Raw genomic sequence first — 144,179 nt, forward strand, 5'->3', positions numbered from 1 at the left:
TGGATCATTTACAGGATGCTTCCAGTTTGTTTTCGCTACCCGCATAGTTCTTGGGATGGCAAAGTTGGCCTGACAGCTCCCAACTTTGGTGCAGATTAAAATGCCTCAACAAATAGTCGTCGGAATGCTTTGAAGATTGGTACAGACATTAACGATTGCCACAGACCCCTGACCTTTTGTGTAGCGCTAAGAGCAGGTTGACATTTTTGTTTTTTGGTGACACATCTCAGTAGCATTAGGATGGATTCCCATTAAATTGGGTGCAAATGTCCACAGTGGCCCGAGGACAAATAAGATTTTGGTGAACCACAAACTTTTCCTTTAGCACCAGGTCAAAATGTTCACTCCTCCAGTCAAACAGCATTTCACAAAATGTAAATGAATTTGAGCAACATTATCAACAACATTCATCCTTTCCTAAATTATACACCCCAATCATTCATGTTAGCTCCATCAATCAGGTCAAATTTAGTCCAATACCTTTTTTAATGACTTAATACAGTCTGTAAATAAAGCGAAGCCTCAGCTGCGGCATTAATTAGCTAACATAAGAATGCTAACATGCAAATGTTACACATGCTAACATTAGCATGTTAGACGAAGGATCTGCTTCAAAATATAACACTTAAATATTGAAGTACAAAACTATTATACTAAAGGATTTAATCTGAATTGTTGACTGAATTTGTGATGCCGTGGATCTAAAATGTTCACATAGATATGTGATTTTTTTTTTAAAGGCAAAACCACCTTAAAGTCGAGGTGAAATGAAAAAAGTCATTTTAATCCTTTTGGATCACATCCCCGGTAATATTGTGCATCTATTTGACAATATAGGCCAAAAAACCCCCAGAAAATCCATTTCTTTGTATTCTTATATCAAAATCTGATCATTTTTTCTTCCGGTAAAACTAAATATCACGCATGCTTACGTAAGTTAGCACCAAACATTTTCAATCGATCAATCTGCAACATTTAGCCGCAGAGCACCAAGAACGCTCGGTCAGTTAGCTAGCTACTGCGCTGTGGAGAACTTCTGTCTACGCCCACTTCTCAGCGATCAAATCAAATCCCTCTAATGATATGTCCCGCCTTCACGTCCTGTTTCACTCGGAAATACGTCACGATACGGAAGCTAGATGCTCTCGAAATGCCGTTTCCGCTCGACTTTAAGCGGCCCAATTTTTTTTTCACATTTGAGCACATTTTGGATGTTTCTTTACAGCGTTTCTGTTGATATTTCATAATGCAAATAAAAGTAGGGTTATAACACGACTACTGAGGCAGTCTTTGTTCTCTTTACAGACATTGTGTCCCAGCTCTGCTCTGATTTAATCAGTCTGAGAATAGATTGACTCTCAATCATGCAGATTACAACCAGTGTTTTTGTCTCCATGTTGCCTGTTCCGCTGTCTCTGTTTGATGATAACATTTCTCGGTTAAATGAAATTCGCTCGGAGGCATCACTAAAGTGTGCTGTGTGTCTGTTTTTTCTTTGAGCTCCTTACATCCATCAAGCGTATTAAATTACGCTCTGTTTACCGAGGAGCGGCGTCATTCCTTGTTCATCTTACAGCCTGAGATTATGGCTGCTAAACATCAAATGACATCTTTGTTTAGGGCAAGGATGGAGACAAGAGCACGTCATGTTTTGGAAAATTCCTTTAATGATAATGAGGTTTAAAATAAGATTAATACACCAGCAAGGAAACATGAAATTTGAGAGATGTGTAATGCTCGGATGGCCAGCCCTAATCACATTAGAGAACTAACATTTTGAACTACAGCCGCTCTTTAATCTCAAAGTCTATTAGAGCGGAAAAGCCTGTTATTAATAATACCCCAATATGACACTCCCTGAGTTGTAACACTATCTCATTCTCCCTCCACTATCTGATTCGTATGTAAGTAGGTCAGCAGTGCCGGGGCCTGGCTATGAATGGGCTCTGTTAGCCGCAGATCCACTGGCTCAAAGCAATTACACATTAGCACGGGGCTCCGTCCCAATTTCTCCCTTTTAACGTGTGCCGTTTGACCCTCCAGCGCTTCCCCCAAACGACACCGACCACACAGTTACAGCACTTTCGAACACTTCATAATTAGACTTTCGTGTACTGTATTAAAAAAAATGTGAATATAAAATACATATAATTCTAACTTAAGAAGCAATCATAGAAGGGAGGAAGCAAGACAAGTTGTAGAATAAACAACACATAACAGCAGCTGGGAACAGTTTACTGCCATAAAAATGACAACCAGAAAGACATTTACAGCATATTTGGTGTCCTCATGTTCTGAAATGGCCGGGAGTAATCCCAGACAGTGACAAATCAATAAATCTATGGCAGCCATATTCCAAACAACAAAATGTACCCTACTTTTCCAGTTCGACTCCTCAACTTCTGCTTCAGTTTATCCGAACGCCCTTGTCATATTCCTCCTTCATTATTTCTTTTAAAAAGTCAGAATCCTCGGGAAAGTTTACTGCTGACTGCAGAGAAAGTACGTGCTTAAAATCTCTTAATTTGTTGCTCTGTCTGCACTTTCTTATAGTTAGTCTCTCATACTTGAAGTAAGTCTTCACAAAGCTGAGAACCATCACAGCCACCTTACTTAAAGCCTACAGGTGGTGTGATACTCTACAGCACGATGCATTTCTTCATTAAGTCAGAGAATTTGACATTTGCTTATATAGTATTTCAATTTTATGAATCTTTAGAGTTGTACTTCACTTATTTTGAAAGCCAAATATAGTCATTTTACCTTACACACATTTATCTAAAAGCTATAGATATAAACACGTCACAAATGAACAAATAACATAAAAAAAAGTAATAATCATACAATAAATAGTTGAAGATTTCACGAGTAATTCCTGACCTTTTTGGCTCTTAGGGAACCTTGTGATGTAGCTAGGGTTAGACAACAGCTAGTGTTAGCATTCAACGCATTTCTAGCTTAATTTCTCATGGATAGCCCCACATGAAATTAAAGTGAAGGTGTCATTCCTAGCTAACGGTAATGTTAGCTAGCTAATGTTAAGTAGGAAATGGTAACATTACCACGGAAATGTGAGCCAGGAAATGGTAACATTACAGTCAGCTAGCTAATGTTAATGTTAGCTAACGGTAATGTTAGCTAGCTAATGGTAATGTAAACTAGGAAATGGCAACATTACCACGGCAATGTGAGCTAGGAAATGGTAATATTACAGTCAACTAGCTAACGATAATGTCTGCTAACGGTAATGTTAGCTAGCTAATGGTAATGGAAACTAGGAAATGTTAACATTACCACAGCAATGTGAGCTAGGAAATGGTGACATTACAGTTAGCTAGGTAGCGATAATGTTAGCTAGCTAACGGTATTCTTAGCAAGGAAATGCTGGAGTATTAATGCTAGCTGTTGTGGCCACAGTACCAAATATGTTGTTTTACCTTGAAATATGGCCCATTGACCTTTAACTATCCCTTCTTTTTTCAGTTGTTTCCTATGTTTGTGCGATTTGCAAACATAGTCCACGGAAGTACAAGTATATCAAAGCATTTGAGCTTCCCACCGTTAGCATGACATCAGAGGAAAGTGACAACAATGTCAGTATTGTGAATGCTGCACTGCCATGTTTTTACAGTTGCCCAGAACAAACAAACCAAACACTGGCCAGATTTCTGACCAACGTACAATCTCCTACATGGTTGGAAGGGGTGGGTGATGGATGGGAGCAGTTATCAGTTAGTTCTAATGTTGAATCTCACTGCTGAATACCACTTAATCCTACACACTTGTCCTTTAATGAACTGAGTGTGAAATTATTAAAAAAGCAAAGATTAATGTAAATATCACTTATCTTTAGAGCAAGCACTTTTACCTTAGGTAACATTTCACTGTGAATACTTACAGATTAGGATCTTGAATAAGGAACTTTTAACACAGAATTCTTACACCCTACTTTTGCTCCATTTACAAAACAGAAGGATCTAAGTACTTCTCAGTTAAACCTCGAGCTGTTCCCACCCAGCAGCTCCGTCTTACCTCGGTGTTTGGTGATACATTTGCTCCACTCTAAATTTCCCGGAGTGCTGCTTTGCTACGAGCACATTTACATGTCCCTCAGTGGCCTCCTCGCACATCTTAAACCTGGCACCACATCCAGAAGCTGCTGCTCTTAAATGTTTCACAAGCTTATGACACTTGGGTGCTGTTGTAGTCTTTTGACATATCACCTGTTGCTATAATTGGTTGGAGCTAAATCCCTGCCTGTTTTTTTCCCCGTTACCTCAACCCACTTTGTTGCCCCACTTATCACCCCTGCATTGGAAGTAGTTCTGCGCTTAGATGAGGAAATCTGCTTCGGTTTCTGCTTCTCTAATCCAGGATGCTGCCTCAGTAGAATCCCCGCACTCTGATCTGATCGTCCTAAATCCATCCTGTAAACACTGCATTAAATATTGATCATGGTATCACGCACAAGAACTTTATTTTTTGTGTTTTTGTTTTGCTGCGTTAGGCTTACTATGCACTGTGCAAGGTTTCCTGCTAATGAGATACTTGAAGGGCTACCAGTCTTCTTCTGCAGCATCAGTTGGATCAAAGCTTCCAGATTATTGAAATGAGTGGTACAAGAGAGGGTTAAAATACTTAAAGAATATCTGAGGAGACTTTAATTAGAAACACACACACACACTGTGGAGGAGTTATCGTAGATATAATACATATATTTTCTGGCTTATCACGGCAGAAAAAATGTGATAGAAGTACATACATTAGCTGTCAGCCAGATAGATTGTTCAAGCAGTCTTTGTTGGAGGCATCAGCGGGGAACAATCGGTGATAGATTGCACGTCCAATCACGAGATGTAGAACAACTTCTTTCTTGTGGAGAAGCTGTGGAGCAACAATTCTCTGACAATATTAAAAAAGACAATGTGGTGCAATAAATTGAAGCCGTGGCTGTAAACAGACATCCAATCACTCATTAAATAGTTTATCTCTAATCTTGAACACACATTCTCACACACAAAAAGCCCAGAGAGTGGAGTCAGCTCATATGTAGTGTAAAGTAGCATGTGGTAAACCATTAACCTTTTGACTTTCGTTTTCCTGTGTGCATGTAAAGAGGGCGTCTCTTACACTTACACTATGGTGTCATTTAACATTTATTTTTTTATTTTAAATAATACAATAAATATACTACAAATGAACATTGGCTTTGGTAGAGTTACAAGTTCATCATTTCTCTCTCCACTTCACAAATCGCGGACATTTAAAAAAGTGACGTATCCTGATGAAGGAGAAGGAGAAGAAGAAGCGTGGATGTGGAGATCATGCCACTCTACAAGTTAATCATAACAAGAGAAAAAACTTTACAATTTCATGCATACAGATAGGTTTTAATGCTTCAAAAGACATACAAGAGTGGATGGCCACAGTAAACTTGAATTTATTGACATAAAAACCAATATAACTTCTATCCTCTTATCCTTACACAGGTTTGACAAGACTGTGAAAACAAACAAAACAGACAGACAAATTGAAATCTACAAAATAAAAATAAAAAATAAAAAAAACAATGGCAGCATGTCTGCTGGTTCTGGAAATTTACAAAAATTTGTCCTTTTTATTGAGAGAGTTAAATTTGGGTGTACTGCATCACAATGAAAAATAAAGCCAAAGATCTACAAGCATATTGAGTTATCTTAACAGAAACGGTTCAAGTCACATATTGAAGATAAAAAAAAAAAAAAAAAATGTAAATAAAACCAACCTATGCATGAAGAGCTGTAAAAATTCTGTGGTAGATACTAGTGGTCATAAGCATAGAGAGTGCATAGTTTGAACAAAGAGCATAATTACAATAAGGGCAAAAAATAGTAGACCAACAAGCTACGTTTGATGCTGCGTGAGCTAACTCTGTCGTCTGGCTAATTTAGCGACCGGCTTCTACTGCGGTTAAATCAAGAAAATACTTTTCAAGTTGTTTCCCGTACAGAACTAATGATTTCAAGCCACCGTGGCCCATAAAGCTACAAATATAAAAACCTTTGGTGGAAGGGTTTAGGGGTTTCAAACTTTGGACCACATCCCTTCGGCCCAACCACAACATGTCCGCCTCTCAAATCCGTCAGTTGGACGCGGCACAGGTGATCCAACGGCATGAGCCACGATGCAGCACCTTAGCGCAATGATATGCAAAGCCAACGTCTTATTTTCCTCTCGTAATTCCAATATTTGGTACAAGTTTCTTATCTGCGCGGTCCGCTGAAGCAGGAGATAACAAACGCCGCCATGCTGCACTGATCTGTGAGTGGATATGTGGAGAAATGGCATGCAAACACCACCGCTGAGCATTAAAAAAACAACAACAACAAAATGGATGCAGCAAGGATCCACCTGCGTCCACACGTGGTGGTTTAAGAGAGTCAAAGGGTGGGGGGGTGGGGGGCGGCTGGTGATGGAATATTATCACCAGGGATTTCCTTTCATTCAAACAACAACAACTAGAAAAATACATAGCACCACAGAAGAGAGAAAATAGCACCTAGGTTTTTTGATTTCGTTGTGTTTGTCATTAAAAAAGTGACATCATCTCCCATCGCATAGTCAGATAGATGAATATTAGAGGAAATAATAACAGAAGCTATTTAAGTTAATGATATCGCCACCAAGGTAGGTGATCTGCTCAGAGGGCACAAAAGGTGGAGGAATGTATTCTTTTTTTTTTTATGCAAATCAAACTGTCACATAATATCACAGAGCTTGTTTCCGTCTTTTATTTCCATTCTGTTCTTAAATTACAACAAGGTGTGCTCCACAACTGCAACAGGACAGGACTTCCCAATTATCTGTTTTTCTAATTTACAAGTCGAATTTCCTCACTTTCCATTCCAATGGGTTTTTTTTTTTAGATGTTATCCCCGTTTCTGTCGTCTCCTACCTCACAATTTATAAAGTCACATGCATGTTTTGAAGCCAGGAAAAAAAGCAATAAAACATTACCAGGAAAAATATACAGAATGTACTTACAAACATAAAAATTATTTATATATATTTATATATATAAGATCCATTCCAAGAGAATGGGGAGGACAATTATGCACAAACAAAGCTCCCGTAGTGAATGAGCAAACAAAATGAGAAAAAAAAAAAGTGGAAGAAGCCGAGGAGATGAGGGAAAACATGAAGTAAAGAGCCAAATCTGATGGAGTCCGTGGCTAATGCTGCGGCCGTCTGGCGCAGCTCTCAGGGTCGCCTTCGATGTTTGGGGTCAAAAAGAGACTTTTAATCAAGTGTGATGACGCGGGGGCGGGGGCTACGTTTCTGAGCGTGCGTTTGTAAGAGGCAGGATCTGACATCCAGTTTCAAAACTTGCATGTGATGGAGAAGGCACACTGAGGTTTCAAGGTTATTTTTCCTCTATTCCTATAGAATTTCTCTGTATTCTCAACTTGATTTCATTTTACTCATACTTGTTGCTTTATGGAAAAAAAAGTTACTTTTTTACAAATGTCCTATTCTTTTTCAATTGTTTTTATTTTCTGAGAAAACAAAATATATGCTTTTAATTTTTTCTCCATTTGCTCAGGAAACAGTCTTAGCCGATGAAACAGACAGGGCCCACTTCGAATCCAAACTTCTGCGTGGAGCCGCCAAAGTCGTTGAACATGAGGTCCACAAATGGCACCTGTTCCACCTTTGGTGTGTTGATCTCAAGTACTGTCTTTTCATAGCCCTTTTTCAACTGTCAAAAGAGAGAAGACACAGCGGGAGTGAGAGTCAGTGTGAAATATTCCTCTGAAATAAAGACATCACACATTTTTTCAGGGCTTTTATCGACTGAGCCACTTCAAAGACAAGAGGGGCTTAATATTCTGAGAGAGTTCATTTTCGGAACCCCGCCACCCGCCTACACAAACATCCCTTTGACTTACCGCACAGCCATCGACCAGGGTGCGGATGTAGGGGTTGTTATCATAAGACATCTCCTCGTCGTTGGAGCCCAGGAAGCGGATGGCCTTGTCGTAGTTGTCCTGCTCCTGGTCGTGCCAGGCCACCGACTGGTAGCAGTTGTATGTCATGTTCTGTCTGGCGGCCGCGCTCAGCAACCGCAAGAAGGTCATCTGGACCACGCCGATGGGGTTGCCCTCTGCGTCCACGTAGGAGAGCTGCAGGGAAGATGGAGTTTGAGCATCAAAAAGGAAACACAGGGAGAAGGGACCAGTGTGTACAGAGAGGAAGAGTGTCCACAAGATCCTAAACACATTTACTGAACATAGTGTAATCTGAACACAGTGCAGCCTTTCAGTCTCTTGGGGGCCTTTTTGATTTAATTTATGACTTGTAATTTGTTTTACTGCTGTGTTTGGATGCCTGGGATGTGTTTCTTATTGACAACTGAGTTAGAATAAGGAGATGTCATCCAAGGACACAGAGTTAATAAACTACCATGCTCTGTGGGAGCACAGACAATACCAACAGGACTTTATTCCCCAGTTTTAATATAATACAGGGCAGCATACTGACCTCATCATTTAAAGGGGAGGCTGGTGATGTCATCTTTTCTTACTGCCAACAAATCCCACTTAAAGACCAAAACTAAGAGTTTGTCTTACTTACCTTCCCTTTTTGTAGCCCATCACCCTTATTTAAAGTGATAATCTCAAAGATTTCCATTTAAATAAATGTCTGTTAAGTCACTATGAGGTAACATAATGATGATTGAGCCTATGGCCCACTGAGGAAAGCCTCTGCATTTGCAGTATTACAGACTGGGTGTCTGTGGCGACTTTTGCGGTAAAAATCACAAGCGGCGCCCAGTTAGTGACACGTTTTCCATCAGCCAGCAGTGGTTGGTCTGCCAGAGAGGGTAGGCGGAGCTAAGCGGCTGCTTTTCCGGTCTCTGCAAGTGACTGGAAAAGCTAACTAACAAAGAAAACATCGATGACTACAGATACAACTTCAAAAATAAGTGAAAATCCAAAGAAAAAGAAACAAACTCGACGCTCAGATGAAGCAAACAGTCTAAAAAGGAAAGCGACCGTCAGCGAGGAAAATCAAGAGTTACAACCGGAGCCAACCGTGGACGTCACACATGCAGCACTGTCTGGATATCTGGGAAGTGTGCTCCCGCAGTTACCGTTTATCGCCATAGGTGCCGCCAAAGAGAACCAAACTGAGATCTTCGAGATTACCACTTTAAAGACCAAAACTAACATATTGTGAGTTTGTCTTACTTACCTGCCTCTAAGCTCATCCCCCTTATTTAAGACATTAATCATTAAAAATAGGTCACAAATATATGTTTGTATAATTTTCTAAAAAACAAGTTTTTAGAAAACGTTACTCAAACAGGAGGAATGCATGCATGGATTTGGGACTATTTTCCCCTGCGGATTAATATACTCCTGTTACCTACTTAATACTTACAACAGGACGCTGTATGTAGGAGTGCATCCCACGTGCAGACAATGTTCATACAATACGCTGTGGCTGGTTTGGGTCTTTTCATGGGGATTTGTTGACAGTAAAAACACAGAAGGTCCCCATTTCTTAAAAACTGGCTCAGCTGATTATAACACTCAGACGAGTATTTCTAGGTCTCATGCCTGGAAGCTGTACTTATGTGCAAGCCTTAATGTGGAAAAATCTGCCTTCAAAGTACAAAAATAAGCATAACTAAACACCTCATTTAAATCTTGATTATGTAATTATGTAAAATGCATATCCAATATTAGAAATTATGGCAAGTACATGAAAATGTAATTATCCTAATAGGAAATGTGTTGCAGTAATGATATGTTAATTGGCTGGTAATTAACCTATAATTAACTTAGAATTTTTTGAGCTTTTTGAGCTCATCTAACAGAAAACCGAGATATATCCCATTAGGCTGATCGTATCGCCTTGTAATCCTGCCTGATAACACGGCATGTTTGGAACCGGTCCGATTAATGTGTCCGTAAGTGACTGATCTGCATACCAACCATCAGGAATCCATTAGATCCACATGGTTCGCTTCGTCTTTCAGACAAACAGGACTTACTGAGAGGAGAGCGCATGCAGCATCCATGCAGCAAGAGACTGGATGTGTTCTTCCTCGACTTGCTCTTGCGTAAAAGCGACTGTTCACGCACGCATACACACATGCAAATACAAACCCAAAGTACTGACACTCAAATTTGACATCGGCAATCTTTTTATGCAACAATTTAGAGCATATGATCGGTTTAACTCGCCTTTTAATCACCTAATTAAGACTTTCTGCAGTATGTCAAAGAGTGTCAGCGCCGTGGCTCTAAATATTCTGATGTTTTCATGAGTGTCGGGGTAGCGTCATGCTTGTTTCTTTTACCCCACCACCACTCTTCACCCCACTTTTTCTTCCTCGGCGTGTGGATCCAGCCCGACATCGCCGGAGACACATTACCTCTTCATCATCACAGCCGCAAGTCAACAGTGACTGAGTACCCAGAAGCCCCTGGGTGGTGACTGAGTGCCTGACCTGTTCTGACTCAGAGCAGCCCTGCTGGATCTAAGTAGTGTTTTAAGGGAGAAGCTGGGAATGTGAGTGCGGCTGAATGGCTGCAGAGAGAGGGAATGACATTTATTTTCCCCCCATTGTGAGGGAAGGACGACCTGCTGAGGCGGCTTAAAAAATCTAATGTGTGAGGCAGAGATGTGTTAAGTGATGCATTCACTCTCAGGTGTTTTTAAATCAACTATGTATTCTCATGCTGCTGCTTCCTGAGTCGTTGGAGTGTCGAGGCACACAGTCACTCTAAGGAGATGCTCTCTTAATGTAGCAGAGGAGTGGGTGTACAGTCAAGGATTTAAACAATGAAACTGCTGTGCGTCGTTTTCTATTTGTTAAACTCCATTATGTGCAGAATCTATTGTTTCAGTGCCGGAAAATCTTGTCTGTACGGTCCACAAACCTCTCCTCCATTGACTTATAAGAGCATTACCTACTTTGTTGCTGGACCTAAGGTGAGCGCAGCTCGTGCTGATTCATGCACCACAACCAGCAAGCAAGGTGCCAATGCATATACAAACTTTGTAGAGCAGAACCAGAACCATGCAGAGCCTGAAAGCACGCAGAGTCCAGGCCTCAGCTTGGACTCTGGTACCGCAGGCAGGGCCACTTACCATGGAACCTCTCTTGTAGTGACTATACCATGTGCCTGGCGAGTCTTTGGGCCATTTTGCCATTTTGCTCTGTAAAATATAAGAGGCATTCAGGGAAGGGAAAAGGACTTGGGAAAAGTCGGGCTTACCAGTTTACCACGTTTGAATTCACTGAACCAGGAGCCGGGATTCTCCTTAACCCAGGATGTGAGCCTAGCCTGAGGGCATGGATTGACAGAGAGGTAGAGGAGGAGAAAACAGCAGCATTAAAGAAACAGATCTAACAGACACACATCCCCTCTCCCCTCTTTCTCCTGCTGTTCTTCCTCTTGAGGCATCTTCCAGACCTGAAACAGCGCTCGATGAGATCAACCAGACCAACTGGTCCGGGGCAGAAAATTTTCGCGAGCCATTATGCCATTTTTGTACAGTACAAACTGTAGCTGGCAGCTAATTGCTGCTGAAAAATTCATGAGTACACAGTGATTAATTAAGAAATGATCGCCTGTGAGGAGCTCTTATTCGGCGGCGTCTATCCCTGCTGTTCGGTGTTGGTGCTGCGCAGCCATGGTGCACTGACTTTGTTATGCCATTAAAAGCTGTGAATTGGCCAACAGGGCACAGCTGTAATGGTCTCAGCTATGACAATGATGAATTTCGCCATAATTAGATAGCGGTGTTTGATATGGAACTGTCATCAATAGCGTAATGCGCTAATGAATGATGGGCCGGAGATCACTTATCGCTGGGAGATGGCATACATTAGACTCACGCTGCCTTGAAGGTGACCCTCCATTGTTTGAGTGAAGGAGAGGAGGAAATCCTTGCTATAACTTTTCCTCGGTAGCATGTCAGGTTATGTGATTCTGTGCAATACGTGGAATGTATAAACTACGTCCTCTTATGCCAATCGACAGGCACGTGGGAGTGTTTGCGGTCTCAATGCAAAGACTGACAGCACTGGATCTTATTTTAACCCCCTGACACAAACGAGAGCGGCCCATCACCAACACGCTATAAAAAGTCTGCTTCATTATTCCGAGCTTAAGCAAACTCCAGCTCCTCTGAGGCCTGGTGAGTGGGATCATTAAAATGGCTGTAGCGCTGTGCTATTACACAACCCCCGGCTTGTCATAGAAAGTGTTCCCAATGTTTCACCACTCTGCTAGCTCTGCTCGCCTCTACACACTCGACATAATGAAGCAAAAAAAATCTTCTCTGTGTGCCTGTCACCTGTCAAAGGCTTTACAGGTGATGAAGTCCTTAATGGCCTTGCATCTAAAAATGGTGCTGAAACAATATGGATGAGTTAGAGACATTGCGTGCGTTCATCTCCCTGCAGATACCAGCTGTCACAACTTAACTGAAATTTAGCGTGTTAATGAGGACGCACACGCTCACACAAACTTTTTTTAATATCTTTGTGGGAAGTTTGGGTGTAAATGATGACACTAAAATTGATCATTTAGGGGATATTTTCTGACACGCACACAATCATACAAAGTTGTATTTTTGTTTTAAGTGATTTTTAATGACACACACACTCTGGTTTTTATGCTTAGTGGGGTCACACGCACAAAACGAGTATTTTAATCCTTGTGGGGTCACACACTCGCACACAAAATGTCATGTCTATCTTTGTGGGGTCACAGACTCAAGACTCACAAACTGGACTTTACATCTTTCTAGAGATTTTTGGACACTTACAGTCACACATACACTGTTTTTTAATTTTTGAGGGGATTTTTAATTACACACACAGACTGTTTTTTCTACTTAGTGGGGTCACACCCAAAAAACAAGTATATTTACCCTTGCGGGGTCACACACACACAACACACAAAATGGATATTATGTCTTTGAAGCGATTTTAACTGAAACACACAGACTTGTTTTTCTGACTTTGTGGGGCCACACACAAACTGTCACGTCTATCTTTGCGGGGTCACATACACAAAGTGGACTTTACATCTTTCTAGAGATTTTTTGACTGACACAGTCACACAAACAGTTTTTATATTTTTGAGGGGATTTTTTAATGACACACACAGACTGGTTTTTAAACTTAGTGGGGTCACCTGCACAAAAACAAGAATTTTTATCCTTGCGGGGTCACACACTCATACGCAAAAACTAGGCTTTTTATCTTTGTGGGGATTTTTGCTGGCGCGCGCGCACACACACACACACACACACACACACACACACACACACTAACTGTGCTATAAATCTTTGTGGAATGAAGGAGGCCCCGTCAAGTCGCCTCCCACGTCTTTTTGGTGGAAACACACCAGGTAATCTCATGGAGGCTAATTATATCCACGCATATGTAGGTACAATAGAGCAAATTTTGCAGCTAGTGCTGTCTCTAGATGTTCGGGTTATTTATATACCATTCACAGCAGCAAGTCCCAGACGAGAAGAAGAAAAGACAATAACTCTTATCTGAAATATTCAGCTTACAATACTGTCAATCAAATCCCAAACTGCAGGCTGAAAATACATCCTCTCTCTTTTTCACACCACATCGTCTTGCTAGCTCTAATCCCGACTTTTCTGTATCTACTGTATCCTCAACCTCACTGTCCATATTGTGTGTTAGGCGGTCAGGCTTACCCCTTCAGACTTCTTATCTGGGTAGATGCAGCTCTCTCCGCCCGCTGTGAAGTTGCAGTAAACCTTGAAGGAGTCCCGAGAGCAGCCCTGGTTCGGATCAATCCAGTATTCACCTGGAGAACACGGAGAGCGGGAGAAAACATAGAACGAGAGGGCAATTATAGAGTATATATAAATCCTATACTGTACTCCTTCAGGTCAAGTCTGACATGTACTATAGAGCCTGTGCTGAAAATATGTTTATATGCCTACATCATATTCTGAAATGTTGAACCGGAAAAAAAAGTCATCATTTTTTCTAAAGGCAAACATTTCATATATTTTGAAACACAATAAAAAAATAATCTTACTGTTGGTGTTTTGTAATTAAAGAAATATAACCAGATTCTTTAATCAACATCCATCTTGTATCCTGCTGTTTGATTACATGCTGGAATTATGTGCATTAAGTAGTCCATGTGCCAAGTGGCATGATCCATTCTGGAGCTTCAATTATTGATTAGTTTTATTATTGATAAATTTGATGATTATTTTCTTAGTTAAAACCGTAAAATTTGGTGTATAAGACGCACTTTTAATACTTTTTTTTCATCTAAAAAGTGGGCTACGTCCTGTATACCGGTGCGACTAATATACCAGTCTAAAATGCAGAGAGAGGTATGCTTTTGTGTTACGGTATTTTACCCAGATGATGGCGCTATCCTGTTGTTCAGTGGTGATATCACACCTACGTTTCCGGGTCCAAGCCGCTACAAAGTCTCCTATTTACAATACGCCGCAGTTCTGTTTTCTACGCTGTTTTAAGCGAGGAAAACTAACTTATTGCTGCTAACTCTTCGTCACGGACATGCACCGTCATGATCGCCATTGCAGCCGCAGCCCTCACAACAATCAAAATTAAGTTACCGTAGGCTGCCAGCTACAGCCAGCTACAGCTAGCTACAGCACCGGTAGCTAGCAGGATTGCAAACTCGACATGGCAACAACAGAGCGGGCTGTAATTTGTGTGTGTTTTCAATAAAAATAAATTGAATTAGTGTTGACGTAACTTTTTTAAAATTAATTAATAGCTGTAGAAAACTTTTTCCCTCTGGGATAACCCCCCAAAAACAGACTGCTGGTGGTATAATTTTGTGGATAAAAGCCAGAAAACAACATGTAGAGCCCAAAAGGATATCATCAGATTACTTGTTTTGTCCTACCAACACATCAAATTTTATGATATTACATTTTTCAAAAGAAAGCAGTTAATTCTCACAAATAACACACTGGGAATGGGGATAGTTTGGTTTCTTTTTCTTTAAAAGGATGATTTTTATAGAGTCTAAATTGGGCAAGAGCCCATTAAAAACATAAATATACTGCCCAGTAGCTTTTTTAAACCAGTGTGATACCAACCATCAGGGAATTCAGGGTGGCAGAGCTGCAGGTCCTTGCAGGTACGAGCGGGGTTGCTCTGTGTGCCCAGAGGATGCTTCATCTGCTCGATCTCCAACTTCAGGGAGTTCAGCGAGCCAAAGATCTCCTCCATTCCGTCGTCGTAGTCCTTGTAGTTGGCGTCCACGGCGGCGTCGTCCATCATCTGGCTGGCGTCGATGTTCCTACGATTTCTGCCTTTCATGGAAGCCTGGATGGGGAGTGGGTGGATCACATCGCCGGGTGGGCCCTGTTGTGGAGACATGGAAGATGTGGCAGTCAGAGATGAGGGTCGGGTTGGTGTAAATTAAGAAGATAATTACTCATGCTAAGGATGCGTTAGAAGTATAATTCAAAAGTCTGCCGCGTTGACTTACAGGAGGTCCAGGAGGTCCAGTTGTTCCAGTCTCTCCCTTTGGTCCAGTTTGACCCTGAGCAAGACAAATTAAAACGTTAAATTTTCTTGAACAACAAATTATTTTATGTCTTAAAAAAATACTTGTTTAGGTTTCTAACTGAGAGTGTAGCTCAGCAAACCACTTACCGATGACCCTTTAGCTCCTTTGGGACCAGGAGGACCCTGAAGACACAAAGATGAACATGTAATCAATACAGGCTCAGACATTACACACTATCAGTAACAACACATATTGATCGACGCAGTCTTACAGGTAATCCAGGGGGACCGAGAGGACCGAGTGGACCTGTAGGACCAGCAATACCCTGAAGAGGAAAAAAAGGAGTTTAAATTTATAACTGTTAGCAGCCTTGTTTGTTTCTGTTGCTACAGCATCGACTAAAACTACATTCTGGCTGAGCTAAATCTGAAAAAACGATAACTTCTAGTAGGAGGATCATTGGCAGATATAGCTCTGCTCTCCCACGACACTAGCAGTCTGTCTTTGGCGTACAGAATCTAAAAACTCCACTGTGCCAGCACGTGTAGGCACCAGCCCTTCACGACGCCTTTCATGTAGTTTAGTGTCCTTACATTGTCTCCTTTGGAACCGGCTGATCCTGGAGGACCAGGAAGACCTCTGTCACCCTTTTCTCCCTGTTCACCTGGGGGTCCGATGAGACCGATAAGACCTGGATGGCCCTGAGGGTGGAGAACAACACGCGCACATTATCAATACAGCAGTCAATAATACACCATTACAAACATTAGCCGTATGAAATGTGCGTCTGGCACACCCTCTAATGATTAGCGTAATGATTCAATGGCTGGAGGCAAACAACTGATCTAATCAATCCGTCGGTAAATAGGTCCATTAGTCTTATGACGCTCTGCACAAAAGCCTTCATTTGAGTAGCTGCTGGAGTAGCTCACCTTCTCTCCTTTGATACCAGAGTCTCCTTTCAAACCGGGTAAACCAGGAGGACCCTGTGAGAAGGATTGAATGAGGGTTCAAATCGGTTGCACAAATTCTGTGAAAGAGCTCAACACAAAGGGCGGTTTCACTCACCATGGGTCCGGGAGGTCCGTCTGGGCCTGGCAGACCAGGTACACCTTGCTCTCCCTGCGTAGAAACACCAAGTACACGGTTATTTTTAACCTGGGCTCATGAGAAAACTCAAGAGAATACTGAAGTTTATTTTAAAGTATTTATTTACACCTGCTCTCCTTATACTGTTTAAACCCCTGGTTCTCAACTGGTGGGTCGGGACCCAAAAGTGGGCCGCCGAGCTGTTTTCAGTGGGTCGTGGATGTGTGTTTAAAAAAAAAGAAAATTGTGGCAAAAAGTCTTTGCTGAGCTTTTATTTTGAAGGACATGGGTGTAGTTTATACACACTCCATGAATCCACTGATTGGGCAATCTCTATTTACAGATTCGACATAGAAATGTAGAACCTGTGGATTTCCAGGACGCAAATGTTTTGATTTCCGTTTGTAGAACGCTTCTTAGGCAGATGCAGGAAAAACAGTCCGTGTGGAGAGCAGAAGCATCCCCATCAGCGTCCCATTAGCTTCTTATTAATCTCTATGAACAGACATCTGCATGCTAACAGCTAACAATCTGCTCTAGATCTAAAAGTCAACTTGAGATGAATTCCCTTAACGCTGTGTCAGGAAAGCCGTTTAGCGTTCAGATTTCCCAACTTCCTCGAATGCATCAGAAATGATCGATCCGACCTCTGCATTTTAAAATTAGTTTTCATCTCCTCTTTACGACAAACCTGACAAAGCTTCATTTTGACTTTTGACTAATCTTCATCATGATGTTGAAATTTCAGCAAAGGTGAGACCCGTTAATTAAAGTCAATCACAAGAAAAACTGGTTCTTTTTCTGCAGTGCAGCACGCAGAAGTCGTTTCCCATTTACCCCAGTGTGTCCACCAGTGCTCCCAGAAGCTAAATCGTCATCAGACTATAGCCGATGGGATCTGAGACTGCTGATTGGGTAATCCAAGCTGAAGTTGTTTCTGTTGAATAAATTAGATAAAAAAGATTCTTTTTTTTTGGCTTTTTTTAAGCCTTTATTTTAGATAGAGGACAGTGGAAAGTGACGGAAATGGGGGGGAAGAGAGAGTGGGGATGACACGCGGCAACGGTCGCTGGTTTAACCGTTGAGCTAAAACGGCGCCTACTGTTGTGTTTTGTGATGTTGACAAACTGTGATGTTTTGTTCCGTCTCAGGTCCAAACTGCAGCATTTGTCATTAAATAAGTGGTAAAAAAATGTCAGACACTTGTGGTGGTGATTTGTCATTAAGGAGGCGGTGGTGGGTCCTGAGGCGAGACCAGCTGAGAACCACTGTTTTAAACAGACTCCAGATTATAATACCACTGGGATAAATTGCTCTAAAGGGAAGAAACACTCTACTCACAACTGGGCCAGGGATACCCCTGAGACCTTCAGAACCGGGCTTGCCAGGTGATCCTTGAGGTCCAACAGGACCCGTCTTTCCTTGGGGACCTTCCAGGCCGGACTCTCCCTTTCACACAGAAACAGGAAACACACAAACCCAGTGACTTCTTGCTCATTTGTTGCGTGTGTGACTTGCTTGTATTTGGCGGAGGTGCTACCTTGGCTCCCTTCTCTCCTTGTCTTCCCTCAGGTCCTGCTACTCCAGGGGGGCCCTGCGTGAACGAACGCGATGACAGAGATTCATATTGTGGAATACAAAGAGAGAGTGTTTAACGTTTCGCTACGACAAGAACCCGACTTACCCGCTTTCCTGGTGGTCCGGAGGGACCAGACTCTCCTGTGGGTCCGGGGGAACCCTGATTTGAAAAATCAAACAGCTCGTTTTGTGATTTTTAAAGGAAATTTTCATGAAAGAACTTCTTTTAAAAAACGACAGGTTTGTGATCATATATACATATATATAAGTTAACAGTTGGTATGCAGCACTCACAGCTTGACCAGCCTCTCCATCATCTCCCTTGTCACCAGCGGGACCGTCTAACCCCTGCATGAGAATTGAACAGAACCTCAGACATGAGCGCAAAACAAACAATTCATCCACAGCTCATCTGAAGACTTAAGCTCTACGTACAGCTGGACCGGGCTCTCCAGGGGGACCAGGGTCACCGGGGAAACCACTCGGGCCCTGAAAATCAAAGAAGGTTCGTTACATCGGCGTTTTTCTTTTAGGGTTTTAATTTGAACGTTTTGAAGCTCGAAGGTGAAACAAAAACTTACAGGGCTTCCTTTGGGACCATCATCTCCAGCGGGTCCTTTAGGGCCGGGAGGTCCGGCTGCACCAGCTGGGCCGGACTCTCCCTTTTCTCCTCGCTCTCCTCTTGGACCCTGGAATAAAACAAAGTTTGTTAGTTCTAATCACAGGCTGTATAAAACGATGGACGGCGTGACAGCTCCCTAAAAGTGAAGCCAAACCCTCTCTATCGCCCCCTGCTGACAGGCTGCAGTATAGCTCATAAAGCCCGCCTCCTCCATGTTAACAGATGGGACATGATGGTTTCTGTCATAGTTAGTTCTTATCATGCTGATTTATGTCCAAGTGTTCATTTTTCTGACAAGTTTATTTTCAATTAGTTATTTGATGCTGTAAAAAGGATGATTGACAGCTCTGTTGACAAATCCGGCTCCTGCAGCCGATCTGTTCCGGATTAGCAGATTAGAGGAGGAACGGTGAGAGGAGACGTAACTAAAACAATCACTACAGTCATTGAAGTTTACATACCTGTGAACTTTAACCTCAGACCAACATTAGGAAGCTGTCCTGATGTTAAACACAGCAGCGTGCGGGATCCTTGCTGTTTTTTCGGTAAGTTAAGTGTGTGTTTTGGTTAGCGGAAGTGGCTATGGCAGCCGATCTCTATTGACGTCACCATCACAAGATGGCGGCGCCTATCACAGGGGCTGTTTTGGAATCACTTTCGTACAATGGGAGCAGATGGAGACGCGTCGTCCATCTTTATACAGTCATTGGTTCTAATCCAGAGATACTTGACTTGAGTCTGCTTATTGTACGGTTCGGTCATCTGATTTGTAGCCTAACTATTGACCAACAGTGATTCACCTTCTTTCTTTTTCTTCTTTGTTGGTTAATATTTACGTAGAAATAAAGAAATCAGAACACTCACTGGTGGGCCAAGTTCTCCCTGAAGTCCGGGCTCTCCTGTTTCTCCAGCGTCTCCCTGAGAAGAGAGAGAGAGGGGTGAGATGGGGAGAAACACATGTGTTAACAGAAAGCTGATTTGTTGATCCAACATGCTACTAAAAATCTCATCAGTTACAGCAGCCCTCACTGTCCCGGTGCCCTTGTGGAAAACATTGCGATAGAAAGAGATGACACGAGGGATTTCAATCCATCAAGTTGGGACAGATTGTGAGGCCGGAGCGCGGGGAGGGCGCTGACCTCACCGTTCTCCCTGGACCCTGCACATATATCTTGTCCTCTCCCCTCATACCTTATTGGATAGTTGCTCCCGTCGACTCACCTATACACCGGGCGCCATCGTTATTCACTGTCACATAAGCGGCGCCTCCCTGCTGGGGTTTGCTGCAGATGCTGTCTGTATCATCGGTTTCAGGGGGAAAATATTCGCCTGTGTCATGTTTTTGAGACAGGAAGCCGATCGATAGCGGAGCTCTGCAGAGCCAGTGACGAGCTGTGCGCTGATGTGCTATGATAAGCATATCCAGATTTCCTCCAGCATGAACAAAAAGCTCTGTGTTGTAAGCTGGTACTCTAAATTAGTGACTGGCTGGCTTCCAAACTTTCTGTTGTTGCCGTCGAGAAATCCACTCTAAGCAGTTGGTACGCCTGTTTAAAAGCATGACGGATCCCCTTGTATTAGCGGAGTAACTCCTCCGCTCTTTACGCAATGTTGCATCCGAGGAAAGCGTGCACGGGCCTACGACAACCTGCTCATGTTCCCCCACAGGGGCTGCTGGGAACAGGAAACTGAGAGCATGAAAGACAGCTGCTCGTCACAGATATACGAGGGGTGTGTTTACAGAAAAAGAAGCCCGAGCTCGGTCGCTTGCCAGCTCCTCGGGCTGACTTATAAAACGCCAGATCAGCTAAAGAGCTTATTAGGGCCAAAAGAGCACTATGTTTGTTTGCACGGAGGAAGGACAAGCTATCCTAAGGGAGATTATAAAGGAGCAAAAGGTGATTCTATTGACTGAACCAGATGCAACAAATCACACTATCAGTGCGAGCAGAAGGTTTGCAGCACTGCAGTCGATCTGCTGCGAACGCTGCCAAAGCAAAGCCCTTCATAATGAAACAGCAGCAACAAATAAAAACAGGAGCTGATTTTAATAATGCATTTATCTCAGAATCGCAAGAACAGTGCCTTTGAGTATTTATTTACAACCTCTCCAACCAGCAACAGAACTGTCGGCGATGGCAGGCTGTCCATTAGATCTGCCGTGCATCTGTCACTTTGCAGCACACAAAAAAATGATCCAGTTCCACTCTAAAGGGTCTCGCACAGCACAAACAGGCATGGGAAATATTAACAGCTGCAAATGTCTTGTAAAGACGCATCATTCACCTTCTTTACCACGGGGCAATCAAACAAACTGCAAGCGCACTGAATCTGTCAACGGGATAAAAAGCGAATCACACCTGTCTTATAGAGACACTTCAGTGGAAAAATGTGCAATCAATCGGGTGCAGAAGTAGTCTGAGATACAACACGAAGCCCCCTCAGGGACATTTGTTGGGTTTTCTTCCTCTCTGGAAAAACTGCAAAGTCTTTACTTTAAAACTTCACATCTACAAACGCTTTGTGCTCAGGTTTTTGGTTTTGTTTTGTTTGGAAGATGGTGAAAAAGAGGCTGCAGCACAATGAATAAACTATCAATGAGTGCATGTGAGCAGGTGAAGCACGTTTCCATAGTTGCCAATGACAACAGCTCCTCCTGTCCACTTTAGAATCATTATACATTCATCTGTTCTGGTTGAAATACTTTTTCAGAGACAATTCAAATTAAATCACATTTTTCATGTGTATATGTACAGTATTTTTAGCTGACCACCGGGGTCAGCCCTACACATGGGTGGCTGAGTGACTGACTGAGTGAGTGACGGTACTTTCAGAGCCGTAGAGAGAGATAGAGTTGACCTCCACATATTGCATATTAGACCTCCACTGACGCGACTCTCTGTCTATACGGCTCTGGATACTTTGTTCAGGGAGTAGGCGGGGCTGCTCGTCCGCTGTCCTCACCTACTTCCACAGTGCGCACACGTTGTCATCGGCCTCATGAGGAGAGTCCTTGTAACACGTTGGCCACAAAAGCGCACATTGACCTGATGCGGTCAGCCACATACAAGGTTTTGACCTAGTCTTTTTTTAGTGCAAGCGTGTAGTACGGAGGTTTTTGACCACATGGACCAGACAGTAGCTATAATATCTCTGACGGACTGGTAGATGAGGGGGTGGGGCCTAATGGCTATCTACTAATGCATGTGCATCCCCAGTGGCCATGAAACCGTATTTAAAGTAGCTGTTGTCATATTCTTTTCTTCTCTGTGTCTCCACTTTCCTATCCAGTAGATAGACAGTAGGAGACCCCCCCCAACCCCCCCCCGGATTTTGATTGGGTTTTTTTCACGGACCAGTGCTAAACAACCCAGAAGTGGTCCGCGGCCCAGTGGTTGGGAACCCTTGTTGTAGTACAATAACCTCCTGAGACCCAGACAAATTACAGTTTGAGAATTTCAGTGATTTTAAAATAAATTAAATCTTTGGAAGGAAAAAAACATGTGCTGCTGCAACATCAGCACTATCTATAACAATCATAGATTATTATACATGAAGTTAACATTACACAGTATAGCAGTTCAAATACAGCATTCGCATATGTATTTGATCTTTTCTAGTTGAAATACTTTTTCAGAGACAATTAAAATTCATGTGTAATTATTTCTTTTCCAAGTGTGTGCTCTCGGTGCACGCTTCAAGTTCATTAATATGTATTAATTTCTCACTGCCTGCCTAATTCTGTGTTTACTAAAGTGCTTGTGCTCGGTTTCCACTAGTGTATTGGAAGCCTGGTGGCACCCCGGGCCAAAGTTTATTACTTTAAAACCATTTACCGTTATTTACAACAACATAACTGAAAGCAGTTTATGTGTCTTTGGAGGTTTCTGTGCTTACACGTACACCGACTAAAGAAGTGGCAGGTGCAATTAATAATGTGGTGCAATTTTCCTGCCAAAAGAAAAGCCATGAAAACAGCATTTTGCTGCCTGAACTGCTTAAAGCTCCTGTGAGGAATTTTGGGTTCGTGTTGATTTTGGCGCCCCCTGTGGACAAAGCCGTACCTCTTATCTCTTTGCTGATTTTGTCCTGCTTTCTTTAACAGTCATAGTCATTTCAGGCATTAAAAATAACTATAAAGAAATAATCAATCTTGTCGCTGATGGTCTGGTTTGCTTTTGTAGGTCTTATAGAGACATCAGAATTAATGCTTCATAACCGGCGCTTTAACCACAACCTCAGCTGAGACCTCCACCTCACTGCAGGCAAGTTCATCTTAAGCGTAAGTGTAAAAAAGATCAAAGCAGAAAGTTTTACCTTTTCTCCAACAGAACCAGGGTTTCCAATACCACCAGGAGGACCCTGAGGGCCGTCGGCTCCTGGGGGTCCTGAGGGGCCTCTGGGACCAGGGGGACCGGGTGGACCCTACAGAAGAAAGCATCCTTAGCAAAGACGGGTCTCCAGCTTGCTTGTAACATAAAGTAGCTGTTGAATAAAAGCCTCTTACCATCTGACCAACGTCTCCAGTTTCACCTTTCTCACCAGGAGGACCAGGCAGACCCTGAGGAGTGAGCAGAGTCATGTTCAGTGTCTTAATGATATCACTTCATCACAGTTAGTCACACTTCATCACTCCTGCCCGCACCTGCAGCCCGACTGGGCCAGGAGGTCCGGGGAATCCTCGCGATCCTTCGTCTCCCTTCTGACCGAACAGACCCTGCTGACCTCTGGGACCGGGCTCGCCATCTGCACCCTGAAGAGGTCACAGTCAGAGGATGCACATGTGAGCGGTGCTGTTGGGTTTCACAGGTATAACAGAGGAGGCTGCGAATGATCTGATCAACGCATGAAGTAGAGACTTACAGCTGGACCGGGTGCGCCGACGGGTCCTTGAGGGCCGGTGGGACCAGGTGGACCCTGTTGAGGAGAAGGAGACGGTCTTATCCTTCACTTGTAAAACCATTAGAACCCATGAAGTCTCTTATATTTCAATGCTAAGGCTGTAAGTAAACAACAACTTACATGCTCTCCTTTGTCGCCCTTGCTTCCCTTCTGGCCTGGTTCTCCGAGCTCGCCCTGTTAAACAGGTAATAATGAAGAGATGAAGACAGAGACAAAAATACAACACAAGGTAAAATGTGGCAAACAATAATGTTAGTTTAATTTAGCAGACGCTTTTGTCCAAAGCGACGTACATCTGAGAGTTAATACACGAGCAACGATCGAGACAGGAGGGAACGAAGTCAGTAAGAGCCAACAAACAGCTTCAAGTGCGATCGGACACTGGTGCCAACAGGAAGTGTAGAGGCCGTTTATTTTCTTTTATCTTTTTTAACAAGATCAGTATAGTCATCATCATCATCATAAAAGTCCTAGTCAGCATCCTCGATGTCCTCATCATCAGTAGCATCAATATCATTAAGGTCAGAGGTGTTCATAAAGAGCTGGGTCTGTAGCTTCTTCTTAAAGGTGAAAGGGACTCTGCGGACCGACTGGAGTTTGGTAGCTCGTTCCACCACCGGGGGATGACTGATGTTACGTACGTATACGTTCATATTATACTGCACAACACCATATTACATCTGATATTCTGTCTTTGCTACTTTATTAGACATTATTACATTATTATTATGTATTATTATTGATACCACATTCTGTGTATTATATTATACTACACTCTATTATATTATACGATAATACTTTATAATTGAAATTTTACGTTTACATTACATTTTTACTGTTGACTTAATATTCCGCATTATAAACATGTGCATACTGTAATATAACAGACTGCCACTTTTACATTGCACCTTATATTGTACTATATGTTCCTCATATTATACTGTATGTATCTCATACTGCTAAATGCTGCTGCTATTGACCATACATGTCACTTTATCCCACCACTCACCTTATATTGTCACTTTTGTATATCAGCTGTATATACCTCTTATTTTATTGTATTTATGTTATCTATTCTTATTTCTATTTGTATTCACCTTCTTCTGAATTATCTTATGTTAATTATTAGTAAAACACTCCCAAGAACAGAAGCTAACCAGCACCAGAAAAATCTACATGCAACTCATCCCACCTTTTGAAAAGGCTTTTAATAGAGATCAGACTTGGATTTTTTATTTTTTTTTTAAGATATTTTTTGGGGCTTTTATGCCAAGAGACAGGGGCAAAGGGTCGAACCTGGTGCTGCCGCATAGAGGACTGTAGCCTCCTTACATGGGACGCACGATTTAACCGCTGAGCTACAAAAGCGCCCCTGACTGGGTATTTCAAATTACATTTCTCCTCCTCTGAAATATGGTGATGAATATAATTCACATCTACAAGGGGGGTCTTATCGTGATGAGTCATTAGCGCTACTAGCCGCCAAAACATACCAGATAATAAGTCCCCGTCTCGGCCTGTTTGCACCGGCGTTCCCACAGTGAGGAACCTTACACCTTTATTTCAAAGCTTCCACATGCTGTGGGTGTTTGGAGAAATAATGTTAATAACTGCAAAAAGCCAAAGGCATTCACTGTTTGGTTGGAGTCAGACAATGCTCTTTTGTGAGGCGGTATTAGTCTCCAAAATAAAAGCCTGCGGATGTTCGCTCCCCGTGGACCGGACTCATAATGAGAAAGCGTCTGAATGTGTGTAAACATTAGCTTGTGAGATCCTTTCTGCATCTACATGGCAAATACCCTCTGTATCCTCTGCGTCCGCCTGCACCGCGGGGACCATCATAAGGCCCGTTAAGAACTGAGGCATTCATCAAAGGAGGAGCGATTATCCTCCGACTATCTCCGTATCTCTGATCTCCCTGCAAATATTTTCAGAGCGCATGAGGGTCACTTTCACACATTCTGTCACTGCCACATCAATTCCTCCTCCTTCCCCACCAATCTGTTTGTAAGCAAGAGTACAAAGCCGAAACAAGGCAGGTTCACCTTTTAAAGATCTGTTGATCGATGCAAACTCTGTCGGACAAATTCCCCTCGGAGCGTTTAAGGTCACACGGAGACCAGAGGATGTTTGGCTCAGATCTCTCCTGTTAAGTTTAGTGTCTTTGTAAAGCGGGTGAGTGTGCATGAGCTGTGTGTTAGAGCGTAGGGGGGGCGATATGGACAAAATCCTATATCACAATAACAACATGGTAAAGCCTATTTTTGGATAATCCTGTGTGAATTAAATACTTGACAAACAAAAGAGTATTTTTAGTGCAAACTTCAATATGAACATGTAATGTATTGATCTCTGACAGCAATATTAACATTGATTTTTCAAAGTAAAAGCCTGATCTTGCTTTCTGACTCCCCCTCCTTTGTTCACAAGGCTTTTATTTTGAAGTGTTTCCGGGGCAGCTGTTCCCGTAGGTTTGTTTTTTTTACTTTATCATTTACATTTCTAGGAAGTTGTTTGGTAGATAAGGTCACTCACAAAACTCTTTATTGCAGTTCCTGCTTAGTTGTCTTTGAAATGAAACGTAGTCCTAAGTCTCACGTAGGCCTGAACCTACATTATGTTAGTAAAACATTAATTAATAAGAGATTACAGACGTAACTCGGGCGCTCTCTCTCTCTCTCTCCGTCTCAACTCATATTCTTACTTTTGCTGTGTGTTAATTAAAGTCCCGTTTCTAATGTTAATTAGATCGTTTTCTTATAAGACCAAACCCCGAAACCTTTAGGACCCAAAACTACCTCTGGAACAGCCAGGTAAAGTGAGGAGTGATGAATGTATACTTTTTATTTACGTGAATAAATTATTATTTACAGTTCAGCAGACGCCTCTTCATTCTTTCCTGTTTATAATAAATAAATGACTTTTATAAAGCGGACATGGCGGATGGCCTTTATTAAGGTAAAACTCGTGTAGTAAGACAGAGCTGGCAGGATCAGCCCAGCTGAGTCTGCAGCAGACTCGCAGTCAACGTGCACCCAGCCGTCACAGGGCTCCGTAAAAGGGAGGTGGTGCCTTACATGTTGTGTTGTGTGTCTGATGCGTGTTCTCGGCGGCTCGCATTCGTCTCGTCAATGTCCGACAAAGTCTGTTATCCTAACTCTTAACTCCAAGATGAAACTTACAGGAGACTTCACGCCTGATTGTAACTTCAAACAGATTTTTTTTAATTTCTTTGTGATCACGAAGGAACACTTGTAGCTCTTTGTGCTGCTGGCAAGGCTACAACAGTGACTAGACTTCCTGCAGATTTTCAAAAGACGTCTACCTGACTGTTGACGCATTCTCAAATTGACCATCATAACGTAATACTGGAAAATAAGAACAACTAAATAGTGCTAAAATATACTGACATTTAGACTCAATCATGTCCAACAGCAAACATACTCAGATGGCAGTCAGTGCTCTGATGTCAGTGTTGGATCTTGCACAGATGCCCAATTGAGCTTACAGGGCAGTTAGCTTCCACGTGCGTACACACTTTTTTTTACAGCATTTAACCCACATTATCAATAGACTCGGGTAACTTCATTCTTTGTAGCCCCGTGGGGCAAACGTTACCAAGCGCTCCGCACGTGAGGCTTGTTTCAAAAGAAGCCTGTTTAGCTTGCTAACAGTTAGCGCTGAGACGGCTGGCGGTCACGGAGCTCGCGACGCGTCCTGCAAAGACACGCCCACCCGGGTGAAACAGCGTGTTTTTAGGGAATCCCCCAGCCGTCACGATCAACAGCAGGTTTTGCGACATCACGACAGAGACGAACATTTTCATTTTGTTTAGATAATCGCCATATTAACCCTATTAGAGCGCGTGTGTTATGCAGAGTGCTCAAAGCTTCGATGCAGCCTCTCTCTCTTTACTTGAGCAAGAAAACATGACTCACCTTGTCTCCATCCTCTCCAGGTGGTCCAGGAGGTCCTCCGGGTCCTGGCAGACCCACAGGTCCCTGAATGCCGTCTCTTCCTGCAGGGCCTTGAGGTCCTTTCTCTCCCTGAAATACATCCATTACACAACAAGCACGGGTGTCAGCCACGCTTCATCTGTTTCTATTCCACTCATCACTTTTCAGTGCGGCGGTCTTACCGGGCCGCCTTTCTCTCCGGCAGGGCCTGGGGGTCCCTGAGGGCCGGGGCGACCGGGGAGGCCTGTCGGTCCGGCGGGGCCAGAAGGACCGCGCTCACCAGGAGAGCCCTGCAGCAGCACGCAGTCATGTTAGCAATCACACATCAAGGTTTTAACACTGAAATAAAGTCACTATATTAAGCACACAACAAACAGAGCTCTGTTATATAAGTAGCAAGCTGTGCATATCATTATATTATGTAACAGCTATAAACAACTGAGGGTGGGAACTTTACTATGGAGACAATTCCCACAGATGGAGACAGAAGAGAGCAGAGTGACAAACTGAGGATGCGGATGCTGTAAATTGTACTCACAGCGGGGCCAGGTGGGCCGTGCGGACCCTCATTCCCTTTCAGGCCGTGAGCCCCCTGCAGAACAGGATAAAAAAGAAGGCGTCAGAAAACAAACACATCAGCTGGAGGAGCACACTTCCTGCCTCACGCCGGACTCCCCATCTTCAAACAGGCCCAGCGTGAGGTGGAAAACCTATAGTTCTCAAAGTGGAGGCTGAGAGCAGATGAGGAGAGCGGTTATTTACAAAGACGGCTGCGAACACACTTTACATAAAAACAAAAAAAAAGAGCAGGTGTATCGCCTCATTTCTGCATCCAAGAGCGAAACAAAAAGCTGTTTTATTCTCATTTCTAACAAGTTAGAAAATAATGTGTGTTGCGTAACAGTCGGGACACGACTTTATCAAGTTAGAATAAAAAATGAGAAATTAAAAAAATAAAGCGCCAGGAGCAAACTGTTCCCGTTCTGAAGCCCACTCAGGGATCTGATATCATGTCTGATTCTTCAAGTTCGCCACAGTCGATTTATTAGCCCAGAATTATTATGTAATAAGCAAGCTGTGAGAGATATTGAGTTTGTGTGATGCTATTGTGCCGAGCAGAAGGCGATACTCACCACAGGGCCGGGCAGGCCTCTCTCTCCGGGGAAACCTCTCGGCCCGGGAGGACCGTCTTTACCTGCTGGGCCTGAGGGACCGGGGTCGCCCTGTTGTTGAGAGCACAAGGCAATGAATACTGTGAAGCAGTGGTAAAGTAAATTACTCTCATGAGTGGAGTTTAAAGCAAACATTTCATAAGAATTTGGTTTAAATAACACATAAAGTGTTAATTAAATCGGAGGCCGTATACGGGGCTATAGTCCCAGGTTCAACTCCCACCCTCAGCCCTTTGCTGCGAGTCATCCCCACTCTCTTCCCCTGTTTCCAACACTATCCACTGTCCTCTCAATAAAGCTGTGACTGTGACTGTGAGCGCCGTCCTTTTGTAATTAGTTTGTTAAAAAATGTGTCCGGTCTGAATCAAACAACCAATCAGGGCGAGCGTTCCACGTAACTAGCCCCTCCGTACAAACTAGCATCATCTGGCTTCTACGTGACTCGTGTCGGCAGCGTGCGCGCAGAGGTCGTGTCGGTCAGTAGCTACGGCAACTTGCGGTAAATTTCCTGCACCTCCTTTGCCGACAACGACATCTACTGCTGAAGAAGAGGAAGGAAACAGCTACAGAGAGAGCCCTGAAGAAAAAGAGGGATCAGACGAGTGGGAGTGTAAGAGGTCGCCCTGTTCCTTCTTGACGGTAGCTCTGACGCTAAGAGCTAACAGTAGCACTAAGCTACAACAACTGTGGACCAGCTTTTTACCTCGTTATCATTTACCTCGAGGTAAAAGGCTGGGCCACTATTTAGTATGTTAAAAAATGTGTCCAGTCTGAATCAAACGACAAATCAGGGCGAGCTTTCCACGTAACTAGCCTCTCCGTACAAACTAGCATCATCTGGCTTCTACATGACTTGTGTCGGCAGCGTGCGCGCAGAGGTCGTGTCGGTCAGTAGCTACGGCAACTTGCGGTAAATTTCCTGACAACGACATCTAGAAGAGATGAAGAAAAGAGGAAGGAGAAGAAGAGGAAGGAAGCAGCTACAGAGAGAGCCCTGAAGAAAAAGAGGGATCAGACGCGTGGGAGTGTAAGAGGTCGCCCTGTTCCTTCTTGACGGTAGCTCTTACGCTAACAGCTAACGGTAGCACTAAGCTACAACACCTGTGGACCAGCTTTTTACCTCGATATCAGGTAAAAAGCTGGTCCACACCGAGAATCAGAACTATAATGATAACTTTAATCGTATTTTGAACATTTTGACAGCATTAAAGTGTGATTTTTTGGAATAAACAGCATCTCTCCTCTCTCTCTCTCTCTTTGCCTCGGTGCTGCAGAGAGACGTGCAACGGCTGCGCGGCACACACCAGTTGCAGAATGTGTGTGCGTGTCTGGTGGAGCGGAGTGACACAGAGAGGAGGATGTTCATGTTCCTTACTGCCACTTTAATCATCCTGTTAGCATGGGGTGGGGGTAAATCAGTGTTATTACAGGTTATTATCATATTAAAAGGTGGCTTAAAAAGATCAAATATGAAACAGAGCTGCAGTGTTCACCTTAGCTCCTTCTTTCCCTGCAGCTCCAGGTAGACCCTGTTCACCAGGTGGGCCCGGGGGTCCAGGGTGGCCTCGATCTCCCATTGGTCCAGTCTCACCTGTCGGTCCCTACAAATGGTGAAAAGAAAGCAGAGTTACTACAGCATCAATCCAAGCGGCGGAGGAGGTGTGAAGAAGAAGAAACTACATTCAAAGGAACACTGCGAGCGGAATCAGCAGTTTGATACAAAGAAGATGTTACAATCTCTTCTTCGAGTGCAAAAAAAAAAAACCACGGCGCCGAGAAGCGGAGCATTTGCTGCGTGGGAGGTTTACTAGTCATTAAGGCCACATGCAGCTCTGTTATCATCAATGCTCTCAGCTGGCATTAGCGCGGCGGCTGGGAGGGAAAGTCTGTTAAACGGTTATGCATAATGGATGAAGAGCCCGTTGCTAATATGAAAGAGGATAAACAACACTTCAGTCACGGCTCGTGATGAAGGTACGCGGACAAATCAATTTTTCGCTTGGGAGGACAAAATGATGAGAGTGCTCTTAATGATCGCCGGTCACAACGATCGGCAGGTTTCTGTTATCCTCTCCAACGCAGGGTTCAAATTTAAAAACCTTTAAAAAGTCTCCATCGAATCAACCATCTCTGATAATAACATGCAAGTCTGCAAATGTGACTCACCTGAGGTCCGACGACGCCTGGAGGCCCAGGTGGTCCAGTCTTGCCTTGGAATCCCTGCGAACCACAGAAGGAAGAACACGGCTGTCATACACCTGACTCTGCGGGAAAAAGATGAAGAGCGGATGTAACTTGTTTACTCACAGTCTCTCCTCTCTGTCCAGGATGTCCAGGCAGTCCGTCTTTTCCTGCGGGTCCCTGAGAAATACATGAATGTGAGTGCACAGATTTGTAAAAGAAAAAGGTGATGGTGTTAGACATGAAGTCGTGCGTGGTGTAGGAGGTAGGACTTACAGGAGGGCCCTTTGGTCCGGGGAAACCTGTTGGTCCCTGAGGCCCTGGCAGACCCTGAAACAAACAAATAGTTCCTGGTCAATAAGCTGTAATGCTGTCAGCGAATAATCTAAAGTGGAATATTTATTTGTTAAAAAAAACGGATAGTCGATTCTTAAAGGAGCAATTCACCCCTGGAAAAAGCTGGTGTTGTCTGTAATCGATAGAAGCAATAATATTTGAAATTGGCGCCAGAGCCAGCTTGTGGTTTCGCGCATTCTACATTCCTACAACACCCAGAGTGCATTGCGCCCCTCCCTCTGAAAGGAACGGCCCAGCGAGACACGCTGGAGTGAAATACTACCGTTTTCGCTGCAGGTGACGTCTCAGAGCGGCTCAGAATCTGAAATGATCGTCTGAAAAATCTTCAGTCTACATTTCAAACCTGACGATTTTGAACGAGACATGACATCGGAGGCGGGCGTCCTACATTGAGGAAGTGTAGTTTAGCGAGCTCCCTGGTTTTACGTGGTCTGGCGGAGGTTTTCCAGGGCCCATTGGAGAAGCGGGTAGCGTCCTCCAAAGGCACAGAGAGACGTTTTTTCCTACCTTAATGGCGTTAGCTACCCATAACAGCATGATAGGACTGAGGTTGAAAATCGGGGAACTGGCCCTTTAACATTACTATTCAATGTGAAAAAGCTGTCGTATGTCCTCGCGCGCACTCTCTTGGCTGCGGAGCATCTTTGAATGCATCACAACCTCTCTTTATATGTTAATAAGTAACTTTAATGTCGCGGAAACGAGCTGATACAACAATCATGTGGCGTGCGGTAATGATGGCGGAGAATTCAAATCCCAGCCTGGACGGTAAGAGTGAGACTCTCACCCCCAGCGTAACAGACAGGTGGAGGTATTTAAAAGACATGTTTATGTTTCAATAAATATACCTGTCACAGCACAGCTCGCCCGGAGCGCTGAATGTCCGTCCTACTGTAACACTTTGTTTCTTTTTGTGTAGGAAGCCTGTGTTGATCTTTTAAAAGGCGTGTTTAGGTTTAAATAAATGTCTCTTGTCATATTTGTTCGCTCTCTTGTGGCCATATTGCGCAAAATTAGATATTTGAATTGTTCTAACATATGTGTTTTTTAGAAGGAATAATTGAACGTCATTTTGGCCAATTTTGACGGCTCTAATAAGCTGTTATTCAAAACAAAACAAGATGAGATAATAAAATGACGCTTGAAGACGGTGTGATAATACGTACCCTCTCGCCGGGAGGTCCAGGTGGGCCGTCATTTCCTGAGTTACCCTGCAAGACAAACACGAGGGTAAAAGTGAAGCTTGTGCCACAACATGTGCAAGAACGTGTTGTCTTATGGAGCGTATTTCTCGCACCTTTGGTCCAGCTTTCCCTGTTGGTCCTCTCGGTCCTCTCTCTCCACGAGGGCCCTACATTCAAAGACAAACAGATTACAATCCTAGAAAGATGAAGCGTCTGTGACCTAAATTATGATCAGTCGATTTTGCGAGAGTTCCCCCCCCTCCGCTCCCCGAGCACACTCAGGTTCATCCTCCATTTCCACTCGTGTGCCAAGCCGGCCATCTGCACGTTAGCACGAGTCTGCTGAGTAAGACTTACTGTTGGTCCTCTCTGTCCGCGTGGGCCAGGCTTTCCTGCTGTTCCCTGTGGACACGACGAACACACACAATGATCAAAGGAGTGGCATCATTAAGAGGCTGCATCCTCCACGAGAAGGACTCTAATGCCAGCAGACAGTAACATTAGCAAACACATTTCAACTGAGTTGGGCCGTTTAGGAGCCGAGAGATGATCTTTCATCATTAATTAGTTATTGCTTGTTTTGGAATAAGCATCAATATTTATCATCACTCATTACCGCGTCAGAATGAGACATTTTAATAAACACTAATGGACAATAAAATGATTTTAAAGCAATATTACAACTACAGTGGCTGCATACAACTTTAATGAGAAACACAATTATATCTTTTGTTAGGCTGTTAAGTTCCAAACAATCGCAGTGAAGCTACGTTAATGGCACCGCCCTCCCGTTCTGTCGGGGAGCCTGCTCTCATAAACTTCATGAATGTTTTGTGAAGATGAAAAGCTTTATTCGGCCTGCTCCACTCGTGGCGAAAAACCATTACTCTCGCAGGCAACCTAATGGCCCATTCCTTAAACAAAGAAAATGAAACATCGCTGCAGCAGCACAAAGTGATAAACAACGCTTTGGGTCTCAAAATGAGTTGTGTAAGTAGTTACAGAGAAGAAATGCAATCGTCTTTCCGTCCTTGGTAAGAAGCTTTTGTTTTTAGAGCCATGCAACTTCCGCCAGGTTGATGAATGCGCAGCGAGGACAGGAGCCCATCTCCAGCGCTGTGCCGCTATTGATCCAACTCTTGTTGGAGCGAGAAGAATAACAAGAAGTCTATCTGACATACCCGAGTTCCTTTCTCTCCGTTGGCGCCGGGGAAACCTTGGAAACCCTGAGATCCCTGTGTGCGGCAAAGAAAGCAATTAATCATCGGAGGCACAAAGCTTTAATATTATATCCCTTGTTTATTCCCTGAGATACCACCTAGCATATTAAATGCAACAGGGGAATTAAGTGCACCGTAAATAAAAGGCAGTGTTTTATTGTTGTTGTGTCAGGAGCTGAAGGCTGACACCAAACTGCATATTCAAATCCCCGGCTCTTTGATCAGGGAGCTTCAAGCATGTCCAGTTGTCAGACTGCGGCTTTGCTCTGAGAGGCTAAAGGGTGAGCCACCAATAAATAGTTCAGAGAGTCAACCTTCACATGCAGATGTATGAATTTTTCATTCCCTTTCATTTACACACAGAAATATGCATGAGTGTAGCGACACTTTGGCCAAACATGCTGCTTCCCTTATCAAGGACTCTTTGCTGAACTCAAACTAACAGCAATACATGCGAGCAATTACCTTTGGTCCTTGTCTTCCTGGGTATCCGGGCAATCCGGGAACTCCAAGTTTACCCTGTAAGTGAATAAGATTTGAGTTAACATTCATTTAAAAGGCTGTGGGATGCGAGGGATTCAGTATTTCACTTCCATGAAGGTAAGGTCAAAAAATTGTCATAACAACATCAAAGGGACAAAGATGGCTGTGTCCTAATCCAGGGGCTGCGTCTTTAGGGACGTATTTGAAGGCCGAAGGCGTGTTGAGGTGCTGAAGGCTCCTTCAGACGCAGCCGACAAGTGCGTCCTCCTTTTCCCGGGCCACGAAGGATCCATCGTGTGCATCCTTCGTGGCTCAACGTATATATCCCAAGATTCATTGCGCGCCAATTCAAGCAAGATGGCGGACTCTTAAGCAGCCCAGGAATACACTTTTAAATGTAAAAGTTTTTGGTTTCAATTCTAGCTAGTGATGTGAATGTTTAAAAACGAACAGGGCTGTGAAACAAATTACCTTTAAAATAATAGGTTAAGTTACTTGACGTTAGTTATGCTAGCTAGCTAACCCGCTAGCTACCTGTTACAAGGCGACAGGAACGGCGTTTGGCGACGCAAGGAAATCCTCCTTGTGTTATAAAGGCTGCAGCCCTTGAATTGAGACACTGAATTTAGTTTCTAGTACGGGACAAGTGCTGGATCCTTCAACTCCCATAATGCAACAGGATAAATCTTTCAAACTATGCTCACTCAAGAGCCTTCACACTGCCGGTAGTAGCGAACTGTCCCTTTAAGGCGTATTTTGCTTCATATCCTGCATTATGTAAAACGATACTGCACGATGCTTGTGATGCATAAATTACGCATTAGAGAAACTCATTATTTATGGGACATTGCACTGTAAATATCTAGTATTTTTATGAGTAATCAAATTTGCAAAGTTGATAAAATGATGATCAGAACACGCCTCACATGTTGCTACATGTGTACAGCTGTAAACACACCGATTAGTTTTCTTACTCAGGTTGTAAAACACGAGCACGCAGCAGCAGAACACAGCAGCGTTTATTAGAGCCAGCTCCATGTCTGAAAGTTGTAATGTTGGCTGCTACGCCGGCTTTAATTAAATATGAAAATGACTCAGCTGTTGCCTCATGTGTGATCCAGATACAGAGCAGCGTCCACATCTATAATGCAGTGTTAGCGCAATAATGCTAATAAATGTATAATTCATATTCAGAACTAGCACTATAAGGAGAAGGCTTAAAGGATACTATACACATACACCGTGTTACTGTGGAACTTTTATCTCCAACTTTGGATAACGACAAATCAAAGTCTCAAGGATGCTCAATATCTGTTCAAGCCAGTTTCAAAGCCTTTGGTGAAACACCACAGCGAGGCTGCATCCACGAGAAAAGAATGAAGTTATTTTGGCCCATAAAAAGGCTGAAGTGTTGTTAACAGCTTACCCAGTGTTCAATCTAACAATAGAGAATAAAGACCTGAATCCATTTAATGCTCCCTGCTGGTTCAAGGGCAGCAGCAATGAAAAATCGGTTGCCGCGCAGAAGAAAACGATCAGAAAAAACGTTTTCCTTATTAGGCCATGCTGGGCGATTATTCTCAATCAAACATGACTGATGATACAAAATAACAAGCTGTTATTTTATTCAGTTGAATCAGTCAGTGACACATTTTGGGCAGAGGACTTTAAAGTAGTAGTTAAATGACAAAATCATCTTACCTTCTCACCACTTGGGCCAAGAGGACCAGCATCTCCTGGGAGACCTGAGCGACCCTTTGGCCCCTCGGGACCGTCTTCTCCTCTGGGTCCAGCTGATCCAAGCTCTCCCTGGAAAGCACATATAGCATATTTAACATATTACACCAGATCAGCATCAGCTTTAAAGAGGGGGTATTATTATTGTTTCACATTTTAAGACATATATATATTGTTACAATGTTGGATGTCCAGACTAAACGTGGGTGAAGTTTCAAATCTGTAGGTAAAAGTATGTTGGAGTAATCCCCAGGCTGCTCAGCTGTTGTGAACGCCAGGTTTCACACAGAGTGTTCTACACGCTGCACTTTGTGACGTCACAAAATGCAGCCTCAGCAGGCGCGGTTTCTTAAAGGGACGGAGCTGACTGAGTCGTTTGAGGCAGAGGCTGTATGAGGGCCTGCACAGAGCACCAGTGTGAGAAAAATTAGGAGTTTTTCTTACTGAAAATTATGCTAAGCTACTCCAAGTGAAATATGAAGCTTGAAATTAGCATAATATGCCCCCTTTAAGAACAAAGACATACGGCAAACCTAAAACTAAACCTACGTATGTCTTGCCGTTTTGCCGTGTTTCTGTGCACTATACTGCCACCAACTGTCAATCAGTTAAATAGCATTAAACACGACCACATATTTGCATTATTACCCTCTTAAGATGACCGAAATCTTCATTATGTCAGCCAAGTGACGCAAACCAAACTCTGACCACTCATCAAAAAGTTGCTCCATACTGCCTCTAGTGGTTAAAAACTGCACAGGATACCTTTAAAGGCCCAAACACACAGAAGTACTTATCTCACATGAAAGATGTTTATTGGTTTAAAGGGGGCGTGGCCAATTTGCAATGCACAATTAAGGATTTTGCCATTTTTAATCAAAATCTGATAAGTATCGAAGGGTCATTTTCTCTTGTTAGGAGGCTATATTCAATTAAATCTGGTCAAATCACATCTAAGCTGTTTGTACATTTTTACTTTACACACTACCTTTAATTATTGTGCAGTCAAGTCTTCTAATACATAGCGTTTTGCCATGTCGTGACTTACCATTTTATGGAAGAAATGATTCCTATTATGTAAGGTTGTTCCTTTGAAACACCTTTATATTCTTATTCTTTTGTGTCAAGTACAAAAACTTTTTCTAGTGTGTCAATTCTGGGTAGCCCGGGTCGCCCCCCCTTAAAACTGTTGTGAGTGCGAAGTTGCTTAAAGAATCAAGTAAGGCTATTTCCCCTCACCGCCTGCCCCTCAAAGCTCTTAGTGATCCTATTATTGCCTCTCTCTGTTCGTGCGCTCGCCTTCTAGCAGGACACACACTAAATGACAGAATACAAACTCGCCCTGACAACCAGTCGCTGCTGCGGGGACCCAATGGTGTGTGAAAGGTATCTACTTAAAGGCTTGTGCAGAGTTGCAACAGCGCACACCCACACTCAAGTACACATAAAAAGGCATCAAGCTAACTGTACTTGACTCACACACACTTGCAAGCTCATCAAAGAGAGCACTCGAACTTGAGCGGGCACACACACTTTTCATTGGCATGCTTAAAAAAAAATGAGTCATTTAGATTCAAGTCCATGTGTGTCTCCTCCAGAGCGGAGGGCCTCCTCAAATCCTTGCTTTCATCTGTATCTGCTGCACCTCCTGAGAGAAACAGGCTGAAGCCCCATGTCTCTCTCCCGGGTTTGAAGGGGTTTAAAGTGCCATTGATTTCTCCTTCCTTTCTGTGCTCAGCCAGAGAGACAACCAGGTCAGGGATTGGGGGGTTTGATGCTTGAAGTAGGAGCAAGGGAGAGTTATGTTTTTCACTGTAAAAGACTTGTTTCCCCACTACTTGACATTGTAAATCCCAGATGCAGATATTCGGGGTTACACCTGTCAAACTTGATATTTCCGCCAGAAGTTTTTTGAGATTCAGGCTGACGGGAAAGTGGAAGAGGGGGGATGCTCGCGTAGACACATACGCAAGCACACACAACAGCTGGCTACAGGAACAACACCTTATGTTTGCTCATTACCCACAATTCCAAAGCAGTCACAGGGGCTTAGACCATAAGGGGCACATGTCAAGAGATGTTGGTTCTCGAACTTAGTTCAGTTAAGGGTCAAACTAAGCCCCAAAAACAATTTGGAGGTTTTGAGTGCAGTTGTTATAGTTGTTTTATTCCTTTGAAAGAAGTTTCGACCACTCAAAATGTGATTTATACATGCATTTCTCTTGTTATAAAGACGGTTCCTTTTGTGATGTTATAAAGACTGTCCCTTTGTCATGTTATAAAGACTGTTCCTTTTGTGATGTTATAAAGACTGTTCTTTATCGTGTCATAAAGACTGTTCCTTTATTGTGTTATAAAGACTGTTCCTTCATCGTGTTATAAAGACTGTTCTTTATCGTGTTATACAGACCGTTCCTTTATTGTGTTATAAAGACTGTTCCTTTTATCATGTTATAAAGACTGTTCCTTCATCGTGTTATAAAGACTGTTCTTTATCGTGTTATACAGACCGTTCCTTTATTGTGTTATAAAGACTGTTCCTTTTGTGATGTTACAAAGACTGTTCCATTATCATCTCACAAAGACTTCCTTTTATTGTGTTATAGACTTTTCCTTTTATCATGTTTTAAAGACTTCCTTTTATCATGTTTTAAAGACTGTTCTATTATTGTGTTATAAAGACTGTTCCTTTTATCGTGTTTTAAAGACTGTCCTTTTATAATTATAAAGACTGTTCCTTTTAATGTCTTGTATACAGATTATTTTAGCCTTTTATAAAGACAGATCGTGTTATTGTGTTATCAAAAGTAATCCTTTGATCATGTTATTAGGACTGATCCTTTTACATGTTTGTCGCTGCTTTTGTATGTGCTAGCGGCTCCAAACAAGTTGCCCTTTGTTAGATTCATAAAGATGTTTGCTGTTGAGCACAATATAAACAAAGAAGCCTTACCCTGTCACCTTTGATACCCATATCTCCCTTGAAGCCGGGGAAGCCGTCTTCTCCCTTGCAAGAAAATAAAGAGACAGACGAGTGAGGATGCCATAATAAAGGCAGAAGGGGGTAATACAGATGTTAAAACCATTTGTGTGGTATTCACACACTCAAAGACAAGCACACACACGCAGTTGTAGAGTCTTGGCAAGATCTGCTGTTGCCATAGAAACTCTTGATCGCCTTTTTTTTCTCTTCAGTACCAGCAGCATTCAGATCAGTTTTACAGGATTTCATTGAGAATATCATTAGCATGAATCATTCCATGCAAGACCAAAATTAATGTTCAGTTTAATTCACTTCCCTTCACAATTTCTGTCGCCGTCTCAGCCCACAGCCCGAGCTCTCTCACCTTTTCACCCTTGTGTCCTTTGAGACCACGTACACCATCGGCTCCCTGTGATGCAAGAACAGACAGACGTTACAGGGTGCATATTGGACAAACAGGAGGGGCTGAATTGTAGAGCATTCAGTCACAACATGAGACGAGTGGATATTTACAACCAATGTGATTATTGTAGTTTTTCAAAATAAGGCTGCAAAGTCTGAACGCAGCCGATAGTCACTGCGTTTTTCTCCACATGTGTGAAAGAGCGGCGCAGTGGAGCGTGAACTTAAGGATGCTTTTAGTTGTGTTATGATTGTAATTTAAAATGTAATTAAATGTAGCAGCATTTGAAAGCTTCAACACATTTTTGTGACCGCATCGTCTTCAGAGGAAGAGAGGAGACACTTGAGACAAGAAGTCAAGACACACACGTGTGATCCCCTCTCCCTGTGGAAGCTGTAATGATCTCATCATTTGATGGGATTTCTTTTATGCTGACTTTATCAGCTACTGATGACAGCAAACAAGAGAAGTGCTGTGCACCTTGAGCTGTTATTAGCCCCTGTGGCTAACTTTAGCGCCACCTTAAGCATGCAAAGTGTCTAAATCTTTGCACCTCTAAGATCGTTTTTACATCTGTTTTTAAAGCAGAGGCCAGTGCACCCTCACAGACAGTTAGGCTTTAAAGGAGGGTAATTAACAGGAAACTAGGGCTTTTAATTTGTAAAAAAAAAGTGATTAAAAATCACACTTTTGGACAAACCTTTGAAATAATAATTAAGCATTTTTTTCTCATGCATTTTAATGACTTAACAGGCAATATTACGCCCATAAAAAGGTGTAATTTGCAGCATACTGATGACTATGTTATTAAAACTGAATTTTTTAGACGCTGATAATCATCTTACCTTCACACCGCGGGGTCCGGGATAACCAATGGGTCCTTGAGGGCCAGCAGGTCCCTGAGGAGATATATGCTTGGTGAGAGCTTGTAGCACACATGCACCCGCAGTGCTAAAGTTAGCTATGAATATATGCAAAATGTTTTATGCAAATGTGCCTGAACTAGGACAAATATGAAGAAAAAATTCCAAAAGCAGAGAAAGAAATAAAACTTACCAAGTGTCCTTTATCTCCATTAGGTCCCTCTTTTCCAGGGTGACCCTGTGAATTATTAACAGTAATATTATTGCATCTCATTTCAGTATAATCACCACCATAAATACTACAACACCCCCTTTAACTGAGAGATTAAGTTTTAAAGCTATTGGAGGACGTATCAAAATGGAAAATCAGAATAAGGGCCTTTAGAGTTCAATCTCATTTGGGATTTTTACCATTAATGCACGCTGTAATTGAAGCACTACTGGCTATTACTGGGCTCTGAAAGCCAAGACTGCCCTTATGGGACTTCACAACACATTACATACATACTGTACATGCATGTGCACAAACACACGACACAGGAGACGCAAAAAAAGAAAACACACATCCAATACGGACGTCCGGTAAGAAGAGCGAGAAGGAAATTGATTGCGTTCTCAGGAGACAAAGTAGCTCTGCAAAGCCTCTGATGGGTTTTTTCGTGACGTGAGAGAGGATGGAGAGGGAAATAGATACTAAAGAGGGCAAAAATCAGGGGCAGGGAAGGAGCGGTGAGACTATTGTGGTTGATGGAAGATGCAACAAATGGATGGATAAAAAAAAAAGGCTGAGTGTGTAAACGGCAGAGAGCTATTTCTACTCCATGAAAGCCATTAAAGGACCAGGGGACATCGCACGGTGTTCGCTCTGCTATACCTCCCTTTCCTGTCTTCATCACATCGCTTACCCTGCTTTTTTCTCTCTTTCATTCCAGTTATTCATATTTCACAGCCTCTCTTGTGTCTGTCTCTCTTAGGTGCCACCTGGCGCCTTCTAACGCACATCTGCCATTAGCACAGGTGTCTCCTGTGCTGTCTGCGCAGGGATGGGAAATAGAGTGCTTGCATGTATATGTGCGCGAGTGTGCGGGCGGGCTCTCCCACTGTCGCACAGCTGTGGTAATGTGTTTAATGTGCGGCATCATACGTAACTGCCAAATAATTATCTCGGTGTGTTTTGAATGTGTTAAGTGGTTTTTGAACATTACAATTTCTTGCTCTGCTTTGAAGGTTGTTTCTCACAGTTATAATTGGCAAATTACACAAACGAAAGTGTGAGGAAGAGAGGCTGTTTTGCTAGCTAAAGAGGCAGAATGTGTAAACTCACCGGTGGGCCGTCGGCTCCTGGCATTCCCGGCAAGCCTGGCTTTCCAGTAGGACCCTAAATTAAAGACAAAAAGATGTTAAAGCAAATAAGACATTAAAAAGTAAGTCAATGCACAGAAATTAAAGGTTACAAGTGTCATAAAACAGCCATGCTAGCTTCTGTTAGCCAGTGGTGTTTTTAACTTAGTGCTAACATAAGCATGCTAACATCGTCACAACGACAATGCTTACAAGCTGATGTTTAGCAGGTATAATGTTTACCGTGTTCATAATTTTAGTCGGCATATTAGCATTAGCTTACTTAGCTAAATTAGCATGTATATGAAGCTAATGGGAAGATTAATCGGTCTTGACCCAAAGTGTTGAACAAATTAACATTTTGACGTGAGTGTGGAGCTAATTAAAACAATGAGGGGGTAACTTCAGTCGTTACAATGGAAATCTAACTGTTCAATTTAGTTTATTTAATTGCAATCAATCCAACAGTTGATGAGATATGTGACTTAAATCCAAAAACATCAAGCTGTGGTTGGGAAACATTTGGGGGTAACCAAAGTGAGGAGGATTCATCCTCTCAGGAGTCTGTTGATAATGTTATTTCAATCTTTTTGATCTGGACATTGACACTCCTAGCATGGCAGCTAGCCTAGCTAGTTCATTTAAAGAGGGGGTATTATGCTGTTTCACATTTTAAGACATATAATCTTACAGTGTTGGATGTCCAGGCTAAAAAGTTTCAAATCTGTATGTAAAAGTATGTTGGAGTAATTCCCACGCTTCAGAACGCCAGGTTTCACACTGTTTTTTCTACACGCTGCACTTTGTGACGTCACAAACGGCAGCCTCAGCAGGCTTCGGAGAGCTGGCCAATCGGAAGAAAGCGGGCTTGTAGGGGCGGGGTTTCTTAAAGGGACAGAGCTGACTGAGTCGCTTCAGGCGGAGGCTGTTTGAGGGCCTGCACAGAGCACGTAGCGTGAGAAAAGTTTTTTTAACTGTAAATTATGCTAAGCTACTCCACAGGTATCAGAGAGTGAAATATGAAGCTTGAAATTAGCATAATACCGCCTCTTTAACGACTAATATTGCTGCAGGATCTTCAACGATCAGTAATAGGATTCTTGTTCTCACTGGCTTTTTCTTTTCGTATATTCTGGCTCTGACTCAGTGAACATTCAAAGGTCGCCACACTGTCTACAATCTACACTTAGCTATCGGCTTTGTGTCAAAAACTCAGTGATGTATCAACTGCTAGATAGTAAGACTACTTCGAAGGACCATTTTTATCTATTAAATCATCCAAATCATCCATTAAGTCTGTTTTATGATCAATGATCGACCTGCTCTGCTGAATCTTTCTTTGAACACGTTCAAATAAAGGATCTTGTATCCGTGCGACATAATACCCGCACTGTTCATCCGATCCAGCTGTTCAATAATAAACTGAATTCCCCGCGTAAAGGCTGCCAAATGTGATTGAGCTGAAATTGGATTAAAATGTATCAGGATTTAAATCTATCTGTCTACTCGGCAGTATTTAGGCCCGCGTTGGGGACGGGGACGTGTTTGCATAATGATGTGATAAGCATTTGGAACTGAATAAGATAGCAACTGGGCTCACAGCTCATGCAAATGAATGAGACAATTTCCTGCAATGTTATATATTTGGAGCTTGTGTTTATTAACATTTCATCAAGCTGGCAGTTTTTTCTTTATGTGTGGAGCTGCAGAAATCGCATATTTGACGATATATTAGTTACACAGTGATCATGTGATGCCTCACCTTCTCTCCTGGTGGTCCGATGGCTCCTTGGGGCCCTGCGAGTCCCTGTGGAGAGGACACACAAGGCTCAGGCTCAGACGATTTTCTTCGATGGAAGGGAGGCAAATTTAATGTCGGGAAAATCTGCTTACCTGGGCGCCTGGGTTGCCTTGCTGTCCTGGAGGTCCCGGCTCTCCTTGAGGTCCCTGGAAAAAAACAGAAGCTAATTTTAGAAATCTCATTAGAAACACGGAGATTGATGAGTTGATATACTTGTTTTAAAGCACCCCCCGTGAAGGTACGAGTGATTTGTTGCTCCATCTGGTCCATTAAAAGTGAAATGTTGCTCTGAACAGATATAAATTAGAAGCTGTCAGCAGCGATCACTGCATTATTACCTTCTCATACCTAAACAGGCCATAACTGCACAATATCACACAGACATATTCTCACACCTTCTCTCCTAATGAAAGAAACCGCTCAACCACAAACACAAAACACCTTCCCTCTCAGATAACTGGCAATCAATTATGTGGGCCCGGTGCAGGAGTCTGGGAAAGCGGTTGATCTTCAATCTCTAGCTAGTTGGAACGATCCCAGCAGAGCAGACGAGCTGCTGCAGACAGGTTTTCTCTCATTATGAACAGGCGCTACAAGAAATTGACCCGGAATAAAGCCGTCCGCGGCAGAGCCGCTCAAATGGATCTAAACTCAGCCTGGTAGATTCTTTATTAACTGCTAAGTCTCCTCTGATGCACCTGCGTGTGTGTGAGAGAGAGAAAGACAGGCCTGATGAGGTCATGTCGTGCTTTTTTTTGCATATTCAGAAAGGAAATTAATCTCCAGCTATATTTATAATCGCTAAATCGTTTCAGTCATCTTTCCATCAATTATCTATATCCTGTTCAGGGTCGCCGGGGGAGTCAGCTGTCATTGGGCGAGAGGCAGGGTACACCCTGGACTGATCGCCTGTCAATCACAGGGCTGACACACAGAGACAGACGACGTTTCACGCTCACACGTACGGGCAATTTTAGAGTCAACAATGAACCTAACGAGCATGTCTTTGGACTGTGGGAGGAAGCCGGAGCATGCACAGGGAGAACATGCAGACTCCACACAGAAAGGCCCACTTTGTCCGGAGCGGGATTCAAACCAGGAACCTTCTAGCTGTGAGGGGACAGTGTAAACCACTGCACCACTGTAGCCTTTGTTTAAGCAATTTCTGATTCTGGCTTCTTAAAGTAATATTCTTGCAGATTTTCATATAAATAAATGTCTGTTAAGTCTCTATCTGTTGCCGAATGAGGTAACACAATGGTGATTGAGCCTGTGGCCCACTGATGAAAGCCTTTGCATTTGCAGTATTACAGACTGGGTGTCTGTGGCGATGTTCGCGGAAAAGATCACAAGCGGCGCCCAGTTAGTGACGCATTTTCCATCAGCCAGCAGTGGTTGGTCTGCCAGAGAGGGTAGGCGGAGCTAAGCGGCTGCTTTTCCGGTCTCTGCAAGTGTTGCGAGTAAACAGTGATCTACTATGGCTGAACAAACAAAGAAAAGATGGATGACTACAGATACAACTTCAACAATAAGTCAAAATCCAAAGAAAAAGAAACAAAGTCGACACTCAGATGAAGGCAAACTAAAAAGGAAAGCGAATCTTGAATCAAGAGTTACAACCGGAGCCAACCGTGGACGTCACACATGCAACACTGTCTGGATATCTGGGACGTGTGCTCCCGCGATTACCATTTATCGTAATTATTAGTTGCAGCCCTGTGTTTTACCTCAGATAACTATTAAAAGCAATTTGATCAATTCCAGCTTCACTTACTATGTTTCCTTTGGGTCCTGGGTGTCCGTCCATTCCAGTAACGCCCTACAACAGATGAGAAGAAGACTTTAGGGAACGACATGTGCAACACACTAAAAAAAGTTTGTATTCTGGGTGAACTTTAAGTCTCTGAGCTCCAGACAATTTTGAAAATGCTGTTTTTGGACCAAACGTTGCCTTTTGCATCTGCACTGCGCGAATTTAAGGCTTTGATTTATTGGATTTGGGATCTGAACATCGTGCGCAGGGATATCAGCTCAAAATAAGCTGCATGATTGATGTGCACTGTCCGTATTAAATTAAATCAGTTGAAACAATATAAACATTAGGTTTAAGCTTTGCTCTGCTGCAGACATTAGTGTGAGATGCCGGAGATAAACTCAATAACATATTCTACTCTTTGTGCATGCTGTCTGAACTATATTGAGTTTTGTATTTCCCTGTGGGTGTCGTGTGCTCGGTTTTTTCTCCTTGTTGCCTGTGAGATGCTGGAAAAAAAATTGATTCTGCTATGTAAACAGTAAATCTGTTCTAACAGAGTGGATATGAAAAGCTGTGAGGATGGTAGAGGCGGCGGTCGGGGGGGGACTCACAGGGGGTCCGGGAGGTCCCTGAGGTCCTTTCGGTCCGAGCAAACCGCGGGGCCCCTGAGGGGAAGAAGAAAGGAAATGAGATTGCGAATGATATCACACCTGAGAAAGGACTGATGAATTATTAAACATTTTCAGCTGAAGTCAAGTTTCAAAATTACTCTTCTGTCGAACACCTCGCTTCCTGAGCGTCCTTGAGGATATTCTGCAGAGTCACATTGTGAAGGAGAAAAGCTGAAACACCCTCTGTCTTTTTTTTTTTCTCATTTACTACACGTTAACTCCCCACAGCTACGCGTATCAAACACTGCTTTGAATTCCTGTGCTTTGCCTCGCAGCTACAGTTACCCTAAAAGACGTATTGTCCTGGCAGTGTGCATTCAAACCAATTTAGCACACCCTGGTGGACAAAGAAAGTCATGACAGCGGATATCAAGGCTGCTCCTTGCCTGCTCTGTGGGGAATATCCTGCATGGGAGAGTGGGAGGCTATTATAACAAGCTTGATGTGAGCTGCCTGCTATTCCCACCTCTTGTGCTCATGTAGCACAAGCACAGTATCATAATCATACACTTCCCGGCAGTGTAACGCTAAAAAAACTATATGAATATGAACAGATGTTATATGATCTCATCACACTGTTTGCTCTATCGCACAATCTCCGAGGCCCGAGCGGTAATACACGTGATCACTCACTGGTTCACCAGGAAGTCCCCTGGGTCCGATCTCTCCATCATCTCCCTGGGAAAGAGAGAGAGAGAGAGAGAGAACGGGTCAGAACGTCGGAACAGGCCGTGAATGATAATGGAGGGAGAAGAAAAGTGAGGATGTGTGTGTGTGTGTGGACTGAGAGATAATGGGAAAGAGAGAGAGAAGAGGCAAAGAGGGGATCAGGTTGCATCAGCTGTGGGTAATGAGGGCGAGGAGGGAGATTAGACGGAGATAAAGGTGCCAGAGATCAGAAATATTAAGGAGAGAATTGAGTTAGAAGGGGAGAGAAGGAGGCCGAGTGGACGTGGAAATGTGGGCGCAGAGAGAGAGAGAGGCGAGAGAAGATCCATTCAGAGAGTTGTCTGTCTTTTTGCAGCATACTAATAAGGGATGGAAGCAAACACATCATTTTTTTAAAGCTGATACATCCAAACAAAACATGAAAACAGCTGAGAAAAAAAAGTGTTTTTACCCTCTCTCCATCCTCTCCAGGGCCACCAGGAGGTCCAGAAGGTCCAGATTCTCCCTATAAGAACAGAAATGCAGATTACAAACAAACACACGCACACACACACGCGAAAGCTTCTCATGCTCGGCGACTCACTCTGTGTCCTTTTTCACCAGGAAGTCCAGCCAGCCCATCAAACCCTCTGTCTCCCTGAGGAGCGAAGATAAAACATGAGTCACATACCTCCTCGTACAGGCTTCAAAACAACACACTTTGAAAGTGTGCGATGATGAAATACGGTGCATTAAAGTGCATCATGAAATATGGTAGGAAAAAAAAAGGAACCTTAGGTCCGGACTGTCCTGGCATGCCTCTGGCGCCGTCGGATCCGGGACGACCCTGCGAGAATAACAAGAGTTACATAACATGTCTGCAAACACGTCAGTGTGTGAGTGATGTTTATAAAGTATTCAGTGTGATTCTAAGAAAGTAGTTCATTATTCATTTCATCTATATCACTGCTTTGGTGTTTTCAGCTCGGTTCGTATCACGCTTACCCTCCGGCCAGGCTTTCCAGACGGTCCGAGGGATCCTATAGGTCCACGAGGTCCCTGAAACAAAACTTCAGTTAGACTTATCACCTTATACCCCGTACATCAAGCCTCCCATGTAGTGGAGCTGATATCATTCCTACTATTATTGTAGTGGTCAAAAACTTCTTGCATCCTTCTTCACTGTACAAAAGGTCACGTGTGTTTGATCACTCACGTTTCTGAGCGCACCTGAACGCAGCATCGCCCCGAAACACGGCAGAGAGGGAGACATGCCCGGACTTGTTTACTGCATGTGCTACAGAGACATCAGCGATCGCCGACAGCCTCTTTTTATTGTGTGTGCGTCCATGAATATGTAAGTTAGTTTTGCACTGATGTTTCTGTTACTCTCCGTTAGCGTCGGCTTTAGCCGAGAGTGTATTTTCGGCGTGTTCGATGTTGTCAAGTCGGTAAAATGACGAGAATGTGAGCTAACTGTTAGCTTGTTAAGAGCTGTTAAAGTTGTTTAACTTAATTGTCTCAAGTGTCTGTGACTTTTTAGTCTTTATTTGTATATGGTTGATGACTTCGGCAGGCAGTGTTACGAGTTAATGTCGTAGCATTACGTCAAGCTTTCTTAGGGAATCATTGAGCATTTTGGCAGAATTAAAGCGTTGTTTTATCAGCAGAAAATGGACATATCTGCTGATGCTGATGTGTCATTTTCAAGCCATAATCTGCAGATACCAATAATATCATGCATCCTCAGTGTTAGTGGGTTTTTGACCAGTGGGAAAGGGACTTTAGAAACACCGAGCTGAACAAGCAAAGTTGCGCATTACTCTGCACTGAGGGATTACAAACACAATTTGTCAGTGGAAAATGCAACCCTCTCAGTAGTTTAGCTTGTCAGGTTGAGTTTTTTTTAGATTCATTTATTCTGTTTTTCAAAGAAAAATAGAAAATTTGCATTTTTATATCTCGTACCTGAGGACCGGCCTCTCCAGACTCTCCCTTCAGTCCTGACACGCCAGGAGAACCCTGAGAAGAAAGAAAGTCAAACATCTGACAGAAACTAAAGCAAGACAAAGTTCTCAACCTCAGACTGTTTGGAGATTCATTTTGCGTACTGCGCTCGACAAATCTGCTGATCAAATTTGTGACTCAAAATTTGTATTGATTGATTGTGCGTCTGTGTTCGCCCGTGAGGTGAGTTTTAAACACTGACCAGAGGGCCGGGTCTGCCTGTCAAACCCATCGGACCTGTCGGGCCGCGCATGGCGAGCTGGAAAGAAGAGAAAAGCCACAAATTAAAGACTAAAAGATGTACATTTCAATCATTAATGAGCAAACATAACAACCAGATTCATGCATGTGCAGATAAGTATGAGCTGTATGTTCTTAATATGTTTGTAGCGTGTTTTGTGTGTACCAAACAGCTGCTAAACTGCCTTCCGTTGTTTTTAAAACAGCACTTCAGACAGGTAGGTCTTTATTGTCACTGTGTGTGTGTTTGAATATGAATGATGCCTGCTTGTGAGCAACTCGCAGGGTGAAATAAAACAATTAAAACTCTAAAGAAGCTCCAATGATGCATGCAAAGTACTTAAGATACTTCAAACTTTAAACACTTTTAAAACAACAAAGGTAAAAATAGTTTTTTAGCAGCAAATATGCCAAAATAAATAATAATAAAAGCATGAAAATATAAGAAAAAAATGCTGAATTTGAAGCACTTTTGAAGGATTAAGCACACACGTATTTTTAGTGTATATTCCTGCTGCAGTCTGATGTGTTCCTGTGTGCACTCTTACCCTGGCCTGCTGCATGATGGCCTGCATCTGGGCCTCCTGTGCTGACACAGCAGGTCCCTTCTGTCCAGAGTCACCTCCAGCGCTCATCCTGAACTGTGGAGGGAATCACAGACTGATGAGCTCCGGTGAAGACGAAGCCAGCAGCAGCACACGGCAGGAAAACACAGAAATGTGAAATAACTTCTTGTTGCAAAATCCTGACATGTACTCCCTTCAGTGTCTTAAATATTATTTTGATACACTGTCCCCAACTTGAAACGAAGCAACAGATGTTAAAACTAAGCACACCAGCATCTAGCTGCCAAACCAGCCCCATCAAAGGCTGCGCCTGCACACCGAGAGCCGCAAGTTCCACTGACATCTGGTGGTGAAAAGGCGGTATTGCATCTTAGGTGGATTTCTAAAGCTTGTGGTGCAGCGCAGGTTTGCCCGGGCCAGGCATCCTGGGTTGGGTTACGCAGCTCACACAGCCCTCAGGAGACTGACTGTCGGCGGGTTTACAGATGCACCGCAGCACAGTGGTGGATTTCACCATCACAGAAACGTTGTTACCAAGAAGCACAAATACAAACATCTGATTGAGAACATCGGGGCTGAGCCAGATCTGCTGCAGCGCTAACTTTTCTGCAAATCCAGCAGTTTCTTCCTCTGTCTAGGTTTGATTAAATGTTGGCCCTTCTCCTTGCTATCTCACTCTTAATCAAATATATGCAGCTATTCCTTTTTCCTGCCTGCCAATCGGTGAGCCAATCAGTCTGTCTTCCATTTCTCTTCCCTTCATCTTTTTTTGCACTTTCTGACATTCTTCTGCATCATGAAACCTGAACAAAATGTTCCGCCACATGAAGTTGTTCACTGGCAGTATGGAGAGAGAGAGAGAAACACTGCTTTGTCAACAGAAAAGATAAAGAAGATGCATCACTTTCGGATGAATGTAGGTCGGACATTTCAGCGAGAGATTGTCGCTGAGCTCTGTTTTGATTCCGCTATTTTCAACACTTTGCCAAAGAGTCGGCTGGTCAGAGCCGGGGTGAAACAACAATGCATGTTTCTCATTAGCCTCGGAGCTCAAGGATCGGATTTCAAGTCGTGCTTTCTGCCAGCGGACGGAGCAGAGAAACTGGAGTTCCTGTCCAGACGGAGCCCGCCACATGGCTCGCCCCAGACAGCTCCGAGGACCCCCGAAACCACAACTCCACATCTGTAGGACTAATCAGCTTCAGCGGCAGATTTGTGCATTTTCAAACACAAGGAAAAATAAAGCGTAAAAAAAAAGTAGACGGCGAAGGGAAGCGTGGCTGTGCTAGTGTCGCAGGCGAATCATTGGATGCAGCTGAAACTACAGAACAGTGTTGCTTTGCTTCCTGTCTGAAGCGAGACCACTTCCTGGAGGGTCACATGATAGCATAGCTTACATTTTTGACTAAAGAATGCGTTCAAATGATGTCGAGTCGAAACAACCGAGTGTGAGCAGAGGGGGCTTTCATGTGTACTAATAAAACCACAAGGGGCTGCTGAAGCACTGATTTACATGACAATGTATCTGTGAAGGACACGTGCATCAAATGTCTGAGGGTGAAGGGCCTCATGGGAAATGTTTTTGTGCTTTAAAAATGGAAAAACAGACAAATGTGGACATTTTAAGCGCTTGTTTTTAATATTTTATTATATTTTTAATAAATGTTTTAACCTAATTTACGCAACTTTTCACAACTGTGCTTCAGTGCGTACAGGTAGGATTTAAATAACTATATGAAGGCAGCACGGTTGGGTGTTTGCTGGCATGTTTATGCACTTTTTGCTCACATTTCATGACCAGAAAAAAGTAAAACAAGGAAAGTAGATGCAATTGTTACTTAGAGTTGAGTTTTTAATACTCAGTAGAAAAGATTAAGGTCATACTAAAAGGTACACTCCTAAAAAAAGATGAGATATGATTTTATCCGAGTGCTAACATAAGAAACAACGGGGGTCAAAAAGTCGCCTTTATTTGACATAAACTGTGATTTACTTACAGGCAGCATCAGGACAGTTCCAGCGGGTCCTGGCAGACCATCAGCACCAGGAAGACCAGAACGACCTGGAGGACCCTGAAACAAAAACACACCTATGAGTACACACAGAAGGACTGAAGTGTACTTATATTCTCCATGTGTGGCACATACGACACACTCACCCTCTCTCCTGAATCTCCAGGACTGCCTGGTGGGCCAGAAGAACCCGGGGGTCCTGGGAGACCCTACGACAAGGCACAGAAAACCTCATTACACACACATCCGACATACATACAGCCCTAAAGTTCTGGCCCTTATCTCGCAAAGTGGTCACACATGGGAGAAAGGAATGCATGAGGCAATATGGGACAGCTCGGTGAGTTGTAAATCCTCTGTGCGAGGCGCTCTTTATTTGTCTATAGCTCAGCGCGTGAATGGCTCGCCTCAGCGGGACTCCATCTGCAGGGTGTCAGGAGCAACTGTGTCTGAAAAATCGTCCTGGATAAATAATTAAGTTCCTCAACATCTGGGGAAGGTCCGTATCTCTTCAGGGGGACGTTTTTTTTGGCCACTCCCTTTGCATGAGGAGTCAGGCAGGGAGGGATTCTTTCCCTTTTGTTTCCTATCCAGAGGACAAATGATAAACACACTACAAGAGCGGATGATATAAATGTTATCAGCACTTATTTCTACAAAGAGTTACGCTAGTGATCAAGAAGCGTGGAGGGAAAGAGAGGACAAGATAGGAAGTGAGTAAGGAGACAGTGTTTGACTTACTGTTGGACCTTCAGGACCGGGCGGACCCTCCACCAGCATTCCCTGAAACACACGACCACAAACATCAGCTTCATTCATAAATATGCTGCATTTCACTCAGCAGCGCTTTCTGTGTCCGTCAGTACGAGGCGTTGGTTACAGGAGGTAAGTGTACATGTCCCGACACAGCTGCCCATCAACCCTTCATCTTAAAGTTAACTTACTTAATGTGCATTCCTGCCTGTCAGTTCACTTACAATGAAATCACAGAGAGCAGGAGGGGTGAGCGGCTGCAGGTGCGCTCTTACCTGCACAGCCTGATGGGAACCAATCAAACTTAATTGATAATTAATCAACTCACGCTGGCAGATCAGATCTCTGAGCATGCATGCGGTGTGAAATCAGCTGATGCATGTGCTTCTAAATATATGCAATGATAGCAACTTTATGCATTATGCAATTTTTAAGTTTATTTATTTATTACAATGCTGTAAAGATCATTTTAATACTTCCTTACTCTCAGAGCAACTGATACTGTTTGATGGAAGGTCTGATCTCGGAGCACAATGTAAAAGCATCCTCTATCCAGGTACTGATCCACAAACACACACACACAGTCTCACACCCCTTTGCCACCAAAAGTAGCGCGTTGACGCGGGTTCTTCAGACCCGGGAAGACCTGCTTAAATAGACGCCGATTGTCTCTTTTCCCACTGACAGTGAAGTATACTCCTGTCGGTGTCTTTTCTGCCGCATCATGGTCTGACATCACAAGGTCTTTAGGTCTTTATTGTATCTATCACATTCAGTCTGTGTATCAAACTCGGCGCCGACAAATTTGGAATGATGTTCGAGCGCTGCTCGGACGGAGGCAGGCCGAATATGTAGCTGAGATGACGAGGAGTTGAAGAAGTTACAGACGGAGTATAGCATCGCGCCGGAAAGTGGGCGTAGATTAGCGTGTCGACACGGGTTTTGTGAACCCATCAATGCCGATCGGAGCCGAGGAGATAATTACCCGGGTCTACTGCAGAGTCATTTGACCCGGGTCTGAATGCCGATTGGAGCCTTTCCCACTTAGCAAAAAAGCCAGGTGTTAGTGGGTTTTTTGACCAGTGGGAAAGGAACGAACACACACGCTGCAAACACTATTAAAAATAAATGCACACACATACAACAAACATTAACTTAACACACACACACACACACACGCACACACACACATAACTCTTTTCCTGTTTTTGTATAACTTTTTTCTCATCTTCTTGTTTTCTTTTAAATCTCATTATCACTCGACGCCTTCTTTCTATTGCATTAATGCCAATAAAGCAGATTGGATTCAAATGAGTATTTCTAACATATATAAAGCACAAACACAAAGTCGTTTAAGTCCTGTGTTGTTGCAGCTCTGCGGCTGCAGAGATGCTGCTTTGTTTGTTTGCTCTTGTGGTCACATTTTGGCTTCCTGCTTCATTACAAGGACAGAAACCCACACTTTATCCAAACTCGTTCAAAATATGTCGTCTCAGCTCTTTTTCCATTAACCCCCAAGCTGTACGCATTGAGCTCTTTCATCATAGAATAGCTGCAGATGATCTTTGACACTCCCCAGGTTACGCCTGCAGTGTGTGTGATGGGAAAAGGGAAGATCTTTGGGGCGGTAAAGCGCGTGTACGTTCGTGTTTGTGTGTCTTTCTCGGCTTTTTCTTATGTTTACAAGAGGCAGAACACACTGGGTGGATGCGTACTCAACGTGTGCGCGCACACACATAAAGGGTCGTGTAGGAGGTAAACACACACGCTTTTCTGCTCTCACATATAAACATGAAGACACTCCGTCACTGAGGCTTGTATACTGAGAGGAGCTCAGTGACGCTTTGTTTGAAGTGCAACAGCTGGAGCTGTATTAGAGATACAAAGTCCCTCTGAGTCTGATGTACCTTTGCAAACAGAGATGCACCCTCACTCCCACAATGTTACCTGTATTTATATTTGAGCGTCTAAATGAGTGTTGGATGTTTTCCATCTGTTTGTGTTTTAAAAAAGCTTTTTGCCAAAGGGGCAGGAAAAGTCTTCATTACTCCCTTTTGTTCTCCCTCCCTCCAGCCCCCCAGTGTTTACACACTACCCACACTGTGTTTAGAGATTATTGACCATCCCTGCATGGCTCTTCTCCAACTGTTTATTCTGGAGTCCTGATGGCCGGCCAGGAGCGACGCCTTGCTCAGCGACACTGGGAGAAACGTCTTAAAGGATTTTCATTCAGAAGTGAGGGGCTGCTCGTGTTTGGATGTGGATCATTCGTATGTACTCGCAAATATAAACATCCACGCATGCAGCGCAGCCATGTGCGCGCAAGCACGCAGAGTCTACATCTGTTGCCCAAGTATGTTGTTTAAATAGTGATACTCACAGGCTCAATAACAGCAGGCTCTCCCTTCTGTCCCTTCTCGCCGCGAGCGCCGTCGACCTAAACATCAAACACACAAAAAACAAACACAATCAGCCCTCTCTCCTCTTCATCAAGATACCCTCCTCATCCTCACGTGTGTCCTTCCACTGGTGTTCACCTGTCCGTAGTACTCATCGGTCTCAGCGGGCAGCACTTTCTCCTTGTCGTAATCCAGGTCGCCGTAGGAGTCGTAGACGTCCAAGTCGGTGTAGTCGGTGATGGGATCCTCCTTGAACACATCCAGATCCAGATCAGTGTAGTCGCCCTCACCATCCAAGCCCAGGCCCGTTCCGGTGGCGATGGAGCCTCCAGCTCCGGTGCCGGCGCTGGCAGATCCACCTCCAGCAGAAGATCCTCCACCAGAGACAGAACCACCACCTACGGCTACAGAGCCACCTCCGCCACCAAGGGTAATGGTAGAACTGCTGCTGCTGCTGCCTCCTCCACCAAGGTTGGTGGTAGAACTGCTGCTGCTGCTGCCTCCTCCACCAAGGGTGATGGTAGAACTGCTGCTGCCTCCTCCTCCACCTCCGCTCATGTGGATTGTGCTGCTGCTGCCATCAACACCACCTCCACCAATATGGACTGTGCTGCTGCTTCCACCTCCACCAATGCTACCCGTGTCAACGCCATAATCGTATCCATCGCCGTAGTCATCGTAGGCATCAGCCTATGAAAAGACAGAACAGAAATATTTAGCATGTAGTGAGTGGTTGAGAATAAATAAAAGTGCTTTAACCTGCATTCTTTCTTATAGCCAGCAGGGTGCGACTCCACTGGTTGCAAAAACAAGTCCAACTGTGTGTAGGTCTATGAGAAAATTACCCTTCTTCCCACTCGATTTATTTCCTCAGTTAACAGTTAACATCTTCTTTAATATAGCATGATGTTTAGTTTGTAAATGATGGTCTTATTTTGAGTAAAATGGACGATAACTTAGGGTATGCTTGAGGCGTAGCTACCATGTGATTGACAAGCTGCTACCTCTGAGATTAAAGATGGTCTTTTTTTAGTGTTTGGTTAAATTAAAGGACACTTTAGTCTTTTTTTGCTAGACAAAATTAGCATCTCAATTGTATCACAGTCAATTCTATCACAGGCCGACTGCGTCACAGCGGCGCATCGAAGGCTGTCCCAATTTCGAAGGCTCCTTCAGATTCAGCCGACAATTGTGTCCACCTTTTCCCAGGCCACGAAGGATCCATCGGTTGCATAACCCTAACCCTAGCTAGTTTGCCGGCTAGCTACCTGTTGCTAGGCGTCAGGAGCGACATTTGGTGACGGAAGTGTAAGGGCGTGAACAGCTGGTGACGCAAACAGGAAATCCTGCTTTAACAGTCTACACAGGCTATGAATGGCGCATCCTCCGTAGATCGCCTCCTTCGAAGGCTGCTAGCTAACCTAGCTAGCACTAACATAAGCTGATGAATTAGCGTTCGCTTACTCCTCTACAGCCCCACCCTCTCAGCCAAAGATAGTCCCTTCTGGCTGCAAATAACAAACATGACAACGGCCAAAATGCAAAACTTGATGCTTTAAAATGGTCCCAAAGTCAATGGATGACATCATGGTGACCAAGTTCACTCCTTAAATAAAGTCTATGTCCAAAAACCCCAAATATCAATATCAGTTTAGAGTCGCATTTTAAGAAGATAAAGCTTGAAAAATAATTAAACAATCATCAAAACACTTTTCAGCCCATCCCAAAATTTATTTTCCATTTTGGCATTTTTAAATACTTCCATGACGGCTCTGCTGCCCCCCTGTGGATTGGTGGATTCAAAATGAGGAAGGGTCAAAAAAGTCTCCCACAAAAGTGCAGGTAAGCCTTGTCTGGAGTGTATAACGCAGTAAAGAATGGTGTTTAAAATGTTTTTAGCAGTTAATCAATGCATCTATTAGACCTACAGGTCACACTGACAACAATTAAGTGAGGATGTCAATGTGATTAATGTCAACCTACTGATGTCTTATTGCTGGTGACGGTTATTGAACTTCCTCCTCCGCTGGTGATGACCCTGTTGATTCCAGCCCCTGCGTCCAACTCGACCTTCCCTCCTGCTCCCAGATCCAGCTCGCTGCCGGTGCCGATGCTGGTGATGGTGACACGCCTGGTGGTGTCCCCGTCGGGGGAGGCCGTGGACTCGTCGTAGTAGTTCTCATAGTAGCTGTCGTAGCTGTCGTAAGGGCTGGTTTCCTCTCCGTAAGCGTCTCCTCCACCTGTTGCAGTACCTGAAGAGCTTGATGACGAGCCGCCGGATGAGCTGGTGGAGATGGACACTTTGCCGCCGGCGCCGCCGGTGCCGCCGATACTGCTCACAACATCCTCAACATCGGACACCACACTGTCTGCATCGACACCCTGTAAGGGATGGAGGTTATTGTGTTTTTTTTCCTCTTTGGTGCATGTGAAAGAAAACGATTGTGCACATGAAAACATGATGTTCATCTGGTTCCATTACCTTGACTTCTGCTGTGAGATCATCGTCACCATAGTAGGGGTATTCATAATAGTAGCTTTGTTTCTAAAGGACAGAAACATAACAACAACACTCAGCAGGAGGAAAACTATCACATATTGAAGTTGAAATATGATCCACTGCTCTGTCGTTGCCGCATCTGGCTGATATACGCATGAAAGACCATCGATCAGAATCAACACAGGAATGCCTTCTACAGTAGGAAACCTCCTGCTCTATCTCCCTGTTACAACTTGTCAGCACTGAATGACAGAATACTTTTTTACTGCTTTCTCAATGATTAGAAAAAAAAAAGTTATTTTAAACCCTATAGGCATGCTGACCGGCCCCAGGGAAAAGGAAAGGTCAATAGGAAGAGCTTCCTGTCTATCTTTTAACACCTCTCTGACACGCCTTTACTTAACATGCACAGAGTGTATTGGTATTCAGTGCAGACAACGGCATGGTGCAGGGATGCAGGCTTAGGCAGGCACCACATCATTCCAGAACATTATTAACTAACTGATAACCCTGTTCTTCACAGTCAGCACTTTCCTCTGGCAGAGTGCGGTTGTCTTGCATAAGCCAAGGGGCTCTTTTCAGCACAGGATCCAAACAGATCTGATTTGAGTAATACAGACAATTATGGATTAAGGGAAATTAACTTCCTTGGGTAAGGTCAGCCACGAGAACAACTCTCTTGCCTCTCGTAATGGGCAATGTAGTGGCACTTAAAGCCTCTGGGAATTTGGCTTGAAATTGTAAGAATGCATATTTGATAGCAAAGTTTAGAGACTCTTTAAGAATTCACCAAAAAACTAAACATCCAAACTATAAAATAAACATTTACCCATCTGAAAATTATTCATTCAAGTTGGTTATTCATATCAAAGTTAGCATACATTTCCATGTAGAAGCTAAAGGGATTGTAGACTAAAGTTAGAATTAATATAAATACTAACTATATTCATATAGCATAATGAGTAGTAACTTAGATTTCAAAGTTAGCAGTAACAACTCACTGCATTTACTGCTAACTACGCTAACTAATTAAGCAGTTAGCATTAGTACAATACCTGCTAACTTTAGCCCTATCAGTGTTAGCAGTTAGCTTCCGCTTGCAACGTTAGCTGGGATGCCTCTATTAGTTCTCAAAGCTATGAATGTAACGCTAAATGATGGCTAACATTAGCTCTGTCCCCCGGGCAACGCCTAATATCAGCCACAAATAAATAAATCATTAACGACCCAAGCTCAACTCCTGTAGCCGAAAATGGAAAATTGGAGCCAACGATAATCACCAGCGGCCGCTAATAACCATTCGCAGTGTTAACAGTTAGCTTCCACTGGCAACGTTAGCTGGGGTGCCTCTAATTTTTTTCGCAAAGCTATGAATGTAACGCTAAACGGTGGCTTTCTAGCATTAGCTTTGTCCCCCTGCCGACACTTTACGACCCGAGCTCAACACCCGTAGCCGAAAATGGACAATTGCAGCCAACACAATCACCAGCGGCCGCTAATAACCAGCGCGGTGTTAGCAGTTAGCTTCCACTTGCAACGCTAGCTGGGATGCCTCTATTTGTTCTCAAAGCTATGAATGTAACACTAAATGATGGCTTGCTAATATTAGCTCTGTCTCTCAGGCGACACTTAATATCAGCCACAAAAACCACTCGCTGTAAGGCTAGCATTACAGCTGCTAGCATTACAGCTTATTAGCTAACGTTTTACTATTCTGTATTATATATTCAAGCAAACCAGGCTAATTTCAAACCAAATAAAATACATTGAAAAACTTTTCCTAGGCCTTTTTGATGCTAACTTTAATGTGATTAAGACCCGAAAAAAGCTAGTTAGATGGCTATTGTGGATTCAGGTTAGGTTTAACTCCCTGAGATAAAAGGAGCATGACACAAACCTCGTCTTTGTCGGGTTCCTGGTTCTGAGGCTGCTCGGGCGCTGGCACTTCACAATCCGGGCTGTAGTGCTCACAGTAGTCAAAGGCAGCACGATGGTCTGCTACAATCATTAGCTGCTGGATGTCTCCCTGAAAAAGCACAAGAAACAGGAAGTGATGAGACTCACTGGACACAAATCACTCTATGTGAATAAACAAACAAACAGCGACGGAGACACAGCCTCTCTCACACTCTGTGACCTGATGGGGAAAAAATGACAGAATATAAACAAATAAAAGATGGCGGGGGGAACATCTGCGTGCAGCATTAGCACATGCTGAACAGGCAGTGGTGAAAGTAGGTCAAGCCAGGGGAATCTAAGGATGACTAAATGATGAAGAACTTTGTCTGGGGTCCAGAAGTGTCAGAGAGAGAGAGACAAAAAAAAACTTACAGCAAACAAGAGAACATGGAAGAACTGACTTCATTTAGCGGTGGACGATGACAAACACACACACACAGATGATTCTTTTGTGAACAGCGTTCATACTGTAAGCCCTGCCCCAGATCTGCGAGGGTCATGAGTGAGTGTGTAAAAACCAATGGATCAACTTGGAGAACATGAGCAGACCTGCACCCGCAGATAGTTGACCCAAATCATTTGACATAAAGAAGCGAGAGCATATAACGACGTGGGGGGGAGGAACAGTAGCAGAAGCGAGAGATTAAGAGAAAGAGAAAAGTCAAAGAAGAGACAGAACAGAGATCGATCGTAAAAGAGCATGGGAAAACAAGAGGGAAGAGGGAAAAGGCTCGGCAGGATCCCCAGGCTACACAGGGATCTGGGTGTGTGTGTGTTTGCCACATGTTTCTGAGCAGAATGCATATGGCACCGAACAGGCTGTGTTGTATCTATCCAAACATGTCCTTCCAAATGCAGTGATGTCATTCCACATCAATCAAACACAACGTCAACCGAGCCGAAACAAACATATTTTCCGGGGGGTATGAGAATCACGAAGCGACGCAACTATGGGAACAAACCAGAAAAGTGGTTTTAATTAAGCCCAATTGCCAAAAAATCTAAAATCCCTCAACATGTCTTCCCAGCTTAAAATCTCCACGGGTTGCTCTTTTATTCTGACAAATAGAAATGGATTGCATCTGTGGTCTAACCATTCTACACTCGAACATACCACACAGAACACCCCGTCTCGGATCCTTTAATAACACTTGCAAAACAGCCCACAAGCTCTGTCCTTGGCTTATGTTATCAGCGGGGTTTATTAAGGATGCAGGGAAACAAATCCCAATACTTCCTCTAAAGACTGAAATCCTAGAGTAGCCATTACACAGCTCCCAGGAAACTTTTAAATGGCTACCTCTGAGACTCGACTCGCTATCACTTTGACAGTCTATCTCTCCCTTCTCCTGGCAAGACCGCGTGTCGCAGCTGCGCCGAGAGGGGATGATGGGAATTCAGTGTTTGAAATGAGGTCACATTCAATAAGGAATAAGCCCTCTGTACAACAAAACAGCCCTGACGTCTGGAGCGTCGTAACTGCTTTCCTATTCACATGCCATTCTTCCTCTATTTTCCCACTACTCTCTTTTTCTCCATCTCCCAGAGCAGCCGAGAGGAATGTCAGGGGTACATCCCGACCGCGAGTGGCGTGATCCTAATTGTAGCGAGATGAGATAATTAATCATACACCTAAGTATTAATGAGAACATCCTCGCAGCACTGACAGTGGCGTGTCAGAGAGTGTTTAATGATGTGTGACATGTACACAGAGATAGAAGAGGCGTGTGCCTGCCTAGAAAGAAAAAGTGTGCTGTTAGAAGGATCTTATTGAGGCTGGAAAAAAGCTGATGGCTGCATTTGATTGTGCTAGCTCAATAGCCAAAGGCACATGAGAGAGGAAAAAAGGATGAGAAGAAGCTGGATGAGGAATGTGGACCAGAGCTGAGCGTTGGGCTATTCGCCGTTGGTTCCAGCAGGCTGGAGTTTTATTTTATTTTGTGTTAAAAGTCCTGACTATAAAAAGTGAAGCCAGGAACTGTGAACGGCATCAACAGCAGATGGACAGGAAAGTTAAAAAACAAACATTCTTTGCTTAGAGCAGCAGTCTAGCAAACTTTTAATGAAGATTAAGACCGATCAAATCGAGGCTGCACACTGTGAGACTTTCTTACTTCTCGTCCAGAAAGCTGCAGAACACTGAAAAACTTTGTAGACAAAGATCAAACCATAATCTGTATAAAAGAAGTGAACGGAGCCTCAACATTGCTTTGACCTGTATTATTTCTAACGGCCAGTAGAGGGCCACTTTCCATTTAAAGTCTATGAGAAAATGAGCCTACTTCTCACTTTATTTATACCTCACTGAACATATTCCTAATGATATTAAGGTCTCAATTGCTAGTTTCAAGTCTTCTTAAATCCAGCATGACGTTTATGTTGTAAATTGTGGTTTAATTTAGAGTCAAATCGACGATAACTTAGGGAATGCTTGGGGCGTGGCTACCATGTGATTGACAAGCTGCTACCACTGCGATTAAAGAGGGTCTTATTTAGTCTTTGCTTAATTTAAAGTCAATTTTTCCAGACTAAACGTGGGTGAAGTATCAAATCTGTAGGTAAAAGTATGTTGGCGTAATCCCCAGGCTTCTCAGCTCAGTCTGCAGGCTGCTGTGAACGCCAGGTTTCACACAGATTTTTTCAACAGCAGGCTTCAGAGAGCTGGCCAATCAGAACACAGTGGGCTTGTAGGGGCGGGGTTTCTTAAAGGGACAGAGCTGACTGAGTCGTTTCAAGCAGAGGCTGTACGAGAACCTGCACAGAACTCCAGTGGTAGAAACATGATGAGTTTTTTTAACTGTAAATTATGCTAAGCTACTCCGCAGGTATCACAGAGTGAAATATGAAGCTTGAACTTAGCACAATACCCCCCCCTTAAAACCTTTTTTGCTACACAAATTTAGCATCCCATTTGTAATAACCTAGCTAGCACTATTGTAAGCTGATGAATTAGCGTTTGCTAACTCCTCACTCCTCTACAGCCCTCGACTATAACCGACTATAAAGCAGGGTGTGCTTTAAGTCATTGCTACCAGGATAAAGGTAAAGTTAAAGCTAAGCTGCCTACACTATAGAGGCTAAACTCTGGCGGCTTGGACGTGTAAAGTTCTGTCTTTTAATCTTTAAAATTGATTGAAAGCGAAAAATCTGTATTTTATCGTCTACATCACAAAAAGACGGTTGCTTATTTCCTTTTCATCCTCCAGCTACACACATAAACATACAGCACACGCGTTCCCGTGAAATACCGCACACCTACACAGTGAAGCTATTGTCAAAGTCTTGATCCACCGTGACACACACTGAAGCTGGTTCTGATTTCCTCTCTTTGAGCCAGAGCTGTTCTTTTTCACCACACGTCACTTTACGCGCGCCGGTGCCAAACCTTATATAAGCCACAGTTTTTACAGATGTAGGGAAGCGGTAAATATTCCTATACTGTACTCCAGCTGTATGCTAATGCCAAATTTCTCATTTAGTATTCCTGCGCTGGATTAAACTCAGTCCAGCAGCACACTAAAGCGTGAGATATCTACTTCATTACTGTATATAGAGGCCACTTCTTTATATTTTGATGACATGGAAGCGCACTTAGACGACCGCCCGTGCCGAGTCAGGGATTCAGAATTCAATAAACCTGACTGGTTAGCCGGACACTTAAAAAGAACAGGAAATTATAGGTTCCTCCTCACCTCAAAAGTCACATGAACAGAAGCCGATACGTGGCGAGTAAGACGACTGAAAACCTGCCATATACAAAATGATTAATATACAGCAACACATGCAAACAAGGACACACAAGCACCCACGATCCCACACCCAAACAGATCACACCATTGGGGGGAAAAAACCCTGGAATTATACAATCACACCCAAACGATACAGGGAACCATAAAAGACATGCAATCATCTTTCCTATTCGAGAGGGGACGGTGACATTTTTCACTCTGGAGCATCATGTGGCACATCAGAGTGGTGCTTAAGGCAGAATTTTCAGACAATAACAGGGCTGCCGCTGTCAGCATCTCCCCGGACTCGGCTGAAATACGACTCTCCTCCCGGCCAACGCTCGCCTCATGTCGAGCTCCGGTTGAAAAGTGGGAAAGCTGTTGCCTGTGGCTGCGAACAACAACCTCACATACTTCATGTGAAGGGAACTGTTGCATGAACACATGATTCCCTGTCGTTTTTACAGGGCTGCAGCTCGCAACTAGGCCTGTAAGTAACTCATCTGTCCCTTCTGTTTTTTATTAACTAAAATGTCCCTTCATTGTTTTGGCTTTCAATCCTGGACCTCACCCTTTCTGGTTCCCCCCACACATGTCTCCCTGCTGGATGTTCTGGCTGTGTCCAGGTGGGGGCAGGAGAGTGCTCCAGTGAGTGTGAAGCCAAACATTGTCTCCATCTGAACCTGACCCACAATCTCACAGGGTGGACTGAGTTCATTGTGTTCCCCCTTCTGAATAAAACGATTTCATGCATGAGATGGAAAAAAATATCAGCGCAGTTTAAAAGCACCGCAACGCAACAGATGGTCAATAAATGGGGGAAATATTGCTACACAAGGGGCTCAACTGTGACTGCACGCATATATGCTTACTTAAAGTAGGAGGGGACAGGAGCTAACAAGGCGTATTTTAATTAGAATAAGGTCTTAAGGTGCTTAATCTCGCCTGAAATGCTCGCTTTCTTGGTCTAAAAGCATTAAATAAAAGGCATGATATTTCTCCATATCTCCTCGGACACCTGATAACGACTCTGTTTACCTTTTAACGCCCCACGAAAAAGCTCGACCGAGCAGCTCAAAGAAGAAAAACTCTCATCATTTTTCTGGTCATATTTCAGCGCAGGAAAAAATTGGGTAGGAGGGCCCCCTCGGAGCAGGATAAGACTCTGGGAGGTCCGGGCTCTGGCTGCGTTTAAAGGGGGCTGAGCTACTTTCACAACATATTTACACAGTCACCCCTGAGCTCTGCGCCAGGCCTTGGTCCCACTGCCAGCCTACACCGGCGCACTCGCAGCCTCAGCGCCTGGGCATACTCCAACCTGACCACGAAAACCAAACAACACACTGCGGAGGTCAGCTCGCCGCACAGGGGCAATAAATCAGCGCGGACACACACAAAAATGCACGTGGACACACAACAAACGAGATACATGTTGTATGCGCACAATGTACACACAGGTAACATGTTCAGAAACACAAAGAGGAATGCCTACAGAAAAATTAAACTCCACTTTCACCAGACCTATCATCCAAATACTCTTTCCCCTCCAGACTGTAGCTCAATCCCATCGCTCAGAGCGGCTGCCAAGAGCAACAGGCATGTCTGCCACCCGACTTATCCAATACCTTGCCTCACCTCTTTGCTTTTGTCCTGTATTTGGATCCCATCTAAGCCTCTCCATCATCTCCAACCCTCAGCTTCCAATCCCCCGTCACACTCCCTACTGTATAAGATTTAATTCTTACGTCCCCGCGGACTACGGGCAGCCGTATTCCCATTTCCCGTTCATTTGGGGTTGTGGAAACCAGAGCGTCTCCCCTCGTCTAACAGACGTAGAGTGTTTGGCTTGGCCATTTGGTGAAGTCTACGTAAAAAGTGCTGAGGGCGCACTTCAGGGGTTGCTGACACAGGAAAGGAATAACAGAAGGAATAAGGGGGCGAAAGACAAACATCTGACATGGGTTAAGGAAATTCTCTTAATTATCCATGTTGGAAACTCCATCTTCCCCAGGGCTACTGAAGTCCAATTCCTCAGTGTGGATGTATAGAGGTAGTGTGCTCTGAAAGTCAAGCATGACGTATACCTTGGACAAGATAATGTAGCTAGGAAGGTAGATAGAATACGGCCACAATATCCCATTCAAAAAGGGACATTACAGTTACATTATTACACAGTAGTAAGTTCTCTACTGAATCTGTACTAATCCATTATCATGATGAGTAATGCTTCCAAAATGAATGTACCAAGATAGATCACTGTATCCAGCTGGGACAGATTGCGGTTTGAACATTGAGTCAGAATTCCTCTCAAATTAATCTCGAATGCATCGCGTCCCCACAGACTCCACGTTATCTGTGGGAAAACTGCAGCTCCGCAGAAAAGCACACATTTGCACTCGATTTTGCGGCACAATAAAGTCAGTTGCCAGCCCATTAGGTACACCCAGGTGAAACCAATGCAGTCTAAAATAACAGTCTTGCCGTGTTATAATCGCCTTGTAATTGTTGGAAGTGTTTTAGAGAGGTGTTGATTGGACTTTTTGGAGGCTGCAGTTTGTGGTTGAAAACTAATGGATGTTTGAAAGTAGGTCAACTAACAGAAACACCTCTAATAGGTCTGCAAGTGACCCAATTAACTTGCAACCAAGTGTCTTGGTACCTCGCTTTGCCATACTTCCAAACCTTGACTGCAATCTTGCTGTACGTAATTTCTACCACGTTTGGTAGTTGTAGCCTAAATATCTGGTTGTGTTCACACTGCTAAATAGGTTTGCTAAATCCTCAACCATTTGCGACTCAATGTGGAATACACCTAAACCATTTTTCAGATCTTTAAGACACATTTGAGTACGTTGTGGTGGTAGGGTCATATTTCTGTGCACGGGCAGTCATGAAGACCCAAGCAGGGCATCAAAGGTCCAGGTTTACTTTTAAGCACTTAAAGAGGGTAGCTATGGGGCGGCTGTGGCTCAGTGGTCGGTCGTCTCTCAATCGAAAGGTTGGGGGTTCGATCCCTGATTGCTACAGTCATATGTTGAGGTGTCCTTGGGCAAGACGCTGAACTCCATATTGCTCCCAGTGGCATAGGGATTGGGTATGGTAAATGGACTGTACTTATATAGCGCTTTTCTAGTCTTTCACTGATGGCAGAGGCTGCTACGTAAAGTGCCCAACTGTCAATCAGTTATCACATTCATATTAATTTAGGGTTCAGTGTCTTGCCCAAGAAGACTTCGACAAGTAGCCTGAGGAGCTGGGGATCGAACCTCCGACCTTCTGATTGAAAGACGACCGACTCTACCACTGAGCCACAGCCGCCCCTTTGGTATGACTGCATAGATCCTGATTGGAAAGTTGCACTTAGGTCATCAGTGTGTGAATGGGTGAATGTGAGCTTTGAGTGGTCGGACGACTAGTACAGTCCACTTAGCTATTATCCAACCATTTAGCATCCCAGGTAGACCTATTACTACTTTTGGCAGCTTTGATTACAACAAAAACCCAAAGGGTCGGGGTACATTTGTGGAAGGTGTTGCACTGTGGAGCCACAGATTGAAAGGCTTAACTGTCGTACATGATTGTAGCTTATAACAAAGAATATTACACAAGTTGTGTCTACGCCTGGCAACATCAGCCAGTTCAACTACTCCCACTGACATTGGGCCAAAATGGGCTTAAACAGGATTTGGAATAAGCAGAACCTGATGTAAATATGGAAAGTGTTATCAACTTCTCTGGAGTACATAAACAGTTGTAAATCATGTGTACCTCTACGGGGGACCACATCTTCACCTTAGATGACTTAAACATGTGAAGCGTAAATTAGTACGTGCTGAGAGAACAGCAGGAAAACTCGTGAGCTAAAGATGAGAAAACAGGATGTGTAACTTTCATCATGCCATCACAATATTAAAGCTTTTAACGAGCAGCGAGCTCACGTGTTGCGTGTTTTTACTACTTTTTCCTGGCACTGCTCGCACCACGGGAGTCCCGCAGCTCACTTCTTCCAAGCACTGCTCCTCTTCCTCTTATCATCTTGACTCCCACTCATTCCATTTCTGATATTCAACACCTTTTAACCTCTTCTTCTCATCCTCACCTTTCCTACCAGACTTATCCCCCCTCGCCCCAGACACATCCACCCCCCTCCCCTCCTCATTCAGACCACTGGCATATCAGCGGATACCAAGGAAACCTCTGGATGATGTCATGTGGTGTGGCTGCTGTTCCAAGGCTGACATCAGAGGGGAGAGAGCTCCTCATTCTTTCCAGAGTATGACCCAAAAGTTTTGGCTCCACTACCCAAAACCTACGGCTCCAGCTTCTCCGCTCCTCCACACGCTAGCAATCTTCAACATCTTGTTTTAACAACACCAAAACCTCCTTCCACTCTGCTCTGCTTTCTAACACGCACAAGTCGTTCCAATACCAATACCAGCACCGAAAATACCTCTGATTTGGTAGTGGGAAAAATCCAATACTTTAATTTACTAGCCTCGAAAGAATTGAACTTTCAGAACATCCCACCAGTAAGCAAGGCTTCAGGTTTTGTGATTCATACAGGGTAAGGAGTACAGGCCATTACTCAAGTAGAGGTATATTTATTGGTATTGGGAGGAAACTAATGTTAACTCTTGCCCACGTTCAAACTGTACAAGGATGCTTTCACTCTGCTGTTCGCAGCAACAATGGAAGCCAAACAAGAACTGCTGTGTTTGCAGAGCTCCACCTCGACGTCCCCCGAGGATTACCTCTGAGCGAGGCCAAGTCGTCCGCCTGTCCTGCCTGTGTTCCCCGAGACCAACCGCAGCCATTTGTTTCACTAGACGCTACTTAGAAACAAGGGATGGGCATTAAATTATCTCTGGTTATTCTTGGCACACTCGCTGGGTGGGAAGCAGCGCGGAAATCAGTGGATACGTTGTGCAGATGGACTCGGTCACGCGGGCCCTACCTTCCTAACAACAGAGATTCAGATAACCTTGAAATACACTCTTTGAACACCGACAAGGAAAAGTCATTAACTTGACTTCCCTAAAGATAATGTCTTTAATGACTGACTTTAACTTGAACATTACAGTCATTCTGATGCAGTAATAACTGTTTCAATTGCAACAAATGAGCGTTGATTACCAGGTAAAGTACCCGTCTTCTTTTATATAATCATCACCTTAATTACCTTCACAGTCTTTACTGGCACACAGCACAGTGCCCTTATTCAAGCTACAGAGAGAAAAAAAAAAGTATTATGGCACTTTTCAAGGGCAGAGATTCTCTGTGTGGCCACAATAACCATGCTAGAAACCAAACCACAAACCACCTCAGCATACAGTAAGTACCACTTGACTCCTGCGTGCTGTATGTAAGGAAAAAAGCTCAAGCTCCTCTGCAGAACTTTACAGGCAAAAGGGGATGTGATTCAAAATGTTATAGGTACAGAAGACTATTAGGGCCAGGCGTGAGGGACGAATATGAGAGAAGAATGTTTTTGTTTTGTTTTTTACATTTATGCTATCCATTCGCTTATCCTGGGCAAGGTTGCGGGAGGGCTGGAGCCTATCCCAGCTGTCACTGGGTGAGAGGCGGGGTTCACTCTGGGATGATCGGCAGTCAATCACAGAGCTGACACATGGAGACGGACAACCTTTAAGACTCACATTCACACCTATACGGGCAATTTAGAGTCACCAATGAACCTAACGAGCATGTCTTTGGACTGTGGGAGGAAGCACCCGGAGAGAACCCACGCGGGATAACATGCAAACTCCATACAGGAAGGCCTACTGGCATTTTCAAAATAAAAGTCAAAATGCTGAGAATAAAATTGAAATCTTCCTAGTCTGATCTTTTCTGATATCGGGTACTTATGCTAAAGTTCTGCTTCCCATTTCCACTTTATTCTTGTAATATAAAATCAAATAATAACAGCCTGGAAGTTTATATATGAATATTTGATTTTTTTCCCTGAGCTCTCTTCCCTACGATACACAGAAATCTACCTCGACTTTGAATGAAAACTTGAGAGAACTCAAATAAACATTGTCAAAAGCGCCTTACTCTTTGTGCTACCTCCCCGTTCAGCATGCTGTTTTTCAGACAAACTGCAGGCTCCTGAGTCAACTGAATTAATTGGCCTGTCAGGGAAATCAAATACGATTTTTTTTTTGTGTTTTCATGCTCAACACCTCTCGTGGTAACTGACTCTGGCAAAAGTCAACACAGGATCAGACTGAACTACAGAGGGGGAGAAGGGAGTAAGAGGAGGAAAAGAGCGCAGAGCCGGAGCATAATTTGGAAACTATGTGGCATATTTTCCATTTTCTGCACTCACTGGAGCCTGTCCTGTCTCCCGACTGGCAGACGCACAGCAGGAGGGCTTTAAACATCTCTCACTAAATATCTGTCTGTTCCCACGATAGCAAGCGGACTGTTACAGTCGCTCTGATAGCTGGAGAGTAAGATTTTAAATGTTCGTGTACGGCTTCAATCTCACGACGAGTGCGCTATAGTGAAAATAAAATCACAGCAGAATCAGAACCTTTGAGATTCTGTTCAGGCATCTTGAGGGCAACATGAGGAATTTACAAGAAGCCATTGGGTTTAAGAGGGGAAAAAATAGCTGTTACACTTTAGCCAGCCCTTTTAAGGTTTGTTACTGGGTCTGAACTGTGGCGATGCAACTTTTAGAATCGGAAATGACATTTTAACACGACAAAATATCATTTACAAGTATTTCATAGAGTTTATTACTCAAAAGCACGGCTCTCTGTGATTTATCCAGGTGTAGAAAACTTAAAGTAAGTCATGTTCTTTTCATCCTAAATGTTGCAGAGACACTGCACTAATAACTTTATAACTCTCTCTTAAAGGAGAAGTTTGGTATTTTTAAACCTGGGCCCTATTTTCTTTTACAAATTGAGCGAGACTTCTGTTTCTCGTTACACAAAAAGGATCTAACTCTTTAAAAAAGGACAATCTTTGTCGGGATCATTTCCGTAATGTTGTCGGACACCTGGAGTAACATCATGAGCACTTTTAGTGGACGTACTTTGATCGGGAACAGTTGCCCCAGGACTATGTTGCAGCCATTGCGACCATATCACGTCTACGGCGGAGGCTATCTCCTGGATAGCCTCCGCCGATTTTGTTCCAGAGTCATTTTGACACAAAGTTGCAAAAATAGGGGCCAGGTTTAAAAATACTTTACTTCTCCTTTAAATATTTCATGTGAAAGTTGATGATTAATAGCTAGATGCTGACTTCTACTACAGTGGAAGTCCCCCAAACCACCATCTACTGTACCTCCCAGTGGTTCACGGACACCATGTCCTTTATCAAACTGGAACAAAATAAGATACTCCAGTAAAGGAAACCTTTGCAAATTTTATAAAAGATGGCACAGCCTACAGAGACATCTCTGAAAGCGCTGCCTCCTGATTGATCCCCTCCCCGCCTCTGTCCTCTCTCTCTCTCTCTCCTTTCTTCTGTCTTGAGGTTTTATATTTTATTTTTCACCACTGTTTTTTTCTTTCACAGTGTGATTATTCATTGTGTGTAAAAAAAAAAAAAAAAAAAAAAAAGAGATCAGGAACATTGTATGTAATGTGTCTCTCAATAAATAAAAACACTTAAATAAAAACATAATTTTAACTAGTTAAATGCAAATTTCAAATATGTTAATGATAAGAACGGACTCGTTGATATGAATGATTTACATTTTGACTTGTGGGAATTAAGTTGTGGTCATCATTAAATAAACGCCACGTCAACTTACTGTTTAATAAATCAAATCTGAGTTATAGATATCTGTGATTGGGTTTTAAATGTCAATCAGTGTAAATTGACTTTATGTTATAAAGTATACATATATTATGTTCAAGATACAGACAGGCTTATCTACAGTAAACGTGCAAATAGCTAGAAATGAATGGTTGATATCAACAATGAATATTCTGACAAGTTAAATTAAGTAGTATATAGAACTAATTAGAATTGTCACTAATCAAAATGTCAATATAGATTTATAAAAGTGGAATTATGACACGTCAAACGTGAAATATCGGTACCTTAAATTAGAAGTTAATGGTAAATGTTTAAAAAAAAAAAGGTAGATATCTAGTATATCTATAAGAAATGAATTATGGATATCAAGAATTAACATTTATAGTAGTGAAAATTGCCACTAGTCAAAATGAGAATATGGATATGAAATTTAACCAGCCAAAAAGCTGTTATATCAATATTTACAATTTCCACGACTCATCAAACGTCCAAAGGGCCAATCTGTATTTATTAGACTCAGTAAACAGTTATACACTCATACACCATCTAAGGCTGACATATACAGTAAATAGTACGTCTATATGGTCCTTCATGAATTATAGTCGAGCTGAAACGGCATTTCGAGAGTATCTAGCTTCCGTATCGTGACGTATTTCCGAGTGAAACAGGACGTGCAGGCGGGACATATCGTTAGAGGGATTTGATTTGATTGTTGAGAAGTGGGCGTAGACAGACGTTCTCCACAGCGCAGTAGCTAGCTAACTGACCGAGCGTTCTTGGTGCTCTGCGGCTAAATGTTGCAGATTGATTGGTTGAAATTGTGCTAACTTACGTAAGCACGCGTGAAATTTAGTTTCACCGGAAGAAAAAAAGATCGGATTTTGATATAAGAATACGAAGAAATTGATTTCCTGTATTTCTTTTGGCCTATATTGTCAAATAGATGCACAATATTACCGGGGATGTGATCTAAAAGGATTAAAATGACATTTTTCATTTCACCTCGACTTAAAAGAAATCCGGCTGTGGTTGTGCAGCTTTGATTAATGGTTCTGAAACGGGGCAGGAAGTGAAGTTTTACTTTGACACCCCATCATATATCTCCCCGTTGGCTCTGCAGGCCAACTTTAGGGGAGGTGATGTCATATTTCATTCTCTTTTTTTCTGTTCCCGTTGAGCAGCAGTGAGGTTAAAGGTCAGCTGGCTCAGCATCAGTCACATCAGTCAGCCTCTGTTACTAATTATTATTGAGGGCCTCAGCCTCACAGACTAATCCCCCTTTAAACAAGCACAACTCTGACGGGACAAAGACAACACTATTCCTTGTGCCTTGTGCCTCTCTGTGTGGTGTGTGCGTGTGTGTCCCTCACAAGGGTCATGTTTAGGAGGCACAAATATCCACACAAAAGCCTATTTTAGACACCAGCTACACTAATTAATTCTTCAGTGATGTAGGGAGAAACAAAAAGTATCTTATGCTGCGAGGGACATCAGGTATCTCCAGGTAGTAAAAACCCCGCACAAGTCTTCCTGTCATTAGTCAGATTAACATTAATCTTTCATCTCCAGCCACAAAGCTTTCATACACATAAAAAGAGGAGGAAGGAAGAAGTAAAGCCCTCGCTCTAATAATGAAAACCTGTCAGCGCTCGTAAAAAACCTCTGTAAACAAAAATGTTGCAGCTTTTCAGAGAGAGAATCCAGACATGAAAGCACAGAGAGGAATATAACTTCCAGGCTTAAGCTATTGTCGCCCAAATATGGCAATACTTTAAAGACTCGAGCGGCGAACAAATGCAGCAAAGACGACAGATTTTTAATGTGGAAGATTTGGAGTAAATTGGCACATTATATTTAACTTGATTTGCGATTGCGTACATGTGTTTACTTGGGTGGCAGGGTTTAGAGATCAGATGTTGCGGGCGGAGGATGCGGTGGCTGCCACCATCCCCATCCCATGCGATGACAGTCAGATTGGAGATTGGGGATGACCGTCATTTGAACCACAGCCGCATGTGTCTGTACTGTAGGACCTCATTCGCCGGAGAATCTTAAATCAGTTGGCCTCAGACTTGCTTGAAAATAGCACGCATTGGTTGATTGCACCCCCGTCAAGCCTTAAAATCAAACTCCCTCATACCACTTGAGCCGATCAATTCACACAGTACCACTTTGATTGAACTGAAAGCACTGAAACAGACCAATTGTCCAAATTGGTCCAATTATTTAATAAAAAACAGAAAAATTGACATGAGTTACGGTCTAATTCTTACCTCAAAGACTTCTTCATCAAGTATTCTAGTTCCAAACACTATAATTCCCTTGGTATCGATGATGGGGTTGGGGCTTCTGAGCAGCTTCTGGGTGGTCTTCTTTTTACAGTCCAGAATGAGGGTGATGGTCTGTTTGTGCACACTGATGGCCACTCGATGCCATCTACAAAGAAAGGAGGTGCAGTTAATTCACACACGTACTGGGTTACACGCTGCCCATTTACACACCACTTAAACTACCTGTTGTGTTGGGCCTCTTGTTCAAATTCAAATTCAACCCATTCCGTTTCCTGGAGTGAAACAGAATCACATTTGACTCTCTTAGCTCCCATTTTTGGCGACACAAAAGAATATTGTACAATGTGTCGTATAGGATAGAGAGACACATTTGTAGGCATTGAAACACCAGCCTGCTCTCACTCCCAGTGTGTCATATTTGGCAGCTTGGTTGGTGGCCCAGCACATCAGAAAATGACAGTATGTCTGGAGGCTGTCTTCTAGCTCGCAGTTTTGATGTGTTGTTGAAGCCAGCTGCTAAAAAAGAAGGCCGTTGGGTTGGCGGTTGGTGTGGGGGATGGGTCAAACAAAGTTCTTATCCCGTGTAAAGCCAATAGTCATTGTTGAACTCTTTTAAACGGTTGGCATCTTTTAAGTTGTGTGGCGTAAGTTAGTTACGTAACACGTTAGTTATGTAATGAACATATCTTTGTTTTGTTATGGATGTTGATTAGTTACGTAAAACCTTGACCACATTAGTGACGTGACTATGTAAGTATGTTGGCACTTATTTATACCAACACAACGATCTGAGGCCATGTCCACACGGAGACGGGTTTAGGAGTAAGCGCCAAAGTTTTTTGTCGTATGGTCGTTTCGTCTGCACGGAACCGGCGTTTCAGGAGCGCGTAAACGCTAATTTTTGAAACCGCCTCCCAGAGTGGATAAATCCCTAAACGCCACCCTGGCTTTTCCGTGTGTACAGCCTTTACGGATCTTTCTTGAATTGCGCCGCCTCCGTACGTCGCGCATGCGCTAACCCCACCACCACCACCGTCTTCTGCTTGTGTTCTTTGTTGTTACACTTATACGCCTGCTCTATTTCTTCTTCTCCGGTTTGTTGTATTTGTGTGGCTGCGTTACAGCGCCACCCACAGGCCGGTTGTATATATATTACAGCGTTTCAGCGGTTTCGTGGGGACGCGAACATTTCCTGAGACGGTGCCGTGTTTACGGAAAACTTTTTCAAAACGAAGTCGGCTCCGTCTCCGTGTGGACATGGCCTGAAACTGGTTGGGAAAAAACAACATATAACTGATTTTGTAATGGAAAAGATTGAAATTTGGAGATTTCTACTTGTACAATATCTTTTCAAGACTTATAGTTAGATGATATTGATGCCACTGGAATCATTTGTTAAACGAAACCAAGTAACTTTAGTGTCGAAAAAACTAACCAAACTTTGACCATTTCACGCCTTTGCCACGTTACGTCTTAAAGTCTTAAAATTTGACATATTTCTCAGCAATCTTTATTTTGAAAGCCCGAGCAGACGTAGGATATTTTCCCCTCTATTTTTAAAGTCTAGCTGGATGTCTGCTGAGACTAAAGGGGTACCAATATTATCATAGCCTCTGACCAAGCTGAACTATTTGTTGAGTTGTGGAGTGAGAACTTGTTGGGGATATACATTAAGTTTAAGGGATTAAATTTACAATATCATAACTGAACGCTGACAAAGTTGCATGTTGCAGAAGAGGGCACCTGGGCCATGTGGTACTTAACAAATTAAACCTCCCATCAAAGCCAAACACATCCACCTGGACTGTGATTACAGGGGAAGATGCATAAACAAACCGTCTACTTAAAAAGATCAGTGGATGTTAGTTAAGCCCACAAGGAGTGCACCTACTTTCCGTCAGCTAGGTTGACTCCTCTGAAGAGCGGGTAGTCCTCAGGGCTGGGTTTCCCTGTGTGGTCCTCGTACAGGAACACAGGAGATCGGCCCACTTCCAGTCCTAGCTGCTGGATGCCCTGTTCGTTGTACACAGACAACAGGAAGGACTGGCTGCCCTTCTTCGGCTTCACTGTAGCCATGATGGAAAAGTCCTCCGGGAACACATCACCTGGCAGGACGGATGGCGGGTTGGACAGGGAAAGAAACATTTTGGAGAGTTATGAGTAACAGTAACCATTCATCATCATAAGGAGGAATGAAATACTATGTTTGTGTTCAGGATTTTGTAATGGTGTTATTTTAGGAGAAAGAATGTTCTCTTTGGAGTCTACAGGATGATAATAGGAAGCGTTCCAAAAACAGACAAAACTGATCATTTAAATTGGAAGATTTTGGAAGATGGCCTCTGAGCACCAAAAGGGAAGATCAGCGATTTGCTGTGTGCCAAAGAGGTAAGAGGATAGGATCAATGTGGAAGGGATGGCTGGCAGGATGAAGGCAGATTAGAGAAAAAATTGAAAGAAGTTGGAAGCAGAAGTGGCAAAGTGGAGAACTTCCAGCGCAGCACAGGATGAGAGGCATAATGACAAAAGCAGGTGATCCTGGGAGAGTTAGTCAAACTATCCTTCAAGCCCCTTCTCTCCGCATCGTTCCTCTTTCACAGCTGATTGATCCAACAGCAGTGAGACGCTCCAGCAGAGCTTGAAAAAGAAGTAATGGGAGTAAAAGAAATCAAGAAGAGGAAGGGTTTAAGATACGCAAGTAATGAAATTGAAAGAATTTGGGATTTTACCACATAGAAGATGATGAAACAGTTAGAAAATGACGTGTCTGCCTCCATCTGCATGCTTCCACTGAGCAGTCTCGACTATTTCCTCCATTTTGCTGCAGTGTGAGACACATCTGCCAGACAGATTCCCCTTAGTGGGGTGTTCTCAGGACCCCGGAAAGAGGACGGCCTTTCCAGCCATCTGAGTTTTGGTGCTCAGACAACACTCGAGGCAAGCTAAGCTTTCTGATCTTTCAAGCTTGGAAAAAAACCCAGTCAATCTGACTTTACAGAAACCACTATTGTTATGAGAAACCAGTTATCGTGATTATGCTTAACATAAGCAAAGAAAGATTCCAGTAGCAGACTCTTGCTGGTTCAAAGCTCAGGGCAGAGATTTCCAGACGACCGGAAAAGAGAGGCAGGGCTTGCGGCGGCAGCGGTTTTGTAGCACCTCGTGCAGCCATCAAAACCCCTTTTTCCTCTGCCACAACTTTCAGAATAATAGCTGGAAAATGCTAGACTGGAGTGACTTTGGTTAAGGCAGCCAATCAGAAGCTGCGGAGAGAAAGACGCCTCATAGGGAATGCAGTGTGGAAACCTGAGGTTAGGAAGAGATAGTGGAAAAGAAGCTCCTGTACCACATTCTGCCATTGACCCCTATTTAATGTATTCTTTCATTTGCAAAGACTTCTACCCGGTCCTCATCTGGGCGTCTGTCTGCCTTCCTGCCTTTTTCTGTGATTCCTTCATTAATGCCAGGCATCAAATCACATCATGCGGAGAGCACATGCCTTGGCAGCGTGCTCCCACAGGAATTCAGCTTGGCATCATATGAGAAGCATCGCTGTAATTGACAGATGCTTCGACAGGAAGGTGTGGGGCGGATAACCGAGGAGAGAGAGAGAGAGAGAGAACATCGGGAAAAAACTGACAACCCTTCAAAATCTTGTAAAGAGGACTTTGATGACAGATGAAAAAGGACTTTAGAGGAAAGAAGAATTTGAAATCAAAGTGCTATGATGCAAAAAAGGATGGGAAAGGAAATACAAAAGGAAAGACTCGATCAGGGAACGTTTGTCATTACATCCTGTTGCATGTCTGTCGCAGAGACAATGAGTCAGCGCTGGCTCAGGACAAGCTGTTTGTGAGTAGGTCAACGGTCAGCTGTGGGGTGAAAGGGACACCATGGCACAGGAGGGGGGGAGGGGAGCGGGGAGGAGCAATTTTAAAAATTCAAGGTGCCCTTTTTGGAGTCAGAATGAAAGCGTCTCTGAGTTTAAGTAGTATTTACACAGTGAGGGTTCTCATTTGTGGAGTGATGTTTGTGCAGCATGTCCTGGGTTTCCTACCAACAATACAGGGACCAAGATGCCTTAAGGGGACGTTCATCACAAGGAGAAGAGGAACGCTCTCTTGAGTCCTTTCCTCATTACTTTCTCCTGATGTATGTTTGTCAGTTACGTAAAATACGTTTTGTTGTTTCGACAACAAACTTTTGATAATTTCACAACTTTGTTACTTGATGTGAAGTGTTCCTCAGCAAACTTTATTGTGGAGGCCTAAGCGTACGTAAAACATTTATTTTCTTAACTTGACCCCTCTATTTTGAGGGGTCCCAAGGCACGAGGACCAAGATGCCTTAAGGGGACACTCTGTTTGCGCAGTGTGTCCCGGGTTCCCTACCAACAATATGGGGACCGAGATGCTTTAAGGGGACATGCTGTTTGTGCAGTGTGTCCTGGGTTCCCTACCAACAATATGGGGACCAAGGTGCCTTAAGGGGACCTTCATCATAATGAGAAGGGGAAAGGTCATGGAGGTAGACAGTTAAGGATGAGAGGAGTAAAAGGTTAACTGAGTGCTTTCTTGAGTCCCTTCTCCTCACTTTCTCCTCAGGACCTCAAAGCAAACTCGGAGCGGGGGTTGTTCAAAAAAATCTCGGGTTTCTCTGGAATGTGTCTTTTCAAGCCGCTACTTCAGGCCACCAGATGAGAGATACCTCACTGCTCATTTAGTGTGTGCATGTGCGTGTGGACATGCTGGGAATGGAAAGGCTTGCGGTGGCAGAAGTCCTGGGAGTTGACACTGGCAACACCGACCGCCATCAGTGTCATCATCAGAGACATCTCAAGCAGCCAATCAGACGCAACCCAACAATTTCCTCCACACTAAATAAGCATTTACAGTTGCCTTTCATTTTGATAAGTGTGATTTACTATCTTACATTTTCCTTGGACTATCCTGTGGGAAAACTAACTACAGCATTAGACTGGAGGGAGCGGTTTGCCACCATGTCTTCAATTTCATCTTGGTGGCATTTAACATCCACACCTTAATTATTAAGAGTCTCTAAGAAGAACGCCTTAAAGTCAGGGAGGGGCACAAGTTATGCCAGAACTTTGACTGATCCCCTCTCAATCTGTCAGTCTGCATACAAGCAGGTAAATGGGGTAGAAAGTCTTGTAATTGGTCATTCAGTCATCACTGTGTCCAAATCCCTCCTTATAGATGAGGCAGGCAGCATTCCAGTGGGATTGCACGTTGCTGCAGAGATAACAAGTGTACCTGTCTGTTGGAGACGTGGACAAAGACATACACACAGCGAAAGAGAGGAAGATCATCTATCTTCCATTCTTTCTCTGTGTGTACTTTGTGCAGGTGAGTGACCTGAATGCACTAATGGAGAGGTAGGACTCGAGATAAGAACTGTTTTGAGATACCTTTTGATCCGAAAGTAGAGAGAAAAGCTACATTTAATTATAAGGCTTTTTACGCAGGATTATGCACAAAACTTTTTCTCTATGGTTACTTCTGCTAGTGGTAATGACCCCACCTCCCATTTCTTGAGGCCAAAATGATATGATTTAAATTTGAAAAACTGCATATTCTAAGGAAATGAGAGGACAAAATGATCTTTTTAATTGATACTAGGGAGACATCAGAGAGAAATGACTGGCGTATCAACTATAATGATAAAAATCCCTATCACGTGTCACTATTTAGGAACTCTCACATTGAATCTCATAATTATAATCATTCTGTTAATGATCTTGTTACAAAAAGTTCTTTCCAGTTTTACTGTTTTTTGGTGTTGTGCATAGACAATCTCTTAAAGAGGGGGTTTTATGCTGTTTCACATTTTAAGACACGATGTTACAATGTTGGATGTTCAGACTAAACGTGGGTGAAGTTTCAGATCTGTAGGTAAAAGCATGTTGGAGTAATCCCCAGGCTCCTCAGCTCAGTCTGCAGGCTGCTGTGAACGCCAGGTTTCACAGTTTTTTTCTACACGCTGCACTTTGTGACGTCACACAGTGCAGCCTCAGCAGGCTTCGGAGAGCTGGCCAATCAGAAGTAAGAGGGTTATTAGGGGTGGGGTTTCTTAAAGGGACAGAGCTGACTGAGTCGTTTCAGGCTGAGGCTGTATGAGGGCCCGCACAGAGCACCAGTGTGAGAAAAAAAAGGACTTTTTTTAAACTATAAATTATGCTACGCTATTCCACAGGTATCACAGACTGAAATATGAAATTAGCATAATACCCTCCCTTTAATTAATTAGTTATACACCTTAAAAAATTTTGTTTCTGCTGAGGTAAACAGAAATATGCATGGATATTTTAGAATAATAAAAACAGGCCAAGTGTCTCAGTAAGTCGGTAGAATATGTTAGCAATCAGCAGCACCATTATTGCCTTTAAAGCTTGTGATCTTAGCTTAGCCGCAGCAGCACGGCCTTCACTGACAGCCACAGCAATCCTGGATGCCAAGTGACAGCTCTCCCCATCGTGAGACAACGTTAGAGGCACAGCATCATTCTTCACTTGCTGTTTATGCTTATGGTGGCCATTCTGCAGAATGGAAAAACACTTACAATTGGAAAAGAGGAGATTTCTGGCTATTTGAATGCGTATAAGTACACTCGCAAAAGCTTTTCCTCATAAATGTGTCGACATAGAGAAAGAGTTTTTTCATTAAGACAGACTACTGAGACACGGGAAGTGTTTGGTATTAAAGTTAAATAGGGCAGACAGTCTCATTACCCTGTTCCTTCACTTCCCATTCACTTAATAAAGGTAAGAAAGGACTCTTTATATTTGCAGAGCCTCAGTAGTCTCAAATGAATCATCCCTTCCACATGTTTGCCTAATGATTGCATGTCTGCACTCGTTCTTTTCCAGCACATCATCACAGAGCGTCTGTGGTTACGAGGTCAAGGGCCGGTGTTTTCTCAAGAAGAGCTACCGCGGTTTTTATGACAAACGTTATAGTCATAACAAAAGAAAAGGTGTGCATGCCTTTGTTTTCTATATGTGGCAATGTTTTAGCTTTAGGAGAAAAGATGCTGTGCTGATAATTCAGGCAAATTGTACCTCCAGGCTTCGAGCCAGAGTCGTAACTCAGCAGCAAAGTTAGTTAAAGGGGGGGGAAAGTGGTGGATAAAATGAGCTCACAAGTGTAGCTGCCTTGTGGAATATATGAGCTGTACATTGTCTTAACGTTGAGGCGAGAGAGCGACCACATCACAGGCGCCTTCAAGCCACAGACAGCTAGTTACTCTGTTTGCACCTAAAGACGATGTGGTGCCTGTTCTGAACTCTTCCAAGTTGGTTTGTTTAATGTGGAGTGTTATTTTGGATGATCCAGAGTGCTGTGTAATTAGAGCATGTGTATCTAAACAGAGACTCATATGGGCTCTGCTGTCACAGAGCTTCAAAGTAAGGAGTATTTGTTTGATTGGAGAGCATGATGGGGCACGCAGGCTGACTTTAAGCCGCATAGAAGAGCCATGACATGGATCAAAGGTCCACTAAGGCCGATGCAACGCCTCACAGGACCATGCATGGGGCTGTCATCCAATCTAAGCTTTGTGGGGGATTTACTCACAGGAAGGGTTATTAGTTCTCCCTGTTTTCTGCATATAAAAACCACATCAGCGCTCGCTTTTTATTGCAGCTGCAGGGAAACCAATCACAGTAATTTCAGAAACAGGTTATCCGGGGTCGCAGAGTTATTGTTTCTCTACTGTAAAACAAAAAAGAAAGCACACAGCAAAAGGGAGCGTGTCTCATGAAAGAGAGAGTTTAGAAGACAGAAAAACACTGCAGGGTTGCAGCGAAATCATAGAGGGAAAGATTATGGCGCTAGAGGGAAAATAAAAGAAAGGGAAGGAGGGAGAGAAGTGGAGAAAGATTGCCGGAGAGGGAGGAGAGGGAGGAAAGTGCTATTGCAGTGCAGCATAGAGCCGAAACCCAAAGCCACGTCAGCACAATAGAACAAGGAAAAAGTGGAACCCCAGACTTCCCTCCCCTCTACCACCCCTCATTTTCACTGAGTTTCCATCGTCCGGCTCCTCCTACAACATCAAATATTACAGGGCTGGGTTTCTCATGCATCTGGTGTGTGTTTTCCAGGGGGGGGATACATGAATTATCTTAATTTATCCCTTCATTTTCTCCAACATTTGAGTGTGTGTGACTAAGCAACATTTCTCAGCCTCATTTCTTCACTAGCGCGAGGCTTACTGTAAAAGTTTTGGACACTGTATGTTTTAGTAACAGGGTAAACAAGTTTACAGGGGCGTGAAGGATGAAGCAGCAGGCGTACCCGGCCGAGAATCTCATAAACCAAAGATAGAGCTAACATAAATAATCAAGTTACAGGAGCCAATAAAAGTTCCTCCTCGAGGGGGAGGAAGGGAGCAGGCCAGGTGGGAACGAATACAAATTGCTTTCCAGCTACGTTTAAATGTTGTAATCCCAGTTTACTACAATGTGGGGTTAAAGGTCACAGAGCTGACCAGATGGCAAGCAGAGACAACTTGTAAGTTAAAGACCCTGGAGAAGCAGAGTTTAATCTGGAGTGCAGGATGGGAAATTGACAGTAAAGCTGTTTTTGAAGGCGAGAGAGAGAGAGATGATGGTTATTGTGTTCGTGCGGGTCAGGTCAGATACTCACCTGGATACAGCTGTTTGGTGGGGGCGCTGAGCTGGGCGTCTTTGGTTACTCTGTAAGCCGCATCGGGTCCTTGTGTTGACCTCCTTTGTGAGCACAAACCCGTTGTTTTTGTAACACCGTCAGGTAAACTGTGAAAATCTAAAATCTTCAAGAGGTCTGATGGTTCCGCTGCAGGGAGGGAAAAGGGACAAAAGAAAGAAGGATGTTAGATTGTTTGGAAAAAACGGGTTGAAATTCCACTTAAATTAACTCCATGGTGCACATCTTCAACCCATTTGTCATAGGTTTTGTGCAATGATATACATAAAACACTCCCAAGCCTTAATTATGACCCATTTTCGAACCATTTCCTCCATTTTTTGTGCTCTATGACTCAGAAGCTCTCGTTTCTCAGCAGGAGATTCCACTGTTGTGGTTCAGAGAAGATTTCAGTTATCCATTTAGATGCTAAACAGAGTTGTGCCCGTTTATAGATGACCATGATCATGGGTTACAGCTGCAGCAAAAGCCGTCCTTCCATCCAGCTCCCTGCAATGCTAAATCCACCGCTGCCTCCCCTTTGGCCACAACCATGCAATTAGCACACTTTCAGACCGGTCGTCCCGGCTGCGACCAGGCCACCACAGAAGAACACAAGGTCAGAACAATGTGACATGGGGTTTGACCCTGGACCGCACCACTCGCATGCCAAAACCACCCAGGACAAACAGCTGTTCCTGCAGCCAGATGCACTCACAACAAGCTAGACAATGACAGCCATTAGCATCCAGTCTTGTCCCAGCGTAGAATTGGACTGAAAAGGACACTGGGTCACGTCTACAGGGACAGGGTGGTTTTAGAGGGGGGGCAAACACTAAACTGAGGAAGTAGACTTAAAAGAAGGAATTTATGGCACAGGAGTTTAAGACATAAAACAAGACAAAAGCAGAAATGCTGTGGTACGCTGCTGCTGGATGCTTTTTTCTGAGTGTCGTTATGTGAATGTGGACTGTCCAAGGCTACCCACACGCAGGTACAGCAGTCCTAGTGTCAGGCTACAAAGACCACACACACCGTTCTTTCAATAGCCCCATCCATCTGAGAGCGAAAGGGAGGCTGGGAAAGGTGAGGGAGGGGAATGGGCAGAGCGAGAGTGTTTGTACATTCTGCGTTTCCCTGCAACAACCTCCAGCTGGATGTCATTACACATGACTCACGTGCAGCGCAGATCAATTAGAAAAAATTCTAGACATTCTTAAACAAAGGTCTCCATTTATGAGCACTTTGGCCGCACGTATACATCCACAGCTGTACAGTGAAAAATATCCGTCTCATCAGCTTAGGCCTGATTGCACGATGCCGACATTATCATCAACGAGACAAGGACTACAGAAGTCTGGAAGGGCAGTGAAAGACAAAACATAAGTGTTGGCAGTAGACATCAGTGGATGAGTACCTTGTTTCCACTACTCAAAAAACATTTAGACTTATACACACTTCTTAAAGTACATGTTTATACACACAAATATGCCCCCAACAGGCTGAAACAAGTTGAACTGCCACCTAAAAGCTCCTTAGCTGTGTCTCTGTACACACAGCAATGCATGAACACCATTCAACAGGCTTGAAACCAGTTCGAAATAACCCATAAGGGTTCATCTCTCGCTGGGTGTAAGCGTTAGCATCAATTATCCACAGAGGTCTCAACCTCTCTCAAACAAATATACCTGGTGTTTATCATGTAAAAACACTTGATAAAGTATAAATCAGGAATATATGTCGTTTCTCCAACGCTATTTAACACAAATGGGACGTAAGGAGGGGCCGCAAGCTAAGTTGCAGCTAGCTTGTTTCTGGCTAGCTAAGAGGGGCGGCAAGCTAAGCTGCAGCTAGCTTGTTTCTCGCTGCTCAGCTTGTTTTTAGGGTCAGGATTCCTTCAGCTTATGTCATTCACAAGGTTTTAACTGGGATACTTAAAGATTAATGTAGTTTCACATAAAGAAAAGGTGTCTCTCTGGGGGCTGCCAGCCGAGCTGCCGCTAACCTTTAATTAAGCTAGTTTAGCCCAAAGCGTTCATCTGGTGATGTTGTTATAAAGACAGTGTTATTTTGAGAACATAGCCAGCTGGAAATGTACTGTCTGTGCAACAATGGTGCTTGTGAACAACTGTGATAAATTTGCATCACAAAGGTAAAACAGGAGACTCATGTAGGCTGATAGAGAAGTTTGGTGCTGAAATAAAAAAGGGGAAAAAAGTGGAAGCTTTGGTTAGCCAAGCCCTACTTTTTACAGTCTGGAAAAAAGTCAATCATTTTGACATGTAATAGCAGCTCATGTGAGCAAAACAGATAAATCAAAGCACTGGACTAATGTGTTTGAAAAACCCAGCTAATCCAGCCTTTACACTTGTCAAAAAGATCCCTACATTCACATTAGTGAGATTGCACACCACAGGATGACAGAGCCTGTAAGCAGATGGAGGGTCTAAACAATTTGATTGTTTTGTCTGTCATCAACTCATAATGAAGAGACAGACAGAAACTCGCCCACTAGCAAGAAGGTGTCTATCATTCTCCACCACGATGACAGAGGTTCATTTCATGAGCTACAGAGTAATAAAAGTGTCAGGATGTCAAGTGATGGGAAACGTAGTTCTGTTACAAAGGCTCGGTTTGACCTGTTTTTATTAAAAATCTGGGTTCTACATCATTTTCACTCTTTGGTCTATGACTGGGAGACCATAAGAGTGTATTAAAGACATTAAGCATTAAAGCCTAGAGACTACAAATCAAAGGAAAGATGGTTTGAAACTCAGGAAATCAATTAGAAAAACTACATTTAAGCACTGAAAATGAATTCATCAAACATCAACAAAAACTAACATTAAAGTTTTTATAGCTAAAAGTTTAACATTAGTATTTTTCAGGCACAAACTTTGGTCTATAGAGACACGTCAGAAAAGTATCCTAATATATCTTATAATACCAAAGCCCTGCATTTTTCATGAATGCCATCAGAAAAAAAAAAACTTTCAGTGCAGTCCTGCAGTCTCGAACTTTAGACAAACTCCCCTACCAAAAACATCAGACGGACACAGGGAGTTACAGTTTCTCAACCATTAATATTAGAGAAGTAGGTGACACATACACTGGCACAAAAAGCCCTTTCATTTAATACCATTTTTAACAAGGACCTCGGTTGACCAAAAGCAAAGCTCACAGTTGTTGCCCTTTACTCAGACAGCCGCAAATGTTCCCTCTAAAAAGCCACAACCCTCCGCGGCGACACTACAGTCATTCCCTCTGAGCTGCCAACATCCAACAGCACATTATCCCTCGGGAGGTAGATCAATCGATCGCTGACGGTTGCAGCAGGAGGAGTCCGTAGAAGGCATGGAAATAACCTAACTGTCCGACTGCTAAAAACACAGCGTCGACTGTCTACATGATGGACCTTACATGTCAGATTAACCTAACGCCGCCGTATTAAAATCTGCTAATGGTTGATCGCATTCATGTGCTTTTAGTCTGTGATTCTCAGACTGTTAAAACAGCCTCCCTTTTCCATCTCCTCTTTCCTTATATGGAGGCAACATTGTATAAGCTTTGCTGCTAGAGACTCTGGTGGTGACAGGTACCAACACTCACTTACCTCATATACAAGAACAAACAATCTCCTCCCTGTAATTCTTCTAAAGGTGTACATTAATCCTGATGACATTGCAATTAGTAGCATTTTGGTGTCACTTTGTGCAGAAAGGTGCATATGAAGCGATTTGTGCTTTTAGGTTATTTGTAAAGAATAGTGTCCTAACTCCAGCAGTGCAAACTATCTCCATTTATCAGATGTTTCCGACAAGCAACCGCCATTTTATTAATTTAGAGATGACAACAACACACAAGCAAGCCATAATAAATGATTCAAAGACATTCCCCTCGGCAACAGACTAGCCATCATAACAATATGGCTGTCACAATAGGAAAAAAAAGCCATCATAATAGTAGCCGGCTTGCAACACAGGAAAGAAGAATTCAATATAAGGGGCATCCAGTCGATGCTAACCATGTCACAACCCCTGCTGAGGAGAGGGCTGTTGCTATTGCTAATCCACACTGACACAAAGTAATCCCATAAAGATCAGCTCAAATGCTGTAATAAGGTTGTACTTCTGTGCTCCAGGTTGTAAGTCTTACAAATGTGGTAAATCTAAGTAAAATGCAGAGGATAGTGAAAAGCTGGAGGGACATTCAGTCATCTTACAAGCTAAAAAAATAATTCTGATAACAGTTAGCATTCAGCAACTTCCTAGCTAGTATTGCCGTCACTTAAAAAGTATTTGAATGCTAACATTACTTTTTGATAGTGTAACAAAATGTGAAAAGGGTTCTTAGCTAAAGGTAGATTTAGCCAGGAGGTGGCTGAATGCTAACATTTCGACTGGATAGTGTTACGAGACAGGAACCTGGCTTCTTAGCCTCTGCCTAGCTCACCTTACCGTTAGCCTGTGGAAGAGGTGGAAAACACTTTATAGCTATTTCTTAGCTAACGTTACCGTAAGCTCAGAACTAAAGCCATAACTATTGTAAGTCACACTAAAGGGTAATGTCAGCATTTACCGCTTCTTAACTGATGTTAACTATATTAACTAGAAGTGGCTAATGCTAACATTACTGTGTTCGTAGCTAATAGGTTATCAAAGATGCCGTTAAACTTATGTGGTCCCATTTTCCTCCAGTCCATTGTCTTTTTAATTGATGATCAATCCGAAAGCATTGAAATGAAAATGATTTGACAGATTCTCTACATTTATACAGCTAACAACTAACGGAAAATAGAAGAATAACACTATGACAGCATTTGAGTTTCATCCTTAGCGTGACATCAGAGACAAACAGCCTGGCAGTGTGAATACGCTCAACTGTCATGCCCGCCATTCCATACCTTTTAACCACTATTTCCTTCAATCAATCAAGTCAGTTAAGCTGTTTTACTCTCTCATTTCCATTTTCCAATTTCCCTTTTCCTCAAGAGAAATCTGTTCTATCTATCAGCTTTTTCAGGGATGTTTTTAGATCCCCTGATGGATCTAAAAGAGACCACAGGGCCTCTGCAGGGTCACCTGGAGGTGAGCCAGGGGGAGAGGGCCAATTAGCAGCTTACAGGAAGAGCAAAGGAAGGTGAAAGGACACCAAAATATATCCCTTTCCAGACACCAACTACAAAAAAAATCTGAGTATCAGACTGATACAAAGGAAAAAACTGAATCAAAAACTGACCCATTTTTGAGAGAGAAAGTCAAACAAGCACGAACATTATCGACTCCATTCCCTGCCTCTTCACACACCTTCATTCATGGATTTCTCTCACCGGCAGTCGACCTTACGGCGGAAGCTTCCCCGACCACATCCTAAGCCGCAGGTATGGCCCTCAGTCCCACCTTGTTAGGTTGAGATGTTTACCCACTTAGCGTGGCAGACCCCTCAAGAGACCAACACCTCTGGAACTGGATGCTAAAAATACTTTCCCCCTCTGACCACAGACCCTCACATCCAAGAGGCAGGTACACAGAGACTGTTTATACGACTCGGTCTTGTGTACATTTGCTCTTTGCAAGTCTGCCTTCCCTCTTCTGCTGCTTTAAATACTTTTGCAAGACACATAAAAGCAATATTGTAAAACACAGAGCATCTTTTAAGCCCTGGGGCTCTTTTGAAGCTTTTTTCATGCGTAAATAAAAACAGCTTTGTTCCTCTCATGTTATCCTTACATCGCCCTCACCACCACACTGTGGCAATATTCCAGATGTTTGTAATGCTCTGATGAGGGTCTCTGCTGTCAACAAGTAAATGCATTTACATAAAACACAAGTACGAGACAGTGCAACCAAGGACATAATATGTAAAAGCAGGATAAAGCTGGGCTGTTCCTTTAAGTGTGAATGTGGTTAAGAACTGAAAGGATTCACACAAGAGCTTAAAACTGCAAAGTCCAACTTGTAACTTGCAATGAAGTTTTTTCATGTTCAATATTTCAAACTACATACTACTAATTCTACTTCTACTCCTGTACTTCAGTGCACAGTGAGAGCTTGTTTCTAGAAATTAGCATGCAAAGCGCTATATCTTTATGTGCTAAAAGGGGCCTGTAAGCGTTTGTTTTCAGCCTTTTATGAGTTTGTTTGTCAGACTCAGGCCCGACAAAGTTGCAGCATAATAAAACATAATGAATTCATAAAAGCACACATTTGATTTTTTTTAAATGTGCGGTGAAACTTGCTACATTACAACTGACGCTTACAGAGAAAAGTGGGTATGATGTGGTTTTCGTTCCCTCCCTACCTCACACTTCACCTCTTTTCTTTCTCTGAACAGTAGCTCAAGCGCCAGTTTCATAATCCCGCTCTCGGCTCAGTGCCAACACTGTGGTGTATCCCCTTCCCTTAATCTATCCATTTTTTGATTTCCATAGATGCACACACACACATACACACATTCTGTAACAACACTCGGCGTCTCCAGACAGCACCATTTGGTTTGACAGGAGGAGGGGTGCCGGACCAGTGAATTAGGACTTTTTCATGGAGGGGGGGGAGATTAACATTCTTCCCTCTTTCCCTGCCCCCTATCCTCCTCCTCCTTCTGAAACCCCTCCTGAAGTGAGGCCTGATTCTCCAGGCACATGCTTGACCTGGCGCTGAGGACAAGGAGTAATTAGCAGCCATAAAGAGGACCCTGCCACTCTTGGAAACCTGCACAGCCAAAAACAAGAATGCCCAATGAGAGACTTCCCCCTCCTAGAGCGCATCACAGACAGGCAGGGCCTACGACTTTTTTTGCTATTTCACCTGATGCTGTTATAAAACTTTAACTGAAGCCAACTGCTGTGAAGCTGGAGCCTCAGTATGAATACAGCAGGTTACAATTAAGGCTCTGAATTTAATAACTTAAAGCAAGACTAAATAAATAAATGCCTTTCTTCCTCTTTCAAATTAAAAGTGGAATTCATGAGCAGTAAAAAGCACCATAGCTTAAGGGTATGCATTCAGGGGCTTTGGAGTTAGCATGCACACTACCATATGCTAGCTAAGCTAGCCAAAGTGTGCTAAATTTGGACGGCATCACTTTGTGACTGATTATTTTCTAGATATACCAACGTTGCACTTCATTTAAGCATCATTAATATCCTATATGTGACAGTTGTGGCCACAGTAGCTGCTTTTATGCAAAAAATACAAAAGCCAGCTTTACAGTCTAAAAATATCAGAAAGAGTTTCCCCCCAGGAAATTGCTAAGTTTAGAAAGTAAGCCACCTGGATGTGGAAACAAGGCCTTATCAACAAGAAGAAACAGAGTATAGTGTCTCCGAACCAGCAAAATACTTATCAAACCATCAATATATCAGGCCCAAGAATACAAAGGCCTTGGACACACTTCCTTCCACATTGACCTGAAGTTGTTTTTTCTGGCTTTCATGTGACCAGACCTGGAAATCACACTGCAGACATTACGCGTGCTAGATTGAACGCATTACACACACTACTTGGACATCCTGTGAGACAACACACAGTACTGCAGAGAAGCAACACAGGAGTTACGTAATAACCAGCTAAAACCTGATTGGGACGTCAGTTAGCAAGATAGCAAGCTAACACACACGTATCTGCACGTACGTTAGCTTAATTAAAGTCAAACTGAGCTCAAAGTTGCACCAAAATGTACATTACTGTTTTACAGATTCATATTTCTGAAACAAGAGCAAAATTTGACTGGTGAAAATTGAGATAATAGGACTGCTACACAGTTAGCATTTTAATAGCCATTAGCAAGCAGTTCAGATATTACTAATGAGGGCTATCTGAGAAACTAAAAGGAGATGGTGTAAAGTGAGATTATGTAACATTTAAAAGACAAATGAACACTTGAACTCTTCTTAAAAGGATCAATAAAACACAAATTCAAAAAACACACAGCCTTACTTGGTCTGGTATAAACATTAGCTTATGGTGGCTAATGTTAGCTAATCTTAATTCACTTTAAATACATATTTCTTTTTATCTGACACTAATGAGGCGTCAACTTAACAACTCATTGCTACTCAAGCTTGTCTATTATCACTTGTACCACACTAAGTGTAGCAAAGCAACATAACAAGCAACGTAATTGCTACATCTTTAATGCTAAACTATTAGCATTAGCAACAGCAATTATGTTGTCAGCTGCTTTGTTTTGAGTAAAGATGAAGTCTGGATGCCAGCCAGGTGAAAGAATGCGACTATGACGGGTGAGAACTTTCAGAAGTTAACTGAGGACAGTGTTTTGTACATGACCTCATACACCAGTGTCAGTTTAAGTTCATTTTTATCAGTCAGCTTTAGGCCAGACTTTTCAGGATGCTGACCCAGTGACCTGAGCCGAGAGCTGCACGTGAGAGCAGCAGCGGGGAGGAAGAGACAGGAGAGGAAGTAAAGAGAGAGGGATTTTTGTTTGCAGACCTGATGCCTTCATTCCTCTGGTCATGATCGACTCATTCTAAGATTTTCACAGCCTCTAATCAACAAATGACAAGCCGTCTAGCAGAAATATATGCACAGACAGAATGTGCAGACACAGGACTGACTCACACAAATACACACAAACACAAGCACCCAGACCTGAAAGACGATCCAAAGAACAGAGAGTTTTTCTGACCAGAGCTTCTCCTGTGTGCTCAGAGGCTCAGTGCTTCAGCCTCTTATTGCTTTAACAGGGGGAATACCAGATGGTTTACTTCACTGTCTCCCTGCTGCAGCTCGCAGCAGTGCAGATAAATCACTGCCTGCCGTCCACCACAGACTGAGATGGAAAAACTGAGTCAAGATTCCACCGTGTACCTCTGAACGCTCGTTTTACAGGAAGAAACTGCAGGAAGAAACTGCAGGAATGGTACTTTTCAGAGACATGTGTGAAGGCCGTTGTCTCTGTCTTTTTTTATCGCCTTTTGCACCAGCTTCATTGCCTTTTATTCTCAAAACTCCATTAGCAACTTTATTCCCCTCTTCCTATTTTATCTATTGCCGAATTGTAGCCTTTCCCTCACACTTTTGATGGCTAGTCGCAGAGAATTTTATGATAAAAGAGGGCCCTGCAGCACTGACATTACAGAGCCATTTCCTCTCTACCCACCCTCACAGATAGCCATTATTCCGACACCATCACGCTGACACAAAACAATGAATGTGGAGCTAATAAATCGGAAATCCTGCATAATAATGAAGCTTTTCCAAAGGACTAGCCAGCACATGTAAAACCGGCACACTTCACTGAGGTGCTTTGGCTTCTTATCTAATGATGGGAATCAATCCAGATGTGAAATGTTTGCTAACAAAAGGAGTTTCATCTTCATGAGTGACCTCAGTGACCTAAGTGTTTCCACCCAGTCTGCACAGTCACGATATAGACATTAACACACAGTAATGAGGGTGGATGAAAACACATTAAAATGATTAAAATTGGTGTTTTATGTGCAACTAAAAGCATCAAAATCCACCATTCATACTCCATCAATAGAGAGCAGATGTAAGTAATACGTCTAAAACAGCCATTTCACTACAAACTTCCCAAGCAATCATGTCAACAAAGCCTAAATGGGAAATAATTGGAGTGATTTCACAGCTTCGGGGAGGGGTGGAGAGAGTTACCAAACAAAAATGGAAAACCTAAAAGGAACACTATGTCATAGTTCTTGTGAAAGTGATAACACACATACTAAGTAATTGCAGCCCGGGGCAGGGAAAGCTTGCCGGCTGCATGTGGTGCCAAATAATCTTCCTGACATGCAATGACAGCCAAGTCAACCATCAATTCATCTCCTACTGACGCTTTAAACAGTGTCATACTTCAGAAACATCAACCCTGTCTGTGAGCACAAGTTATGTAAGCGGGTAAACTGCCTGAGTGCCAGCAGGGAACTTCACCTGAGCCATCACACAACTTTGCATCATCAAATGTGCTCTTCCAGCTTATGTCCCAGGTTAGGAGAAATGCTGCAACATTTATCATTTAAGATCATAAGGCAGAAGCAAACAAATCCTTACCAAACATTTTTTTGGTTAAACACATTATTTCGCTTTATATTTTGGCCCTTTGTTCTCAATTTGAGTACAGATATTTGTGTGGTCAGTGGTCATAGGTTAATCAGAGCAGTTGGTTAATATTTCTTGTTAATTGTACCTGGTTTTCTCTTGTGTCTCTCCACATGCTGCTGAGTCATTTGGCCAAATGATGAGTGACAGTTTGAGGAAGGCTTTTATTCTGAAGCAGGAAATGGAAGAAGCCAACATCCTGTGCTGGGCAGGGGAGTCTGAATCAAAATACTTTCTTAAAGAGCGGCAGCATCTTTTTGGTTGTGATGGTATTGGTATTTTTTAGTATTTATAACTATTATTGTTTTATCTGCGCAAAATTATTCATGTTTGTAGTGTTCAATTTGGGTCGTTTTAATTGTGTGAAAATGTTTCCCCCTTGTATTTGCATTGACGAGCCTATGGCTATATAAACACCTCACTAGCCCATTATATGATCAGAATTGCTCAGTTCAGGCTGCTGTTGCACTGGCCTAACTCTAGTTCAAAGGCCAACAGCATGTTATGTTTTTATGTTTTGCTTATGTGTTTCAAACATTTGCAGTGTTGTCTTCTCAACTTATTAAGCTCTAACTTTGTCCCTCACAGTGCTCCTTAGTCCCCAAACCTCCTCAGGATTAGCTACTAACCTACGGTAAGTACTATAGCTGCTACATGCTAGCAAACTTCTTTGGCTAATAACCTTTCATGCATAAAAGTAATTACTGCCTGGATTTTTTTTAGGATGAGTGGATAAAAAGTTCAGGACTTTGTTACCACAGACCCACAAGCGGTTGGGTTTTCCCAACAGTAGCATTTTGGCTAATGTTAGCTTAAGAGCTCGATTTAGCTTGCATGCTAGTACAGTTAATGTTTGTGCCTCTTGCTTCAAGTCACTATAGCCAATTTCTTTTATGAGAAACCAACACCACAGTCTGTCCCTTAACTTAACCAAATGCTGTCAGTGCATAAATATAACATAGTACAGTTTTAGCATGCTTTTATTGCTAAATGCTAATGTCAGTAAACATATGCTCAGTGTGGACTTGGCAGACCATGTTACCATGTATTAATGTTTCCTCATTATGTTGACAGAAAATCCACATGGCATTATATTTCTGAATGTAATGTAGCAAATTTAAATGTGATGTCTAGAAGATGGTGTCGCTCTAACACTTATCTCTGCTGGTGTTGTTTTCTTAATTGGTGTAACAGACACAACTATTTCTGCTTGCTTTATACTAGTGTTTGCGGTCGAACTCTAGCTGGGTCCCTTGTTGCAACAAAACCAAACCAATAAAGCCTGAAGCTTAATTACATAATGCCCCCTAATAAGCAAAGACTTGTCTTACTCTAAAGCCGCCTTTCCATTCCAGCTCTCACTAATTTAATCACGTATTAGTGTAAAAATAGCAATCATCAGACGACTGTGAAGCTTCTGCAGTGACCAGAAACCTTTGTATTTTCTCTCGTAGGGAAGAAATGCTTACACTCAGTATTTCTGCTGCCCAGGCTGTGGCTAGGCTCTGGCTGGGGAAGGGGAACTGGGGTTGGAAAGGATGAGTCATACATTGCTTTCCATGCTCAATGATTATAATACCCCATTACAGAGAAAAGCACTGTTTCCCAGCTGAAGTGAATGCTGCGCTTGTGAGCCTGGACCAGACTTAAGTTTTCACTCGGCCATGCACTACATGCAGCAACAAAACATTCTGTAAAAATCAATACAGGAATGGGAGTAGCGGCAAATCCACACCACAGTCTCCATTTTGTTTCCTTTTTAATGTAGTGGAACCAATTCTGTTCTTTTTGTTTATAGTTTGAAATCTTCATCCTTGTGTTTTAGCGGACACTAGCTTTGGCTATGACCACTTTAAAGAACCACTTGGCTTCAAATCAAGCGCGCTGTGTCATTAGTACAGAACACAATTTCAGCAGCAGCAATTAATTGACCCTTGATTAGTCTGGAAATAAATGGACACAGTATACTGCCCTGAAAATGGCGAATAATGCCGTACTTGTGCTGCACAAAGGATCTCCGAAACCCAGACTAGGGGTCAAAAACTTGTCCTGCATATTTTGTTTTATCTCCCATGTTGTTATCAGGCATTAGAGCTGATTTACAGGCTCCTTTCCACAAAGCCTGCATTTACAGGGCCCGAAGTGGCACATGCAGTTGCAGGGTCACTGCTTCTCTCCACAGTCCAACTCACTCGGATTCCTTCCTCTGGGCCCTGGCAGTAGGCACACACAAGGAGCCATTTTTGTCACCGCCACTTATCTGATTGAGTTGGACACAACCTCAGGATTGCCACTTAAAGGTGAGTCAGAAACAACCCACGCAGACCCCCATGAAAACATTAGTCGCATATCTTACTGAATGATGATTAACACTGGGAGTGAGTGTCAGTATTTCTTGAATCTAAAAGTCTTTGCTTTGGCTTTGCTCGATGAAAACTTGATAGTACACCTGTCTTACTTTAATAAGCCTTGTTGGATTTTTTAGAGCTGTGAAAATCAAACTTTTCTAAATGGAAATTAAGTCCACAACTTGCTTATAAATGGGTGGGAAACATAGACCGTATAAAGGAAGTGGACGTAGCCTTTAGTTTCAAAAGTGAACCCTATTTGGAAGTACCTTAAACCTGCATTCTCTCTAATGGCCAACAGGGGGCGACACCATCGCTATCAGAACCACAAAACCAGATGTGAAAAATGACCCTTGTTCTTGGTTGATTGAATACCTCAGTAAAAATTTTCCTTATGAGTTTATGGTCTCAATCCCTAGCTCTTCGTCATCTTCAATACAGTATGGTCATAATTTTGTAAATTATGATCCAATTGGGAGTCAAATCAACGACGAAGCAGGGTATGCTTACTGGCGTAACTAGCTGTGATTGACAGGCATAGCTTAGCAAAGCTTGTCCACCCTGTCGTCCAAATATGGTCACTTCTGGTTCCAAAACAAACGGTCAAATTGCTGAACTCAAACTTTTAAAGGGGGTTCACAAACTAATTGGTGACGTCACCGATGCTTAGTCCACATCTTTTATACAGTCTGAGTAAATGAAAATCACCTTAGTTATCATCCTTTAAAGCTCCTGTGAGGAGACGAACGTTTAACTGCACACTGCCTTTGTTTACACTTTCCAGGGCAAAGATTTACAGTGAGTGATACATGTGAGTGTTAAAAAAAGCAGGGTGAGGTTTTGTTAAAAACCACCACTGAAGCATGCACAGGACAAAATAATTTTTGTCAAATCTGCATGGATCCAGTCATTTCTGTGCTTTTCTAATTAGCCTTTATACACAGTGAAAAAAAAGCAAATAGTTTTATCCACATAAATTCCTTTCGAGTAGGAGTTTTCCAGATATAAAGAAGCTGTAAATGAAAACCAGCTGCGGCCCAGCTGTACCCGACCTTTAACCCTGCCATAAAGTTTGCTCGCTTAAACAAAACGAACCTTTTAATGACCCTGGATGTGTAGACTATGTGCAAACCTGGCTGAAAGAGGCACACCGCTATTCTTTTTACAAACTCAGCTATAAGGCTGCAGATGTTATCTGATTAGGAGTCTTCTCTGAAACCCGGCGCAGAGTGGTGTATTTTCTTTTAAAAAATGCAACAGTCCTTTTTTTTTTTTTCTTTTTTTTCATGGTCCCCTGTTCCACCACGAATGGGAAGAAAACATCTGGAAGACATTTTTTCTGGCTTTTTTGGAGGGCTTAGCAGACAGCACAATGGAACTTATCGATTCCAGATGTGAAGGCGCTCAGTGAAACAGCGAAGGCCTTCTTCTGTTTATCCCCGTAAAATGTACATAAGAATAAACCCAATATCAGACCCTTAAATACAGCCTCATTTGAATCGTGACATTGTTCCCTGATTTCCTCTTTTCCTTTTTACTATCAGTGGCGTTGGCCAAAATCAGACCCTGTTTTCTTTGCAAAAGGTATTCAAAGAATGTTATTTTAGCACTTCTGATGACCAAAGTACTCTGCAGAGGTCGGTGCTGCACATGTGTGGATGTTTGTTACAGACAAAGAACATCTTAAAAACTTCTGGTTAATTAATGATAACAAACCACAGCAAAAGGAGTCAGAACAGATATTCTTAGATGTGTGAAAAGAGTCCATTGATTGTGGAGACTCAGCAGAAACATGAAGAGGTCGCTAGATCTGGGTCTACAGAAGGTATGCGGATCATTAAACTACATAACAACCGAGGTCCCACACTAGGAGGCCTGGGTGTTGTATTACATCTGAATGGATGTTATTTAGTCAGACATCTTAAAACACCAACTACCAGGACACTAAACAGAAAAGAAAACACCTTTTATTACCAATTTCCAATAAAAAATAGTGTAGTATAGGAGTCCAAAACACTGTACAATACCTAAAAGGCACTGATCTAAAAAATATTTAAAAACTCCTTAACCTTCAAGAGTCAGAGGAGAATGTACTCAAACAAGGAGCAGTGAAGCTTCAACAGCAAGAATTCCTTTCTTCAGGCAGTGAAACTGTAAACCTGACAGCAGCGGCAAGCCCAAAGTCCTGACCTTCACCCTTGACCTCTGAACCCTCTTCTCATTCTTAACCTCTGTGTCTTATAGGCCTTCTGTTATTACCGCTTTTTCACATGAGTTTAAAGCATGGTTTCCTCATTAATGCCAGGGCAATGTGACCTCCCTTTAGAACTGTGGGCGATGACTTCACTCAGTCTGTCTAATAAAGCTCGACTTACATTCAGCGTGCTGATGCTGTTTGACCCCAGGCTGCTGCAGTCGACTCCAAGTAATTTGGTAGTGTGCAAGAAAAAAAGCTCTATTATTTCCCTTTGATAACACACAGCAAGACTAGAGCTATCTCAACATTTTATGTCTTTTTACTGGTAGATTTTTAGGTAGATGATGATAGCATTAATGCTCATACATGGTAGCATATAAGCTAGCGAGTGTATTTAGCTTTTAAGTTTCAGGCTAAACATATTTGACATTAATAAATGATTGTAGAATGTAAAGAAGAGTGTGAACCCTACTCTGTAGTTTTCCTTTTTTTTATTGTAAACTTTATTGTTCTTGTTCATTTTTACTGTACCAACCTTGTTTCAAGCAGCAGGCACACTAGCTAGCTAGTTAGTTAGCACAGTGGACAATTTAGCAAGCTAAAGACCAAGCTAGTTCCCTCAGGAGTTAGTGGAGACAAACAGCTAAAAGCTAAAAGAAACGTGAATGTTAAACATACATCAGCCATGAGGACGGAAACATAGCTCCAATTGAAAGCTTATGAGAGCTGACTAATATATCTGTGAGCCAATATTATCGACAGATATGGGCCTATTACAGATATACGAGTTTTGGTGTAAATGTTTACTGATATGAAATTAAACAATTTTACACAACATGCAGAAAATGTGGGTTAATTTAGAAATGGTGTCATCACATAGTTTGCCCAGCAGAGGGCACTCAACTTCATAGTCTCAAACTCTAAACACTGTCTGCAGCAACATGTAGCGGAGCGGTCAGCACTAGAATTGGTCGACAATGTGTAATAGTGTTTCATATTCTTAAAGAAGTCATTTGTGTGCTTTTATTTGTGTAAGAAAGTAGCATTCTGACTCGGCCTACTCCTGCAAAGTCATATCTGTGCAACACTGAAATGGTCTGTTTTCATTTAGGGCTCAAAAACTCACTATATTGACCACCATATTGGTAATCTGTCAATATTTAACCTCTTAAATCTGTATTCCCAAATGGGTCCCAACCATAACTCTGCCTCTAGGTGGTGACAAACCCAATGCAGCTTTTGCTAAACTTACATCATGCTATTAAGCTAATAATTACTTCCAATCTCTCTTTAATTCAAAAAAGCACTATTAAATAATTACATAACACAACTCTATAAACTTTGTTCATAAAAGTCACACAATTTGAGGAAATCTACTTGGCTATTTGGAAGCATGCTGTACATTAAGTTGTACCAGATAAGCAGTGACGGTGTGTCTGGGCAGGCCTCTGCAAGCTCTCAGGTGAATGCAGGCCTACATCCAGCTCCTGCCTGAGGCTAAGAGGTCATCTGGTTTGGGTCACAATGATTTTTTTTACTGCTGACAAACTGGCTAATTCTCTGTAACTACCCTGTTAGTCTGCAACGTTGGGTAAGATGCATACAAAAATGCTGACATGAATATGAATATTAATGCAACATCTGAATTGAATCTGATCGAATGAGCAGCAGGATAATTAGTTTACATAGATCGTGCATGTAGTTGGCATGTTCCTAGCACTCAATCATCAAGTATTTCCCACTTGGCATGTGTCAAGTGTCAAGTTTCAGGAATTGAACCGACACCTTGGAGGCTCTCTTACAAGACGCTGGCTGCTCTTTGTCCGCATTAAGAGCTGATTTCAACCAGCCTGCAGCATCCAAACCCAACAAGTCCACCTCCTCCGCTGTCACAGAGATCCTGATAAAAACCGTTACCCAGTTAACAACCAGTGTTTATAGGCAACATGGAAAATAACAGGCTGCTGTACTTCCTTTATGTGTTTAACAGTATAGCCTGTATGAGCTTGTAAAAACCACATCAACTGCGAATGTTTCTGCAGCGGTCTCGGCTTTACATCGAGCATCTGGCTCGCTCACGTCCGTGCCATCAGCACATTTTAGACACTTTCTAACTGTCTATGAAGCAGACAGAAGAAGCCACCTGTTCACCTTTAAAGTCCTGTGTCGGAGCAGACAGCAGACCACCAACCATGCCAGGCAGCCTTAAGGTGCTAATAATACATGTAGGCCGCCGGACCCCCAGCCCCACTTCTGCAGCACTGCCTGACCTCTGAACACCCGTGGGAGACAACAGTGCCACACAGGAGGGTCTAATGATTAAAGTCAGCTCTTCTCTCGAGCCTATAGAGAAGTGGGACTGCGTTTAACTGATATTAAAGGGACATACTCAACTTTTACGTTAATATTTTCAGATTTTACATTATATTTGTGTTACTGATGAGCAAATTATTAGGGGGAAAAAGTGAAGGTTTTGAGCGTTAGCGACGGACTGTGCTTTAGAAACTCTCCGTCCTGATGTTGGAGTCCTTAAGGCGGCTCCACCCTACCACTTCAGAGCAGCTACAGCCCCTCCCTCTGATGAAGATTATGCTCATCCCTCTCATCAGTTAAAAAAAGAGAGGAAAAAAGTTGTAGGAAACTTTCTTTATTTACTCTACAGTGAAGATACTATTAGAAAAACAGGAATACGTCTGAAAATGCTAAATAAAATGAGATATCTCTTAGAATTACATCTGGAAAATACATTTTATTTTTAATCAGGGATGTAGTTCACCTTTTCAATATCTCATGCATACTTACTTTGCTTCAAAAGGTCTTAATATTATAGATGCAGGCCTTCATCTGTGTTTTAAAACTGGATGTTTTAGAAGTGGATAAAACGTTAACTGCAGGGCATTTTTTCATACCCACACCAGACAGACTAAGTGGCCACATCCATATCAGCCTCTTTCAAAAGAAAACCCTCTTTTTCCAAATACTTGCACTCTTTTGATACTTTGACAAGTCCCATAGTTTGGTGCAGACCAAGCTGAATACATTAAGGCACCACTAACGGCACAAAGATGAGTTTAGGAGGAGGGGCGGACATCACAGAGATCCAGAGAGAAAAACTTTTCAGCGCAGCTTCAAACTTTATCCAACATAAACCCCACAGCTGCATCTTACCTGAACTTGCTCGCGATGTGACAAAAAGCAGAATCACCGCTAAAGTGATTTGGGCGTCCCTTATCCTCCGTTTAACTTTCCATCTTATATGGGTATCCATGACCGCCAGAGACGTCCACGGCAAAGTGGATTCACTTTTTCAACTTGGAGCAACTAATTAGGCTTGCAACAACTTCTGGTCAGGACAAAAAAACTAAAAGCCAAAAGTCCCAGAGAAAGAGAAAAAAGGGGGAGGGGGGGTATAGCGTTATTTCTCAAGCAGCCATAGGGGGTTTGTTGGTGTGCGTTCCTCCGGCTAGTTGACGGATGTGCACCCGTCTCTCCCGCACAGCTCCTCTCCTCTCTGCGCTTCTGAACTGTCTCTGCACCGCTGTGTTGCCCCCTCTTTCAGTCGTCACGTACAGCCCCTTCAAGTCCAACGGGGCAACACAAAAAACAGAGGAGTCTTCCCCCCCAGGCTGTCAGTCACTGCGCGGACAGGAGACTCAGGCAAATCAGAGGAGTCCGTTCATAAGAGGCAGCCCTGTTATTGGCGGTGGGTGGGAGGAAAAGTTCGAGGGGAAAGTTTCACGCCTACAATTCTTGCGCTCGGAATTGTTTTACATGGAGTCTGCTGTTTGCAGAGGAGAGGAGAGGGTCCGAGCGGGAAAAGCAAACTGATTCAGAGAGAAAGCAGGAGGAAAAAGCACGACTCTGGAATCCTCTGGGCTGCACGTGACAGTCAGGGAGTCCCGATGAATCAACAGGTGGGCTCGACTTTTGTCCAAACTTTTGGGCAAGTATCCTGTTTAACACAAGTTTGAAACACACCGCTACGTCATATATTTCCACACATGGCTGAGTCACCTACCATTTAAATATATGAAAGAGCCAGACAAAGTTTGACTTTACCAAAAATGCCTAACTGTTGACCCACAGACCCCCAGAAGCCCGAGATTCAATGTTTGTCCAACTGTTTTTGGTATATGATGTACTGTGGAACACTACTTCCATAGAAAAAATGTTAGTTGTATATAATACCTTTTTTAATGACCAGAGTTTTTATATATTTTCATGTTTCACTACGTCACAACACAATAAATGATAGAAAACATTACCCATGCAAGACTCAGGTCACTATCAATGAAAGACAAAGGAACAGAGTAGAAAAGAGGAATAAAATAGAATACAGTGAACCTAAACTTATTGAGAATCATGGCCCCGTAATAACATTGATATATTTTTTGCCCAACACTTCTAACTCTTATAGTGGCAGCCTATGAAGGCAGATCCACTGCTTTCCATTCTCTAACATGGAGCTTTTTGCCCAGCATGATGGCTGTGTGGATCCACGTTGCCCTTTTTAAAGTTGTAATCTCAAAGATCTCAGTTTGGGTCACTTTGGCGGCACCTGTGGCGATAAATGGTAATTGCGGGAGCACAGTTCCCAGATATCCAGACAGTGTCGCATTTGTGACGTCCACAGTTGGCTCCGGCTGTAACTCCTGATTTTCCTCGCTGACGGTCGCTTTCCTTTTTAGACTGTTTGCTTTCATCTGAGCGTCGAGTTTGTTTCTTTTTCTTTGGATTTTCACTTATTTTTGGAATTACTCGCAACACTTGTAGAGACCGGAAAAGCAGCCCGTTAGCTCCGCCTACCCTCTCTGGCGGACCAACCACTGCTGGGTGATGGAAAACGTGTCACTAACTGGGCGCCGTTTGTGACACCCAGTCTGTAGTACTACAAATGCAAAGGCTTTCATCAGTGGGCCATAGGCTCAATCACCATTGTGTTACCTCATTCGGCGATAGATAGTGACTTAACAGACATTTATTTAAATGAAAATATTCAAGATTATCACTTTAAAGGTGCGCACGTTCTTTATAATATCTTATATTGTGGTCTTGTGTAGAAAGATCTGGCTTTGACTTATATTAGCTGATATAGCGTCCCGATGGTTGTAGGGCCTTTAAATAGGGGGTAATGTTTGATGTGCATATTGTTACGTTATTTGAGGAACAAAAAAGGCTCTAAAAAGTTAAATTGACTTGACTTTACCAACATCAATTTTCGCTCTTAGGCCTCATGTTATGTAAACTGACCCTGTTTGGGCTTGAAATATTGTATTTACTCTCTTTAATGACTACATTTAAAGGGGGATTTGAACCAGCATTTAAAGCAACCAGCGTTTCGGCTGTGATAAAGCACAATGTGAGATATTTTTTTCAACAGTGACATTGGTTACAACTATGACAAAGTAGCTCAATTGTGAGCGGAACAGAAACATATTGTTCAATAGTACATTTATTCACATTTTAGAACAATACTTTCATCAAAAAAAACTTTTATAGAGCCCCAGTGTATGAGCGCTTGCTGTCGTTGTCTTAAGAACAGCCAAAAATGGCAGCTGTCTTTTATAAGCTGTCACATGGTTCCTCCGGTGGGGGGGCAAACTTCCATTAACTGCCCAGTAAAAGTTTAAGCACGGTAAACAAACAGCACGGCGGTTGTGGACACATCTGACACTGTGACACATGTGAGGAGTGTGAAAGACTTTGGAGCATCTCTAAAACATGCAAGTTACCGTTTTATGTTACTCTCCTGGAAAATCAAATAAGCATTATTGTCCAGAGGAGCAGCTTTAATATCCCGCTGTTAGGTTGCTTTTGAAGATATAAGTTAAAGAAGACACACTCCATATCCACATCAACATATCAAAAGGCCTTTACTGTGACACTCAGAGATATTTGAGGCAAAAAAGACAAATACACATGTGGAATTCAGATGCCATCAGTGTACAGGCTGTACACTATTGAGCCATGTCTAATCATATCAACCACTGGCCTTCAGCTGTCACAGCAGCTTTACCTCTAGTGACCCATATGACCATATGTTTGTACTTTCTTGGGTTTAAAGGCGTGTTGAGTATGTATGTATTACATGAAAAGGGTGGAGGATATTTACATCAAGTAAGCATTAGCTCTTCTACACTGACCACCTAAGCATATAATGGTTACGTGGTCAAATATATGGTTCAAATTATGGCCTGAGCCCTGTATTTAGGGTGGTTTTATACCTACACCACACTAATCTTAAACTACTCCTGTGCAAGGCCTCCATTTGCTCCCTTAAACTGCCTTCTAACCCAAAACATGGTGGTTTATCTTAAGATGGACCACTGGTGGTTTCATTTGAGGACCTTCAGACTGAATAATCTCTCACAAAATAAGTTACCATGAGATAAAAAGTCTGAAACAGAGAAGTTTGTGAGTTAGTGCTTGAGTTTTTCTCTTCAGGGCCATTTCTTCAGTCCCCTCTTTTTTGTACCGTTTTCCACGTCTACTTTTACCAGGTGTCAGGCTGGATATAAAAGCCAAGGAGAAGCTAATTCAATCCTTTTTTTATTCTTCTCTTCCGTTAAAGCAGCACCTTCACATAATGAGACTTTTACTGAAGCCAGCTGACAAACTCTTTCTTGTCAGTTAGCTAAAGTATACACACAGCAGGAGTCCATTGCAACAGCTGTTTGCAAGTTCAGTCATAGCTTAGCATAACAACGTTTTTACTGAGTAGAGATTTCCACATCACTTAATTAAAGACATCTGCAGCAAACAGGAATGTTTTCATGTAGAGATTAGCTGTTGATAAAAATGTATGACCAGTAATGAAAGACTGTTGCATAGCTAACATTAGATAAATGAACCAACTGACGGAGCTAATGTTAGCTAAATGAACCAACTGACGGAGCTAATGTTAGCTAAATGAACCAACTGAATGAGCTAATGTTAGCTAAATAAACCAACTGACAAAGCTAATGTTGGCTAAATGAACCAACTGACAAAGCTAATGTTAGCTAAATGAACCAACTGACAAATGCTAATGTTGGCTAAATGAACCAACTGACAAAGCTAATGTTGGCTAAATGAACCAACTGACTAAGTTAATGTTAGCTAAATGAACCAACTGACAAATGCTAATGTTGGCTAAATGAACCAACTGAAGGAGCTAATGTTAGATAAATGAACCAACTGACAAAGCTAATGTTGGCTAAATGAACCAACTGACGAAGCTAATGTTAGCTAAATGTACCAACTGACAAAGCTAATGTTAGCTAAATGTACCAACTGAAGGAGCTAATGTTAGCTAAATGAACCAACTGAATGAGCTAATGTTAGCTAAATAAACCAACTGACGAAGCTAATGTTGGCTAAATGAACCAACTGAAGGAGCTATTGTTAGATAAATGAACCAACTGACAAAGCTAATGTTGACTAAATGAACCAACTGACGAAGCTAATGTTAGCTAAATGAACCAACTGACAAATGCTAATGTTGGCTAAATGAACCAACTGAAGGAGCTAATGTTAGATAAATGAACCAACTGACAAAGCTAATGTTGGCTAAATGAACCAACTGACAAAGCTAATGTTAGCTAAATGTACCAACTGACGAAGCTAATGTTAGCTAAATGTACCAACTGAAGGAGCTAATGTTAGCTAAATGAACCAATTGACAAAGCTAATGTTAGCTAAATAAACCAACTGAAGGAGCTAATGTTGGCTAAATGAACCAACTGACGAAGCTAATGTTAGCTAAATGAACCAACTGACAAATGCTAATGTTGGCTAAATGAACCAACTGAAGGAGCTAATGTTAGATAAATGAACCAACTGACAAAGCTAATGTTAGCTAAATGTACCAACTGACGAAGCTAATGTTAGCTAAATGAACCACCTGACGGAGCTAATGATTGGTTGCTAATATACGACCTGTATGGAATTAATACATCAGACTGACAGCATTAAAATGCTGTTTAATAATTATGTAAATTGATTAGCTTAAAACTGAAATGGGGTCAGGTACATAACAATGTTCCAAGTACAAGTAGAAAACAACTCAAAACAGTGAGTTAAAACACACAGTGTATATTAAGTGAACTGGAACAAGATGTATAATATCTCCATTGTGAATAAGTTCCATAAATCCACTTGGAAATCATTGAAAGAAGACACTTTATCACCCTAGAAACTGCCAGGCTAAGGGACAATGTCTGTGAAGGTTCAGGCTAAGGGAATGAGGCTATAACCACAACAAGCTAGCCATGGGCACTATATGTACAATACTTGAAACATGATTATCACCTAATAGTTAGACAAACAAGAATGATTTGACTTAAAAATAAAATATATCCATTTTTTAAATGTTGAACTATCACTTTTTTAACATAACCAATGGAATATCCTGCCCACATGGTTCATATGCAGATAGTTGTGTTAAAAACATGCAAACACAAAATGTAAATGTTGGTTGAGCTGTTTGGAGATAAGCGAAAACAATACCACATCTAGTGATGATAGTTTAACCTCTGTGGAAAAGGTCAGTCCCAATCAAGGACAGCACACATTCTTTAACTCCTTGAGACTTGGCTTGTACAAAACAATTTTCCTTTTAAAGTTTGTAACTCGAAAAAGGTAAATTTTTTGGCCTGTATTTAAAATTGTTGCTAAAATTTGTATGAATTTCTTTAAAAAAATTAAAATTTGCAGGGCCTTTTTCTGTGTTACTTTATGCAACAGTAGCACGTTAAACTCTACGGAGGGTTTTAGAAGGACATCTTTACGAGCAACACTGTAAAAAAGTTGTATACACAGACAAGAGCTTGCATCTGCACGCCGTCTTCCTCCTCAGGTTCCCTGTAAACCAAAGCAATTTATTTGTCAGGAACTCGTAAACTTTGTACTAGTTGAATTACCCATATTTAAGCATGCCTTTTAGGACTTAAATCATTTTCCAAACAACTTATAATTTACCCAGACCCTTCATCAAAACATGGCTCTCTTAAGTGTAGTGATGGAGATAAATGACAGAATGGAGCTAATTCTGTGGCTTAAGAGAAGGAGGAAACAAAGGTGCCAGACACAAAAAGATCAGATAAATTGTGGATCCTGGCACAAAAGAGCTCTTGGCAGCTCCTTTCACATTTTTGCCTGATGTGCTGCAGATAAAGACTCGGGGAGTTCACACTGTGAGCTTGCATGTTTCATTTTGTTTTGTTTACTTTGTGGCTCTGAAGCAAGTCCTACAAAGGAGGCATGTACACTATCAGAGAGAGGGAAACCCCATTTCTGACTTTCTGTGTAAGAAAAAAAAGAAACAAAAAGACTGAGTCAGAGATAAGTAGCAATATCAGGGCTAAAAATGAAGCCAACACAGAAGTCCCAAAAATTGCAGTTCCTTGAGTAGCCACTTGAGGCTGGCTCCAAAAGCGAGTCAGTCCCCATTAGACCCAATGGTAAGATACTCAATGATTAGTAGAGTTGAACTTGTTCATAACCTGGTACACATAACAGTCACACCTCATTTCCTTATTCATGAAAACGGAAGAGGTGTTGACTTTTTATGGAACTCGTTTATTTAAATTATATTAATGCCTGGTAGCTTGGAGTGACCGGTGGGTGCTGTCTGCTAATTTAGCCACTGAACTTGATACTTCAGCCAAGCTTCTGTTGTTGGTGTATTTTGCAGATTCTTTCATGCAAATATCAGACAAATGGTGGCTCTCTGCTTATTGTGTGAATAGTTAATACAAGAAGTCGCTGCTCCAGCTTAGGTGAGTGAATGCTACAACAATAAACAATTCTGGCATCAGTTGGTGTCATTCACCTGTCGGTCACTCCCCCATTGGAGATTTCAGTGAGCTAGCAGCAAGTCTGCTAACAGGCGATTCAGAGAAGCGTCAGCAGAACGTGACGGCTCCAGCTCGCGCTGTGGAGGTCTTCACACAGGCTGCATGTTGGCTAAATAATCAAATACGTTCGCTTTATTAATATTAGATTAATTATATACAAGAATGCATGAAGTGGTGTCTGTGCAACTGTTAATATTAATACGACCTTAATCAACATGTGGTGAAAACAACCGAATGAGCATTGACAGACGGATAACTCATCTGATTTCATGCATTACAATTAAAATGAACACATCCCGCAGCCGTCACGCACACGCCACGCTTCCAGTGTGACTCAGCCGTAAGATCTACAAGCTCTCTACAAGCTCTTCTAATGAATTAGCCACAGGCATGGACTGTATAGCTTTGACAACTTGCCATTTGCCAACCCCTTTCTTCTCTCAGGCTCAACCCTCCTGTGCATTTATGGTCACTTCTCGCTCCTGATTGCCAAAATGCTGACCTCTAGGCTTCAAAAAGGCAGTCCCCAAACCAGTGGGTGACATCACGTTGGTTACGTCCATTATTTATTGTCTTTAGTCAGACTTCAGTTGCATAATCTTAAAATTGTTACGAAAGGATAACAGCCATCTGAGACACAAATGTGCAACGTGTCTAGGTTGACTTGCAGATGTTTTTTTGTATTCAGTTTCTGGTATTGCTTTCTTGTCTGTTAGATAATAAATATTTCGCAAAACAAGCTGTTGTGTAAATACAAAACAAAAACATTAAATAGTGATTTTAATCTTGAAGAAATTATGTTTAACTAATGGAAACCCGGTGTCTCGCCTCTCAGATGCACACCGGTGTTGTTACTCATTGTTCAAGCCTGAGGCTTGATGCATTGGGCAGGACACAATATTTTCCATTTTACAATCGTACTCGACCCCGTGCCAGATTTTATCGTGGCAAACCTCCCCAAACACAATGAGTAATTTTAACGCACTTGACTGCTAAGTCTAGCATGAATAGGAAATTCTCAAGAGTACATAGATACTTGGGATGATGACCAAAAAAAACATCTGTCATAAGAAGAACAGTTTAATGAGTGAGCCTCACCTGTCTGCTCATGCTCCCACCTGCAGCTCATCTATTCTTCCACATGTTGTATTGGAAAAGATTTGCAAGCACAGATTTCCTCTTGTATAAAGACGCAGGCCAAAAATACCAGTGCCAGGCATGAATCAATCACTGAGCATTAACTAAAATTAAACATAATCAGACAGTAAAGAATGCATGACCTAAATGTTGAAAATCTTGATTAAAATACCAGTGAAACGGCAGTATTGTCACTCAAACTGAAACGTTGCGCTGATGCTCAAAAGGTTTCGAAGCCTGCAACGTGATTATGTTGGAGAGCGACAAAGAGCGAAGAGAATAAATCATGTGTTTTCTATAATCCTGGAGTTCAATAGGGCTGCATCCCTCTTCCTGTTTAGACAATACTGAGCTGAAGCCAACTTGTGCTATTCAAGGAGCACAACATCTGCTTACACTCTTTGAAAGTGTTAGCTTCTGATGCTAGCCAGTAATTTCTAATTTTGAAAGCTCTTTGGAGACACTGGCAACAGTAAGCTAGAGTTGGAGAGTATTCAACTGACACACATGCACGTCCTCCGCATAGTGGGGCAGGACAAGTCCATGAGAGAGTTCGGAGAAGAGAAGCCTCGAAAATAATTGTCAAATATCCAACTACCTTTTTTCTGCCATTCTTATGCGACTCCCTAGAGTGCTTTAGCTTTCTTTTTTGTTTACATTACAGCACTTGATTAATTCATTGCTGTTCAGATGTAAAGAGAAATACAGCAGATATGACAAAGAATGCTTCTAAGATAAATTGCTTTTGATATACTTAAAGATGAGTTTTGAGTTCTTCGACACACATTCTTGTTCAGCATATTTGTATCTCTGCAAATGTAGAAAAACCATGGTCCACCATCTTTTTTTCCCATTTCTGAAAAATGGTTAAAACCCCTTTATCCATGTTCTATCTGGAAGCAAAGTAAATAAGTTTTTGGTAATTAATATTTGAGAAGGTGAGTGAAAGTAAAATATATCTAGTACACTTAACGTCTTTCTAACACACCACTAAAGCAAGAAATGGCTTCTTTCTCCACCGTATGAGAAGTATCGATTTAGCACATTGAATGTTTAATATATTTCATAAAAACATACATGAATGAACTGTAGGCTAAGAAAAACGTAAAATAATCACAACCTACCACATTTGCAGGTAATGGTGGCGTGTAATGTGATTACAATTGTGAAACAACCACAATTTGGGTCGTTTCAGAAACCAAACAACCTGGTAACATTATCTTATGTCACCTTACCTTAGCTTGCGTTATGTGACGTTACCTTACGTAGTGTTACGTTACCATACGCTACTTTACTTTGCGCTACAATACGTTACTGTACAATATGTTGAGTTACCTTACTTTACATTGCCATACTATACATTACATTAGCTTAGATGTTACATAACCTTGTGTTATGTTATGTTACGTTATGTTACCTAACATTACGGCAAGGTGACGTTACGTTACGTTACGTAACGTACTTTGGTGAGTATTAGTATGTCCAACAAAAAGGATCCTTGTTGACTTGCCTTTATAATTTTTTCTGTGGTGCCAAAAACGTTAATTTGACAATTATGTGCCCCCAACACGGAATGTAATTGAAGATTTTTGCTCATTTCACATATTTCTGCATCTCTATTTGATTAAGTAATTCGAACACTTAGATATTCAGGTATGAAATCTGATTCACCCAAAAGTTGTTTTTTTTCCAGTTAATATGACACATTCCCTCAGAATTTCATCAAAGATTTAATCCTTCTTCTTTGTTGAGCTCAAACATCAGATCTTTATTTAAGAGTAAAAATAGAAACGTAATTCTGTTTAATTACTCTGATAAAGCCTCGAGCAATGACGCATGGAATTCGTAAGGACTGATGAACAAGAAAAGTAATCGAGTTGCCAAAACAAGAGACAGATGAGAAAAGAGAACTTCTGAGGGGGGAGGGGCACACTTACACAAATTACACTTTGACTCATTACACTTACACTTTGATGTACATGTTATTAGCAGACAGTCTAGCATTGTGAATGTTCTGCTATGAAGTGCATTCTTTCTCCTTGTCTGACTTAATTATAACAATGTAAACAAAATAAATAGTATAGTAATAGTACAATATTTGGCTATTTGTAAACTGCTGTATCTCATTCTTGGGTTCATACAAAGTCCTCTCCTTCAGTACAGACACCTAAAAACCCCTTTTATTCTTTCTGCTTTGGTTGACAGATTTCATTAAAAGTGCCAAAGTTGTCGCCTGTCGTCTAAAGAATTAACTAACCATGTCTCCTTCCCCACCCCTGCGAGCCCAGCTCCGCCCTGTCGGCTGTCTGTAGTGGTGACTGTAATTATGGAAGGCACAGTTCATACCCATGTGTTTTAACGAGACCCTTTTCGTTATGTTCCTCTCTCGCTGCTGAAGGCGGCCGGTCACGTAATTACAAAGGTCTTAGGATTGACACAGTGTAAACAAGTTACCAGTCTATGTCCCTTTAGGTTTCACTTCATTACAGGTTAAATATCAACTCCAAAATGTTCCCCAAACTTTAACAGCTGTTGAAAGATAGTTTTTTTTTTTACCCTGTAAACTAAATGGTCAATAATTTGATTCCAAGATTTTGCCTCCAGGCTGTTTAAGAAACTGGAACCTTGTTCCTACGTTTTAAAAGTGGAATTATGCATATTTCAGTTTGAGAGGGCCAAAGACAACTCTGGAGAATCTTAAAAATGTGGACCACTTTTTATTACCCTCATTTCTTCAGACTGTTTTCCATTCAGTGCCATTATTAAAAAGAAAAACTGGCAGCTTACCTATAGGCTATATAATCTGTGGCCTTCTGTAATCTTCCAGAGCTCCTCGAAACGCCTCATATCAAAGTAATGACTGACTCGTAATAAGCATGATGAATCAATTTGTATTCAGGTCCAGTCAATTGTTCCTCCTTTTTTTTTAGCTATAGCAGCTAGCTAGCAGCATGGCACCAGGAATGGAAATGTGTTATCCAGCCAATCAGTCTGGTCCAAATTGAAATATCTCAACGACTGCCATCAGATTTACTGGCATTCTTTGTCCCCAGAGGATGAATTTATTGGATTATTTTAACTTTTCATTTAGCTCCTCCAGTAGCTTAACTCTGACATATCATGTGATATATCCCAACATCTGAGGTGCTTCCTAACTTAAACAAAAGTTGGTACTAGAATTCATGTTGCCCAGAGGTTGAATCTATGGCGACCACGGTGAACTTTCCAGTGGTGCCACCTTGAGTTTGAGTTTAGCGGTTTTGAATGAAATATCTCAGAAAATATGTAATGAACTGGCATGAAATTTGGTCCAGACATTCATGCTTCCCTGTGGATGGAGACCATGTAAGTTGTATTAAATTTGTTTAGTAGTTTCTTGGTTTATGAACACCTGAAAATCAAGTGACATCCCATCAGCCAGGATGGTGAAATGCCTCGACATTAATTTCTCCCTGAGGATAAATTCTAACACCAAAAGACATAAATTCACGCCTGTCTTGACAAAAACAATGCCAACATATTTCACTGGAACACACGGTAGCCTGTTAATCAAATAAAAATTTCAACATATAGCCTCTGCCAGGGCCTCTTTCCAGTGGCTCCCCATAAACGCCTGTGTTGATTACAAAGTACAGTTCACAACTTGTGCGGCATTACATAACATGGCATCCTAATATATCATTAGCTCTGAAGCCTCCACATTCTCTCGCTTGCAGGATGCAGAAATGGTTCCTGCATTCAAACGAAACAGCTCGAGGTCAGGGTCATCTTTTATGGGGCCTGCTGCCTCCCGAACAAGCCACCAGTCATTGTGCGGGCAACACACAGTTTCAGGATCTACGCCCTGTGGCAGCACAATCCCACAGTGATTGAAGGAAAACATGGCCACAGCTACTGACTTGATGAGTAAAACATACTCATGTTTTTGCCAACATATTCAGTCTTTAGAAACTCCATTAAGAGGCCAGTGTAGAGTCATCCCAACAATCATGTCATGGTGAGTCTACAATGTGAGTGATTGGACGGGGTTGTCCACCATGATGTAGGCAGTACTGTGGTTGGAGATTGACTAATGATTTGGTAGTTGGGAAACAAAAATAAACAGAAAATAGACATTTTCCTGCCCTATAAGACAAAAACTTCAATATTTCTCTAAAACAAGCTCGACTGACTTTAAACCCAACAGATTTTAAACCCTTGCAGGCAAGAAAACACAACAGTCAGCAGCTTTCTAATGGCATAAATTATGATGAATATTAATGGATTGAGCAGGGAAAATAAAATGGTTAAGAGATTAATCGTTACCTGATACTCTCCTGAGTGGTGATGTGGTCCCGCCTCTTTCAAGATTTATTGTCTGATGTTATATTTTCTTATTTTTGTATGTTATTGTGTTGTTCATGGCTGGTTTGAATCCTGGTTTTGACATAGGGGCTTAGAGTTGTTCTCATGTGCATATGTGACTTCCTCCTAAAGTCCAAGTAAAGACATGCTTCTTAGGTGTAATTAAACTCTAATTTGCCCATAGGTCAGGCGTCGGTTTAGGTAGGTGGTTAAATTGGTAGCCCATGTACAGAGACGACTGTCCTCGATGCAGCAGCCCCAGTTCGACTCCAACCCGTGTGCCCCATTCTTCCTCTATTTCCAACACTATCCACAGTCCTCTTTAAATAAAGGCATAAAAAGGCAATTTTTTAGAAGTGTAATTGTGAAAGGTGTCAGCCCTATGATTGACTCATGATCAGTCCAGGGTAAGCCTATCCCCAATGACAGCTAGAGTAGGCTCCAGCTACACTGCGACCCTGAACAGGAGAAGCGGTTTAGATAATAAAGTGATGTGTTTTTTATAGTGTAATTTGTTCGTCTAAGCTTTCAAGTTCATCATTTGCTGACACATACTTGTGTGAGTGAAATTTTCATGGAGACTATGTATGTCACTAGACTTTGTATGACATACTTAGTTTTCTAGTTTAAAATTAAATTGTGAAACAAAAGCTCATTCAACCAAAATTCAAAATGAAATTGTCCACAACATTGTACAGCCTGTCCTGTGTTGTTTCTTCTTCCAGGGGTCTAGATTTTGGACCTACTTTGTGTATTAATGAAGAAAAGCCTTTTACACTGTATTTGGTCCATGGCCGTATTTTTAAGTTGTCATAGTATACCAATGAGCTGAAATGAGAGAAGTCTGCATTTGGCCTTTTCTTTCTGCTTCCTCTCCAAAATAAAGTTCCTAAAGATTCACTGCTTCGTGTTTGGCTTTGTTAGAATCCGCCTCCTCTCAAACACAACCAAGACAAGAGGGCAGACAAAGCAAACCAAGATGCTTTTGTTGGCTATGGATGAAATGAAAAAAAGCAAGCTGTCATAGATTACTTTCTTGACACTGAAAACGTCTTCTTTGTGTTACTGTGTAATTAGACAGCATCTCCTGTATGTCAAAATATTTGCTTTGACATAAAATAAAGAGAGGGAGGAAGTAGGAATTAGGCTAAAAACTGTTGTTTTTGTTTCCTTGACAGTTTTAATTCTCGGTTTTACATTTTACAAGAATAAAGGAAACTACACAGACAAAATAAACTCCCATGAAACACCCCCTTCTCGTGGTGTTTGTTTTGATGATGTTGATATGAGGTCTTAGGACACAGACAGTTTCCATTGGCTTTTAGCTGGAACTGCGCTCATATAAATATTATCATGAGTGCAAAATACTTGTGCACATGCGAAAGTGTTCAGCAGCTGCTCGCAGGAGAGTAATACATCAGACTGACCGTAAAAGCAAGGTTTGCACAAACACAGTCAAACTGTAAGACACACACATCTCCACTCCACACACTTGACACGTTGTCATGAACTCACCAGCTGCCAGTTATCAGTTGAGTGCAAATCCCACTTTGGCAGGAGACCCGTGGCCGGCATGTCTCTCAGGAATAACTCTCCCCTGAGGCAGTCAAGGTTTAGTGCCTGTGGAATAAAATCAGTTGTATAAGATGTTGCTTCATCGTTAAATTCTTAAGTACATGTTAATCGACAATTCGCAGTATAATCGTAAACATCCCGCCATCGTAGAGCTGCATCTACCAACAAATACTTTCAGTTCTGTCAACAAATTTACAACTTAAACATTTAACACAACCTTATTTTTCTCAATGTCCCATCATTATTTTATGCTTAAGTAGTTGCAAGCAGGAAATGTTTAAAGAACTGTCCCTAGAGGTGCGCCTACTCAAGATACTCTAAGCCGATTCAGGTATTTTCAGTGCATTAAATGGCTGTTAACAGTTTGAACTTAAGGTGGCGATGCCTAGTGGCGGTGGTTAGTATGACAGAAGTAAAGCATAGGACAGCGGAGTGGCGAAGTATAAAGAGGCTGGAAGTGTTCTTCAGGTGGTGGATGGGTCCAACAAACAGAAGCCCCTTTTACATTGCCACATTACATTCAAGGCGGGACTGTTATGCCCCGTCTTTAATGTAAAATGTACGAAGGCAGGATGGTGGGGCGAAGGCCACTGAGCTTGCATCAGAGGTAGTAACAGAGGCGAGTGTAAACGGCGGAGCCAGCAGGGCGGAACAATGAATGTATATGAAGCCTGTGCTGTTTGTTTACACCTCGCACCTCTTTTGCTTCAGCAGTGCTGGAACGCTGCACACACTGGAGCGGCTTTAGGATGGCGTTTCTTGGCTCAATGTAAAATGGTAAAGGCAGCGCAACGGCGGAGCTTCATTGCGGCGCTGTTGCGGACTCCACACATTCGTCCTGTAGAGTCGGGTTCGTGTTCCATGTGAGAACAGGAGTTACAGTTGAGTTTAACATGTGTTTGTTACATCACATGGCAACGCAGCCTCTCTTCACAGTACTGAAGTCCAAATGTGGACACTCCTTGCCCCAAAAAAGAAACATGGCGACCAACAAAAATGCCAAAACTGAGGTTTTCATAACAGATGTCCACAAACCAATGGATGACATCACAGTGGCTACGTTTGCATTTTTTATTTCAACAGTTTTATATTTGGCAACTTGATATTAAACCAATAGAGTTGATGTCATGTATGAGCAGTAACTTCACCTTGGAGGTGTTTAGCATCACTTGTATGTAATTGTCTGACCCTAGTGTCTGTCAGCAGCTGAGTAACAGCTTGGATTGCTCTTCGCCCCTGGGCTGACTGTACACTCAACTCTGCAGGCAACCAACCACTCAAACACTCTACCTTGGTCTCACATGTGGCATGCAGCCCCAGTTCTTGGCGCACATTGGTTCTGCTGTTCTCGGTCCCACACTCTTGTTATTTCTCTCTGGAAAGCTGATGTCATAAATTAAACATCACATACAGGCTGTAATAATTAACAACCAGCAGGATATGCTAATCAAGAACTCCAAGATAGAAGTTGGGACAGGCCAGCTGGAGCCTCCATTGGTTCTGTTCAGTTCAGAGCGCAATGCCCACATTACATATCTGAAGTGGTGGAGGTTGAGACATGAGCGATGGAGGGGTTGTCCCGAAATCTGGTTTTGATCATTTCTATCGTATCTTGCTTTCTGTTGGTTTGTTGTAGCTTTGATGATTGTGGGATGTTCTGAGAGATCTGTGGAATGCCAGATGATAAAGCAGAGCAGGAAGAATCCCTCATAAATGCAAAATTGGAAGAAAAAAGTTTGCGGTACAAGCCACTCAACGAAAAAAAAAATATTTTAATACTGAAGCTTTTAAGCCCCTGCCAATGGTGCGACTCAAGGGATGGCGATGTCAGGCATCAATCCACGTCCAAAAACTAGAATATCCCAAAAGCTATTGAATGGATGCCATGAACTTTTGTACAGATGTTCAACTAGTTTCAAATTCAGTTCCAATAAGTTTTTTCAATATGTTCCCAAGGTTTGGCTGATTGAAGATGCCATCGTCCAGCAGCGTGATGTCACTCATTGATCATTGGATCCTCCGCCATGTAAAACACGTTAACGGCTCTGTCAGCCAAAGAGACGATATCTGTATTACGGCAGCGAAGCAGGCTGTTACAACGTTATCACAGTTTGGTTTAGAGTTGTTTAACTGACTTCATTTTTCTTCATTTGAGCAGAGAGCTTTGGAGCAGCCAACCGATTGGACCAACACACTGCTCTGCCTCTTGCTGTCCAGTGTCATGCTACCTTTTCTATCTCCCGTCCCGTCGCTACCCTCATCAGAGTTAGTAATGACGTCTATGTTCATTTTGAGACAAAAGTTTACATACTATGGCAAGGCATCAACTCCAGCAGTTGGTAGTGTGACTAGGAGTTGGAGGATTACCATGAAATTTGGTACAGGTATTCATTGTCCCCAGAGGATGAGTCCTAACTTTAGTTTTCCCTTAGACTTTTCCCCAAGCACCACAAGGAGGTTATCAAACATGCACTAAAATAGGTCAACATCTGCTGGATTGACAACATAATTTGGACAGACATTAATGGTTCCATGAGGATGTATCCTACGGACATTTGATTGCCATTAAGTTTGGTACCAGACATCCGTCCCCACAAGGAAGAATTGGTGATCCTTCAACGTTTTCATCTCCTGGACAAGCGAGATCTTTCACAACTTCAACTTTGACTTTGCGTCGCTGAACACAAACACACTTTGTGATTTCTGCTACTCAGCCAATGTTACGCACGCTAACACATACAATTTTGATAGAGAACACATTACAGATCAATCTTGCTACATCAACATGTTAGGTATGTTAGCATGCTACTGTAGCATTTAGCTTCAGGTGCCGTTGCGCCCTTCAGATCCACCAGCATGGCTGCAGACTCTTCGATTGTAGTACACCTGGCTGAGATTAGATCACAATGGGATCCTGGCCACCTTAAAAAGTGGTCTGGCCGATCCAAGTGCTTTTCCTTCCAAGTCAACATGTGTTATCATTAGCCAGATAATCGAGAGCGTTTTGATGCCACGTGTGGTGTTTCAGTGCTTCCAAACCTTTTTAAGAGTTTAACTCTCAGTTTCTTCGGAGCATTGCCGGACATTCAGGAAATGCTGGGAACACTGAGATGTGCCGAGTCAGGCAGCCTGTGGTCATCTTTTTTTCCTTTAACTAGTCATGATGCCATTGGCTCACGTACCTCTAAGAAGGCTGAGGGTTTGGATTGAACTGGAACTTAACAAAACAATCCCCTCTTTGAAATGGACTCTTGGAGACATTTGTGTCTTTCTTGAGAAATTCATGTCTTTGAAACCTACCCTAGTGTGTTGGACTTTCTGATTCTATCATAAGGTTCAACTGTAGAAACAAATGATCCCAGTGGTATGAAAGGTCACAGAACAAGAACTGGCGGACCATAGCCTCCCTCTCATCTTAATCCCAGGTCTACCCAGCAGATGTTCTCTCACACACAAAAGACCCACCCTGTGTAATACGGTTTTGTGCTGCTGTAGTTAATGGGCCTTTTTGAATTCCAGGAGCACCCGTCTCAGACATTCTAACTATTTCCCTTTGGTGTTTTAAGCCTTAGGGACGATTCCTTCACACCTTTATGCTCCGTTCTGCTTGGTAAGAAAATCCCATGTTTATTGTATGCATGGGTTAGTGGTAAACCCAGGTGGAGTTGCACACAGTCAGGAGGACCTGAACTACACAGACTTGGCTAAAACCCAAAGTCGTCCCTTCCCCCGCTTTACTTCAAGGCTTTACATAGACAGAGTTATGGATTTCTGAGGATAACGCATGTTTATACAAGCATCCCTGCTCCTTTCTGCATAGTAGCACACACACACATATACAATGCATATGTGTACACGTTTCCATTGCTCATCATTTTACTGGTAATCTCCCTGCTCAACCGTGTTTAATACACTTTCCATCTAAGGTCATTCATCACAAACATCCCATTGAGGTTTGGCAGCAGACCTGTGGAAAATCTTAACACTGCAACTCATGCCAAAGTGCTCATTGGTCTTGATAAACACAGTGTCTGGAAAAGGGTCGCACAACACAGTGGTGAGTTATTGTTGCAGATTTATTGCTGCAGTACTTTTGGAAATCAACATTTTTATCAAAGCTCAGACGAAAGAAACATGAGGGCACAATCTGACCATTCATCACACGTTTTTTAACCGTAACGCCACTCCTTGAAGTCTGTCATTTTATGGCTTCTACTTGCCACTTCTCTCCGTAACGTCGTAAAAGCTGGAGCTGTTACCATGTAATGGTCTACAGTTGAAATCCAGATGTCTCCTGGTGAATACACAGTTGGAAAAAGACGGAGGAAAGAAAGGGAGTTACAGACATTGGGGGGTCGTAAGGGGATAAACTGGGTGAAGATGGAAGATACAGGACGGACAGAACCTTAGAACTTATTTGCTGTCTTTGCAAATTTTCACCATCACGTGTTCCCATTTCAGACAGCCACAGGTCACGACGGTCTGAAGGATGAGTGGAGCCAGGGGGCACAGTAAGTCAGAAATCCCAGAGTGCCGGGCCTTTCATGTGGCTGATGACACACTTACACACCCAGACCACAAAACTCTGAATGAACAAAAACTGTCTGTGAAGATTTTCCTGTAAGACAACTCCAGACTACAACAGACTGTCTGAGAATTAAACTTACTCCATAAACAAGACATAAACTGAAGATGTTGAAATACTGACAGGAACATAATTGAGACAAAACCATCCCCGAAGCACGTTTGTGGTGTCCAGTGGAAGATTCTGCTTACTGTCTGCTCGATGTATAACCTTGATTCAGTCCAGTGCTCCCATTCAGACCTTGTCCCTGAGGACTGGATCCGCTGATGAGGAAGGGAGAGCGGAGGAGATGTTGAGAGGGAGAGGGAGGGGGGGGGGGGGGGAGGGGGACTTTCCCAAAACTCAGTGGGAGCTACTCATCCGCTCTGTGTACATGTTCCTCCCCTCTCTGCTTCCTTCACAAAGTCTAACACCCTTTATTCTGTCTTGTTCCAGTGTTTCCCCACTTCTGTAGTGTAGTTAGTTTCTGATCTTCTGGGGATGGCAATTTTGGTCAGATTCCTGGTCCCTAGTTGCACTACTAGCCTCCAGGGTTTAAATACGTTTCATAATACAAAGAGATACTTAACCAGATTGATCAATGCCTGCTTTGCAAATGTTTTGGGAAATAGGCTTTTTAATTGTTGTTGATGCAGCACAGTTGTCCCCTTGGACAATGGTCGACATCTACAAGAGACTTCTGCAGCTTTTTTTATAGACATTCAGACTCCCCAGTGGATTAATTTAGAGACATTGAAAGTCCCCAGAGTTTTCTATAGGTCCACCAGAAGTACTTAGTTTGTAAAATATCTCAGGATCTACAACACTTCGAGAATTAACACAAAATTTGGTACTGGCATTCATGTTCCCCAGAGGATGAATCCATAGTGGACATGGTGACCCTTCGCTCTGTTGCTTCTAAGAGGTTGTCATTTGTGGTTTTTGAATGAAATATCTCAATGATAGTTGAATGAACTGCAATGAAATTTGGTACAGCCATTCATGGTTCCCTTGGGATGGGGACCATCATGTTAGCATTTAGTTGAAAGCAAAGCTGGGCCTATGGACAGCCAAATAGAGCCGCCAGCGAGGCTGTAAAGCGTGGTTTCTTCCACATTTCAGGCGTGTGAGCACAAAACGAAGTCATAAATATAATTAAGATCAGTCACTGTTGTAGAATGGCAGTGAAACTGTCCAAATGGGGACATAAAGTTATAGGTGGATAGAGGCCAAGATGAACAGAGGGGGACTGGATGGTGTGATGGGAAGAGCGTGTCTAGACTGTTCCTGGCCTGCCTGAGCTCTGCTCTTTGATGTGTATGCTAGTGATGCGTGCTGCACTCCCGGGGCATGTGCGCAGGGCTCTGATGAGGCTTACTCCAGAGCTTCAGTTTTTAGACCATCATCTCCGGGTTTATCGTCTCAGTAACCATCGCTCTGCGCTCTTTTTCCTTCTCCTTCCATTCATATTCCTTCCACTGATCTCGTTCCTCTTAGTGTCCCCCCCCTTTCTCCCCCTCACGCCATTTTCCATCCTCTTTGCAGCGCTGGCCCCCACCACATTCCTGGCAGCTGTCAGATGTGTGTGCATTTACGTATGTGCATGAAACACAGATTGTACTTTTCATCAGATTCGAAGACGGGACTCATACCTGAACACTCTAATTGATTTTCTGTCTGATCTCCCTTGGGGCTAGTAACCCTGACTTCAGCCACTTCCTCTCACATGAAAACATGATGGTACTAATGACTCTACCAAAGCATAGAAGAAGAAAATCAGACTACTGTACAGTAGTTGAACAAATGAACAAGTTTCTGCTGATCCAGTTTTAGCAGTGGTGGTGGAAACATTTCAACGAGTCACACATAAAGTATTACCCCGTTTTAAGGGGGGGTTTATAGAAAGGGTGAGGTAGCACTTTCCAGAATCTTCTGAAAATTACAAGAAGGGAGGGAGGCCGGGGGGAAGGAGGGAGCCGAGGAAGGGAAGGGATCATGTAGGTTTGTCTTCTCAACTGGGAGCTGCTGGCAGTTATTAAGCTATACAACCCACTGAGAAAAATGTACACCAAGAAACTTGTTAAAAAGCAACGGCTGGCAAAGCCTACGTCTTTCTTTCCGCACTTTCAGAAAGCAAAGGGAACAAATAATGAGCAAAGTGGCTAAAACAAGATGACTTAACATTTTCTGCGGTCAATTTTGTTGTAGATCGGTGTCTGCACTTAGGGGAATTTATATGATGTCAGAACACAATGGAGAAATAGGGTTTTTGGAGAACGTTAACAATATCATGCTTAGGACTTTCAAAACAAATGTCAAATGATTTACAAAAGTATAAACTTGGCAAAGAGAGTGAATGGTTCAACGCAAAGAGACAAGTAGTTCCTTAATGCAATGGAATAATACACAGATTTAGCATGTGTGCAGACGGAGAGATTGACAGACAGACAGAGAGATAAATCTTCTTTTCTGGCACAAACCAGCGCCTCAAGCTCTCCCTGGCACACCTCAGTGGAATTAGCTGGTAACCGAATGAGTTTCATTACATTGACAGCATGGCATGAAGGGAGGAGGCCACTGAGTCTAATGTGGCACGTAGTTTTGCTGACATCCTTTTCCTCACCAATACCTCCAGTGGGTCCTGGCTCAGCACAGCAGAGGAACCCTCCCAACCAACATTTTCATCAGTAGGTCAAATGGCCTGAACGGAGCGGCATAAAAACACTGTTTGGTCTTAGAGGAAGAAGCTGATCTGTTATTTAATGTATAAATCTTTTCTATTACAAATTGCAACCCATGGTTTAAGTGCCAAAAGCTTTTAATTCACCAATGAATCCAGTTCAGACCCTTATCTACGGTCATGAGCTTTGGGTAGTGACCAAAAGAATGACATTGCGTATACATTCAGCCATCCCATCCAAAGAAACCGTATGAGATGCTCTGAGCCTCTGATTAGGATGCCTCCCGAGGGCCTTCCTTTGGAGGTTTTCCAGGCATATCCAGCTAGGAGACCATGAGGTAAACCCTGAGCATGTTGGAAGGATTATGTATCCCAACTGGCTTAGGAACTTCTCTGGATTCCCCGGAAGAAGCTGGGGAACTCTGATGGGAAGAGGGAGGTCTGGACCGTGAAACAGCCCAGGATTTGTGGAAAAAAATGGAAGAATGGAATGGATGGATGGAACTTTTTCTGTCCAATCCAAGGGAGGTTTATTTTTAGGTACTATATTGGTAGAAAGTAGTGGTAATGAAAATTGTCCTCAGCAGGGTCTGTCTATTGTCATTAGTAAGACAAGACATTGTTTCTGGACAGATATGTTGCTCCTATGTGTTCAAGATACCACTATTGGTTAGTGAGACATTTAGTTTTTGAGTTGCCTTGACCTTTATCCTTATTTATCGTCCAATCAAGCACGTAGTGGGGACCGGTCCACCGCAGTGTCTGCCTTAGAGATTATAAATGTGATCTAATAACCGCATCCAATCAGGTATTGGACCACCAATTTGCTGTGTCCTTGCACAATATGACAATTTTTCCGCCTGGCCTCCCTGGAGTCAAAACCTCTGCGAGTAATTATGAAGTCACAATGTGTAATCAAGTGGGCAAATGGTGTCTCTGTAGTGCAACTTTGCAGACATCCACCTGGATCACATATCACTTTACAGGCTAAATGGAAGAAAAACATTTGGAGAAACTAGAATTATATTTCACACTAAGGTGGGTGGGATTGTAGCCAGTGATTCTGTTAGATTATCCGTCCATCTCCACATGAGTAATACACTAAAGTCCAGTTTTGTTGAATAAAGACAAACAAAAGTTGGATTGAGCATTTTGTTTTTATCCCTTCCCCCCTTCCGGCCTCCTTTGTTCTTGTTCAACAAGTCTTGGGTGTCCAATATGTTGTCAGAACTTCAGAAGTAATTTATGAACAATAGGTTTTAATTTATGATACTTGTTGGACAGGAGTTGTGTTATGGGACTAGATTTTATAAGGGCTGAAATCATCCCTGTTGCACGATTAGAGAAGGTTCTTCCGTGGCTCATTGACACTTCTTACAAAAGGTAAACTACAGGTAAACCATGGAATTCCAAACTGCACAGCGGTGATGCAATATTGAACTCAGCTTGAACTCACTGAACTGTGCTTCTCCACCATATTGTCCAAACACAGGCAGGTAGCCATTGAAAGACACAGAGCCACGAAAATGAATTAGACTGTGAGCCACAGTGACTGCCAGAAACCTGCAGCACACGCTGGCACTGGTTGTTCGACCATCTGGACCTCGAATGAAAGAATGCATTCCAACTCTTCCACAGGATATGGCATCATTTGGTTTTCTCTTGATGGGAACACAAACTGCTGCGACAATTGCCATTCCAATACTGCTGATTTGAAGAGGTGTACAAACACCCTGAATTAGCAATCAGCACTGTTTCTTACTTATGTGAACGCAATGACAAATCATAGCCAAAATCTCTTACTGAGGCAGATGGGATCAGCAGGAGATAACGCTAGCATAGCTCCAAATCAATAAAAGCATCACGATAGTGTCATTTAGATCAGCGAGGAATTATATTCACTGGTCCAGCTTTTTTATAAAGAAAACCATATGTTGGGCTTCAGAACTCCTTAGCCATTCACTTCCAAGACTATTATATATCAGGCTGGTTTATAGTGAAAGGATTTCTGAACATAAATCTCTTTCTTGTAGCGATATATCAATACAGGATCAAAATACTGTTGGTGCTTTGCGTAAGCTAGAAGGGGCTGGGTGTTTTCTATTGATATATATTCTTTTCTTCCCTGCCAGTGAACATCCACAAATGGTACACCTCATGTATCTCGTACACATCATCACAAGCCAACAGCTGAATGGTAATAACGTAGAATGTAGAACAAAGATCTGAAGGGCCATAATTTTTCCACCCCTTCCATTGAAGATAGCGTCCACCTGCTTCTACCTGCTTCCATTGATCGTTTTTATTTGAGCTCGTTGCTAGCAGGGTCTTGTGGGTGTCACCAATCGGCAATTGCTAGCTTGCCAAGGGTTAAACAAAAATATCAATACTACTGTCTTACCTGTATGCTATTTAAAGCTCATGCCAACAGCTAGTTAGCTTAGCTTAGCGTAAAGACTGCTAGCAAGAGGAAAGCTAGCTAAGACAAATCTGCCTAACAGCACCTCTGAGACTTACCGATGAACACGTAGCTGTAAATATAAGTTGTATTTATGATGTTATTTAACTAAGCAAGCCAAGAAAACAAGTAATCGCATTTCCCAAAATGAGAGACACGCACAGGCCATTGGCTTAGCTCTATTTATACGAATGAATGTTTCCACTGAAATCTTTTAAAATGGTTATAGAATATCAGGGACTACTTTGGCCTTTGAAGACAAAAAACAGTTAGTGAAAATTGAATTCACTAACTCACTTACCTTCTCGTGCTGTGAGCAGCTGTGTTTCTTCCCTGTATCTATGCAGCTGTCTTTTCCTGCTGACTCATAGAGCTGTGGTCAGTCTGCACTGTCTACTTCACCAACACTTAAATAACTGTATGATTACGATGGCTACCTATGAGTGAATTTTCAGGCTGCGGATACTTACAGGACTTTTCAGCCAGCTTTATCTTTCTGACGGGAATGAAACAGCATCCATTTATTTTGGACGAGGGCTGGAATTAGGAATTGGATTAGTAACAATGCTGTTTTTCAATCCTCAGCCACCAGCAGGTCAAACTTTGGCCAATTATTTTACAAATATGAGGCAAATATCTGCTAAAAAATTCAATCTCCACAGGCTCGGCTGTACCATTTTACGCTAATTAGCGTATATTAGCATGCTAAACAAAGATGGTGAACAAGATAAACATTACAACTGCTTAACGTCAGCGTTTAGCATTGCTTGTGTATGTAAGCATGCTGATGTGAGCAATTTCCTCAAAGCACTACTGCGCCTAAGCACAGCCTCAGAGAGTTGTTAGCGTGGCTGTATATTTTTAGTTTTCTTGTTTATTTATTAATAATAAACCACCCTCTCTGTACCCTTTAGCAAAATACATGTTGTGAGACCATAATTTAGCTAATTAAGGGATGTCAGATCACGACACAAAGACCCTGCAACTATACCATCCCTGGTAGCAAATACAAATCACATAATCTCTGTGTACTCTATTGTAGGATAACATTAGTGCCACCTGCTTTCATTTGTTCTTTGACCGAGATAGTTAACAAGAGAGAGGGGTTAGCATGGATTTATTTAAGGATGTTCTGTCTATATATACAAAGCACTAGCTAAATTTAACGTCTGTTGACATGGGAAACACAAAACCCCTCTCTCCTTTTACTGTCCGTCTGTCACTTTACCCCCCACCCCCAAATATACACACTCAAACATACACACACAGAAATGCTTGGTATGTGTACAGCCTGCGAGACACAAAGACAAATGCTCTTTGAGCAAATGCATTCACATAAATATATATACGTTCGCACAATAATGTTAGAATATGTCAATATAAACTCTTTAGCAGAGGAATTTCAATCTTCTGTGTTTTTTGTGTCTCTCTTTCAAACACATTCAGTCCCACACACAGTTTGTTTGACAGGCCTGTCAGCCAAGAGGGGATGTAACAAAGTATTTCCTCTCCTGTGCCTCTGGGGTCTTCAAACATAAAAGCTTGTAAAGGATGAACATTCCCAGTTTAAAGATTAGCTGGTAATGACTTGTACTTATAACTAATACAGACCATAAGACAAGGTAAGATAGGATGGGATAACATGGCGGAACATAATATGGCACGATGACTTAGCCTAGCTTGGCTCTGAATCAGTATTTATATATGAACAATGGAAGACTTCAAATTACCTGGAAGGAGTCGCTTCAAGTGTTGGACAGTGTTCAGCACCTTTCATATTTTTCAGCTACAACAGGCAACTCTCACAGTCTCACAAAACCCACTGTTCACTGTCAACCCAGCACCAAACAACAAACTGTAGTCCCTTTTTACACTGTGGTTCCGCCTCAGCACCATAACGAATCTCCGCCCTCATGCCGCCTTTTACCATTTCACATTGGACCAAGCGACGCCAGCATGTGTTTTTACATAGCGTTCTGGCGTTGCGGAGGCAAAACATGCGCGAGGGTGTAAACAAACAGCGAATGCGTCACACACGCGGCGCTGTTCAGCCCTGCTGGCTCCGCCTCTGTTACGCCTCTGTTACTACCTCCGATGCCGGCTCAAAGGCGGCACGATTTCGCCCCACCATCCCGCCTCCATTCATTTTACATAGAAGACAAAACGTAACAGAGGCTTAACAATCCCGCCTTCAACTAGGGACTTGTGAATACTGGCTAAGTTTCGTCGGGTTAGCCAAAAACACGACTCCAAATTCATGTTAATGTTGCTAATATACTGTATTTGTTTCTGCTATCCCCAAAAGTGACCAAAAATTAATGACTGCAGGTTTAACTTAACCTAAGTCAACTTAAGTTAACTTAAGTTAAAGTAAAATTAAAACTTCCCTTTGGTTTGATCTGGTTTAAGCTAGTTTTTGATGGCTAACGTTAGCAAATGTTAGCTATCCTAAATGTTGTTGTGTACCTGTGGCTACTGACTAAGCTAACTGACTTATTGACACTTTTCTGTTCTGTTGTTTGAGGCAGATTTTAGCTTTTACGATTATTCCAAGCTAATAAAAGCTAAAAATGACATATTCATACTGTAGCTTTATTTAAATGGTACAATAAAGCAGGAAAGGTAGTCAGAAGGTAACAGGTGAGAGAAGGGAGCTCATTACAAAGAGACTTGGCTGGATTCAAACACAGTTCTTGATAACATTGCACGTGTTTCATCCACAGGTTGATGAGTAAAGACCCAAAACACAACTGTTAAACCACTCTGTAAGCTCATAGATGACCTCATGGGATGACATCACAGAGGCACCTTGGTGAGCCCCTTTCCTTTCTGCTACCAAACCCGGCTGCCAAACATCAGCACCATGTGACCGACATGCAGACGACACATCAGCCACATACCAGACAGTCTTTAATGTCATGACATCACTTTGCTGTCCTAACTCCAGGATCGAGCCCGTTTATGTGGAATGATGTGCGAGTGACTTCAGCTCAGTGACGTGTGACATTCAACCGAAGCCACGTTTTTGCTTGGATGCGAGACTGTGGCGAAATTAGAGAAGTATCCTTCAACTGAGTTTTTTAAGTCAGGACAGGTGGACGGCAGCTGTCATGATCTAAAACAGAGAAAGGAGATAATACTGTCGATGTGTCTGGCTCAGTCTGAGGTTAAACTATCATTGTTCGGTAAGAGAGAGAGAGAGAGAGAGAAAGCAGCAGTTAGAGAGTAGGAGGAGGTGGGACAGGGCGGTGCTCCTGGAAAACTTGGACGAAGGTGGAGCTCATTGTCGGAGAGGCAGCTTTGTCGATATTACTCCGCCCCCTCCTCTTCTCTCTGCCCCCTCCCAATGCACACACAGATACGGTTTTCCTATATTTTCCCCACAGCCTATCATGTAATAGTAGAAACATATGCGCACTGGTGTGCTGACATGTGCGCAGGCCCTGGGTCCACAGGGAGGCTGAGGGATACATGGTGCACTGACAAAATGCTATTAATTCTTCTCCTGCTCTTCCTTTTTCTTCCTGTTTTGTTTAAGTTTCGTCTGTACACTGTTTTTCTTTACACTTTTGACTTGCTGCACAGCATTTCCCAAATTCTCCTCCCCCCGTTTCTAGCAAGTTCCATAAATCAGAAAACTTGCAGACCTCCAATTTGCCTCCCTGTTTCTCCTGGCTTGTTTCTTTCTGTTTGCTCTTTCTGCTCCTCAGTAACTGTCCTCGCTTCCTTTCCTTTCCTTCTTACCCAAACTTACATTTTGCGACCATCGCCTTGTGTCGAAACAAGCCGCGCAAAGACCGAAAGATGTTTTTAAAGCGAACAAAGGTCCTTGACAGCTGCACATTTGCCTTGGCTCTTACTTTTGTGCAAATTCCATCCCACCCTTTTGCATCACTCGCTGCTCCGTGTGCCTCACGTTCTCACAGCTCCCACGTTTTCTCTTTCCGTCACTTTTCACTCCTCCCTCCGCTCCCTCCTTTCTCAACTCTCCCCTCCTTTCTTCTCCCCTACTTTATGACCCCTTCCTTCCAGATCCCTCCCTCCTAACTTCTCTCACCTCTCACTCTCCCTCCCTTTTTGTCACCCTTTGTAACCCATCCTTGGAGGTCGGTTCTGCTTCCATTTCTGTCTTGGATCACGGTCACAGTAAATGACAAGTCTGTCGTCCAATATCCTACTGTCAGCAGGGTTTAAACCAATCAGGGTGTAGCGTTGCGTGACTGTAACTCCGAGGAAAAACAGGGAGGAAAAGCGATATCAACAATCAGGCTCGACAATTAGCACAGACGTCCATAAGGAGACCAAGAGCCCTTCAATCAGTCAAAGCTGCGCCTGACATAGCTCCACGGTGGCTCACTTTCTTTCAGACTCGTCTTATGAGTGTATACTTTAGCCGGGTGAGTGTTTACTAAAAAAGGGAGGATGACTCCGGTCTCCGGGACAAGGCACAGACAGGCCCTCGGCTCGTTCCAGGGGGGGAATGTAAACAGCGGCATTTTACTAGAGTAGGTCAATTTCTTCTCAAGACTTCCTCTCGATGAAGTTAAATGTGGTGCAAATAAGAGCAATTCCCACATCACTTAAAAAAAAATGATATGAATGCCAGACTGCTGCTGGATGTCCTTGGGGAAGTGTGAGTGCTTTTTTTGTGGTCCCAATGATGAGGTCCAAAATAATGTCTGCTTTTTGTTTAATGGCTTGACATTACTAAAGAAAGGTGTAAATATTGGAAAAATAGCTTCCCTCTCCTCTCAGCAGCGGCAGAGTTTTCTTTGTGTATGGGTTTTTTTTTTTGGACAGCAGCTGGCAGGCTGAGCTCCTTCGGGGGAGTGAGAGACAAAGTAAACAAACTTGTGCTTCTTCAAGCCAATAGCAGAAACTGAGCTCCACAAAAGACTCGGAACACAAATTGGCAAAATCCAAATGAAACTGTGTGACAGTGACATCAGCAGCACTGTCAATCAAATACCCGAAACCACGCCCACAAATCCCAGCAAATACTTGGAGGAATTAGTTGAATTGGTTAATAAAGATCGCTACTTCTGTCTGTTATAAAATGTGTACTTTTACTTAGATACAATCGTCTTCGAGGGTAAAAACTGCCGGCGGCAGTAGTGCAACATCGTGGATGCCAACTGGCATAAAAACGTAGAAGCAGAAGAAGCAGAAGAAGGTTAATCAAGGGCAAACGTGCACGTCAGATTCAAGAGAGTAACGTGTACGCGATTAGGATACCACTGGACGGTGATACTGGATGCATGACGGAGGCCGAGACAGCAACAGGTCGGCACCAGCTACTCTGGTTAAAAGATGACGCTGGTGACCGTGGTGACAAAGACGAACGTTGTGAAGACGTTCTTCTTTAAAGACCCACGTCCAGTGAGAATCAAGTGTTTAACCTTGTAAACATCTCCATGTGGTGTTTTTCATGTGCTACAAGACATATCAGGGACAACATGAGCAGTCATCTCCATGGCTGGGCCTGTCCAGTGCACCAAGGACAGGCTGAACAACACGTTTTCAGATTGGCAGGGTTTGTGACATCACAAACCTAAGGAGACAATCACGCTAATGGACGGGGTGACGCTATGCATATCATTATGTGTAACCTATGGCAACCACGTCGGCGATGTGTGAGCCAGCTGTAACCATCATCATAATTTTTGTAAACTCACTACTGACTAATAACGTTAATGTTACGACTTCTAATTACTACATTTCAAGCTAGCTGAGTTTCAACAAGTTGCTGCTAAACGATGGCAGAGACGTGTTTTGTAAATTTGAATAGTGGGCGGGGACTATGCAGATTCAGGAGTTTTTAATGAGGGAGAAGGAGGAGATGCCTTGGGAGGATTATTACAAATTAAACATATTTTGTAGAAAAAACATATCGGACACAATTTATTATTTCAAGCAGAGCATTTTATACGTCTTAAATCATGACTGGAGCTGGTCTTAAAGTGACCACTTTATCTTTTATTAAGATCGTTTTCTTTGACTTTCAATGCTTAAGTACAATTAATATCAGAAAAATACTTTTGATACTTAAGTCAGATACTTTACTCGAGAAATATTAGAATGGCTGACTTTACCGCCTACCAAAGTCATTTGGCTTTCAGGAACTTCATCCACCTCTGAAATGCGAGTTATAAAGACGTACTCGATCTGCTACATAATACGTTTGATTTGGAACATATTCTCCATCTTTGATCAGGAAGAAGAATCACCCTCGGTCTATTTTGGGACACTTCTTAACTTTAGCAAATGACAGGGCAGCACCGCAACCGTGCGAGGTTTAGGCCTCATTACGTTTAGCTTCTGGAGCCAAACAAGACTCTAAATTATGCTCATCTTTAACACTGTTCTGAGACTGCGGTCAGAGTGGATGGATTTGGCCGGGCGGCTGCCTGTTTTGTTTTGAGCCGCAGCTTTTGGTAGGTGACGGCCAATTTAGGTGTCAGGTGATATCAAATTAAAGATGACTTATGGAAATGTGCAGACGGCCAAACGCATCTCTCTTTAGGTGGGTCTGACCAAAGCTTTAAAAAGTCGTGTGAGAGTCTCATTATGTCCACAGACTCTCCCTTTCTCTTACTCCGTCTGAGCTGAGGTGGATGTTTGGATTCCTGAGCTCGTCCCTGTTCTATCTCGTCCTGCCCCGGCAAAGCCTCAGGGTCAGCGCAGAGCACAGCAGGTCTCCAAGGGTCAGGTTTTCATATTAGCCTCGCCTCACTGTTCCCACCTTCCTCCGCTCCCTGCACCCGCCCTCATGCATTATACCGAAGCCGATGGTGTTGTTTTCACAAGGCCGCTCAGCCAGAAGTGTCACGTACTCCATGAAAACCCATCAAAGTTACCTCCATGCTGAAAAAGTTCCCTGTATTTTCTTACAGTGCTGACAGAAGTGCATATGAGTCTGAGTTCTGAAGCTTTAGAAAACTGAGGTTTTCTCGGCAAACCATCCTGTACTTAGTGGAAAACTCTCTTGAGGGGTTACGATTACCCTGCAATAAAGTTTCTTCCATGATTCAGCAACTTGGGACTCTTCCATTAACAATCCAGTTACGGCCGTCACGTGCAGCTTTTCAATAAAATAAAAGACTAAACTGGAAGTTGTTTCGGAGAGCAAAAAACGTACTTTCTCTCTCAAACATTCAAAATCTGAAGCGCAGTTTTCTAACTTACCCCTGACCTAAAGCGATTGGCATCTTGTGGCAACATTTCCTCCACATTCGTATTGTGGTTTTTTTTGCAGGCATGTTCAGCCCTCATTCTGAAGTTCTCCCAAGCTCCAGGACATGCTTCTTTAGCACCACTTAATGAGCCTCAACTTCAGCTGCCTTTTAACGGCGAGCCGTAAAGCCAAACAATGCGCCATTAGACATTTCTCATGAAATGCTAAGAATCTATTTATAATGCACTCAGAAAGAGGATGTTTGAGGGTCTTTAATGAGGATGGATTGAGAAACTAGATTCTCTCTGCTCTGATGGTTTCAAGTCGTCTTGTTTAAAGCTTATTCACCACGATGAAATTCTAACAATAGCATGTTTTCTTTCTTTTCCTCTTTTGGCTGGCAAACGAGACAAAGTCTTTCTTATTGGTTTCATCTGGTTTGAGACAGATTTAGTTGCATGCTTAGCTGGTTGTCTGGAGGGTAATCTCTTTTGTGACTAAGTCAAATTAAAGTGTTAGTAGCCTGTAGTTTCTTTTAACATACAGGTGTGTTGACTGTTTAAGAAGGGTGGTTTGGCCTCGGTTCATCTCTATTTACACATTCTATATCAAAATGTAGAATCTGTAGGCAGGGAAGTGTTCTGTTTGAACTACGCTTGTAGTCCGAGTAATATTGACCAATCACGTATCAGCAGGCTGCGGCGTATGCAGAAAAAACAGTCCAAGCAGGCAGAACATAATGACATCCCGGCTCTCATCAGCGTCATCTGACAACGATTTAGCTTCTTATTAATCTCTATAAACAGACATCCTATATTCATACCCTCTTTAGGTCTGTGTTAAAATATACAGGACTATCCTTCATTCGAATAAGGCTACAAAAGTTCCAACATGGCAGCTTCCACCAAAAGCATGCATTGGCTGGGGCGCCGTTTTAGCTCAGTTGGTAGCGCAGGCGCCACACGTACAGAGACAAAGTCCTCAGATCGGCTGTGGTTTCAACTCCGACTCGTGGCCCTTTGGTGCATGTCATTCCCTTTCTCTTCTTCCCATATCACCTGTCACTCTTCACTGTCCTATATATGCATGTGAGCGTTCCTAGTGGATTACTTTTTAACCTGAACCTCATATTGCTACAACGTAACCTGTGTGATAACTTTCCTGAGTCGTACCATCCTGCTTTTTGAGACTACTGTGCAGCCTTCAGTCTCATGGATCTGCTTCTCAAACGGAACGACTGGATCGTATTTCACATCTTACCGGTACCTGACACAGCACGCCCCTAAACAACACAGCTTCTAGCATTTTTTAGACTCGGGGCCGGGATCACTCTGAACCCCACCTTTGTTGGTTTCCAGGGCAGCTGAATGTTGTCAATACAACATTCTTTACCTGGTCTGTAGGGTAAAGGCATTATTTTATTATTCATAGGGAAAGATAGTTGGACTATTTGAGAAGGTTTGACAAGTATTTCAAAGGAGCTCATGTGTCCACTTCAAGGTTTGTTTGCAAAACACCAGATGAAGAAAATGCTGCAAAAATTAGTGTAAATACAGAGATGTTTGCTGATTGCTTGGACATCTTTGGCAGCCATTTGAAGCAGGCATCTTTTGACAAAAGAAGTGACTTCAGTGAATCGCATACTGAAGACAGAAAGTTGCATATGAGGGTCAAAAACAAGATGGATTAAAAGAAAGGGGGAAAGTAATCACAGAGGGTCCCACAGGAGGACAGGAAGCTGGTCAATGGGGTGCGGGGGCCGAGTGGGTCAGGGCGCTGAAAGGCCGTGTTTACAAAACCCACAGTCTGCTAAAGACATCAGGACCCTCTCCCCTCAGCCATCAACACTTCCAGTCACAGTTATGCATAATCTCTGTAATGCCAACTCAGATTATACTCTGACACACTCTCAGAGACAAGCGCAAGTCACGTTAGCGGAATAGATACACAAGTATAAAAGACACGACAAGGGATGAGAAATAAAATCCGAGACATGGTTTGGATTGAATGCAGATATGAAAAGTCAGTCCAGACCGTAATTAGCAGACCCAATGGGCCTGTGGCAGAGAGCTGACGTGGATGTTCTGCCTGGAAAGAGATGCTTTGCAGTTGAGTCATCCCAGGCGCAGGGAGCCATATTCTGGGCAGGCTGGGCCCCTCTGACCCCTCCCTGGTTCTCCCCCAGGCGTCCTCCTCTCTGACTCTGATTTACACCATCTCTCCAGAGGGACTCTTAGCTGATACGCAGAATACCAACACTCCTGGGAGGTCATCCCAAATCATGACGACGAGCTCCCCCCCCTGTAGGAAGTTGGCTCCATATGGAACTCGAGCAGGGTCTCCTCTCCGGGAGATGGAGGATGACCGTTGGTTGCAGACAGGTGTGGGTCTGTTCCCCATAAACCACCTCTAACAGGGCCAGAGACCCCCAGAGGAGGCCTGACACCTACACGTGTGTAACAGCACACACACACAGATTGCACACCCACGGCTGGCTGGGTGGGCCTGCTGTTTGGTGAAACAACAGGAAACATCACGGCTGTCAACATTTCGGCATTCTGATTGTTTGTTTCTTTGTTTGTGCTTCAACATTTCTCTGCTTTCTGCTCTTTTTCCATTAGGCTCACTCTTAAAGAGACAGTGTACCCAAATTACAAATTATTCCCACTTACTGAGTCGCACCCAGTCATGCAGATAATTCTCAAAGCATTGCAGAATTGTTTTTAAAAATGTCAACGTTCCCTTCCCCATTACTTGGAACTGATCCTTTTCCAGTGATCCTTTAAACTATTGGCAGGCTGACGTTTTTCCATCTTTAAGAGGCCCCTAAAGTTCTCCCTGCAGAAGGTTTCCTCCAACCTACGGCATTTTTCAGCTTGCAATAAATCTGCCTGTCACTGACTTCTGAATCAAATATTGATCTCAAATAATGCACATTTTCAATGCATGTCTAAGTGAATGTCTAATATACAGTATGTAGGTAAAGACTTTGTATGGCTTTATTGAGAGAGAGAGAGGGCAGTGGATGGTATCGGAAAAAGGGGGAGAGAGAGTGGGGATGACACTCGGCCAAGGGCCAAGATGGCCGCCGCATTGTGGACTGTAGCCTCTATATATGGGACACATGTTTAAATTAATTTACTACAAATCATGTTTAGCCTACTTAACATTAAAGCTTGCCATTCTGTAATCCATTCTGTCGAGCATTCACCGGCTTCCATTTATCACTTCCAGTGTAAATCATCTAAAGTAAGTTATAATCATTTTATTTATAGTTTAGATTTGCAAATGTGCAAATTTAATGACCCTGCTAACAAGGTTAGCCTGTGTATAAATGGCCTGTTCATGTTTATGTCCCTTTGCTATGAATCTTTATTGTTGTCCAAAAAAGTATTAAAAACACATCCATTAGCCAGATGTTTGTACTGAATGTTCCTTTATTTAAATGGACACATGGTAGTGTAGTTTGTTTTCAAAATTGCTGTCACTTGGCATCTGACTAGCTTTGCTGCGGTCTACACTACCAGTCAAAAGTTTGGACACACTTTCCCATTCACTTAGGAGAAAATGTGTCCAAACTTTTGACTGGTAGTGTAGCTGCACTGGAATTCAAAGAAGCACATGTTAGCTTCAAACGAAGTCAAAAGAAGCACAAGTTAGCTTCAAACGAAGTCAAAAGAAGCACGGGTTAGCTTCAAGCGAAGTCAAAAGAAGCACGGGTTAGCTTCAAACTAAGTTAAAAGAAGCACGGGTTAATTTCAAACAAAGTCAAACGAAGCACAGGTTAAGTCAAAAGAAGCACGGGTTAGCTTCAAGCGAAGTCAAAAGAAGCACAGGTTAGCTTCAAGCGAAGTCAAAAGAAGCACGGGTTAGCTTCAAGCGAAGTCAAAAGAAGCACGGGTTAGCTTCAAGCGAAGTCAAAAGATGCACGGGTTAGCTTCAAACAAAGTCAAAAGAAGCACGGGTTAGCTTCAAGCGAAGTCAAAAGAAGCACGGGTTAGCTTCAAACTAAGTTAAAAGAAGCACGGGTTAGCTTCAAACGAAGTCAAAAGAAGCACGGGTTAGCTTCAAGCGAAGTCAAAAGAAGCACGGGTTAGCTTCAAGCGAAGTCAAAAGAAGCACGGGTTAGCTTCAAACAAAGTCAAAAGAAGCACGGGTTAGCTTCAAGCGAAGTCAAAAGAAGCACGGGTTAGCTTCAAACTAAGTTAAAAGAAGCACGGCCTAGCTTCAAATGAAGTCAAAGGAAGCACAGGTTAGCTTCAAACGAAGTCAAAAGAAGCACGGGTTAGCTTCAAGCGAAGTCAAAAGATGCACGGGTTAGCTTCAAACAAAGTCAAAAGAAGCACGGGTTAGCTTCAAATGAAGTCAAAAGAAGCACGGGTTAGCTTCAAGCGAAGTCAAAAGAAGCACGGGTTAGCTTCAAGGGAAGTCAAAAGAAGAACAGGTTAGCTTCAAGCGAAGTCAAAAGAAGAACAGGTTAGCTTCAAGCGAAGTCAAAAGAAGAACAGTTTGGCTTCAAACTAAGTTAAAAGAAGCACAGTCTAGCTTCAAACAAAGTCAAAAGAAGAACAGGTTAGCTTCAAACTAAGTTAAAAGAAGCACAGTCTAGCCTCAAACGAAGTCAAAAGAAGCACGGAGTAGCTTCAAATGAAATCAAAAGAAGCACAGGCTAGCTTCTTCATCCTGTAGTTAAGCTTATTGTTATGCTACTTGCTAAGCAAGCTATCTATCTCCTGGCAGAAAAATATATAAAATATGTTAATCTCAAAAGTTAGCTATTGTATTTCCCAAAATGTCAACCCTGTTCCTATAAAGTTTAACCCCATTCCTTGTGTCTTGGGTCAGCAGTGAGCTGACAGAAACCACCTGGCCGCCATATTTGTGCACTGAAACTAAAGCTGTGTCTCTTCTGTCTAAAAATCAAGGTTAAAATGCATCTTTTACATTTTTTCTTCCTCTTTCTGGCCACCCACTTTCTTCCTCCCTTTCTGTCTCCCTTTTTTGCCATTCAATACCTTTTCCATCCCTCTGCAGTTAACGTTTTTGTTCCCCTCCTCCCCATCCGCTTTACTCCTCCTCTGCTCCCCCCTTCCTCCTTCTCTCCATGTGTAAATTACTGGTGAGGAAGGGGGGTTTGGGACGGTGGGAAAGCTGCTTGTAGGAAGTTTTTTTCCCCCCTTTCTGTGTTAACGTGTTCACCGGCTGGACAGCAAATTCTTTCCACCTCTGTCGGCCTCGCGGGTCAAGAAGCAGAACTGTACCTCCTCTTCTCCTCCTTCTGGCTCTTTCTCACTCTTCTCTGCTGGAGTGGGAGCCTCACATGTGGTGGTGCTGGTGGGGGTAGGGGGTGCAGACATATTCAGTTGAATCACACTTTCCAGCGGTTTCCCCGTCCTGTGTTTTTCAGGTGCTCTTTCTGCGAATGACTTGAGAATGAAGAGGAAAAGGCCTTAAATATAAACACATGTGGCGCACCAGAAACGTGAGTGTTTCCATTCCAGACGCTTGATTTACGTCTGCCAGCTAAAACACAAGACACAGGATAAAGAGGAGTGGGTGGATGAGATAGATGTGGTCGGAATGGAAAGACTGAGGACAGAGGAGACGATGATGAAGGCGCATTAGATTACAATAAATGCAGGCTTTTCTAAAACACGTCTCCATCGCTGTTTCACGTGCGCAAATAAAAACACATGCTCCCAAATGAGCAGACAAATCCTCACAGCTGAGCAATCATGAAGACAAGATCTGGATGGTGTCGACCATCTCTGTTTCAACATTTGTACAGTCTGCGCCGCCAGTTTGTTTACTCTATCAGAAGCAGGATATCTTCTCGTCTGCACACACAACTGGAGTAATTGCAGAATTAGAGCTTCACAAGACACAAACAGAGACGTAGTGAACGGCACGTCTGAGGAGAAGTGCTACACAAGTGAGTCATAGGGTACTTAGGGAGATATTTCCCTCATTTTGGCCTTTAAAAGTCGATCACCCCCCAGTAATCACCAATATGAACTCAAGCACAGACGGTGACTAATCCTGAAGAGAGGCGATCCAACAGCTGCCGCATAGAAGCAACTAGAAGAAAATCTAGACCCTAAATTCAGTGGGTGTGGAAACAAATACACATCCCCTTGTTCTGCGGTCAATTCTACATCATCAGGACATGACCGTGGGATGGTTTGGATTAAGTTTTGGACAGGCTGAGCGAGTCATAAATCTGTGATGTGGCAACAAGATGAGGTCATGACACAACTTTTCAGGAAATTGATACATCAACCTGGAGAGGAGATGATCGTCCCCAACACAAACACACAACTAGGTCAAGAAGTGGAGGATTTGAGAAGATGTCCAGTTGGGTTTTCAGACTTTCTGGAGCCGGGAGGAAAACCTTGGGGCCGTGAATGTCCAGGAGGGGGGGGGGGGGGGTGAAGATGTGTTTTGTGGGTGAAAAGGTCAGGCGTGGTGTGGCTCAGATCACCTGGCAGATACGTAACCTAAACCTCTCTTTACTCTCGCAGCCTGAACTTTGAGAGTACGAAAAAGTGAGGTCATTTGTTTTGCCTGAGGTCCTGGATGGCGAGGGGTCAGGGGTATATGCTGTCAAGTAAAATGGGGGTAAAGTAGGGGGGTGACTGACAAGCGATTACTGGAATCAGCAGGTAATGAGAAAGCGCTGAGTTCCTTTCTCTGCCTTTTATCTCAGCCACGGAGAAGCAGGCGGCCTGTTTCCCTCTACAGCCTCTTTTCAATGTACACTCAGACATAAACCCCCTCAAACACACTTCATCATCCGCCGTAATAACATATACGAGTTGAATGACGTGCATCTAGGTGTTTAAACTTACACAAGTGACCTGTGATTGTAGCCCGATGAGAAACCTAAAACAGAAGTCCCATTTTAAGAGTAGGTACACCGTGCTTTTGTTTATTTTCAGAAGGAATCAAATCCAACAGAAGAGCCCAAAGAAAAGTGGTCCTAGAGAGGCACAAAACATTGGGTCAGATGTCTCTAAACCGAGAGGTCCAACAGATTTGCAGGGAAGTACAAAAGTCGCTGAAACACAGGAGATCATTTTATAAAGGAGTCCACACATTTGTTGATAATTGCTTCCATATGTAAAGAAAGGAGGGCAATAAGCAGAGGTGAGTGAGGAACATGTATCTAAAGCAAACTGCTACAAAGAGCGTTAAAATGATCATCCATCAAACATTGTACTCAGCTTTCATTTACTGCAATTCTTAATCCAAAAATGACCTCATTAAGGCGAGAACATTCATATATCTGACAGGAACTTTAAAGCCATTCCTTACTGTCTACTTGATAAATGTGCAACACCATAATAATCACCAATAATGATGAACAGTTGACATAAAGTCAAAGTGGCAAGGCTTTTAAGATGGACTTCATAAACTGCCTGCCAAATTCAATATGATCTGTTAGTCTCGCTCTGGCGTCCGCATAAAGGGATACTGATTTAACCATTACTCAGAAGAATTAAGATTGATCCGTATATCCTTTACAATTAAATTGTTCCAATGTCACATTTTCCCTTCATTTCCAAAGTCCTGGAAATAACTTATTTATTATCTCTCCACCAACGGTCCATTTGAACTGTTGAAATCAGGTCTCTCCAGAGCTCGATACTCCACTTTCAACTCTGGTAACTTAAGACGTCCTTGGTCTTCCATTTCAATTTCCATTCTAGTTGTTCTTCTTCTTGGTTCCAACTTGACCTGAGATCAGCATTTGCTACAGATAATTACTATCCGTTGAATCACATGGTAAATTCTACTGGAATCTGGATCCTTTCTTTGTTGGAGCCTAATCTGTGTGAGTTAATGAAGTGTTTCATTGGACATTATCTTTGGAAACTCCGGCTGTATCTTGATGTATTGCATAGTTGGCCTAAAATAACAATTCCATGCTTGCTCCATTATTCTCTTGCAGAAACGCGCTATATTTATGTCAATCTAAACCATTATGCTGATGACACCCAGATCTACGCAGGTAATAATGGGCAATGACCAGGTGAAAAATTAAGGCTATCCTTACCAAAAATACAACCATACAGGTCAATTGTGCAACTGTGAACTATATTAACCATAGATGGCGACCTCTAGTGGCCATAGTAATTTGAAGGGAGTGAAGGTGGAAGTCAAGTGATGTAGAAGGGGCCAACGGATGGCTCAAATAAAACAGGACTTTTACCAAGAAATCCGGTTGTTGGCTTCCCATGGGAAATCAAAAGTCAACGTTACACTGCAAATATTTCACAACATTAACAATGGGTTAATGCGGTATGGACATACACTGATCAGCCGTTACATTATGACCAACTGGCTTATATTATGTAGGTACTTTTGCCACGAAACAGCTCTGACTTGTAAAGGCATGGACTCCACTAGACGTCTGAAGGTGTGCGGTGATATCTGGCACCAAGACGTTCTGACGCCTCTTTTAGAAGCAGCATGAACTTTTTCAGCAATCTGAGCTACGGTAGCTCTTCTGTTGGATCGGACCACACGGTTGAGCCTTCGCTTCCCAGGTGCATCAATGACCCTGTCACCGGTTCACTGGTTTTCCTTCCTTGGACCACTTTTGGTAGGTCCTGACCACTGCAGACTGGGACCACTGCTTGCCCATTTTTCTTGCTTCCACCTTCAAGGACAAAATGTTCAATTGCTGCTTAGCATATCCCACCCACTGACAGGTGCCATTGAGATAATCAATGTCATTCACTTCACCTGTCTGTGGTTACAATGTTATGGCTGATCGGTGTATGGGGACATGTTTCCTGCCATCGGTAGAGCTGCTAATTTATGAAATGCTACAGTGAGTTTTATGAGAGGGTAGGAACAATCGTCCTATTTGGTCAAATGGGTCATGATTCTATAAACGGAACATGTACCATTGCTGGATTAATCTAATTTTTAAAGTGTTTTTTCACTGAGACGTGCAGTATGTCCCTTACAGCTTATTTCAGACACGACAGGACATTTATGGATGCTTGTGAGATGTTTTGCACATGGTGAGCAATCTGTTTTCGGTTTCTAAAAGGCTGCAGCCCTGATGGGTTTTAAAAACAAATTTTGCTGCTAAAAAATGACTGTTTGTTCCCACTTCTGACATGATTTTCATTTAATCAAATTGAAACTGCAGGGAGTGATGGTCTGATTATTACTGCGGTTTTAGAGGGCTTCACACTTGACCACTTTTACCCCAGTTGCAATTAAACCAGAAAAATATTTTTACAGACTGATCTGAGCATAATCTTTTTAACAACTTAAAAATTGTGCCTCCTGTGTTTCCGAAGTTTCTACCAAGTAAGATCGCGTTTGGGGTCTCAAAGTAAGTGCACATTTAGTCATGTATTTGACATGTTAAACTGCCAATACATTAACGTCAATGATCTTAAAGGGGCTTTACTATTGACTATTGTAAATGCACACTTTACAATGCAATGCCGTTTCTATTATCATGGCATGTACTGCAAGATCCTTTGAATGCCCGAGGTCCATTTCACCTCTATGCTGATGACACCCAAATCTGTACACATAATCACTACAAAGGTGCAGTTTTCTGCAGCTCAAACAAGACAAGTATATATGTTTATCATTCCACGTCACTACTAGAGTTGCAAGACCATGTGAGATTCAGGGTCCTCATCTTCTAAGAACTTTTCCATGGGGTCAACCGACAACAGATCAAGTTTTATAACTGAAACTGAGATTACTGCTGTTTTCTGTCCTTGAAGGTATCCCAAATCTAAATCAGTCCCTGATGTGATGTTTGTAATGAAAACCACGAGAGCTCTGGCCATGCTTCAAGTACCAGGATTGAAAACCAATGGTCTGGAGTGTCTGCAGAGATCCAGCGCTTTGTGGTCACTTACTTTTGAAAATGACTCAGTCTGTTGGAGCTTCTCAGCGTTGAAAGAACAACAAAACTTCATCAGGACAGCGGCTGTCTGAATGAGAGAAATTAGACAATTTAAAGGGAACTTTTATTAGTGCTGTTGTAATGAAGGAGCTATTTTGGGAAGAGTCAGTAAACCAGTTTGTTTGAGCTTCTTACCACCCACGTCTGGTTTCATTCTTTCCCATGATGCACTTAAGTGTACTTTTTGTTCACTTGTGCATCCGTTCCCTGAAAAAGTTTTTAAAACAAGCATAATTCAAAAACTGTCCTGGGGTGATGAGGCTGTAACCGGAGAGGAAATATGACCTCTTTGATTCGATCATAACTTTGACAGGTCTGGAAGAGCAAAAATCTGATTTGGCTACTATTAGAATGAGAGTCAGGCAGCCAAAGACGTGGTTATATATTTAATCTAAATGGAGACATGTGGCAACGTGCTCTTATGAATATCTGAGGATTACATTTTTTAAAGCACCACAGACAAAGACTGTAAAATGTGCTTAGTTTTCAGAAATCCCCTCCATGATTCACAGGTTCTGCTCGGTTCCTCTGCACAGACGGATCCAAACACCGAGATTTTCTTCATTGCATCACCTCATGAGTCTTAGCAGACCCCACTCTCCTTGTGCTGAATTACTTTGGGCATTACTCAGCCCTCGCCACCAGACAGTCTCTGCACATTTTCTCCCTTCATCAACAACAAAATGCAGTTTTACAGCTCACGGTCCCCGCAAATGAATGTTGATGAAAATGGCAGGAAACGGCAGAAAGGCGGCGGCAAAGTGAGGATCGTGTTGTTTGATTGAAAACAGCTTGTTGGTCTTCATTACCATGATGTTTTGAGGATAGATGAAGGCAAGGCTGACTGACGGCTGCAGCTGGGGTTATTTTGTTCCTCTGCGTCGCTGATATTCTCAGGCATGATTTATAAACTCCCAGCTGTGTGTATAATCCACTTGTCATTGGACAGTCACTTTTTTGGATGGACGGGCTGCTGTCATGTTCAAGATATTGTTTGCTTCAACATAAAACAGGTCAATTAGAAAAGGAAATGCGCATAAATAATGTAAAGTCGATCCATCAATGCCAGCCAATTGCCATCGACAACTTGCACTCCTTCAAGCCGCGCCAAGCAACATGAACAATCCTGCCCGAGTGTATCATGACACAACTGTGCAAAGCCTCTGCAGAAGCCAAGCTCTGACACAAGTGTTTTAGAGCCTACAACATGGACCGAAGAGCAGTAAATCAAGCGGAATAACGTCCAATAACACGGAAAAGATGACAAGGCTTCAAATCCCAAACAGGAGATGCAGGGAAGAGCATGTTCCACGTGTTGGAGAGCCAAATCAAACAGTTTTTTTTGGGCACCAAAACTACAAACTGAAAACGTCCAAAGTTAAAAATGTTATCAGGTGAGATTTTGTTTTGTTGCAGTTTTAATTGTGGTGAATCGTTTATTCTGGCAACTGGTGCTAGTAATGGTTTCCTTGGGGAATCCTCCAACATAGGAAAGGAATTTATCACCCTGTGAGTCAGACCTTTTTTCCAGTTTTCCAGACTAAAGGAAGGATAACCCCATGTGGAGGGGGGGGCCTTGTTCTGACTGTTGGATGGGGGTGGGAGTCGGTTAGCTCACCACAACACCCCCTCTTTTTTTTAAAGCCTCTTTCCTGTTCTGCCCCCCCCCCGGAGAGATTCAACTGGAGTTGATATTGGTCATGGAAAAAACATTGGTCATGATGGTCAGTTTAGCCATGATCTGATCCGATGGTACCCCGAACGAGACAGGAAGGAGGAGGAGAAAGAGGGGGAGGAGAGATAGACTGGTTATGTGGCATGAAAGTGTCTCTGGCTCTGGTTGTAATGCGTCCCGACTCAGCAGAGTTCAGGCTCAGGGTTCTGGAGAGCACGGCTCTGCTGCGGTCCGCTGTGCTCCGCGGGCCCTGCTGGAGACGACGACACTGCAGGCTCTTGTGGCTGCAGCGGCGGGTCTTTGTTTTCCCAGACAAAGAATCTCCATCCTCTCCTGAGCTGTACTGTACTCCCTCCCTCCTTTCTCTTTCTCCTCTCTTTTTTTGACCTTCCATTTCATGTTTTCTTGCGTCACATTTGGACGACTCGCTCCTTTGCTCCCCTCGCGCTTCACTCTCTTTCCTCTGCCCCGTCAGTCAAGAAAACCCAACAACACAATCGCGAGGAATTAGAGACATTTGATGCTTTTGACAGGAAACAGACTAATCTTTTACTTTGGAGTCGGTCTGAGTGATTTGCATGAAGGGAAGTGGATCATAAAGTACAAAATGAGAGGTTAGGCTCAAATTTTTGTTTGCCAGAGCGTGTTGAAGGACTGGAACAAACATCTGGCAGGCAGCTTTCCCCCACATCCCTTCCACCATCTCCTCTTCCCTGTGTATCCTTCCCTCAACACATCTGAACGTGAAGTGGAAGTTGGGGATCTTGTTACATCGATGCTGCTCCCTTTGTATTAACGAATACGATCCAATAAATGTACTCTCAATGGAAACGATATAAATCACGGCGCCTGATTGAGATTATCTTCTTCCGTAGCAGTTTTATAACGGCCGTAAAAGGCTCCGGTCTTCATGCTTTGACAGGCAGTCGCTTACATGATTTCAGATCGGCGAACACAATAAGGACAGTGTCCCCCTAGTGGTGAGAATGAGAAGTACGTATACTTAACAGGGCCAAATCTCTTTTGGTTCTCGTGCTCTCTTGAGGGAAAAAATGACAACAGATATTAATAAACGAATGCATAAGTCTAAAAACTGGGCAATAAATGCTGTGCCGTCACTCTTCGTTCAAAACGCTGCATAAAGTTGGAAATAAATCACATTTTTAACACTCTCAAGTGTTTTAGAAGGAAGAACATCATGTGCTTTTATTTCTTAGGAAGCCATTAATCCGTTTGTGAGCATCCGCTCATCAATAGCGCTCTCGCAGACAATCGTGTTTGCACAAGCTGCTTATACATCCCATCTTTGTCTACATTCCCCACAAACAGACGTTTTCCCCTCCTTTCTTTTCGCTCTTCCCCCTTTTCCTCCATACTGCTGATGTGTCACCAGCCCCCCTATTCTTCCCATGCACACACACACACGGGCTCTAGCGGTTCCAGATGTGTGCAGGGATGATGTCATGGCAGACCGGAGGCATTGGACTCTCTCTCTCTCTCTCTCTCTCTCTCTCTCTCTTTTTCTCCAGCAAACATTCATCACAGACGAGCGGGAGCACGAGGCGGAAGAGGGAAACGCTGAGAAGTTTCCAGACAACATTGTGTGTTGACGGTGTTAAAAACAGACCCTATCTCCCCCTGATTAGTCCAGAGGGGGGGTTTTCTTTCTGAGTCACAGCCTGAAGTATCCACCATAGGACTCTGCAGCACCTGGTCGAGCGTCTTAACATGTGCGTTTCTTTATTTCACACCCCTGGACTACCAATGAGACCTGAACATCCTAAAACATGTGCACATCACTGCTCAGCAGATGTGGGGTTTTTTTCTTCAGAAAGGGGGTTAACTACCAGTGACACACCAAGCAGAAGAGGAGGAGGGGCTGCCGAGTGTTGTGCTGGTTGTTAGGCGACTGCAGTGTAAATAAATTGCAAAGAGAAAAAGAAAAAGGGGGGGGCCGTGTAAGCCGTGGTCCGCAGCGTGAGGTCGGACCCAGATCTCATGGGAATCTTTAAGGGGGGGGGCAGCCAGTGGGGGATAACGTGAGCTGTCCCGAGCCCTGTTACACACCACAGCTGGAGCTGAATCTGGGCCTCAGACAGCAGCTGGGGGGAAGAGACTCACCTACAACGCTGTCATACACTGGCAAGAACCCCAGGAACGACAGTTTAAACGGGACGTTACAGCAAAGATTCCACTGACACGTTTGTGTTTGTAGCTTGCTACCAAATTTATTCTACAGACACCACTGTGTTTCTGTCTTTATTACTTTCCACTGGGATTTTAAAATGTTTGTAATTTTAATATTTTTGAAATTGTCTTTTATTTGGATTTTGATGTTTTTGGTTTCTGCAATATTTTATATTGTGTTTATCGTAGACCGTAGACATCTAGACAAAGACAGACAAAGACGAACCATCACAGAGACAGGGGAAGACTTAGACTAAATACACGGGGGAGGCTGGGCTAATCAAGCACAGGTGACACAATGAAGGAGCAGGTGAAAACAATAAGGGCAATCAAACAAGCGGGAAAACACACAAAGGCAGGAAGTGGATCTACAGGAGAGACAAAGTAAAACAGGAGATGATTTCTGACAAACCAAATACATAAAATACAAAACTAAAACCTGGATAACTCATGACAGACACAAGCAAACCTGATAGTAGCGCTATTGTTACTTCATATGTGCTGTGTGTGTAAAACGTTCACCATATCAATGTAAGAGGTTAAAGGGACAGTTCGGATTTTTG

The 144,179-nt window shown here is 42.8% G+C and overlaps 1 protein-coding gene across 2 annotated transcripts; it reads right to left on the bottom strand.

The window, feature by feature from the left end:
- Positions 1 to 5,138: 5,138 nt before the first annotated feature.
- Positions 5,139 to 99,597, bottom strand: col5a1 (procollagen, type V, alpha 1). 2 transcript variants are annotated; one of them, XM_069673752.1, is made up of 66 exons: positions 99,212 to 99,597; positions 81,399 to 81,566; positions 74,627 to 74,840; positions 72,718 to 72,880; positions 58,873 to 59,001; positions 56,958 to 57,020; positions 56,459 to 56,857; positions 54,614 to 55,165; positions 54,457 to 54,513; positions 52,065 to 52,106; positions 51,470 to 51,532; positions 51,309 to 51,383; positions 49,294 to 49,386; positions 48,708 to 48,764; positions 48,467 to 48,520; positions 47,504 to 47,557; positions 47,292 to 47,345; positions 47,103 to 47,156; positions 46,971 to 47,024; positions 46,484 to 46,528; positions 45,791 to 45,844; positions 45,198 to 45,242; positions 43,516 to 43,569; positions 43,385 to 43,429; positions 41,606 to 41,659; positions 40,475 to 40,519; positions 40,264 to 40,317; positions 39,380 to 39,424; positions 38,986 to 39,039; positions 35,997 to 36,104; positions 34,278 to 34,331; positions 33,774 to 33,827; positions 32,950 to 32,994; positions 32,706 to 32,759; positions 32,575 to 32,619; positions 31,328 to 31,381; positions 31,178 to 31,231; positions 31,037 to 31,090; positions 30,364 to 30,471; positions 28,832 to 28,921; positions 28,237 to 28,290; positions 27,881 to 27,988; positions 27,681 to 27,788; positions 23,863 to 23,916; positions 23,704 to 23,757; positions 23,486 to 23,593; positions 23,348 to 23,401; positions 23,158 to 23,265; positions 19,705 to 19,758; positions 18,800 to 18,907; positions 18,654 to 18,707; positions 18,513 to 18,566; positions 18,325 to 18,378; positions 18,181 to 18,234; positions 17,982 to 18,089; positions 16,620 to 16,673; positions 16,484 to 16,537; positions 16,145 to 16,252; positions 15,823 to 15,876; positions 15,698 to 15,733; positions 15,531 to 15,584; positions 15,136 to 15,403; positions 13,738 to 13,850; positions 11,143 to 11,211; positions 7,929 to 8,162; positions 5,139 to 7,738 (listed from the first exon to the last, which is right to left on the bottom strand). In XM_069673752.1, the coding sequence occupies exons 1-66, from the start codon at positions 99,309 to 99,311 to the stop codon at positions 7,592 to 7,594; spliced, it is 5,985 nt and encodes a 1,994-aa protein (XP_069529853.1). In that variant the 5' UTR covers positions 99,312 to 99,597; the 3' UTR covers positions 5,139 to 7,591. The 2 variants fall into 2 exon arrangements, with proteins under 2 accessions (XP_069529853.1, XP_069529852.1); XM_069673751.1 differs by lacking the exon at positions 11,143 to 11,211 and adding an exon at positions 11,271 to 11,339.
- Positions 99,598 to 144,179: the final 44,582 nt, after the last annotated feature.

Source organism: Semicossyphus pulcher, unplaced genomic scaffold (genome assembly GCF_022749685.1).
Source record: "Semicossyphus pulcher isolate SPU_LCO1_2020_fin unplaced genomic scaffold, fSemPul1.0.p SCAF_22, whole genome shotgun sequence".
Classification (NCBI taxonomy): Eukaryota; Metazoa; Chordata; class Actinopteri; order Labriformes; family Labridae; genus Semicossyphus; species Semicossyphus pulcher.

Bases quoted from the DNA above. Each gene is read 5' to 3' on its own strand.
- col5a1 (XM_069673752.1), bottom strand. From the start codon at position 99,311: ATGGATACCCATATAAGATGGAAAGTTAAACGGAGGATAAGGGACGCC. The intron at 43,430-43,515 runs GTAAGCAGATTT...TCCTCTCCACAG, and splicing joins AAGGCAACCCAGGCGCCCAG to GGACTCGCAGGGCCCCAAGG. The intron at 11,212-13,737 runs GTAAGCCTGACC...TATATTTTACAG, and splicing joins CAGATAAGAAGTCTGAAGGG to AGCAAAATGGCAAAATGGCC.